Raw genomic sequence first — 144,179 nt, forward strand, 5'->3', positions numbered from 1 at the left:
TTAAATACCGTATTATATTCTTTCATGATAGATTCAAGACCATAGGAATATAGGGTTGATATATTATGGATAGACAGATACTATTGTGGGAACATGTTATTTATATAAACGATCCGGTCAACTAGCAATCATAAATAATTTGGATTAACAGGTGTAATTACGAACTCAATAGGATCGATAAACTGACCACAACCCTGAAATCTATATCTCCATTGGTTACGTGTTTGAATTTTTCAATAGTAGTTGTAATAGAAAAGTTATACTTTTGATCATCTTGGACAGTAAATGGATTTTAGTTTTCTTAGTTAACGATTAATCTAAGTCTCTGTGGGTTCGACATTCAACTTTCGAGTCACTTTATTACTTGACGGCCACGTATACTTGCGTGTACTTGGGGAAACAACAAGTTTTTGTGGCACACCTAGTGGGAAGCAAGGGATACAAATCATCTTGATACTATAATTGCTTATTTAGATACTAGTTCGAGCAAAAAGCCCATTGTTTTAGTGCATGAATTACACTTTAAATATTAATTTTGCTCCAATTTCATCTCCAATGTACCTACACATAAAATAAACTCAATTAAGCACAAATATAGTATAGTTTAGCATTAAATCTCCAAAATGCAAGGTAAGTAATGCACTAAAAATATATAATTATAGCCGAACATCAATACTATAATTATTTATTTCGTTAAGTCCTGAATATTGACTACTTTCTAGTTTTTGCTTTAATTGTTTGTTTCGTCAAGTCTAACGTTACTTGATTGTTGCTCTTATATCAGGAACTTTGATTGAATGCGCAGGGTCAGAAGCCAGGACAGGCTTAAAGGCTTTGACCTCGAACCTGAGAGAACATTTCGTAGGAGGTTGAGGGAAGCAAGGGATACAAATAAACTTCAGGCACTCGTTCAATTTCCTGTGAATATGGTAGAGGAGCAACACATGGCTGTTCAGGAAGTGGCGATGCCCAGCATTGCTAATGTCACCTCCAGTATTGTGAAGCCCAAAACCACTGGGCACTTTGAGCTGAAACAGAGCATGATCCAGCTACTTCATGCGAGTGGGCAGTTTATGGGTCTTCCATACGAGGATCCATAACAGCATATCCTAAACTTCTTGGAGATTAGTGATACTTACATCACTAACGGGGTCACTCCAGACTATGTGAGGCTCACACTTTTCCATTCTCTCTGTTGGGCGAAGCAAAGCGATTGCTGAAGGTAGAACCAGCTAATTCTATTGCATCTTGGAATGATCTGGCAAGGTTCTTCCCTTCAGGAAAAGCTGCAAAGATCATAAGTGAGATAGTTGCCTTCAAACAGAAAGTGGGGGAGTTTCTATACTCAGCTTGGGAGAGGTTCAAGGGGCTGCTCAGAGATTGTCCTCATCATAATCAGACAAATGAAGTGTTAGCTCACACTTTCATAAAAGGGATACATCTTGAGACAAAAATTGTGGTAGATGTTGCCCCTGGAGGTCAAGTGTTGGAGAAAAGCTTTGAAAAGATATATGCATTATTGAACGAATTCGCCAAAAGCAATCCGGATTGGCAAGGACAAATGGGAAGATACACGGTGCAAAAATCTGCTGGGGTTCTCGAGTTAGATGTCGTCTCGGCATTATCAGTGCCGATTTCTACACTGACCAACCAAGTCAATCTGATGACCTTGGTTATTAACAAGCAACAAGCTTAACCAGTGCAACAGGTTCAAGTGTTTTGTGAAGTATGTGGAAAGGGTCACACGGGAGACTTATGCCCAGTTAATTCAGAGTCTGTCTGCTTTGTGGGTAATGCAAATAGGGGCTAGACAAACCAATATGGGAACACTTACAATCCCAACTGGAGGAACCACACAAACTTCTCTTGGGGTGGAAATCAAGGTGCTCAAAATCAATACCGACCACAAGCTCCTCAACAACAATATAGAGCACCTTAGGCTGAACAACATGCAAACTCAACAAATCACATTGAGGAAATGATGAAGAAATTGATGGCTGACCAACAAGCCCACACGGCAGAGATGATAAAAAAGTGATGGTTGACCAGCAGGCTCAAGCCGCAACAATGAGAAATTTGGAGTGCCAAATGGGACAACTTGCCAGTGCCCAAAATACTCGACCAATTGGAGCTCTTCCAAGTGCCACTAAGGTTAATCCTAAGGCATCTGTTAATGATGTCTCATTGAGGAATGAGAGACAATTAGAAGAAGTCCAGTCAAAAAAGAGAAAACAAGTGACCTTTAATAAGAACTCGGCCACTATAGAGTCAGAATCAGAAAAATAAAAGGAGTCTGAGAAGCCAGTTGAAGAGGCGATGGCTAAGCAACCCCCACCATTAGTTGTCAGGCCACCACCTCCGTTCCCTCAAAAATTGCAGAAAGTGAAGGATAATACCGCGTATAAAAATATTCTTGATATTTTGAAGTAGGTGCAAATAAATATTCCACTGGTAGACATCCTGCAAGAAGTTCCCAAATATGCAAAATACATCAAGGACATAGTGGCAAATAAAAGGAGGCTGACTAAATTTGAGACTGTGGCACTCACTGAGGAATGTAGCTCTAGAATCCAAAGCAAGCTACCTCATAAATTGAAGGATCCAGGTAGTTTCACTATCCAAATCTCGATTGGTAAACATGCAGTCGGGCGAGCTTTATGTGATGTTGGAGCGAGCATCAATATGATGCCGCTATCCGTGTTCAGACAGTTGGGTTTGGGTGAGCCGCGCCCAACAACGGTAATCTTACAGTTGGCTGATCACTCCCTTGCTCATTCGGAAGGAGTGATTGAAGATGTGTTAGTTCAAGTGGGTTCTTTCATATTCCCTGTTGATTTCATTATCTTGGACTACGAGCCTGATCAGGAAATCCCATTTATTTTGGGACGTCCATTCTTGGCCACAGGCCGAGCTATTATTGATGTATGCGAAGGAAAGATGACGATGAGAGTAGGTGATCAAGTGGAGGTATTTAATGTGTACAAAGCACTCAAATTGCTAGCCCACTATGAAGAGCTATCCATGATTTCTGTAGTGGAAAGCAATGTTGTGTCATTGGTGCCATATATAAGCCCCATAGATCCTCTTAAACGAGCTTTGATTGGGAATGAAGAAGACCTTAAAGATAAGATAATGGGCAAAAATTAACAAGTACTTACTACATTTTGCAATTATGTCCATGGGTTTGGGAAGTTTGAGGAGTTGGGCAGGCCTGTTACACTGACCCTCCCTAAGCCATCTATTGAGGAAGCTCCAAATATAGAATTAAAGCCCCTTCCAGCACATCTGCATTATGCTTATTTGGGGAACTCTGAAACATTGCCAGTAATTATCTCGTCCAGCCTGACTAATGTACAAGAAGAAAAATTTCTCAGAGTACTTCGCAAGCATAAAAAGTCTATAGGGTGGACAATTGCTGACATCAAAGGAATCGATCCATCGTTTTGCATGCATAAAATCTTTCTGGAAGATGGACACTGCCCCAGTGTTGAGAAGCATAGGAGATTGAATCCTATCATGAAAGAAGTCGTGAAAAAGGAAGTAATTAAGTGGCTCGATGCATGTATCATCTTTCCCATCTCTGACAACAACTAGGTAAGCCCAGTACAATGTGTCCCTAAAAAGGGAGGGATGACTGTGGTTGAGAATGAAAAACATGAGCTAATTCCTACTCGCACTGTGACGGGGTGGAGAGTTTGCATTGATTACAAAAAGCTTAACAAAGCAACCCGCAAGGACCACTTCCCGCTTCCATTCATTGACCAAATGTTGGACAGATTGGCGGGGCATGATTATTATTGCTTCCTTAATGGTTATTCTGGGTACAACCAGATCGCCATATGCCCAAAGGATCAGGAGAAGACCACTTTTACTTGTCCTTATGGCACTTTTGCCTTCAAGAAAATGCCATTTGGTCTTTGTAATGCACCAGCTACTTTCCAGAGATGCATGATAGCTATTTTCACCGATATGGTAGAAACATTTGTGGAAGTTCTTATGGATGATTTTTCAGTCATTGGGTCTTCTTATGATGATTGTTTGAAGAAAATTTGTTTGTGAAAGCATTCGAAGAGCTCAAAAAGAAGCTGGTGGTTGCCCCCATTATTGCCGCACCGGATTGGTCCTTACAATTTGAGCTTATGTGTGATGCAAGTGACCATGCTATTGGGGCAGTGCTAGGCCAGAGGAAGGACAAAATGTTTTATTCATTCTACTATGCGAGTAAGACTCTTGATGATGCGCAGCTGAATTACACCACCACTGAAAAGGAGTTGTTAGCTATGGTGTGGGCCTTTGAGATATTTTGGGCATACTTGGTTGGAACAAAAGTCATAGTCCATACCGATCATGCAACAATCAGGTATCTATTTACAAAGAAGGAATCTAAGGCTAGATTGATGCGCTGTGTTTTGTTGTTGCAGGAATTTGATGTGGAAATACGAGATCGAAAGGGCATAGAGAACCAAGTAGTGGACCATCTATCAAGGCTGGAAAATCACAACCACGTGGAGGAGGGTAGCCAAATTAAAGAAGTATTTCCTGATGAGCAACTTTTTGCTATCACCCAAGACCCTTCCCATGGTATGCAGACTATGTGAATTATCTGGTGAGTGGGGTACTTCCTCCTGAAATTGAATCTGAAGCTAGAAAGAGGTTTCTACATGATATGAACTTTTACTGTTGGGATGAGCCATATTTGTGCAAGCAGTGTGCTGACCAAATGATGAGGAGATGCATAGCTGAAAAGGAGGTCAAACTAGTGTTGTTTGATTGTCATGCATCACCCTATGTGGTCCATCATGGAGGCAATAGAATAGCTGCAAAAGGTATTACAATCCAGTTTATTTTGGCCAACATTATTCAAGGACGCCCATGCATTTGTTAAGAAGTGTGACCAGTGTCAGAGAACAGGAACAATCACAAAGAGGCATGATATGCCTTTGAATAACATCCTGGAGGTCGAGATTTTTTATGTGTGGGGGATAGATTTTATGGGACCATTCCCATTGTCTAGAGGAAACAAATACATTTTGCTATAAGTTGACTACATGCCAAAATGGGTAGAGGCGATCGCATTGCCAACGAATGATGCCATGGTGGTAGCCACGTTTGTAAAAAAGAACATATTTTTGAGATTCGGGATTCCACATGATTTGATTAATGATGAAGGGACACACTTTTAAATTGGTTGTTGAATAACCTTCTAGCTAAATATGGAGTCCGCCCTAGAGTTGCGACTGCATAGCATCCTCAAACAAGTGGACAAGAAGAGGTGTCTAATAGAGAAATAAAGCAAATCTTAGAGAAGACGGTGAGTATGAATAGAAAAGATTGAACTGCAAAGTTAGATGATGCCTTGTGGGCATATAGAACTGCATACAAAACGCTAATTGGGGCATCGCCGTATAAGCTAATTTATGGGAAGGCATGTCACTTGCTTGTTAAACTTGAACACAAAGTATATTGGACCATTAAGAAGTTAAATATGGACCTTGAAGCCACGGGCGAGAGAAGACTCTTGCAGTTGAATGAGTTAGATGAGTTCAGGCTGCACTCGTATGAAAATGCTAAGCTTCACAAAGAAAAGATAAAAATATGGCACGACAAGCATATCAAATCGCGTCACTTCAAGCCAGGCCAATAAGTATTATTGTTCAATTCTAGACTAAGGCTATTTCCTGGGAAGTTAAAATCGAGATGGTCAGGCCCGTTTAAGGTAGTGAGAGTCACTCCTTATGGTGCAATTGAGCTGCGAGCTTTGAATGGTGAAAAATAAAATTTGGTGAATGGACACAGAGCAAAGCATTATTGGGGAGGAATAATTGATCGTGAGAAGACTAAGGTTGTACTCGCTGATGAGTACGCAAAATTCTGCGTAGTACCGCGACATTAAATCAGGCGCTTGTTGGGAGACAACCTATCTTATTGCTTTCGTTTATTTCTATTTTGTTTTTATTTCTTAAGAGGCAAAGCCATTGGAAGAGTGCAAAAGCGAGTTAGATGGTGAGAAATAAGTGTGGGGTGCCACACAAAGGACCATGCCTTGGGGAAGTCTAAGTACCAGTGAGCCGCTATTGCTTCGGCCTTTGGCCTTTCAGGGAGTTTCTTGTCCACCCTTGTTATTGTTTTGCTTTATTTTTGCATTGGGGACACTGCACTCTTTTAAGTGTGGGGTGGGAGAATTCTCCAGATAATTAATAGTAGTATGTTAGAAAAATGTTAACTTCTTATTTTTATTTTCGTAGTTGTGTAGTATTTTAGTAGTTGCGAAAAAAAAAATGAAAAAAGTAGAAAAATTGGACTTCTCCCGACGATGGATCTCATTCGAAGGGTTTCTTGAGGGATTTAAGTCTAAAGAAAAAGGACAAAAAGATTTTCTTTGTTGGTAGTGTAGTAATTCCCTCTTGATTTTTCTTTGGGCCGCGGTTCTTTTCCAAGGGCTTTGCTTGAACCGGGTAGTATTTTTCCTTTTATTTTTATTTTTATTTTTAGAGTAGATTAGAATTTAAGGAATAAATGGAGGAGAGATTCCTAGGTTCCCTTGACTTGTTTGATGGCAGCATGATTAGGTTTTGGCATGCGTAGTATCTTCCCTATGTGCTAAAAGTGCTTATGATGCCTTGATTATTTGGATAACATGTTTTGTGATGCCTATGTCTCATTTTCTTGACTTATGTTCACTCTGTGCTTAATGCTTAATATCTTGTGGCTTTGTGAATACTTACATTAGTTGAGAGTCGGAATGAGACCGTCTTTAGTGAGTCATGTGCCATGTGTGGTAAGGTTTTTGTGTAGTCTATATATTGTACTTGTGTCTAGAACTTGCCCGATATGTGAATTGAAGCGAAATTTGAGGTGATGCTCAGTTTGAAAAATGATTTTAGGCTTTCTTTGATCTTTTCGAGCGTTATCGCTATCACAAATAAAATTTGTCCTTAGTTAACCCCTTTGAGCCTATAGACTTTTATTTGGTACCCACATTACAAGCTTATACCCTTTTTATCCATAATTGACGTTGTTTTGACCCTTTTACCTCTTAAATCACTTTAATTGTGAGATGAGCGCTAAAAGAAGTAAGAAGGGACTAAGTGTAGGGTGGCTTTTGAGTGGAACCAATAAAAGAAAGAAAGCTGCACTTGTTTTGTAAAAGAATACACAACTAATGGAAATTGCAAAAGAGTTAAAAAAATCTTTCGATGAATAAATTAATATCTTGTTCTTGCTAGTGGGTAAAGATTAAAGTAGTGCCTAAATAAAGAGGGAACGTTGTTAGGGATGATTTTAGTTGTGAAATTAAAATTGCGATTGAAGAATTTGCGCTTACAGCTGATTATGTGATGTGTTAAAGTGCTTAGGAGGGTTAGCCACTATTCCTAAATATATCCTTCCCGTCGCTTATCCCACATTACAACCATAAAAAAAGTCTTAATTGATTGTAGACTGAGTGAGCCTACATTAGTAGAGATTTACATTAAGGGCAAGCCTATTGTGCCAATTGCATGCATGTGACTTCTTTTGTGAGAGTTAGAGATTTTCTTTGATATACATGAGTCCTTTAAATATATTTGAGAATTTTATTTTAATGTATGGATTCAACTTACTCTCTTGTTCTTGTTGTGAGGGCACATGGCTTCACAAGGGATATGTAACGTTATTAGACTTCTCTCTATGATGCTGGGTGTTCAAACCATGAGTGCATTGTGACATTGAGTTGGTTTTTGAGACTAGGAGTGTTACGATCATGTTGTCTTTGTTTGAATATTTTTTGAAGTTTGGCATAAGAAAAATGGAAGTTTATGTGATTGCATATGCTAAGGTTTAATTGTTGCTATTTGTTACTATAAACCATGGTCATTGGTGTAGAGTGCCTCAACTGTGTAAAAACAAAGTGCTCAAGGATAGTGTAAGGTGTTGGTTGACTCAAGGACGAGCAACGTTTAAGTGTGGAGTATTGATGTTTGGCTATAATTACATATTTTTAGTGCATTACTTACCTTGCATTTTGGGGCTTTAATGCTAAACTATATTATATTTGTGCTTAATTGAGTTTATTTTATGTGTAGGTACATTGGAGATGAAATTGGAGCAAAATAAATATTTAAAATGTAATTCATACACTAAAACAATGGGCTTATGATTATATAATAATAAAAAAATTATTGATGAAGAAAGAATAATTGAGACAAGGATTGAAGACCAATGCAAAAGAAGACAAAAAGAAACAAGTAAAAGAAGAGTTGAAAAGTAAGAAACCAGAATGAGAAAGGAATTGGAAAAGTTGGCAACAAAATTGAATTGAAGCAGCAGCAGGCGTAGCAAGATACTTAGCTTGTTATAGAGCAGGCGAGGGGATCTCTCTTGCTCGCGTTTGAGCATGCGCCGTGAGTTTTTTTTTATGTGTGGGGTGGTTTTTCTCTAACACTTTACCTCTAGCTGCAACATCTACCACACTTTTTGTCTCAGGATGTAGCCCTTATATGAAAGTGTGAGCTAACACTTCGTTTGTCTAATTATGATGAGGACAATATCTGAGCAGCCCCTTGAACCTCTCCTAAGCTGAGTATAGAGACTCCCCCGCTTTCTGTTTGAAGGCGACTATCTCACTTCTAGCAATGCCTGAAGGGAAGAACCTTGCCAGAAATGTCCTTGCCAGATCATTCCATGATGTAATAGAATTAGTTGGTTCTGCCTTCAGTCATCGCTTTGCTTCGCCCAACAGAGAGAATGGGAAAAGTGTGAGCCTCACAGTCTGAAGTGACTCGGTTAGTGATATAAGTATCACTAATTGCCAAGAAGTTCAGGATATGTTATTGTGGATCCTTGTGTGGAAGACCCATAAACTGCCCACTCGCATGAAGTAGATGGATCATGCTCTGTTTCAGCTCAAAGTGCCCAGTGATTCTGGGCTTCACAATGCTGGAAGTGACATTAGCATTGCTGGGCATCACCACTTCCTGAACAACCATGTGTTGCTCCTCTACCATGTTCACAGGAAATTGAACGAGTGCTTGAAGTTTATTTGTATCCCTTGCTTCCCTCAACCTCCTATGAAATTTTCTCTCAGGTTCGGGGTCAAAGACTTTAAGTCTGTCCTGGCTTCTGACCCTGTGCATTCAATCTAAGTTCCTGAGATTAGAGCAACAATCAAGTAACGTTAGACTTGATGAAATAAACAATTAAAGCAAAAACAAGAAACTAGGCGATATTCAGGACTTGACGAAATAAATAATTATAGTATTGATGTTTGGCTATAATTACATATTTTTAGTGCATTACTTTGCATTTTGAGGCTTTAATGCTAAACTATACCATATTTGTGCTTAATTGAGTTTATTTTATGTGTAGGTACATTGGATATGAAATTGGAGCAAAATAAATTTTTAAAGTGTAATTCATGCACTAAAACAATGGGCTTATGATTATATAATAATAAGGAAATTATTGATGAAGAAAGAATAGTTGAGACAAGGATTGAAGACCAATGCAAAAGAAGACAAAAAGAAACAAGGCAGAAGAAGAGTTGAAAAGTAAGAAACGAGAATGAGAAAGGAATTGGAAAAGTTGGCAACAAAATTGAATTGAAGCAGCAGCAGGCGTAGCGAGATACTTAGCTCGCTATAGAGCAGGCGAGGCGAGCTTTCTTGTTCGCATTTGAGTGTGCGCCGTGAGGCTTTTTTTTTATTTCGATACTAATTTGAGCAAAAACTAGAAAGTAGCCAAACATCAATACTATAATTGTTTATTTCGATACAATGAAATGATGAGAGATGCTTTTGGGATGTTTCCTGGGGTTCAATCCAAACCAAATGATGAGGCTAAGCATTTCTATGAACAATTAGAGGAAGCTAGTCGTCCATTGTATGAAGGCTCAGTGCATTCAAAGTTTTCTGTTGTGGTTAGATTGCTAAGTGTTAAATCGGATAGTTATATTTCCCAAGCGGGCATTGATTCTATTATTGGGCTTATGAATGAACTTAATCCGAGTAACATTGACTTACCAAAAGATTTCTACATTGCTAAGAAATTGGTTTCTAAGTTGGGTCTTTCATCAGAGAGAGTTGATTGTTGTAAGAAAGGTTGCATGTTATTTTATAAGGATGACGCATCTCTAGAGAACTATAAAATTTGTAATCAGCCTCGTTTTAAGGAAGTCACAAATGACAATACAATGAGCTCTTGTAAGTAAGTTAAAGCGATGCATTACTTACCTCTTATACCTAGGTTAACGAGGTTGTATGCATCAATGAGCTCTGCTCCTCATATGAGGTGGCACTATGAACATAGAAGGCCACCTGGTATTCTATGCCATCCGTCGTATGGAGAAGCTTGAAAGAATTTTGATAGGGTGTTCCCCGAGTTTGCTAGTGAACCAAGAAACATTAGGTTGGGATTATGCACAGATGGATTTACTCCATTTCCTGTCTCTGCTGCACCATATTCATGTTGGCCAGTGTTTGTCACCTCGTATAATCTTCCACCCGAGTTGTGTATGAGAAGTCCATATATGTTCCTAACTTGAATTATTCCAGGTCCACGCAATCCGAAAAGTTTGATTGATGTATACTTGCAGCCTTTGATTGATAAGTTACAATTATTATGGAATCAAGGTGTGGAAACATATGATATATCAACTAAACAAAACTTCAGATTGCATGCTACTTTGATGTGGACTATAAATGATTTTCCTGCTTATGGAATGTTGTCCCGGTGGTCGACTGCTGGAAAGTTAGCTTGCCCTTGTTGTATGAAAGACACAAAAGCATTTACTTTGAAACATGGAGGTAAAAATACATGGTTTGACTGCCACCGTAGATTCTTGCCAATGAATCATGAATTTAGGCGAAATACAAGTGCATTTAATAAGAACCGAATTGATTTTGAGGAGCCACTGGCCTACTTGTGTTCAGAAGAAATTTGGAACAGAGTAAGGGATCTGCCTAGTAACAGAGTCTCCACCATCTAATATACCAGGTTATGGTGACACACATAACTGGACTAAATAGAGCATATTTTGGGAATTACCTTATTGGAAGCACAATCTTCTTCGGCATAATCTAGACATCATGCATATCGAGAAGAATTCTTTTGACAACTTGTTTAACACTATTATGGATGTTACTAACAAGACCAAAGATAACTTGAAGGTCAGGATAGACTTAAAGGAATATTGTAGGCGAAGTGAATTGTATCTGACATACTTTAACAACAAGATTCAGAAGCTCAAAGCCAGTTACACATTCACCTTGGATGAGAGAAGAGAGATTTGTAGTTGGGTCAATAATTTGAGGATGCCTGATGGGTACGCATCAAATTTATCCAGGTGTGTTGACATGAAAGAAGGGAAGTTGGCGTCAATGAAAAGCCATGATTGTCATATTTTCATGGAAGCGATGATGCCTATTACGTTCAATGCATTGCCTGATCGAATATGGAAACTGATTACATAGATAAGTTGCTTTTTCAAGGATTTGTGTTCTAGCACATTGAGGGTGGAGAACCTAATTTATATGGAGAGTAACATTATCTTAACTGTAAACAAGCTGGCAAAAATTTTCCCTCTTGGTTTTTTTGATGTAATGGAACATCTTCCAATTCACCTTGCACAAGAGGCACGACTTGGAGGGCCAATTCAATGTAGATGGATGTATCCCTTCGAGAGGTAATGAAATTTAATCATTTATCTTTTGCATTTCCTTTAAAGATTGTTTCGTCTAAAATAACACTATGCAGAACTATTGGCAAATGTAAACGGACCATAAAAAATAGATCAAGAATTGAGGGCTAGATAGGCGAGGCGTATGTGGCTAAAGAAACATCTTATCTCTGTTCATACTATTTTGAACATGATGTGCCATGTTTGAGAAATAGACCGAATCGGCATGATGATGAAGGCGAAATCGATCCTTTGGCACCACCCTTTTCCATTTTTAATCAATCAAGTAAAGGAGGTCCAAAGAATAATCCAAAGCAAAGGTTGACTGAGTTGGAGCTAAAGTCAGCTATAACACATGTATTGTTGAATTGCCCTGAGGTCCAACCTTATTATAGGTAAGTATATATTCGTATATATTACGAACTTTCATATTAGATCTATCACTGATTTAACTAATAAAAGTTATAATGGCAGTTACTTTGTTGGTACATATGGGCAAGATGTTGTTTATCCCAAGTTTTCAGAGTGGTTTAAAGATTTTGTAAGTATTACTTATTATTTAACATAATTTTTATTATATGTAAATTAATTATAACTATTTTTAAAATTCTAAATTATATTTAATTATATATATATAGGTTCATGATCCAGCTAATGGCATTAATGATCCATTTTTACGTGATACAGCTTGGGACCTGACCCTAGAGTCAGAATGATGTCTAAGTGCTTGATAAGGGTACAAGTTTCATACAGAAGAATGGTCTAAGGAAAGAAAACCAACAATGGTGGGGTGTGGGTGAAAGGTGATGGAGATGTTGATTATTATGGTGTGCTTCAAGAGATTTTGGAATTGGAGTATACTGTAGGTTGGCCGAAGAAAAAGTTGGTACTCTTTCGAATGATCCAATACCGAATAGAGATACAAAGGTGCACGCTCAGTACAAAATAATTAAAATTAAACACACGGGGCAGTATAGACTTTATGATCTCTTTATCATTGCACAAAAGGTGAAACAAGTGTATTATGCTCCTTATCCTTTGAGCAAGAATAAGTCTACATGGCGAGTAGTTTTGAAAACAAAGCCCGTGGGTAGAGTGGTAGTCGAAGATGCATTAGATGTGGCGTACCATAATGACATTTCAAATTTTGAATCAATAGTGGATGATGAATTGCAGCATAATGAAGGGATATATGAAGATTTTGATCCTTCTGTCCTTGGACCAAATGAGGACGAAGATAGAGGTGTTGAACATGAAACAAATGATGAGGAAGAATTACTAGATGAAAGTGAAACATGCGATGATGAAGACTTAGATGATTACTATAAAGATAGCGATGAAGATTGACTTGTTATTCTTTTTAAGGTTGTTATTCCTTCAATCATTTAATATATTTGAAGAATTGTTGTATATTTTTTTATGACATGTTAAGCATTTTATGTTATTGCTTTAATTATTTATTATGTTACAAAATTATTTTATATATTTATGACTTGTTAGGTTGTTTATTTATTTCTTTAGTCGTTTAATTTGTAGAATAATTATTGTATATTTACTATCACTTGTTGTATTTTTTGTTTTGTAGTTTATTATGATTATATTACAGATATGGCATCTAAGGGGAAAGAAAAGATGAAATCTAAGAAGAAAAAATAATCTGTTCTAACTACCTCAAGTATGCCAAATATGAGTCCTCCTCTTCCTCGTCATCCTCTTCCTCATCCTCCTCAGTCGACTTCATTGCCATCTACCATGTTCACTATACCCCCTCCATCTAATGATAAAGTTCAGTATTATTCTATGCCTACCAAAGGAAGTTAAAATAATACTGTTTCTAACTTTGTACCCACGCATTCTATACCATCATCTTCACCAGGCTATCTTAGTAGTCATCATGGTGGCTCATCAGCTGCTGCACCCCCGAGCTTTTATGGTAGTCAGCATACTGGCTCACCAGCTGTTGCACCCCCACGCTTTCATGGTAGTCAGCATGGTGGCTCACCAGCTACTGCATCCCCAAGCTTTCATCGAAGTCAGCATGATGGTTCGTCTTTTGTTTCTCCATCACCTTCCATTCCATCATCATCATCCATTCCCAGCATATCTAGGTTGGATATTGGAGGCTCTCGCCCAGCTATATTTAGTGCTGCTTCTGCACAATCTAGTAGGCATAGGTAGAATCTTGGAGGGGATGTACAATTTGATAGTTATAATTGATTGATAATCGTCCCCTACAAGGATGGGTAAGAAGGTTCTTATACTATTTTTTAAGTTTTGAATATACTTTTAGATATGTTAACATTAAAGAATATTTATTTATAATTAAAATTTTTGAAACTTTAAGATGTTTATTAATTATATATATGTTAACATTAATGCAGGTTTTTTCCATCCTTTCAGTCTACACATTGGTTGTGGATTCTATGAAGCCATTTTATCATAAGCCGTGGAATTCTTGGAGACAGATACCGTACAGTATCATAGAGGAAATGTGGAATCAATTTAGGGTAAAAATTGATTACATTTATTTAACAATTAGCGTCTTCATCTAATGTTACTTTTTTATATTGCAGACAAAGTGTACATGGCATCCTCAGCATTAAAATAAAATAAATAATATTTTCAAGAAGAAGGCTGCTAAGCGGATTAAAGATACTCTGTTCGTTGCTTGGAATGCTGGTAAAATGCCGTAGTGGTTAAGAGAAGATGTTTGGGATAAACTTCTTGAGAAATGGAATACCGCAGAATGGACGAAGAAGAGTGAACAAGCAAAGGCAAATCGTGGCTCGTAGCACACAGGGGGTTCGATTAGTTTTGCGGCCCATAAACTAAGATTGGTAATTACTTATAAAATTTTTCTTAGTTTTACATATAGAATTTTACGATTGTAATGTCTAACTCATACTTTTTGTTATGAAGAAAAAGGAAAGAGGGCGAGATATGAGTCACACTGAGGTCTTCAAGGAGGCGCATAAGAAAAAGAAGAAGGATGGTACAAGAGAACACTAGGTGGAGACGCGTGCGTCGGACACATATGTAAAATACTAACTTCATAATTATTTATGGTTTATTAATATTAGTTTGTTTACATAATAGTTATATTTTTATTTCAGGAAGATTATCATAAAAGGGTGGAAGAATGGCAACAAACTCAGCCTCCTTCAACTCAACTAGAACCTTATGATATGGCTTCATTGTGGATAGAGGCAGCAGGTGGAGTAAACAAAGGCAGAGTCTACGGACTTGGAGTACGTCGACCTACAGGTCATCCAAATCCACTCTTAGCCAATTCTTCTTCTTCTCAAAATCAAGAACAGATGGAAGATATGAGAAATAAAATTCGTGATTTGAAGCAACAATTGGACTGCCAATTCGGAACATTCGTTAAGATGAAGAAATTCATGAGAAAACATGGGCATGATCTATCTGATGATGAGGATAAACAAACTAAATCTGATGTGTAGTAGTTTAGGTGTGGTGTTTTGGTTGATTGGTAAACTTGATTGTGAGAGACAACTTTATGTTTTATTTTTAAACTTGAATATGGGCTACTATTTGGAAGTTTTTATGCCAAAAAATATAAGGTTTAATGGTTGGTATTGTTGGTTTAGACTTTAGATTGTGTTAATTGTTGGTATTGTTGGTGACTTTAGATTGTGTTAATGGTTGGTATTGTTGGTTTAGACTTTATATTGTGTTAATGATTGGTATTGATTGTGTTAATGGTTGTTATTGATTGTGTTAATGGTTGGTATTGTTGGTTTAGATGTTATATTTGTTGATTGGTTGTTAGCGTTATTGTATTGTAATAGTCTGACAGGTCGTGTAGCTCAAAATAGAGCAGAATTCAGCCAAGTTTTACAGAAAATCCCGACTGATTTCCGACGGAAACAGTCGGACAACTGCCCATATTTTACCAAAAACACCCAGATTTCCGACCGAATCGGTCGGAAATTAAAAACAAAATTAATATTTAACAGTTTTCGACGGATTCCGTCGGAAATTAAATAATTTTTTTAATTATTAATTTCCGACTGATTCGGTCGGAAATTATATATTTTTATTATTTAATTTTAAATAAATAATCATTTTTATTTATATTATTACGACCGATTCCGTCGATAATATTCCGACCACCATGGTAAGAAATTTGAATATATTTGGTCGTCTGACCTTTTTGATCGTTCTGACTACTTTGGTCGGAAATCACCGACGAATTCGGTCGAAAATTGTTTTCCGACCAACTATTTTCTGACCGACCAATTTTGGTCGGAAAGTAGTCGAAAATTCGTGATTTCCGATCGAATTCCGACCGTTTTGGCAGTCGAAATTCTGCCATTTTCCAGTAGTTATATGCTACATGTCCCCGTTCTTGGTGCATTTATTCCAGCAACAATGGTTGCTGTCCTGTATTATTTTGATCACAATGTGGCATCTCAACTTGCTAAGGAAAACGAATTTAACCTGAGGAAGTCATCTTCCTACCATTATGATCTGTTGTTACTGGGTTTTATGGTATAAATTCTCCCTACCACCAATTGGTCTTCATTCCATTGAATGTCAAGAAGTTATATGGCCTATTGCTATTATTATGGTAGGTAATCACTTGTGGTCTTCTGGGTATCCCCATGCAAATGAAGTCATTTCATAATTTCTAATGCACATAAAGAGTTTGGCCACACTGAATATACCCATTTCATGAGAGCAAGTTGTGTCAAAATAGATTACCGCATCAGGTGTTTGAATGTATGTCAGAGAAAGAGAACCAGCTATCAGTTGACTTACTTTCTTGTTACGCAGTTGCTTCGTAATCGACTAGTTGCAAATGCACGAAAATGTATGACTGAGAATGGGAATTTGGCTGAAGTATATGAAGGCATGCAAGAAGCCTATCAACAGATGCAGAGTCCACTGATTTACCAAGAACCATCATCTCGGGTATGATTTAGTCCATTTCACTTCTTTCATTCAATGCAACTGTTTTCCTATCCTATATCTTGCAAATTGTAGAAATCTCCCGTCATAGTGAAACATCTAGTAATAACAAATTCATGAACAAGGGTTAAAAGAGTCTACCATTCAATCGGCTTCAACGGTGTTTGATGTTGAGAAGGAGATAGATGATTTGTTGCCCATTGAAGTAAAAGAGCAAAGGTTGAGCAACTTGCTACAGTCCACCATGGTAGGAGGATGTGTGGCCGCGATGCCTCTTCTCAAAATGATTCCGACCTCAGTCCTTTAGGGCTACTTTGGCTTCATGGCCATTGAAAGCTTACCAGGAAACCAGTTCTGGGAACGAATCTTACTGCTTTTCACGGCTCCATGCAGAAGATACAAGTAACTCCATCATCCTTGAAGCCTTTCTTTCAGTCAGTTTGTATTTGAAAGTAAAAGAAAATGCATGCATCATTATCTTGTTCTCATCAATATTTTTTTTCTTTGACAGAGTAATTGAAGAGTGTGACGCCGTATTCGTTGAGACTGTACTTTTCAAGACAATCGCATCCAGAGCATCTACTTGCTGATCTGTTTCGGGATCACATTGCTGGAGTTTTCTTACCTTTAATGATCATGCTTTTAGTTCCCGTCAAACAATTCCTACTACTACTTCGGTTCTTCAAAGGGGCACATCTTCAAGAATTAGATGCTGTAGAGTATGAAGAAGTAAGTACCATCATTATCATCATGCAGCATGGCTAGAGTAAGCTTCACCTGTTTCTCTCTTCCAACAAACGTTAAAAAAGAAGGGTATAAATCATATAACACAAACGTGACAAGTTTTGATGCATCCAGGTAATTGAAATGAACTATCAATGAATCAACTACATCTCAATCCCAAATTAGTTTGGGTTCCCATTGTATGGATTGTTAAGAAGACCCTAATAACTTTACATCGTATTGTCACGCCCCGGCCTCAGGGAGCGCGACTGGCACTCAACCGAGATAACCCGACCGAACAAGTCTGTGCAATACCTTCTACCCGAACTCACCCATGAATAAAGAGACGATCTATTTTATTAATTAGACCAGGAGAAGATCATGTGAGCAACACCAATTCATTACCATTAGTTACATCATTTATAACTTCTCAAAAATACATACACTTTCATAGTTTGAAGTGGAACAAGTGGTACAAATACAACATTACTAGTTTGACTTTCCCAACACCAACATACAACCCACACTATGTCTACAGAGCCTCTAATAGATACAAAAGAGTACTATGATAATACCGGCAACAACGCCCCGGCTTTACCTAAAAACATAATACACAATGAACAAAAGATACACGACTCCGAAATGAAATGGGGCTCACCAAGTCAGCTGGGAAGAGGGTATACCGCTATCACTGATCAAAGTCGTCTACTGCGGAACCACCTGCATCCATTAAAGATGCAGCGCCCCCGGCAAAAAGAACGTGAGTACATATGGAATAGTACTAGTATGAATGAGTAAACACCCTCTCAATAGAACGAGTAATAAAATAAGGAAGAGCAATCATAGAATCAACAGAAGCCTCAAACAATACCAAGACATCAAGTTAGGAGCAAGACAAGTTTTCAAGTAAATTTTCTATATTTTAGGTTGGGAGATCTTTAGCACCGATATGCCACCGTGATTTTTGGTACGGAGTACGATCACGACCCGATCGGCTAGGTCGTCTCACCCAAAGAAATCAACCACAATCACAGTCACTATCAAGATCTCAATCATTATCTCAATCACAATCTCAAGCACAATCACCACCATGTGTGTGGTATGGCGTCCGATCTCAACCCGACCGACTAGGCCGTCTCACCACAATGTCGTGTGGATCGATATCACCCATTTCTAGAAATCATCTCATCCCATTTAAGGGGAATAATCTTATCACATCAATCTCCTCCCAAACAAGGGGAATAATCACAATACACACCTACACCGACACGTGTAGTTTCGGGATTAGGTCATTTCAACCTACCCTTCCTCGGTGACTAACGATACTCCCAAATGTTTATTATATAAAGAGCTTTCAGCTCATTTCATAGTCTTTTACTCATCTTTTCATTTCATTGGTACTAGCGGCCACAAAAATAATATCATTCTTGGTACGTTGGCCGGATTTCATATGTCATGATCACCCCTTTCACTTTCAAACATCATCATCAACAACAAAGCATCTCTAATCACGACCTTTAGTACACATATGAGCAAATAAGAGTCTTAGGCACATTGGATTTTCTTCCACAATCTGGCATAATAACTAGCATTTGAGACATAATTGAATTCATAATATTTCGACACACGGTCACATTTGAATACAATCTCGTAGGATAACACAATATGATAAGAGCATTCGGAACACATTTTGAACATATAACTTTCGACACAGAGTTTATTCGGAATAGTCAAGTTTATAAGAAATAACTTAGAAACATAAGAGCTTGAGCCAATCATAACAACAACTTACGAGGACATCATAGATTCGATTCTACAAGTGGAGTTTAGCCAACATACCTCGCTTTGAGCTCTCCTTAAATTACTACACAGTTCCGGAAATCCTAGCAACATTGATCTATTTAGAGACATAATAAAATTGAGCCACAATTAGGAAGATATTCATAGGTTCAGCTCACTTAAGCATTTTATCAAGCACTAGGTGTGCATTATGTTTTCAAGGTCCTCTTATGGTGAATTCCTTCATCCAACAACCCAATATCTACCCTTTTGAGCTCAATAACCTTCTCACAACTCTGCTAGTACATGTATGCATAGATAACAACACCATGCCTAAGAATCACACTCTTCATTACCCATCTTCTACCCCAAACTCGAAATTGAAAACTAGGGTATGGGACCTTATCTCTTGGATGAAGATATTGTGAATTATCCAAGTCTTGAGCAAAGATTGATGAACAATTAGCTTAGGAATCTCCCTCTCACTCTAGACCACTTTCCTCTCTCTAAAATGTCAGTTAGAACCAGCCAAAATAAACCCCAAGTTATTTTTATAAAAATGGGATCGGGTAAAATTTTTCAAAACTTAAACTCTACGAAGCCAGGTCTGCGGTCGCAGATTGGACCGCAAAACAGGTATACAGCCTGCAAAGGGGACCACAGAAAGGGTCCCAAAAATTGGGTAGGGTTGGACAGGTTTGCGACGGATCTGCGGTCCGCAGATCAGTTTTGCGGTCGCATAATGGACCGCAGAACCTCCTTCCGAAGTTTTCTCATGCTGGATCTGCGATGGGTTGTGCGGCCCGCAAAATGGTTATGCGGCCGCATAATGGACCGAATAATGGTCCTCAAAATTAGCTCAAGTTCTGTTTCACTCTGCGGCTGATCTGCGGCCCACAAAGTGGTTCTGCGGTCGCATAGCAGATCACAGAAATGCCATGGTCTGCAAAATGATTCCTTCAACTCCCTGACATACTATACAACCCACAAAGTCCGTACTGCACCTCAATCACATTACTCTACCTCGGCGCCAAAAAATTCCGGATTTTAGGTGAAATTTTTACGGGGCCTTACACGTATGACCAATAACACTTCTTTGTACAGTGTTTTGAGGATTTCTTATCTTTTTCTTATTATTTTAGCAGGAAAATGAAGGTTCATTTGTTGATGATGGGGAGATTCTGAATGGCATGATGACAAAAGGTCAAGATGAGATTAGACGTATATGTAGTTTAAAGGTTAGAAGCTGCAATGCCACACCAACCAGAGATTTTGTTAGAGTCCAAAGCCCAAGACTCTCTAACAAGGTATATGTATTGGATAAAATATGTTTATATTTAATATTAGCATGAGAGATTGACATGTAGAGTCGAAAACATAAGGCAGTCGGATCTGAAGACAATGATCTCATCTGTTACCCGAGAGAATGATACTCATAAAGGTGAGATATGTTACATCCTGTACCTTAGCATTAAGATGTGCCGTAGTAAATCCACATGAGTTCGAAGGGATTATGTCTATTAGGAGGTTATAGAGGGTTTAAGACATTATTATTATGAGACCCTGAGTTTACAACCTTGATACCGTTAGATATTATGTTACTGTGTTATTTTCTTTTAAGTGAAGTATTTTAGTAAAAAATTTATAAGTATAATTTTGGATAGTTACCATTATTACTATTTTCAGATATGATAAATTATACACATAATATGAAAAAGTTTATGAAATTTTCTTTGTTGTAAATATAGAAATTATTTTCTCACAAGAAAAGAAGGTTATCTTTCTACCATTTTAAGAATTAAGCGTGCGAAAATTTATACTCTTTATATGAGATTAGAAAAATTAGAAGTTGAGAAAATATATGTATTATGGATGTTTTAATGAAATAATAATGTATGTATTGATTTTATATGGTACCATACTTTATTAATATTGTAATATTTTAATAATAGTATTTTAAGCAATTTGAGATAATTCTTAATTATGCGAATAATTAGTTAATTATTGATTAATGGGTGATTAATTAGAATCTTGGATAAGCCTAAAAGGCCTTAACGTGGCAGCATGTGTGGACATGTAATTAAGCCTAAGGTGACTAATTATGTTGTGAGGCTAGGTAGCATCCCTAGAGGAAATCTTGGCAAAAGCCTTAAAATACTCAAATTCACAAAGATTTGGAGAAGGCAACGTGAGTGCTTCAATCAAAAGCCATGAAAGACTTACACGTGACAGACTGACACGTGGAGCCGAAGACAGAAGGCAGTCGGATCCGAAGATAACAATCTCGTCTGTTACTGGAGAGAATGATACTCATAAAGGTGAGATAAATGCCTGCCACCCGGTAACATTTAATGAAGAATATTCTACAGCATTAAGGGGTCATTTGGTTTGAATACGGCTTATGTCGGGATAAGTTATGCTGGGATAAGTTATGGTAGAATTAGTTATGCTGGGATTAGTTATCAGAGGATTATTTTTTATCCACTGTTTGGTATGTTGTATTAAAAATGACAATTGCATAATTTCTAGGAAGAAGGTATAAGTTATCCCAACACTAATTACCCCACCGTCTATAAGGTATAAGTTATCCCGGTACTATTTATAATCTCGGGATAACTTATAACAGGTTTGCTAACCAAATAAAGTATTAAGGTGGTATTAAAGTTTTATACCAACACTATACCTTCTTATACCTCATACCAAACGACCCCTAAGTATGTGCTCTATTACAGAGAATATGACGTTCACTGTCTACCATTACACATTATTCACTGGCCCTAATAATTGTCATTAAAGAGAGGCTTGATCCTAGGAACTTGTTCCTTAGGTGGAACTATAAATAGTGAGCTCTATTATCATTGTAAGGGGGCGAATTTTCTGATAAGCATACATTGTACTCTATCAAAGGCTCAATAACATTTTTCTTTCTTGCTTTTTTATATTATTCTTACTGTCTCCGGAAGCTCTACACCCGGGATTAAGATATCTGTTGTTTTATTTCAATTTCATGGTTAAGTCTTACATTTTTGACTAATTCATCTATTATTTTCGGATCAAATCGATTCGCTTATCTATAAACCACATATAAATTCAGCTGTACCGTTTTACGGATAAATAGTATACGGTCCTCGTGTTTGCAAGATTAAAAGGGAAAGTCCTTGTCTTGGTCGAGAAGGATCCTTTGGTTCAAGAACTGGGGAAGCAAGACGATCAAATCTGTCAAAAACTCACAGTTTCCACTAAAAGTAGCATCAATGTCTCAAAACTATCCACATTCACAAACAATCAAATATTGTTTCAGAGGCTGCAGTCTCGCAGTTAGCTAAAGATAGTTTAGGCCATTATTCTTGTAAAATTCTTTCACCTTCTGATTTATTTTAGGAAAACATAACGAAGTATTGTTAACATAATCCATGTTGGCATTTAGATTTCTTTTTTGCTTTTAGCTATGGAGAACGTGGAGCACGAAATAATACGTTTGAGAACAAGAATTTAGCTCTTTGCCAGGTAATGATGACTTTGCATGAGGATTCCAGTTAACTATAATTAGTGTAGCTTAACCGATTATAGTAAGTAATTAATAATTTTTTAATTTAACTGTAAAAAACAAAAATTTAACTGTCAAGTCCACCTAAAATGAAACCATACATAACTAGTTAACTACCATTCCATTCCAATTTATACTAACCTATTTGATTTAGCATGACGTTTAAAAAAGAAATGAAGACTTCTAAAACTTATGATATTAAAATTTATGATCTTAAACAAGTCATAACATTTGGTGGTTATAATTCATTTGAACTTGTGGTGTTAAACATGTGAGAATATTTCAATGGCTATAAAAGCTTCTCATTGAGGGTAAAATTGAAAGTTTAAGTTAAAATTATTTTTAAATTTAGAAAAAGGAACATTCTTTTTATAACTGACCAAAAAGAAAATAGGTTCATATGAACTTGAACAGCGGGAGTATCTATAATAAGTAAATTTGTTATGTGATATAACAAGTTGAATTATACTATTAATAGCGTAAAAATATTTTTACATTAACAATGTATATAAATGTATTCTATCAAGTATTAGGGCATAAAAAAAAGAAGGAAAAGAACGAGAACATTTCCTAGCATCACAAGTTTAAAGAAAAAAAATATAAACTGCTTAAGATTAACCAATTTTAGAGGGAAAATTGTCAGACAATGCCATCCACATTTTGTTTCTTGATCTGATTTTGTTCGCGCGAAACTAAGTAAGCATTGGGACATAAAAATTATGATTTTTGAAAAAGTAGTATTTGGAGTTAAGTTAAAAAATTATATTTGGAATTTGAAATTATGTTTGGATATGCATTTCACTTAATAAAAATATTATAATTTTGTGAGTGGAAGAATTATTTGTTTTCGAAAAACTTAAAAAAAGTGGTCAAAACCTCTTTTGTTTTTTGAAAAACTCATTTTTAGAGTGGCAAAGGGCCAAATATACCCCTCTATTTTCGAAAATGGTCTAAAAATACCTCTCGTTATACTATTGAGTTATCTATACCCCTGCAGTCATACTTTGAGTTCAAATATACCCTCATTTAAACGGAGGGACACGTGTCATCGTCATGTTGGTCAATTCTAAATATCTTCTAATTAATTAAAAAGACTCATTAATCATACCCGAAAAGCAATTTTTTAAAGGAATTATTTTTTTAAAACACTGGAAAAAACTGAAATTATTTTTACTAAAAAATGAAAAAAACGAAAATATTTTTTTTCAGTTTTTACAAAAAACCTGCTTTAGAAAAAACTAAAAAATATTTTCTAAAACAATGTTTTTGAAAAAACTGAAAAAAAAAGTTGAAAATTAATTTTCTAAAGCAATATTTTTTTTGTAAAAACTAAAAAAAATGAAAATATTTTTTTTTCTAGTTTTTACAAAACAATTTCTTTAAAAAAATCTGAAAAATATTTTCTAAAATAATATTTTTGTAAAAACTGAAAACAAAATCTAAAAAGCTGAAAAACAAATATATATTTTTTTTTTCAGTTTTTAGTTAAAAATATTTCAGTTTTTTTCTGTTTTTAATTGCTTTAGAAAATTATTTTTCAGTTTTTTTAAAGCAGTGTTTTTGTAAAAACTGGATAAAAAAATATTTTCATTTTTTTTAGTTTTTAGTAAAAATGTTTTTTTAGTTTTTTCTAGTTTTTACAAAAAATAAATTATTTTTCGGGTATGAATAATGAATTTTTTTAATTAATTAGGAGATATTTAGAATTGACTAACAGTACGATGACACGTGTCCCTCTATTTAAATGAGGGGTATATTTGAACACAAAGTATGACTGCAGGGGTATAGATAACCCAATAGTATAACGAGGGGTATTCTTAGACCATTTTCGAAAGTAGAAGGGTATATTTGGCCCTTCGCCGTTTTTAGAAATTCTCCAAAAAAACTTATGAATTTTCAGGAACAAAAACATTTTTTAAACAATTTTCTGAAAAAAAAGGAAAAACAATCTATGAACAAACGAGTCCTAACACTCTTTGGTTGAAAGCAGAACTGCTCTAATAATTTGATACATCTTGCCACAAGACACGCTCCTCCAAGATACACAATGCATAGAAAACTTGGTAAATAGTCACTTTTTAGGTAGGCTATTAGAGTTTAGTCATATTTTAAATTATATTGATAAAGTAGCTATTTATTAATGCGAAAATACAAGTCTGGAATAAAAATGAAGAACTCCGGGAATGACTGTTAGACTTTGACTATTTATAAGTTCAAAATTCAGGAATTATTCGTGGAGCTTGAATGACCCAAAGTAGTAGCTCTCAATTGTCGAACTATAATGTGAATTAATAAATAATGAATCATTCCGGATTTTGCACGAGTAAATGTTCAAAAAGTAGTAATCTATCCTGAAATTTTATATAAAGGTTAAAATTGTTGAAGTATAATGTGAATTTAAAAACCATAAATTATTCCTGTTTTTTCTGGATTTTATGCTAGTAAAGTTTCAAAAACTAGTAATCTTCTAGATTTGGATTTTGCTAAAGTATCATGTGAATTCAAAAATCATAGATTGTTCTTAGATTTTTCGAAATTTTGCACTAATAAAGGTTTAAAAATCAGTAATCTATCCTGGATATTGTATTTTCAGGTAAAACAAATTGCTGAAGTACAACATGAATTCAAAGACAATGAATCATGCTTGGATTTTTCTAGATTTTATACCAGTAAAGATTCAAAAATAAAAAAGTGTTCATGAATTTTAAATTTTGCACTAGTAAAGGTTGTAGAAGGGTACACTTACAGAAAGACAGTTAGTAAGAGATTGAATGTGGTTGTGGAAGAGTTTAGTCAGAGGAACTCGATTTTGCATCATGCATATGATGAGTAAATATGAGGTCTTTAGCAGATCATGTGTGTACTAAGACGTGTAAGATTCTTGATAAGGAGCCCTAAGATATGAAGATTTATCCACCCATATGGTAAAAAGAAACGAGAGATCAAAAGGTAGATACAAATTTCAACAAGTAAAAGAAGTAACTTGGAGAAGGGTACGAGGTACCCAGTTAGTGAAGATTATAAGTATTTACAATTCAGGCAGAGAAATATAAGCATTCTGAGTTACTTTCAACAGTAACAAAGATATATACAATTGGCCACACCCATCTCAGTTATGCCCTATAAGAGCTAACTGATATAGTTTACGAGAAGAATGGGATATAGGGATCCAGATGGGGTTAGAGTAACCCAAAATGGTGAATGGACTGTTATCATTAGCTAACATTTTCGAAGGATAGTGCGAACGTGGTAATAGATCTCCTTGTGAGACACCTCGATGGTGCACTCTAGAATAGTACATTTAGATATGAAATACTAGAATGTCCAGATTTGTTTTTGAAGATTGGCACTGGAATCCTAGAAGGGATAAATATTTACCTTTGAATGGCTCCTGCCCCTAGTAAAGAGAGAATACTAGGCGACCCGAAGAGCTAGTGGATAGAGCAAGGGGAGCTAAAGGCGAAAGAATGTTTTGATGAAGTTTTCAAAATAAGGTAATAGACAAAAATATTAGCAGGAGAATAAAAAGAGAGTAAATAAAGTATTATGAGTAAGATGTTATAAATGGGTGATAACGGTAACTCAAAATATAATAGGATGATAGAGTCTATAGTCAAGTGAAGGAAAAGACAAGAGGTAACAGGCCTTGAGACAATAAAAGAGTATAGGCCAAAAGTCATAATCTCATTTCGAGAAATGAGTTGGTGACTCCAACGTGATTATCAGAAGGAAATGTTATACCCTTGAAGTAATAGAAATCAATATGGGCTAGGATGTAAGGCCCCATAAAAATTTCCCCTAAAATCTGTGGTTTCGTGGTGCAGAGGTAGGCTAATGTATTGGACGGCTAATCAATATGATAGGCACGAACTTTTTGGGTTGAGCAGAGCATTGGGGAGTTGAAGAAAATTTGTTGCAGAACAGGGCGTTTCTGCGGTCCATTATATGACCGCAAAACTGATCTACAGACCGTAGATCCGCTGCAGAGTGAAGCAGAGAAATGGTCCAATTTTGGAGATTGTTTTGCGGTCAACTATGCGACCGCATAATCATTTTGCTGGCCACACATCCGTCGCAGAACCATCATGAAGATTTTCGGAGGGAGATTCTGCGGTCCATTCTGCAGCCGCATAATCGATATGAGGGCTACATACCTGGCCACAGACTAGACCAGACCAACCAAGTTTTTTTGGACCGTTTATGTGGTCCATTTTGCGTGACGCAGACCTGATCTGCATTCCACTATGTGACGGTAGAGCTGTGTTATGAGGGTCCATTTTCTGGTTTTTATAACCCGACCCTATTTCGATATATAGACGTTAAGGACCATTTGTAAGGTAAAAATCTGATATTTTAGAGTGAGGAAATGCTCGAGCGATAGGGGAGTTCCTAAGCTAATTGCTCATCAATCCTTGCTTAAAAGTTGGAGAATCCACAAGGAAAACTCACAAGTTCTTCATCCAAGAGGTAAGGTTCTATATCCTAGTTTCAATTTTGAATTTGGAGTAGAAAATGGTTAATGTGGAGTGTGATTCATGGGTGTGAGAGTGTTATTTATGCATGCATGTACTATCAAGGTTTGTGGGAAGGTTATTGAGCTCAAATGGGTAGGCTTTGGATTGTGGGAAGAAGGAATCCACCATAGGAGGGCCTTGAATCATAATGCCCACCTAGTGTTTGATAAAATGCTCAAATGAGCTGAAACCACGAATACCCTCCTAATTTGTGCTCAATTTTGTTATGTTTCTAAATAGATCAAAGTTGCAAAGATTTCCGCAATATTGTAGTAATTTAAGGAAGCTCAAAGCCAGGTATGTTGGCTAAACTCCACCCGTTTATCTTTCTTATTACATCATCATAGGTAAGTAGGCCAGAAGGGGCATCATGAGATAAACAAAGTAAACGTGAGGGAATTACCCAACATAGAATGACCCAACCTGATATAAAAACTTATACACGTGACATATAGGCCTATAAGACCAACATGATCATTTATAAACTCAAAACATAGGTCGACAAGGCCATACAAGTATCCGTACACATGACATCTGTCTACAAGCCTCTAAGAATACATAATTATCATAAAGGTCGGGACAGAGCCCCGCCATACCAATCAATACATGTCCTAATGATACTGACCAAATAGCAATTCCGGAGCAAATGGAGCGCACCAACATCTTCCGTAGAGCTGATAGCCTACTTGGGGGGATATGAACCTGTCTATCAGGACCTGTGGGCATGAAACGCAGCGTCCTACGGCGAAATGGATGTCAGTACAAATAATGTACCGAGTATGTAAGGCATGAAGATCAATACATAAGAGACATATATAAAACGTGGAATAAAGAATTCCACCTGTAAGTCTAAATAACTTTGTAAATTTTGAAACATTTATAATGTAATGCACGTGCGTATAAATGTTGTATCATGCATAGGTATAGGTGTACATAACATCATCAAGCCTCTGAGGGCATCCCATCATATCATTTCGGCCACTGTGGGCAAAATCATCAATGTATACCAGCTGATCAGGTGGTAGTGCGTATATAGTGTCTTAACCTTTTCCATATCCCATATACATATATATACATACATATACGCGTATATAACGCCATCTGGTCATGGGTCAATGTACAAGTATAAATGAATGAAATGCATGTGAAATACATTTATAAGATCTTTCGGAACGTCATAAGACCATTATTCCTCTGATTAATATCATGAAATAAACTTTATCAATTTACGTATTTTCTGAGACCCATGAACAGGCGATAGAATAATAAGACATATGGGAATTCAAGAACATAGGCACCTCTAATACTTCTATGAATATGGTCATTTATGAAAGTTGTGTATTTTGCTCGTTTCATTTGTATCATTTGGATCATGCCAAAAAAAAGAAGGGATAGCCTTAACATACTTGAGCCGACTCTCTTGACAATCCCTCTAACACACATCAATTATGAAAACACGTAACGGTGGATCAAAGTAGGAAAAAATCCATATGATATTCTTGAGAAGTATTGCACCGTACTCCCTTAGAATCGTAAAATCCCGTTGGTATTATGCAGTATAATTTCGTATGAAATTTTGCTTAAGACCGTTACCTTGCTGAATATGACCATCTTTAAGTGGTAGAATTTATAGAAGCCTCATGTTACCATTGCAATTTGAGTTAATCATGTTACCTTACAAATTTTGTATGAATCTCTCTTAAAGAGATCTTTGTGAGCTCCATCCGTTACTTGAAGACAAGATATAAGCATCTCACTCTTTACTTTGTAGAGACAAGCACCTCATTTAGGTGAATGAGAGGTCTTTTATCATAATGGGTGTGGGCCCCACTCTTTTGATGACTTTGCCCACAAAGTCCTCTAATTGTGCCATCTTGCTTTGTGGGTTAAGACTCATTATCAAGAGTCCTTTGGGCTATCACGTTGGAGTCTAATCAAAACTTATCCAAATACACTAATTAAATAATTAATCTCCTACTAAGATTATTAATTACCCAATTATCCACACAATTAAGAATTACCTCAAATTACTTAAAATACTACTTACTTTTAACATATTTTATACACCTTACTATCATGGTCATGTGGTACCTTGTACGGTACTAGTCCATAAATACTGGGTATTTTAGCTCGGGCCGTATTTTATCCCAAATTGAGAACCTTCAACGAAATTTATTTTCTTCGATTTGCTTACCCTCTCACCTTCACGAATTTACTCATCACTTGTTTGAAATAGCATAATGCTTATAATCTCAAAATAATCTCATTCCCGAACTTACGTCGATTAACTTATAACGAAACTTTAACGTATGAAAATGCGTGATGTAACATCTCATTTTCCGAGCTTCCATCAATTTACTAATGGCATACTTTCACGTACGAAAACATGGGGTATAATATCATTTCCCTCTTTGGAACATTCGTCCTCGAATGTTGACTGATGCACTTATCATTATCATAACCTATAGCTCTTGCGAATACTTTAGTACTCTCCTTGCCATCTAGGCAACTGTTCTGTGAATAAATCCAAAGGCCAGGGGGTTCCCCTCTTTAGGCCTCTTTCTCACACTACGACTTGTGGTCGGAATCCTTCCAATCTCGTAACTTTTGCTACCTTCTATCATGCAGTATGTACTACTATTGACCTTGTAAGTGCGCCTATGCAACTCTTCTCTCCTTTCCCCCCAGCTTTTAGCCAATCTCTAGGCCTCACTCTGGGAACATATACAGAACTAGATAAGATGTCGCTCTTGGCATCTATATGTATACCAAAGTTCTTCACTCTGTACTTTGTCAAACTTACGACTATTATTATATATTATTTCATAGACCCGGTTATCCATCCGTTATTGATTCACCTCAATATTGATCTACAATCTACCATTGATAACTTGAAACCTCTTACATAATCACTAGGGGTCAGGTTGCATCGTGGAACATTTGAAGTGATTTTCCTGATCCACCTGGGGGCGATACAATACTATAATTCCATAATCGTATTTCATAGCATCCCAACGTGATTTACCGTATGTGGGTATTTTAATCCTGTACAATTCATGAAATCATTACCCAAACGTCATCCTTTATCTATCACAATTACACCCTCATTCTATTACCAGGGCAGCATTCTACCTCTGCTAAATGCTATTAGCCTTAGCCTCCTTTGAGTTCATTCAGGATATACTGAGCTTTGTATAACTTAGAGAAACCATCAGCTCTTCTTGTTTTCATGGGCTTAATCCCGAGGACTTATCCATTCTCATCACCTTCTCACTCGCCCTTTCTTATCCTTACTCCTGTCTTCCTAAAACCTTGTCGCGTTATCATACTTTAGCTTGCGACCTACATATCTATTTATATTATTCGCCACCTTCCTTCAACTTGCTTGCACCATAGATTTCCTTATGTCATTCTGGAACATCAAGTGAGATATCGCTTCGTCTCTAACTCTTCTTTACTCTCTTAATCAGGCTTCTCAATACCTAGAAACTATAGGCTTGAAGATATGCCACTGATGATGCCGGTATCATTCCTGGATACTGAATCCCCGCGCTTCTAGCCTTCTATCCGAAGTATGAACTGTTCACAACCTTATGCATTTGAGTATCTCGTATGTTCTTCACCTTTACCTTACTTACCTTAAAATATCACACAATATATTCTATATCTTTTATGTCCTCCCTTCCACATAGGTATAATTCACATCCACAACTTGAAGCTCTATTATAACACTTGCACCTTTGGTGATACATAATCTGATGGAAGCTTCATACTGACTTCTTATGAGGCCGGTACTCTTCTAATTGTCTTTCTCGTAGAGACGTTATAGAATATGGTTGTTGTACTATCTATCTTGTACCTATGATATTAAGAGTGATTCTGCAATGTTCTCAATCATAATGTCTATAATTTTCTGGGTCCAATAATTAGACTCCTGATTTACTCAGTTAATGTAACTCTTTAGTTTCCTCTTCCTTCTGATCAACCTTTATGTAGGCTTAAGCTATTTTCCAATTTACGGCTCCTGGTATTACTTTAGCCTTTCATGGGCGCTATGGAATATCCATGATACAATCTTCTAATGATTCAATCCTTTGTCTATGACCTGGACTCAATTCTTTCTTTTAACTTATACCAGAGTCTTCTATGTGTGTATGATTGTCAACATATATGCCGCATGGATAATACTCCGAAATCTTGAGTGCATTCATAATGTAACTAACTCTGGATCATTGATCGAATAATTCCTTTCGTTCCTTCTCATCTTTCTTTAAACGTAAGCTATTACCTTTCTTGGTCTTTCTGCCCCTTGTTGCGTGCATACTTAGCTTGTCTTAGTTCCCACGCATGCCGGAGTTTTCGTGCAATCATATGATCTCGAATATTACTTTTGATTTTACTTCCCATTCATTAGCCATGGTAAGTACCACTTTCTTATGGAGTGCATACAATGTTATAGTGAGACTTTTTTTACAACACCATTTCCTTTTTAGGTCACTGTGCTTAGGTGGAAGCCCTCTTTCTTATTCCCTCAACTAGTCTTTCATTGTAGTACTTAGGGAGGACCCTCTGACTCTTGTGAAGTTGCGAGCTTATTACGTGGTATACCCGATAGAATTTTTGATGTCCTTCCTCGCCTATAATTATCTGTAGTTACTTACCCCTACGTCCTTGTGCTTGTAGGGTTGCTTCTGAACTGATATTTTGACTATCTTCCCAGTGGGACTCTCTTTTATTTCGGTAGCACTCATACGGTACCTTTACTATCCCAACTCCTATCTGAATATTTCTCAAGGATCACAATGTCATACCTGCGAGATTGAATTCTCCATGTTGGGGTTCACTATTTTTATCTTGCATGATCTGTTGATTTGTCTGTATCCTATTGTCTAGCCATAACTAGGATCTTCTTGAATCATCTGCTAATTATTCATTGGCCCATTCTCATATCAACATTCTGTGTAATCTTTCTTGGGTTATTTCCTTTGCATTAACTTACGTCTCGCACTGGTTCCTTATTTATCAATAATATCTCGAGAAGAAACCCTTACTTCCACTCTTTGACGTCGTGCTTGCATAATGTTCTGGAATCGTAGCATATCTGTAGGATTTGGGTAAGTGCAAGCTCACTCCTTTTTCATTTTTATCGCATTCTTCCTTTACCATTCCATAATTACTAGAACCATTTAATTCAGACTTAATGCCACATCACTCTATATTCCCCCTTTTAGGGGAGTACTAAGAGTTGGAGCTACGACGATTTACCTATAGATGTTTTACCTCTTCATCTTTGGCGTCTTTTCACATCATCGATGACCCTTACTCGCCTTGCGGTAATCTTTCTGTACCAAAGATAACAAAATTCCTTACTCGCGAGGGTCACACTTAGTATAACTGGAACATACACTCCCTTAAGCTTAACTATTGCTTGCTTTAGGGAAGCGTCTTCCTGAATGACCATTCTATGATTTTTTTCATGAATCTTCTTCTTTTATCCATTCTATTATCGCCGAAACGAAATCCAAAATTCTCATGATGTGGACCATTATCAATTTGCTCAGTCCCTAATTCATGTTTAGTTTATCTTGTTCACCAGCCTATACTGATTTCTATTATTCTGGGGTCTAACTTTTCCTTCTGGTAGTCGCGTTGGAGTCACGAACTTGTTTCTCGAAATGAGGATATGGCTTTATGGCCTATACTCTTTTGTTGTCTCAAGGCCTGTCACCTCTCGTCTTTTCCTTCACTTGACTATAGACTCTGTAATACTATCATCTTTTTGATCTACCGTTGTCATCCATGTATCACATCTTACTCATAATGCTTCATTAACTCTCTTCTTATTTACCGCTAACAATTATGTCTATCACTTTATTTTGAAAACTCGAACAAGACATTCTTTTGCTTTTAGCTCCCCTTGATCTATCTACTAGATCTTCAGGTTGCCTTACATTCTTTCTCTACTAGGGTCGGGAGTCACACTAAGATAATATTTATCCATTCCAGGCTTCCGGTGCCTATCTTTGTAGTACTCATATCTAGTTGTACTATTTTAGAGTGCACCATCTGCATGTCTCACAAGGAGATCTATTAGCACATTTGTAATATCCTTAGGAAATATTAGCTAACGCTAACAATCCATCCACCATTTCGGGTTACCCTAACCCCAGCTAGATCCAGATATCCTGCCTTCTCTTATACTACTTCTGTTAGCGCCCAAAGTGCATAAATGAGATAGGTGTGGCCAATTGTACATAGCTCTATTATTTTTGAAGGTAACTCAAAAGGCTTATATTCCTCTGCGATAATCTTCATTAGATGGGTAGCTCGTACCCTTTTTCATCTTGCTTCTTTTACTTGCTGAAACTTGTGTCTACCTTCCGATTCTCTAATTCCTTTTTACTGTAAGAGTGGATAGACATTCTTTCCTTAGGGAACCTTGTCAAGAAGTTTACATATCTTAGTACACACGTGATCTGCTGAATACCTCATATTCATCCATCATAAGAATGATGCAAAAATTGAGTTCCTCTGACTCAACTTTTCCACAGCTATATCTCTTACCAACCGTCTTTCTAGATGTAGGCATCATCGTATTATGAATAAGATAGAGTTTAGGAAATTGAGTTCTTACAACTGAGCTACATTACACGATTTAGAGTAAGAATAAAGAGTGGCAGTCCTAATTGCCCTGTAGCCTCCTGCTTATAAGTGTGGTGCACAACACACCCATAAACAAGACTCTACTAGACACGGCTTGTAGACTCCCTAGGACACAACTGCCCTGATACCACTTTTGTCAGGACCCAAACCGATGAGCCGCGACGGGCACCTGATACTTTACACAACCGAGTACCAACATAACGTATCTTTCTTATTCCATCATCATAGGTAAGTGGGCCAGAAGGGGCGTCATGAGATAAACATAGTAAACTTGAGGGAATTACCCGACATAGAATGACTCAACCTGATATAAAAACTTATACACGTGATATACAGGCCTATAAGGCCAACATGATCATTTATAAACTCAAAACATAGGTCGACAAGGCCATACAAGTATCCGTACACATGACATCTGTCTACAAGCCTCTAAGAATAGATAATTATCATAAAGGTCGGGACAGAGCCCCGCCATACCAATCAATACATGTCCTAATGATACTGACCAAATAGCAATTCCGGAGCAAATGGAGCGCACCAACATCTTCCGTAGAGATGATAGCCTACTTGGGGGGCTATGAACCTGTCTATCAGGACCTGCGAGCATGAAACGCAGCGTCCTACGGCGAAATGGATGTCAGTACAAATAATGTACCGAGTATGTAAGGCATGAAGATCAATACATAAGAGACATATATAAAACGTGGAATAAAGAATTCCACATGTAAGTCTAAATAACTTTGTAAATTCTGAAACATTTATAATGTAATGCACGTGCGTATAAATGTCGTATCATGCATAGGTATAGGTGTACATAACATCATCAAGCCTCTGAGGGCATCCCATCATATCATTTCGGCCACTGTGGGCAAAATCATCAACGTATACCAGCTGATCAGGTGGTGGTGCGTATATAGTGTCTTAACCTTTTTCCATATCCCATATACATATATATACATACATATACGCGTATATAATGCCATCTGGTCATGGTTCAATGTACGTGTATAAATGAATGAAATGCATGTGAAATACATTTATAAGATCTTTCGGAACGTCATAAGACCATTATTCCTCTGATTAATATCATGAAATAAACTTTATCAACTTACGTATTTTCTATGACCCATGAACAGGCGATAGAATAATAAGACATATGGGAATTCAAGAACATAGGCACCTCTAATACTTCTATGAATAGGGTCATTTATGAAAGTTGTGTATTTTGCTCGTTTCATTTGTATCATTTGGATCATGCCAAAAGAAAGAAGGGATAGCCTTAACATACTTGAGCCGACTCTCTTGACAATCCCTCTAACACACATCAATTATGAAAACACGTAACGGTGGATCAAAGTAGGTAAAAATCCATATGATATTCTTGAGAAGTATTGCACCGTACTCCCTTAGAATCGTAAAATCCCGTTGGTATTATGCAGTATAATTGCGTATGAAATTTTGCTTAAGACCGTTACCTTGCTTAATATGACCATCTTTAAGTGGTAGAATTTATAGAAGCCTCACGTTACCATTGCAATTTGAGCTAATCACATTGCCTTGCAAATTTTGAATGAATCTCTCTCAAAGAGATCTTTGTGAGCTCCATCCGTTACTTGAAGACAAGATATAAGCATCTCACTCTTTACTTTGTAGAGACAAGCACCTCATTTAGGTGAATGAGAGGTCTTTTATCATAATGGGTGTGGGCCCCACTCTTTTGATGACTTTGCCCACAAAGTCCTCTAATTGTGCCATCTTGCTTTGTGGGTTAAGACTCATTATCAAGAGTCCTTTGGGCTGTCACGTTGGAGTCTAATCAAAATTATCCAAATACACTAATTAAATAATTAATCTCCCACTCAGATTATTAATTACCCAATTATCCACATAATTAAGAATTACCTCAAATTACTTAAAATACTACTTACTTTTAACATATTTTATACACCTTACTATCATGGTCATGTGGTACCTTGTACGGTACTAGTCCATAAATACTGGGTATTTTAGCCCGGGCCGTATTTTATCCCAAATTGAGAACCTTCAATGAAATTTATTTTCTTCGATTTGCTTACCCTCTCACCTTCACGAATTTACTCATCACTTGTTTGAAATAGCATAATGCTTATAATCTCAAAATAATCTCATTCCCGAACTTACGTCGATTAACTTACAACGAAACTTTAACGTATGAAAATGCGTGATGTATAGGTATAGGTGTACATAACATCATCAAGCCTCTGAGGGCATCCCATCATAACATTTTGGCCATTGTGGGCAAAATGATCAACGTATACCAGTTGATCAGGTGGTGGTGCGTATATAACGTCGTAACCGTTTTCCATATCCCATATACATATATATATATATACACACACGTATATAATGCCATTTGGTCATAAGTCAATGTATGTGTATAAATGAATGATATATATACGTATATAATGCCATTTGGTCATAAGTCAATGTACGTGTATAAATGAATGAAATGCATGTGAAATACGTTAATAAGATCTTTCGGAACGTCATAAGACCATTATGCCTCTAATTAATATCATGAAATAAACTTTATGAACTTAAGTATTTTCTGAGACCCATGAATAGACGATAAACTAATAAGACATATGGGAATTCAAGAACATAGGCACCTCTAATACTTCTATGAATAGGGTCATTTATGAAAGTTGCGTATTTTGCTCGTTTTATTTGTATCATTTGGATCATGCCAAAAGAAAGAAGGGATAGCCTTAATATACTTGAGCTGATTCTCTTTACAATCCCTCTAACACAATTGCGACAACACGTAACAGCGGATCAAAGTAGGAAAAAATTCGTATGATATTCTTGAGAAGGATTGCACCGTACTCCCTTAGAATCATAAAACCCCGTTGCTATTACGCAGTATAATTTCGTATGAAATTTTGCTTAAGACTGTTACCTTGTTGAATATGACCATCTTTAATTTGTTATTTTAGAGAAGCCTCACGTTACCATTGCAATTTGAGCTAATCACATTGCCTTGCAAATTTTGTATGAATCTCTCTCAAAGAGATCTTTGTGAGCTCCATCCGTTACTTGAAGACAAGATATAAGCATCTCACTCTTTACTTTGTAGAGACAAGCACCTCATTTAGGTGAATGAGAGGTCTTTTATCATAATGGGTGTGGGCCCCACTCTTTTGATGACTTTGCCCACAAAGTCCTCTAATTGTGCCATCTTGCTTTGTGGGTTAAGAGTCATTATCAAGAGTCCTTTGGGCTATCACGTTGGAGTCTAATCAAAACTTATCCAAATACACTAATTAAATAATTAATCTCCCACTAAGATTATTAATTACCCAATTATCCACATAATTAAGAATTACCTCAAATTACTTAAAATACTACTTACTTTTAACATATTTTATACACCTTACTATCATGGTCATGTGGTACCTTGTACGGTACTAGTCCATAAATACTGGGTATTTTAGCTCGGGCCGTATTTTATCCCAAATTGAGAACCTTCAACGAAATTTATTTTCTTCGATTTGCTTACCCTCTCACCTTCACGAATTTACTCATCACTTGTTTGAAATAGCATAATGCTTATAATCTCAAAATAATCTCATTCCCGAACTTACGTCGATTAACTTACAACGAAACTTTAACGTATGAAAATGCGTGATGTATAGGTATAGGTGTACATAACATCATCAAGCCTCTGAGGGCATCCCATCATAACATTTTGGCCATTGTGGGCAAAATGATCAACGTATACCAGTTGATCAGGTGGTGGTGCGTATATAACGTCGTAACCGTTTTCCATATCCCATATACATATATATATATATACACACACGTATATAATGCCATTTGGTCATAAGTCAATGTATGTGTATAAATGAATGAAATGCATGTGAAATACGTTAATAAGATCTTTCGGAACGTCATAAGACCATTATGCCTCTAATTAATATCATGAAATAAACTTTATGAACTTAAGTATTTTCTGAGACCCATGAATAGACGATAAACTAATAAGACATATGGGAATTCAAGAACATAGGCACCTCTAATATTTCTATGAATAGGGTCATTTATGAAAGTTGCGTATTTTGCTCATTTTATTTGTATCATTTGGATCATGCCAAAAGAAAGAAGGGATAGCGTTAATATACTTGAGCCGATTCTCTTTACAATCCCTCTAACACAATTGCGACAACACGTAACGGCGGATCAAAGTAGGAAAAAATTCGTATGATATTCTTGAGAAGGATTGCACCGTACTCCCTTAGAATCATAAAATCCCGTTGCTATTACACAGTATAATTTCGTATGAAATTTTGCTTAAGACTGTTACCTTGTTGAATATGACCATCTTTAATTTGTTATTTTAGAGAAGCCTCACGTTACCATTGCAATTTGAGCTAATCACATTGCCTTGCAAATTTTGAATGAATCTCTCTCAAAGAGATCTTTGTGAGCTCCATCCGTTACTTGAAGACAAGATATAAGCATCTCACTCTTTACTTTGTAGAGACAAGCACCTCATTTAGGTGAATGAGAGGTCTTTTATCATAATGGGTGTGGGCCCCACTCTTTTGATGACTTTGCCCACAAAGTCCTCTAATTGTGCCATCTTGCTTTGTGGGTTAAGACTCATTATCAAGAGTCCTTTGGGCTGTCACGTTGGAGTCTAATCAAAACTTATCCAAATACACTAATTAAATAATTAATCTCCTACTAAGATTATTAATTACCCAATTATCCACATAATTAAGAATTACCTCAAATTACTTAAAATACTACTTACTTTTAACATATTTTATACACCTTACTATCATGGTCATGTGGTACCTTGTACGGTACTAGTCCATAAATACTGGGTATTTTAGCCCGGGCCGTATTTTATCCCAAATTGAGAACCTTCAATGAAATTTATTTTCTTCGATTTGCTTACCCTCTCACCTTCACGAATTTACTCATCACTTGTTTGAAATAGCATAATGCTTATAATCTCAAAATAATCTCATTCCCGAACTTACGTCGATTAACTTACAACGAAACTTTAACGTATGAAAATGCGTGATGTATAGGTATAGGTGTACATAACATCATCAAGCCTCTGAGGGCATCCCATCATAACATTTTGGCCATTGTGGGCAAAATGATCAACATATACCAGTTGATCAGGTGGTGGTGCGTATATAACGTCGTAACCGTTTTCCATATCCCATATACATATATATATATATACACACACGTATATAATATATATATATACACACGTATATAATGCCATTTGGTCATAAGTCAATGTATGTGTATAAATGAATGAAATGCATGTGAAATACGTTAATAAGATCTTTCGGAACGTCATAAGACCATTATGCCTATAATTAATATCATGAAATAAACTTTATGAACTTAAGTATTTTCTGAGACCCATGAATAGACGATAAACTAATAAGACATATGGGAATTCAAGAACATAGGCACCTCTAATACTTCTATGAATAGGGTCATTTATGAAAGTTGCGTATTTTGCTCGTTTTATTTGTATCATTTGGATCATGCCAAAAGAAAGAAGGGATAGCGTTAATATACTTGAGCCGATTCTCTTTACAATCCCTCTAACACAATTGCGACAACACGTAACGGCGGATCAAAGTAGGAAAAAATTCGTATGATATTCTTGAGAAGGATTGCACCGTACTCCCTTAGAATCATAAAATCCCGTTGCTATTACGCAGTATAATTTCGTATGAAATTTTGCTTAAGACTGTTACCTTGTTGAATATGACCATCTTTAATTTGTTATTTTAGAGAAGCCTCACGTTACCATTGCAATTTGAGCTAATCACATTGCCTTGCAAATTTTGAATGAATCTCTCTCAAAGAGATCTTTGTGAGCTCCATCCGTTACTTGAAGACAAGATATAAGCATCTCACTCTTTACTTTGTAGAGACAAGCACCTCATTTAGGTGAATGAGAGGTCTTTTATCATAATGGGTGTGGGCACCACTCTTTTGATGACTTTGGCCATAGAGTCCTCTAATTGTGCCATCTTGCTTTGTGGGTTAAGACTCATTATCAAAAGTCCTTTGGGCTACCACGTTGGAGTCTACTCAAAACTTATCCAAATACACTAATTAAATAATTAATCTCCCAGAAAGATCACTAATTATCCAATTATCCACATAATTTAGAACTACCTCAAATTACTTAAAATACTACTCACTTTTAACATATTTTATACACCTTACTATCATGGTCATGTGGTACCTTGTACGATACTAGTCCAGAAATACTAGGTATTTTAGCTCGGGCTGTATTTTATCCCAAATTGACAACCTTCAACGAAATTCATTTTTTCCGATTTGCTTACCCTCTCACCTTCATGAATTTACTCATTACTTCTTTGAAATAGCATAATGCTTATAATCTCAAAATAATCTCATTCTCGAACTTACGTCGATTAATTTATGACGAAACTTTAACGTATGAAAATGCAAGATGTAACATCTCATTTTCCTAGCTTCCATCAATTTACTTATGGCATACTTTCACGTACGAAAATATGGGGTGTAACACATGTTTCCTTCTCCTTTTACTGTGACTCATTCTATTGAGAGGGTATTTAGTTTTACATACTAGTACTATTCTATAAGTACTAACGTCGCCTTTGACGGGGGCGCTGCATCTTTAATGGATGCAGGTGGTTCCATAGCAGGTGGTATTGATCAGTGATAGCAGCACACCCTCTCCTCAGCTGACTTTGTGAGCCCCATTCATTTCGGGGTCTTGTATCTCTTGTCCTTTGTGTATATTATTTTGGGGTATAGCCGGAGCCTTGTTGCCGGCACCATTATGCTACTCTTTTGTATCTATTAGAGGCTCCGTAGACATAGCGTGGGTGTTACCTTTGTTTTGGGAAGTCAAATTAGAAATGTTGTATTTGTATCATATGTTTCCAATTCTAAAATATGAACGTGTAATGTAATATTTTGGGGAATTCTTGAATGAAGTTCTAGAGGTAATGAAATTTGGATTGTTCATGTAACCTTCTCATTGTCTAACTAATGAAATATTCCTTCTCTTTATTCATGGGTGAGTCTGGGTAGAAGGCATTGTATAGGCTTGCTTGGCCGGGTTATATCGGGGCATGACAACTAGTGAACAAGATAAACTGAACATGAATTAGAGACCGAAGGATTTGATAATAGTCAGCATCATGAGAATTTCAAAGATTGAATTCCGACAATAATAGAATGGACAACAAAAGAATAACCTTTTAAGGTCATTCAGGAAGAAGCTTCCCTTAAACAAGCACTGTGAGCATAGTTGAGCTTAAGGGACTAAGTGTGCCAGCTACACTAGGTTTCACCCTCGTGTGTAAGAAATTCATTTATCCTTAGTACAGAAGGATTACCGAAAGGCGAGTAAGAGTCAGTGAAGATGTGAAAAGACACCAAAGATGATGAGGTAACTATGGAATAGTAATTGATGAATGCGGTAAAAAGGAAAGGAATGAGATTGCATTTATTCATACCCTACAAATACGTTACGACTCTAGAACATTATGCAAGCACGCCGGGGAGAGGTAGTAAGGGTTCCCGCACTAGATGTTATTGATAAATAAGTGCGAATGAACACCTGATGCGTAAGGAGCCAGTACGAGAGGTAAGTTAAACAAAGGAAATAACCTAAGAGATATTAAGCGAAATAAAGATATGAGAATGGACCAAAGAGTAGTTAGTAGTTGATCCAGGAAGAGTCTAGTTATGGCTAGAAAAGAAGATACAGATAAATCAACAGATCGTGCAAGATAAACGTAGTGAAACCCAATATAGGGAATTCACTCTCGCAGATATGATGACATCGTGATCCTTGAGAAATATTCAGATAGGAGTTGGGGTAGTTAAAGGTACTGTATAAGTGTTATGAAAAAAAAAGTAACACTAGGGAAATAGTCAAAAATTTCAGTTTAGAAGCTACCCTACTAGCACAATGGTGCGGATATACGTAATTAAGGATAATTATAGGCGAGTAAGAACATCGAAAATTTCATCGGGTATACAATGTAATAAGCTCGCAGCTTTACAACAGTCAGAAGGTCTCCGTAAGTACTACAACGAAAGACTAGCTGAGGAAATAAAGGAAGAAGGCTTCAACCTAAGCATAGTGACCTAAAGAAGAAATGATATTGTAAGAGTAGTCTTACTAAAACATTGTATGCACTCCATAAGAAAGTGGCACCTATTGTGACTAATGAACGAGAAGTAAAATCAAAAGTAATATTCGAGATCATAAGGGTTTCATGTAATTCCAATATGTGTGGGAACTAAGATAAGCCAACAATTCATGCAAAAAGTGGCAGAACGGCCAGGAAAAGTAATTGCTTACATTTAAAGACAACTGAGATGGCACGAAAGGAAAGCTATGGTGCTAGCAAGTTAAAGGAAGATTGCAAGTAGTATAAATAAATATGTGTAGGTTGCATGCTAAAGTACGGTAGAGCAACAAGGTTTTAGGTAGATAGGAGTAAGGATAAGGAAAGGTGAGTGAGAAGGTGACAAGAATAAGTAAGGCCTCGAATTAAGCCCATCAAAACAAGAGAGCTGATGGTTTCTATAAGTTATAGAAAGCTCAGTATAGCCTGAATGAACTCAAAGGATCTTAAAACTAGGAACATTTAGAAGAGATAGAATGCTTCCCTGGTAGTAAAGTAAGGGTGTAATTGTGATAAATGATAATAGGATGTTGTTTAGGCCTTCGATTGAGTAATGATTCAACGAGAATAGATTTCATGAATTGCACGATATTAGAATACCCCCCCCCCCCAATAAGATGAATCACTTTTGGGGTGCTATGAAATACGGTTATTGAAGTATAGTGTCGTCCCTAGGTGGATAAGATAAATCACTTCAAATGTTCTTTGATGCCACGTGAGCTCTAGTGATAATATATTACGTAAGAGGTTTCAAGTTATCAGTGGTAAATTATGGATCAACATTAAGGTGAATCAACAATGGAGGGATAAAAGTTACAAAGTATGAGATGAGATTAGGCCATCATTCTTAAGATGAACAGTAATAAGGAAGCATTAAAGGACTTAGATTTATACATATAAGATAAGCAATGAGAGACTAACCTGGAATTAGGTAGCTGACCATGGTAAATAGAGGGTATGCAGGGCTAGCAGAGAGAGGGTAGGGAGGCTAAGAGGCTTCGATGTTACACCCTATATGCTTTCGTACGTAAGAGTATGTCGTAAGTCACTTGATGTAAGCTCAGAAATGAGATCATCTTTGAAAATCTTATAAATAAAGTTAATCATGTTACCGTGGAGGTTACAAATATTTAAGATCACTAATACCAAGTACCAAGAGGGTTGAAAGGCTTAGAAGCTAAACGAATTGAAGAAAATAAGTTTTGTCGAATGTCGACATGTTGGGAATGTTATAACATGTACTTTTGGGGTGATACTAGGGTGCTTATCATAATAATGAGGTTATTTTATGAGTTATTTTAGTTGTATTATAGTCGTGTATTACGTTTGAAGTCAAGCGAGTTGTGAAATAAAAGTTAGCAAAGGTTATCACAAGTTACATTCATAATTGTGTTGAAACTTAGGTCAAATGTAGCTGAGCGTTTCTGCCAATGTACTTTGCCTTTTAGGGTGATCCACCTACTAAATGTAAGATCTATGAGTCTAGTTTCTACCTCAGCAAACCATATGTCAATATGACATCGGATTATATATATATATTCGCATTTTCGCGAGTCTGCGCAAGCAGCTCCCTTGGGACCCACAAAGTCGGTTAAAACTTTAGCTTGTATTTAAGTCAAATCTAAGTCATTTTTAACTCATTTTTCTGGACCAAAATATTTCCTAAACCCTCCTGGGTGCTCTCCAATATTTCCTCCATGATTCAAGCATGAAAACCAAAGATAAAAACATAAATCCAATGCTAGAAATCCTTGCTGGATCGTAGTTCTTCATCTTATCGCTATTTTAGAGGATTCTTCAAAGTGAAGTAACCTCGGGTTTCATGTTTTTCTTGTTGATTAAGATGATAATCATTCCCTCCTTCATATATATTAGATTTTCAAGGCGAACTACAAGTGTTTACACACCAACTTGAACACAAAAAGTTGATTCAAGAAGAGAATACAACGCCTATAGTGTTCTGGTGTCATTCACTATAGTTGTGGGTTGTGCTTGGCTGAAATTTCATGTTGTTTCTATAGTTTAAGGTGATTAAAACATCCTACTACATGTTCTTGAAGTTGTTTGTGTTTTGGTTGCATTATTTGAGCAAAATACTACAAGAGGAGACTTAAAATATTTTGAGATGTTATTGTTTTAAATGGACTAATTTGGAAAGGTTGTTTTCATGAACTATAAATGGTTGGAAACCCTTGAAAATGACTCTCTTATGATGTTGTTATTATAAAATATTGTCTACATGACAAACTTGTTGTTGGTATTGTGAGTATGAAGAGAAAGGACAACATAACAATGGAAAGTTGTACTTGTTGTTGTTGTTAGATTGTTGGGCTGTTTGAAGGTGAATTAGGAGATGAATAGGAGGTTAGAAGTCCTCCCATTGTACTTAATATCATGCTGGCTACATTTTTAAGTTAATGAATGAATGACTTTGGGGTTAAAGGGTTCAAAAGGGATTTAATTCGAGCTTGCCGTTTGTCTTGTTAAATAGTAGTTACGTTGGTGATGTTTATGCACTTGTTGTTGTGTAGCTTGATTTGTGTTGTGGTGCTGAAAGTATATAGGTAAAGGTTGTATGGGTTCGTGTTGGTTGATGGACTTGGTAAAGTAAGGAAAACAGGGGAGATGCTTCCCATTTTAATATAAAAAATAATCTTGATGTTCGTTGTACGATAGTTACATCTTTGGTAGCTTAACGATAGCATTATTATTATTGTAGATCAAAGTGCGACGAGAGGAGTTCAACTTGGTTATCGGACAGATTGTGATAAGGTTTGTTATGGCTCTTCCTTCTATCTTTTGGCATGATCTAAAGTGAAACGAACGTAAACGATACACTATTTCATACTGGATCTATTCCTAGCAACTAAGGTTGTCCATGTCGTTCTTTCCTTATAATGTTATTCTAAGCATGTATGTATGATCCTTGAATCCTATTGAGGTCCATATTAATGGTATGAATGTCCATAGCAGTAATCGAAGGTGCAACTACCCTACGTCACTTTGAAAGGTTTAGAACTTGATTCCATGAGTCCAACATGCATTATATATATGTATCTATTTTACTCTACTGAGCCGCGCTATAGTCGGCTGGGCTCGGCACCTACTGTGCAAACACTGATCAGTTGGGTTTTACCGAGCTCCATGTGGCCGGGTACGATTCTACAGAGCCTTATAATGGCCGGGTACATTTTTATCGAGTCTATTATGGTCGGGTACGATATGATGATGATGATGATGCCCACAGAGGCATATATTTTTAAATGTTTATGTTTATATATATATGTGTGTATCATGCATTTCATGTCAGTAGTCCTTAGAGGCACTCAAGTGTTACATGTTATATCCTCTCTTTATATTATTATTCTTATTTATGCTTTCCTACCCTACATACTTGGTACTTTATTTGTACTGACATCCATTTTGCCTGGGGATGGTGCGTTTCATGCCTGCATTTCATGATAGATAGGTTGACAGTCCTCCTAGTAGGCTATCAGCTCAGCGAAAGGTTTTGGTGCACTACACTTACTCCGGAGCTACCTATTTGGTCAATATGATTTGGACATGTATTGATTGGTATGGCGGGGACCTGTCTCAACCTTTATGACATTTATATACTCTTAGAGACTTGTAGACAGATGTCATGTATATGGATTATTGTATGGCCTTGTCGACCTATGTTTTGAGTGTACAAATGATCATTTCGATCTTATAGGCCCTTATGTCACATGTATAAGTTTGTATATCATGTTGGGTCATCCTATATCGAGTATCTCCTTATCTTTTATTCTGGATATCTCCTAACGGCCTTTCTGGCTCATTTACCCGTGATAGTACGATAAGAAATATGTTGCATTGGTACTCGATTTAGTTAGGCACCGGGTGCCCGTCGTGAACCTTCAGTTTGGGTCATGACACTCGTGGACCGGGAGGATCTATATATCCCTATTTTGGAGGCAAGGTGGGTCATGGTCGAGGTTTTGTTGGTCATCTAGTCCAATTTGCACTTCAGGCTTCACGTGGTACTTCAAATATTAATGGGTCCTAGAGTACCCATACTGGACAACTTTCACAGTCACGTCAGCGGAGAGGCTGCTTTGAGTGGAGATACTAGCCACATGGTGAGAGATTGTTCCAGACTCTGGACATATATGTCACATAGAGGTATTTAGGCTTTGAGTTCCGCTCCAGTTGCTGTTGTACCTGCACCGCCTATTAGGGGTGGAGGTCAGGCGGGTAGAGGTTGTCCTAGAGGGGGAGGTTGGGCCCATTGTTATGCTTTTCCTTGTTGGACTGAGGTTGATGCACCAGATGATGTCATTGCAGGTATGATTTTGATTGATTATAGAGACACATTTGTGGTATTTCGATCCAGTCCTATTGATTGTTAAGATTCATCCTATCTTGCTTCAGATATGGTTGTGTTTTGTGATTCTTGTACTATGTTCATGTGTTCACGCCAATTGGGGAGTTATATGGTGATAGTGTAAGGCCCCATAAAAATTTTCCTAAAAACAACCCGAATTCCGTAATGCCAAAGTAGGCGTAGAGGTTAAAACCTTGAAGATTATCAAGAGAGGCACCTAGGTCTTCTTCCTAAGAGGTAAGATTCTATCACCCAAACTAATTCATGGGGATGAGAGTGCTTACCTTGCATGCATGTGTTCCTAAGGTGTGTGGGGAGGTTGTGAGTTAAAGATAGAAAAAATGGGGTATGGGTTGGTGGAGTCTTTCATAGAAAGGGCCATGAAACCTTAATACACACATAGTGTTTGATAAAATACTCAAGTGAGCTAGAATCATGATCGTTTTCCTAATTTTATGGTTCAATTTTGCTATATTGCTAAAATAGATTGAAGTTGCTAATATTCCGGAACATCTTATAGTTTTAAGAGGCTCAATTGAGGTATGTTGGCTAAACCCCCTCTTCTTAAAATTGAATCCCATGGTATTCATGAAATCGATGCAAGCCCCAAATTGAATGTCCTAGAAATTGCTATCCCGAATGTGTTTGTTTTGAAAATATATGTGTAATATGTATTCCCATGCTTTCACCATGTTATCTCGTCATCTGAGGAAATTTTCAAAACTTAGAATATGTGCTAAAAATGCCTAGACTCCAAGTCAAATTCAATTAAAGACTGTTATGCCAAAATGTGTGAAAAGCCTCTATGTGCCTTAGATTCTAAATTGCTTACATGAGGAATCAAAAGTCTTGAATGAAAAACCGTGTGGTTATTGATGATGATATTAATGTTGGAATGTGGAAAAGAACTTGAAACATGAAATACGGCCAAGCGCCAAGAATAACTTTATAATTGGGTCCACTCGTGCCATTGTATTGAAAAGATGTAAAAGAAATAAGAATTGAGATGACTGATTGCAAAGGGGTGATATCTTAAATGTGATGGCCTAGCCAATCGGGCCGAGATCGGACTCCGTGTAAGAACACGATGGTATTGTGGATGAAATTGTGAAAAAGGTTGATGTCTCAAATGAGATGGCCTAGCCGATCGGGCCGAGATCGGACTCTGTGCAAGAACACGGTAGTATTGCAGATTGTGGCATATTGGCACTAAAAACCATCCAACCTAATAACGTGGAAATCGACTTGAAAATCTATATGATCCTTAACTTGATGTTTTAATATTCTTTTAGGCTCTTATTGAATTCTTGACTATTCCTCTTGTATTATTATTCATTCTATTGAGATGGTGTTTAGCTATACATACTAATACTATTCGACAATACTAACGTCCCTTTTGCTGGGGGCGCTACATATTTAAATGGATGTAGGTGGTTACATAGCAGACAATGTTGATCACAGTTAGTGTTGTATCCTCTTCTCAGCGGACTCGGTGAGCCCCATTTCATTCCGAGGTCAAGTATTGTACTTTTGTTTATATTGTGGTCACCTTTTGAGGTATAGCTGGGGCCTTGTTGCCTCCACCTTTTTTACACTCTGTTGTATCTTTAGAGGCTCTGTAGACACTATGTGGGTTGTATATGGGTGTTGGGAATGTTAAGCAAGTTATGTTGCGTTTGATCACTTGTTCCACTCAAACTATAAGAATATGTGTATTTTGAGATTGAAAGGCGAAATAGCTAATAAAACAATTTAGTATTGCATGAATATGCTTCCTACGGTATAATTAATGAAATAATGTCTTTTCTTGATCATGGGTTAGTTGGGTAGAAAGTATCTAACAGGCTTTCTCGACCGGGTTCACTCGGTTGAGTGTCGGTCGCGCTTTCCGAGGTTAGGGCGTGACAGATAGCCAGTATCTACCGTCATGGTGTTGTTGCTATTGAGGGTTATGAGGCTTAGGTAGACTTTCTGTTAGTTAAATATGATAAGATTTTATGTGAACTATGTATGGTTTGGACCGACTTATGGTTTGGGTGCTCTCCAGGTAGGGGAAGTTGTTACGTGTTGTGGTTTTGGTTCTTCGAGGTTGAGTTAGTAGATTGGGTTAGTTGCTGAGATGTTTATCTTACTCGTGATTCCGAGTGGAGGATGGGGACCGGGTGCTCTTGTGAATAGGTGTGTTTGTGCCGAGTTATATGCCGCGGTAAGGTCATATTAAGGTAAGATTTGTTGTGGTTGTTGCGTGTATCTTGCTTCTTCCTTGTGGATTGGATCCGCAGTACGGTATCGGTAGGGAGTTTGCATGTTTGGCTTATTTGATAGTTCTTTCATGTGTTCCTCTTTTCTTATCCAGTCGTATTCAAGTTATCCTTGTTAGGTTTGGATTGCAATGTATGTGCCCAGGTGGCGTTCGATGTGGCTTGTTAATCGGGTGAGTAGTTATGAGTTTCGCATGTTTTTTGCATTATTTTCAACATGGCGAAGGTTTGAAATGAGGTTCTAGTCGATTTGAGTCTGTTTGCCGGTACCGTGCTTGGTGATGGGCAGCTATCGTGGTCAGAGTGTTGCTATAGGCATATGGATGATGTGTTATGTCGCGTGATTTTATCTTGTGGATGTATGCACGAGCTCTTGTGGCTAGTTAAGGATTTTATAGTGTGTTTGTGTGATAATAGGGCAGTTGGTAGATGTGGGAATTTGATTCCAAGGCTTATCGGTATGGGTAGCAGGAATAATCTTCGATTGACATGATGTTGCCAGGCCTATGTGGATTGGGGTGATGTAGGATCACCATTGGTTATATTTATGGTAAGTTTGTACCATGATCTGAGGGGGTGTGAAAGACTCTTGCCATGTTCGAGGACGAATATTTGTTTAAGGGGGAGGGGGGAGAATGTAATGACCCGACGGGTTGTTTTGAGCTTTAGCGACCCGTTCAGTGGTTTGGAGCCTTAAATGACTTCATATTATGTATTATGACTTGTGTGCATGGCCGGATATGATTTTTGAATGTTTCGGGATAAATTTGGATGAGTGATTCTCACATTAGAATTTTAAATTGGAAATATTGATTTAGGTTTGACTTTTGGGAAAACGACCCCAGAACGGTGTTTTGATGGCTCCGATAGGTTTGTATTGTTCTTTTGGACTTGGTCATATGCTCAAAATCGAATTTGGAGGTCTGTAAGTTATTTGTGTTGTTTTGCCGGAAGTTGGCAATTTAAAAACTTAAAATTTTGATAAGTTTGACCGTAGGATGACTTAATATCTATGTTGTTTGAATTTCTATTTCGGGACTTGGATTAGGTTTGTTTTGTAATTTGAAACTTGTCCGCAAAGTTTGGCGTCATTCCGAGTTGATTTGATAGGAATCGGATGCACAGTTGTGGTTTTAGAAGTTCTTGAGTTTCATGTTGATTTCATGTGTTTTTGAGGTCTGATTCATGGTTTCAGATGTTATTCTGATGATTTATCGCGCGAGCGAGTTTGTGTTATGTTTTTAGACTTGTATTGATGTTTGGCTTGGAGCCCCGAGTGCTCGGGTGAGTTTCAGACGCGTATCAAAGTGTTTGGAAGGAATCTAGCATTGCTGGTTTTTGCACAGGTGCTTCAGGTATTGCATTTTCCAGCTATTGATCGGAATTGCGAGATTTTGTTAGGGGTCTGCTAGGTTCGCATTTGCAAACCTAGTGTTCACATTTGCGATTGGGTGAGCTGGTTCGCATTTGCAATCTTTTGGGCCGCATTTGCGAAGTGTCCCATGTTCGTAATTGCGAACTACTCATCGCATTTGCGATGACAGCAAGGATGGGAGGGGTTTCTCTTTTACGATAATTTCCTCGAATTTGCAGGGTTTGCATTTGTGAACCCCAGGTCACTTTTGCGACACCTGCGACTAGACATAAGAGCTGAGGGACGGGATTTTGGTCTCATTTTCATATGTTGGAACCCTATGCTCGGTAGGAGGCAATTCTGAGGAGGGAATTTCATCTACAAATATTGGGTAAGTGATTCTAATCAATTTCCAACTAAATTTCATTAATATATCTTAGAGTTAACACCAAAATCATGTGAATCAAAGAGGAAAAATTAGGATGTTTTGTCAAGTTTTTGAAAAATAAGAATTTGTGTTTTGGGAATCGATCTGGACTCAGATTTTGAAACTAATCACATATATGGACTCATGGGGCTATGGGTAGTTGAAATCTATCCTTGGACCCGAGTTTTGATCGGGCGAGCCTGGGGTTGACTTTTGTTGATTTTTGAGAAATTATGTAAAGATCATTGCTTTAATTACTGAAATTGATTTCTTTTACATTATTTGATGTTATTGAGTCTATTTTGGTTAGATTTGAGCCGATCAAAGGTGAATTGTAAAGGGAAAGTTGTTTTAGAGTATTGATTGAGGGCTTTTGAATTAAGTATCTTGCCTAACGTTGTGTGGGAAAACTTACCCCGTAGGGATTGGTTTGTTTGCACTATTTGAACTACGTGAAAAATATGTACACGAGATGATGAGTGTGTACACGGCTTATATGTGGAAATTTGACCTGTTTAGACTCTTAGATTCCTATGTACATTAAAATGAAGTTCTGGGACCAACACTGATATCTGCACAAGAAGTGCAGATATGTAGCATGAGTATAACCGACCCCATGGACACAGTAAATGCCGAGCCTAACCTCGACAAAGTAGTGACGAGGCTATGACAAGACACTCAAAATAAAGATGTACGAAACAATAATAACAAAATACAAAAATAGAATTAAAGCAGTAAACTCATATAACCGGACCCGTAGGTCAACTACCAGAGGGCATCAGAATAACATAATCTCAAATCCCATATCACAATATCGAGAACAAACTCTACAGCCACAATCAACTACAACACATCAAATTTGTTGCGGCGTTGTAATGCCCCGTAAAAATTTCCTAATGACTTAAGATTTTAATGTGCACCAGCGGTATTTGGGAATAACGTATTTGAGTATTAAAGGAGACCTATGGGAAATAGCCACATCATTTTTAAATGAAAATGTATGTTTAAGGTGTGTTGGAACATACTAAGGTGTTTTGTGAATGGCAAGAATTTGTGTAGAATAAGTTGAATACATTGAGTAGAAAGGATGTCTCAATTAGCATCGGGCCTGACTTCAAACACATTCCACTCCCAAATTCTAAATACTTAGGTGGTGATATACCTATCACATTAATGCCATTTGATTCTAGTTTCCAATGCATCAAACCGTTTATCATTTGGATATGTATACAGAAAGTTATGGCCATTTTACCAGACCTATGCCATATGCGCGCCCAGATGTGCGGTCGCGTATATCAGGGGGTTTATGCCTCGTGTGCGCGGCCAGATGCATGGTCACTTGCCCAATTGCACGGCCGCGCACTTAGGAGCCCTATAAATACCCCAAAGGCCGAGTTGAGAGAGGGGCTAAGTCATTTCTTTGAGCTGGGGCTTGCATATCAAGGGGAATCCGTCCAACACTTCCCTCCCATGAACCAAGGTAATGTTTTTGGAGAAATTTTGAGTTGCTTACTACTCCTAAACACTTATATTAACTACGATTAATCTTGAAGATCCATATATTTCCATTCAAATCCCCAAATTGGTCAAGAACCCTACAAGTTGGGATTTTCAAGAGTCTCGCTACAAGAGGTATGTCCACCATCTCTAACTAATTTATGATGATTATTTATCTATGAAGTATGTGTTAGGACTTATGGATGGTGATTGGAAGCCATAAATGCCTAGCCTAGGGTGTGTTGGTATTGTAGAGATTGTAAAATGAATTAATTGACAAAATTTATGGGTTGGAAGTGAATTGTTGGGCATGCATCTAATGGAAGTTGTGGATGGCGTAGAGACGATTGTGAGGTGAATCATTGGTGTGGAAGGTGGTTGTTAGGTGAAGAAATTATATTGGAGGAGGTTGTAGAATGATATGCACACTAGATGTTTGATAAAAAGTATAAATGACTTAAAGTATAGAAATCTTGCTAATATTGGTGCACTTGTGTTGCATTGTTGTAGATTGAAGTTGTTTAGTATGGTGGAACATCATAGTATTATTAAGGGGCAAATTTTAGGTATGTTGGCTAAACTACTCTCTTAAAATTTAATTCCATGATGTTCCCGTATGATTCAAGTATTGTTGGCTCAAGTTCCTTATTCCCATGTTTCGAGTTGTTCCCAATAAATTCGATTGTCCCGAGTAAGCAAGTGTCGAGAATTATGTATTCACAATGTGTTCCGAATGTTCCTATCACATTATGTTATGCTTCGGGAACGTGTTTAACAAATGATATATCTATTAAAATGTTATGGCTTTGAGTCGTGTTTCAAATTGAAGTCCATTATGCTTAACTTGGGAAGAATACTCCATGCGTCTAGAACTCCAATCACTTATATGTGTACCTAAAGTCTTGAATTAAAATACCTTGTTGTTGATAATCTATAAGAATGCTTGAAAGTGAGAGAAGGGGTTGGAGATGGATAGTGTGGCCACCGTGCCAATAATGAGAGTTATACTTGTGCCCAAATGTGGTTGTTTTAACTAATGCTATGCTTTGTAAGTATTTTCAATGTGTCTTTAGGTCTTATATATATTCATGAGTTGAGATTATGTATTGCCCTTTTCGGGAAAAGTATTTCAATATTAAATGATGCGTTACTCGTTTATGATTTTAACTCGTGCTTTGATTGCCATCCATTTTACTTCATTTCTTGAAAAGAAATACATTGTGTTTAAAGTATTCATTACTAATGAACTTAAAGTTATAATTTATGGAATATTCTATATGATGATGTTTATGTCGATGATCCTTAAAAGTAAAGAAATAAAAGTGTGGAATATAAGATACGGCCACCGTGCTTGGGATGAGGAATCATAAGTATGGCCAAGAGAGCCAATGGAATTATAATTATATTGTGAATGGTAAAAGGTACTAACAAGGCTATATATAGTGTGAAAGGTAATGAGGTGAGTATAAAATATGTTTGTGCTTTTGTTTCCCTTGTGTGCAAATCAAAAATATTTTTAAGGGTATCATTAGCAAATCGAGGAAGGGTGGGTCATAAGACCCACACCCGAAACTACACGTGCCGGTGTAGGGGTGGATTGTGATTTTTCCCTTTGTTTGGGATGAGATTGAAATATTTATATGATTGTGTTTATTCCCCTTAATTGGGATGAGGTTGATATTAGCTGTGAATTGGAAAGTCAACCGACACGGCATATGTGGGAAGGCGGCCTAGCCGATCGGGTGGAGATCGGATGTCATATTGCGCACATGGTGGTACTACTCTTGGTAACACCTAGCACCACATATCAAACTACATTGTTCATGGGGATTTGTCCTAGTCAATCGGGCGTGATCGGACTCCGTGCTAAAAACACGATGGTATATCGATGCTAATGATCTCCCAACCAAAAATATATAATATTTTTCGTTTGTTGAAAATTGTTATGTTTTAACTTGGCTTTTGTATATCATTGATTGTTAATTATTGCTTCATGGTGTTTTCCCTTCTGTTATTGGCGTTATATTTCGAAAGAGAACATTTTGCTTTACATACTAGTACTATTCTTCATGTACTAACATCCCTTTTGCCGGGGGCGCTGGATCTTCAATGGATGCATGTGGTTCATCAGCGGGCAGCCTTGGTCCTCATTAGCAGTCACTCTCTATTAAGCAGGTTTTGATGAGCCCTACTCTATTTCGAGCTTTATGTCATTTGACGTTGTATTTTGTGATTTGAGGTATAGTCGGGGCCTTGTCACCGGCACTTCCATTCTTCACTTCTATTGTACTTAAAGGCTCCATAGACAGGTTGTGGGTGGTATTCGATGTTGGGAATTGAACTAGAAATTTTGGTATTTGGCAAACATATTTTTCATTACATCTATATACTTGTAATATTTTGGGAATCATAAATGAATATCCTTTGAGTAATTGAAAAACAATGAGGAATACTTGTAATACATGAAGTTGCTAATGGTAATGAAATGGGTGTTGTTTATGAAATCCTTTCGATGTTTAATTAATGGAGTACATCTCCACTCTATTCATGGGCAAGGTCGGGTAGAAAGTATCTAGCAGGCTTGCTTGACCGGGTTATCTTGGTTGACTGCCGGTCACGCTCCCCGAGGTCGGGGCGTGACAAACTTATTGTCAGAGCCTACGATTTTAAAGTGTCCTAGGTTGTCTCGGAGCCGTGTCTAGTAGAGTCCTTCTTATCGGTGTGTTGTCGACAACATCTATAATGGGGAGGCTACATGGAGATTTAGGAATTTCACACTTCTTTGATACTTCAGATCGTGCGATAGAGGCTAAGATAGGGAGCTTATATCCTCGTTATGTCTCACTTTCCAGATGAGTAATCTACTAGTTCAAAGCAGCGAGGAGGAAATGACCCCGCTATTAAATTTGGGGGAGATTACAAAAGAGTTCATTGGGAGAATGCGTCAAGCCCTGGAGGGAACATGTTGGATGACTCTTGAAATATGTTATGGCTGTGAAAAGAGGGGGCATAAGAAGAGCAAACTCCCTAGGTTGGGTACACCCATCCCAGTTTTCCCGATATGGGGGAATGAATATTTGGTGTCGGGTTGTGAGTATGCTCAGCAGTATATTAGGGGTGGCAGGTTTGGGAAATACCAAAAGCGCACACAGCAAACCGGTATGGGGTTTGTTACTCTTGCATTGGAGACCTGGAGGAAGGATAAGGGGGATGCTTATGATGTATGCAAAAAGGGTGAATATTAGGTCAGTGGGGCGAGTCAGTTTAGCGGACCTCATCCCCGTCGTGTGAATTGTGGGAGATGTCATTCGGGAGTATGATACTATGGTACCAATGTATGCTACGAGTGTGGCAAGAGGGGTCACATTCAGAGAGATTGTCATTCCTCTCGCCAGAGCATGGGCAGGGGTGCGGCACAACCATCCAGTTCTGCATCTACTACATCCACAGCGCCTCCCCCAGCTCGAGGCACTATAGCGCCCGCAGGGCATGGAGCAGCTAGGGGTGGTATCAAGAGCTCGGGAGGGCCCAGCAGGTTTTATGTGACGAGGAGGCATCAAAAGTCGGAGGCTTCTCCAGATATGGTTATAGGTAAATCGACTGTCCAATCTCATGATGTATATGCCCTTATTGATCCCAGTTCTACTTTGTCATGTCATTGTTACACCCCATATTTTTGTACATGAAAGTACGCCATGAGTAAATTGATATAAGCTCGGAAATGAGATTATTTTTGTGGTTATAAGTATTATGTTATTTCAAACAAGTGATAAGTAAATTTGTGAAGGTTAGAGGGTAAACGAATCAAAGAAAATGACTTTCGTCGAAGTTTGACATTTTGGGATAAAATACGGTCCGAGCTATAATACCCGGTATTTATGGACTAGTGCCATAAAAGATACCACATGACCATAATAGTAAGGTGTATAAGGTGTGTTAAAAGTGAGTAGTATTTTAAATAATTTGAGATAATTCTTAATTATGTGAATAATTGATTAATGGGAGAATTAACTAGTTAATTATTAATTAGTGGTTGATTAACTAAAGTCTTTGGATAAAGACCAAGCCAAAAACGTGGCAGCCCCCATTCTAAGAGTTGTGACTCTATATTAGGAATGAAAGGTGTCACACTTGAAGAACTTAAGTGACACTAAGCTAGACATGTGGGGTCCACCTAATAATTAAGGATAACTTTTCAAATTCAACATTATCTTCAAATCTCTTAAGAAAAGAACACAGTAACGTTCTTTCTAAGAGAGCTCAACCAAGATTTCCACATGTAACATTATTCCTAAACTCTTAAGAAGAGTTTCAGCAAGCTTTCAGTTACACAACATTGATTCTAAATAGCAACGTTATTCCTTTGAGCATTTCATACGGATTGTTCCCTATTTCGATCTCGCCGTTACGTATTTCATCATAATTAACGTATGTTAGAAGGATTGTAAAGAGAACCGACTCAGGTATGTTAAGGATATCCCTTCTTTCTTTTTGTCATGATCAATACAATACAAACGAAACGAGCAAATGCACAATTTTCATAAATGACTCTATTCATAGAAATATTAGGGGTGTCTATATTCTTGATTCCCCATGTGAATTATTATTATATCTTCTGTTCATGGGTCTAAAAAAAATACGTATTTGATAAAATTTATCCGATAGGCATATTATTTTTATGATATTCCGAGAAAATATTATTAATGTATTTTTTATGCATTTCATGCATTTGTACATATACATTGACCCATGACCAGATGGCATTATATACGCATATATATGTATATTACATGTATATGGGATATAGAAAAAGGTTATAGCGTTATATACGCACCACCACTTGATCAGCTGGTATACGTTGATGGTTTTCTTACAGTGGCCGAAATGATATGATGGGATACCATTAGAGGCTTGATGATGTTATGAACACATATACCAACGCATGGTATGACATTTATACGCATATGCATGACATTATAAAAATGAAATGATTCACAGATCTATCGAGACGTACATGTCGAGTCTTTTACTCCATGTTTCTCTCATGTCTATTATTTACTGATTTTTATTCCTTACATACTCGGTACATTATTTGTACTGACATCCCTTTTACCTGGGGACGCTGTGTTTCATGCCCACAGGTCTCGATAGATAGGTCGAGAGTCCTCCAAGTAGGCGATCAGCTCAGCGGAAGATGTTGGTACACTCCATTTGTTCCGTAGTTGCTTGTGTGGTCAGTGTGACTAGGACATGTATTGATTAGTATGGCATGGCCCTGTCCCGACCTTTATGACATTTGTGTACTCTTAGAGGCTTGTAGACATATGTCATGTACGTGAAATATTGTACGGCCTTGTCGGCCTATGTTTTGAGTTTGTAAATGATGATGTTGGCCTATAAAGCCCATATGTCATGTGTATATAATAATGTAATAAGAAAGATATGTTATGTTGGTACTAGGTTGAGTAAGGTACCGGGTGCCCGTCGCGGCCCATCGGTTTGGGTCGTGACATAATTGGTATCAGAGCAGTTCTGTCCTAAGGAGTTTACAAGCCGTGTCTAGTAGAGTCTTGTTTATGGGTGTGTTGTGCACCACACTTATAAGCAGGAGGCTACAAGGAATTTAGGACTGTCATGCTTTCTTCTCACTCTAGATCGTGTGGTAGAGCTCAGTTCTAAGAACTCAATTTCCTAAACTCTGTCTTATTCATAATACGACGATGCCCACATCTAGAAAGACGATTGGAAAAAGATTGCATGAGGCTATGGAAGAGTTGAGCTAGAGGAACTCGATTCTCCATGATGCTTATGATGAGTCAATATGAAGTCTTCAGTGGATCATGCGTGTACTAAAAGGTGTAAGCTTCTTGATAAGAAGCCCTAAGGCATGAATATTTATCCACCCATCTCAGTCATGCCCTATGAGAGCAAATGGAAATGGTTTAAGAGAAGGACAAGATATTAGGATCCGGCTGGGGTTAGAGTAACCCAAACTGATGGATGAAATGTTTAAGTTAGTTGACATTTTCGAAGGATATTACAAAGGTGCTAATAGACCTCCTTATAAAACATCTAGATGGTGCACTCTAGAACATTACAATTAGATGTGAATACTAGCATGATCAAGAAAATTGAGAAGATAGGCACTGAAAGTCTGGAAGGGATAAATACTACCTTAGTATGGCTCTCGTCCCTAGTAGAGCAAAAACGTTGAGCAAACCAAAGAGCCAATGAAGGAAGCAAGGGGAGCTAAAAGCAAAAAAATGTCTTGTTGAGTTTTCAAAAGAAACAGATAGGCAAAAATATTAGCAGGGAAATAAGAAGATAGACAAGGAAACATTATGAGTAACATGTGATACATGGATGACAACAGTAGATCTAAAAGATGACAGTATTACAAAGTCTATAGTCAAGTGAAGGAAAATACGAGAGGTGGCAGGCCTTGAGGCCACAAAAGAATATAGGTCATAAAGTCACATCTTCATTTCGAGAAATAAGTTCGCAACTCCAACGCGACTACCAGAAGGAAAAGTTGGACCCCAGAGTAATAGAAATTAGTATGGACTGGTGAACAAGATAAACTAAACATGAATTAAGGACTGGGTGATTTGATAATGGTCGGCATCATGAGAATTTTAGATTTTCGTTCCAGCGATAATAAATGGACAACAGAAGAAGATTCATAAGAAATTCAGAGAAAGGTCATTCAAGAAGACTCTTCCCTAAAACACACAATGTGAGCAAAGTTAAGCTTAAGGGACTGTATGTGCTAAGTACACTAAGTGTCACCATCGTGAGTAAGGAATTTTGTTATCCTTGGTACAGAAGGATTACCGCAAGGCGAGTAAGGGTCATCGATGATGTGAAAGGACACCCAAGATGAAGAGGTAAAACATCTATAGGTAGGTCGTCATAGCTCCAACTCTTAGTGCTCCCCTAAAGAGGGGGAATATGGAGTGATGTGGCATTAAGTCAAAATTAAGTGGTTCTAGTAATTATGGAATGGTAAAGGAAGAATACGATGAAAATGAAAAAGGAGTGAACTTGCACTTACCCAATCCTACAAAAATGCTACGATTCCAGAACATTATGCAAGCACGATGCCAAGGAGGGGAAGTAAGGGTTTCTGCTCGAGATGTTATTGATAAATAAGGAGTCAGTGCGAGACGTAAGTTAATGCAAAGGAAATAACCCAAGAACGATTACGCGGAATATTGATATGAGAATGAGCTAACGAGTAGTTAGTAGTTGATCCAGGAAGAGCCTAGTTATTGCTAAACAAGAGGACACAAACAAATCAACATATTGTGCAAGATGAACATAGTGAACCCCAACATAGGGAATTTAGTCTCGCAGATATGACATTGTGATACTTGAGAAATATTCAGACAGGAGTCTGGATAGTAAAGGTACCATATGAGTGTTACGAAAATAAAAGAGAGTCCCACTAGGAATACAGTCAAAATATCAGTTCAGAAGCAGCCCTACAAGCATAAGGGCGTGGAGGTAAATAACTACGGATAATTATAGGCAAGGAAGGACATCAAAAGGTCCGTCGAGTATACGATGTAATAAGCTCGTAGCTTTACAAGAGTCAGAGGGTCCTCCCTAAGTACGACAACAAAAGACTAGTTGAGAAAATGGTCTTGTAACAACAGTCTCACAACAACATTGTATGCACTCTATAAGGAAGTGGCACTTAGCATGGTTAATGAGCGGGAAATGAAACCAAAAGTAATATTCAAGATCATATGAGTTGCAAAAAAAAAATCGGCATGCGTGGGAACAAAGATAAGCTAAGCATACAAGCAACAAGGTGGCAGAACGACCAAGAAAAGTAATAGCTTACGTTTAAAGGAAGCTTAGAGGGAACAAAAGGGATTATGCACTTAAGACCTCAGAGTGATATCCATGCACCATATATGTTGACGTTTATATAGCCGTAGAAGACTCCGGTATAAGTTAAAAGAAAGAATTAAGCCTAGGGCATAGACAAAGGATTGAATTATCAGAAGATTGTATCATGGATATTCCATAGCGCCCATGAAAGGCTAAAGTAATAACTAATACCATGAGCCACCGATCAGAAAATATTATTAACGTAGGCTTAATAATGGATATTCCATAGGCATATTATTTTTATGATATTCCGAGAAAATATTATTAACGTATTTCTTATGCATTTAATGCATTTATACATATATATTGACCCATGACCAGATGGCGTTATATACGCGTATATATGTATATTATATGTATATTATATGTATATGGGATATGGGAAACGGTTATGGTGTTATATACGCCCACCACCTGATCAGTTGGTATACATTGATGGTTTGCCCACAGTGGCCGAAATAATATGATGGGATGCCCTCAGAGGCTTGATGATGTTATGAATGCATATACCAATGCATGGTATGACATTTATATGCATATGCATGACATTATAAAAATGAAATGATTCGTAGAGCTATGCAGACGTACATGTTGAGTCTTTTACTCCATCTTTCTCTCATGTCTATTATTTATTGATTTTCATTCCTTACATACTTGGTACATTATTTGTACTGACGTCCCTTTAGCCTGGGGTTGCTGCGTTTCATGCCCGCATGTCTCGATAGACAGGTCGAGAGTCCTCCAAGTAGGCGATCAGCTCAACGGAAGATGTTGGTACACTCCATTAGTTCCGGAGTTGCTTGTGTGGTCAGTATGACTAGGACATGTACTCATTAGTATGGCGGGGCCCTGTCCCGATATTTATGATATTTATGTACTCTTACATATGTCGTGTATGTGAAAGATTGTACGGCCTAGTCGGCCTATGTTTTGAGTTTATAAGTCATGATGTTGGCCTATTAAGCCCGTATGTCACATGTATAATAATGATATAATAAGAAAGATACGTTACGTTGGTACTCGGTTGAGTAAGGTACCGGGTGCCCGTCGCGGCCCATCGGTTTGGGTCGTGACAGTTATTCCTTATGTTGCTATGAAAATTGGGATAGAATTGGAACAACTTTATGAGCCCTTCTCTGTATCTACTCTTTGAACGAGACCTATCATTTGTGAAGCCTCTTTATCACAATTCCTTATATTTACAACCTATTGAGAAATTGAGTTCTATAATGATTTCCTTGAATTGGGTTATAACCCTAGGCTAATACTTCTCACTTGCTTCTCTAATATTCTCAACAAGGTACTATACCTGATGAATTTCTTACAGGGTTATAGCTCACTTTGTTCCTAGTATTGTAGTTTCCCATGATGTGGCCTTGTATTGCAGTTTGGGAGTTAATATAGCAGAAACATGTCCAGCTCATAACAAATGTTCATTTTCTCTTTACACCTCTAAACATGTATTAATTTTGTTCCTTGGTTAGTGAATTCATTGTGCTAGTTTCCTGACATTTGTTGGATAACCATGAGAGATCGTATCCTTCCATATGTTGTTGCAACACTTCCTTTTTCATAAGGGTCCTTAATAGGCTCTCCGTCAAGACCAAATGCACCTTTAGGGTTATCATAGCATCACGTCTGCTTCTCATGTTTTTCTTATCTTTCATTAGCATCTGGGCACTTTTTAAGTCATAAAATCCATGGCGAACTCATTATGAACATATGAAAACCTTCCATGATTACTTTATAGTGTCTCCATGGGTTCCGTTATCTTTAAACACTCAGCTTCAAGAATCATTGACTATGTCTTTGTCATGTGCGGAGAATTCACTATCCTTAATGTTCCACATCCCTGGGTGGATAGGAGTTAATTGTCTTTCTCCCTGGAATATCATATTACCCATTAGAACCTTTCTAACCAATGATGTCATTATGCTGATTAACCATTTCAGCGCTATTGGTACTAACCTTCATGTCTCTTAGGATATAACCTCCTGAAATGCCCTTCTCAGTACATTGATGGATTCTTGAATAATTCCAGTCCAATCTCGAACCTCATTGTTCCTGTTTGTAGTAAATCTATCAAGAGTTGTAGGTTCAAACATGTCAAAGAAGAAGCATCATTCCATGATCAGACATATTGGGTAGGAACTCTATAGTCATATTCATTCTAGCACATCATAGAATAATTCTTGAAAGTCGCCAAAGGTTTAGTTTGGGTGTTCAGCGTAGAGATTTCGAGTGGAAGGAAGTGAACTGGTTATTCTCAAGATTTTCATAATGAAGATATTATATGAATTGTTAATAAAGGTAAAGTAGGTGTAGTACACATTGGGCCTTGTGAAATCTTAAGGGAAATAGGCCGAGCTACGCGTATGATGTCCCCCATCGTTGTTCTCCATGCACCCGGTGTTTCATAAGTCTATGCCCGAAAGGGTAGTTGGGAATCGTTTATCTATCATTCCGGTGGAAGCTATGGAAGGTAAAGTTAATGGGTAATTGGCTTATGAGAGGTACCTAATTGTCATCCTTGTTAGATAAGTCTGGAAGTTGAGATTTCCTCCGTCAAAGTGCTATGGCCAAGTCTGTGAGTCGAGGAGGTCACCTCGAAGGCCGAGAGTGTTGTGGAAAGAAGATATTATCACTTGTTTGTATAGCCAAATGGTTGTGGTTTGAAAGGTACATTCTATGTGTTATGACGTAAAATATGCATAGTTCATGTCAGGATGCCACTGTGGATGGTGTAATGCCTGTAATACTGATATTATTGTTATTAATATATATTGTAATGTTTTGTTGAGTTATGGAGGTATTGTTAGGGTGGTTTTGGTGATACTCTAGCAGGTGGATGGGCCCAATTACAGTGGAGACTCTGCCAAAATTTCCGAAATATTTCGGAGTTGACAGGGGGAGACTCTGTCAAATTTGGGGGCTTGAAATGCGCGGCAGCGCATATAAGGGGGTTTTTGCCTTGTTTACACTGCTAGATGCGCGGTCACTTGCCCAGGTGCGCGGACGCATGTGTAGGAGCCCTATAAATACCCCCAAGGCCGAGTTGAGAGAGGGTCTAAGTCATTTCTTTGAGCTAGAGCTTGCATATCAAGGGGAATCCATCCAACTCATCCCTCCCATGAACCAAGGTAATGATTTTGGAGAAATTTTGAGTTGATTACTACTGCTAAACATTTATATTAACTAGGATTAATCTTGAAGATCCATAGATTTTCATTCAAATCCCCAAATTGGTCAAGAACCCTACAAGTTGGGATTTTTAAGAGTCTCACTACAAGAGGTATGTCCAGCATCTCTAATTAATTCATGATGATTATTTATGTATAAAATATGTGTTAGGACTTATGGGATGGTGATTAGAAGCCACAAATGCCTAACCTAGGTTGTGTTGGTATTGTAGAGATTGTAGAATGATTTAATTGATAAGATTTATGGGTTGGGAATGAATTGTTGGGCATGCATATGCTAATGGAAGTTATGGATGGCCTATAGATGATTGTCAGGTGAATCATTGGCATGGAAGGTGGTTGTTAGGTGAAGAAATTCCATTGGAGGAGGTTGTAGAAAGATATGCACAATAGATGTTTGTTTAAAAGTCTAAATAACTTAAAGTATAGAAATCTTGCTAATATTGGTGCAATTGTGTTGCATTGTTGTGGATTGAAGTTGGTTAGTGTGGTGGAATGTCGTGGTATTATTAAGGGGAGAATTCGAGGTATGTTGGCTAAACTACTCTCTTAGAAATTAATTCCATGATGTTCCCATAAGTTTCAAGTATTGTTGGTTCAAGTTCCTTATTCCCATGTTCCGAGTTGTTCCCAATAAATTCGATTCTCCCGAGTAAGCAAGTGTCGAGAATTATGTATTCACAATGTGTTCTGAATATTCCTATCACATTATGTTATCCTTCGGGAATGTGTTCAAGAATGATATGTGTATTAAAATATTATGGCTTTGAGTCGTGTTTCAAATGGAATTCCATTATGCTTAACTTGGGAAGAATAGTCCATGCGTCTAAATCTCGAATCGCTTATATGTGTACCTAAAGTCTTGAATTAAAATGCCTTGTTGTTGATAATCTATAAGGATGCTTGAAAGTGAAAGAAGGTTGGAGATGGATAGTGTGGCCACTGTGCCAATAATGAGAGTTATATTGTGCCCAAACTTGGTTGTTTTAACTAATGCTATGCTTTGTAAGTATTTTCAATGTGTCTTTAGCTCTTATATATATTCATGAGTTGAGATTGTGTATTACCCTTTTGGGGGAAAATATTTCTAGATTAAATGATGTGTTACTCGTTTATGATTTTAACCTGTGCTTCGATTGCCAACCATTTTACTCCATTTCTTGGAAAGAAATCCATTGTGTTTAAAGTCTTCATTACTAATGAACTTAAAGTTATGATTTCTGGAATATTCTATGTGTTGATGTTTATGTTGATGATCCTTGAATGTAAAGAAATGAAAGTGTGGAATATAAGATATGGCCACCATGCCTTGGGATGAGGAATCATAAGTATGGCCAAGAGAGCCAATGGAATTATAATGATGTTGTGAATGGTTGAAGGTACTAACGAGGCTATATATAGTGTGAAAGATAATCAGGTGAATTTAAAATATATTTGTGCTTTTGTTTCCCTTGTGTGCAAGCCAAAAATTATTTTAAGAGTATCATTAGCAAACCGACAAAGGGTGGGTCATAAGGCCCATACCCGAAACTACACGTGCTGGTGTAAGGGTGAATTGTGATTATTATCCTTGTTTGGGATGATATTCAAATATTGATGTGATTGTGGTTATTCCCCTTAATTGGGATGAGGTTGATATTAGTTGTGAATTGGAACGTCAACCCACATGGCATATGTGGGAAGGAGGCCTAGCCGATTGGGTGGAGATCGGATGCCATATTGCGCACATGGTTGTACTACTCTTGGAAACACCTTTCTTTCTCACCACATGTCAAATCACATTGTTCGTAGGGGGATGACCTAGCCGATCGGGCGTGATCGGACTCTTTGCTAAAATCACGGTGGTATATCGGTGCTAATGATCTCCCAACCAAAAATATATAATATTTTTCGTATGTTGAAAATTGTTATGTTTTAACTTGGCATTTGGATATTATTGATTGTTACTTTTGCTCCATGGTGTTTCCCCTTCTGTTATTGGCATTCTATTTCGAAAAAAAACATTTAGCTTTACATAGTAGTACTATTCCATATGTACTAACGTCCCTTTTGTCGGGGGCGCTGCATCTTCAATGGATGCAGGTGGTTCATCAGTGGGCAGCCTTGGTCCTCATTAGCAGTCACTCTTTATTCAACAGGTTTTGGTGAGCCCTGCTCTATTTCGGGCTTTATGTCATTTGATGTTGTATTTTGTGCTTTGAGGTATAGCCGGGGCCTTATTGCCGACACTTCCATTCTTCATTTCTATTGTACTTAGAGGCTCCGTAGACAGGTTGTGGGTGGTATTCGATGTTGGAAAATGAACTAAAAAAGTTGGTATTTGGCAAACATATTTTTCATTACATCTATAAACTTGTAATATTTTGGGAATCATAAATGAATATCCTTTGAGTAATGGAAACAGAATAAGGAATACTTGTAATAAATGAAGTTGCTAATGGTAATGAAATGGATGTTGTTTATGAAATCATTTCGATGTTTAATTAATGGAGTACATCTCCACTCTATTCATGGGCAAGGTTGGGTAGAAAGTATCTAGCAGGCTTTCTTGACCGGGTTATCTAGGTTGAGTGCCGGTCACGCTCCCCGAGGTTGGGGCGTGACAGGCATGCAACCCGATCCAAACAATTAACAAGATGACGCACATAAACGGAAGAACATAAATAAGTGCTTCATGTAATATAAGAACGGTAAAAGCGAGTAGAACATCTAACAACGAGAATATTCAAAATGTCGAGATCACACGAACCTTTTCGTCCTCAAACATTTGTCTTCCACTCTATGAGGCTACGATTAATAAGTAGTACTCAATTGCATTCCAGAACTACATACGACCATATTCTCGTGCAACCCGAGATATGTCGGCAACTCAAAAACCAGAGTTCGGTCACAATCATCAAAATCTCCTTTGTCCCCACATTGTCATGTCGGGTAAAAATTGAGTACCATATCAATATCTTTCCCAGAAGACGCTTACATCTTCTCCGGTCAAAGAGGGGCAACTTTTGAAACTCAATTTTGACCCTCCTTATTTAAAAATTAACTTATGTAGGCTTCCTACAAAAATGATAAAAATGTAGTATTTTGCACAATTTTAGCTTTATTGCAATTTATTGATAATTATTCCTATTTTCACAAAATATAGAAATTTTTATCATTTTATTGCAATTAGTTAAACACTACAACTTTCATGCATTTTTCTAAAATTTAAAATAATTTATTGATAATTGACCTATTTTCAAATATTAGAATTTTTTTATCAATTTATTATCATTTAAAAAAATAATAAAACAATTACAACAACACTATCGTAGTAGTTGGCATTTTCAGATAAATACCGCAAGTCATATTTTTTAATTAAATAATTATCCCTTGGTTAATTAAGAATGGTAAAAGCAAGTAGAATATGTGACAACGAGAATATACAATTTATACAATTAGAAGCATGTAGCAAGTAAGCAGATATTGGGTGAGAAATGTACCAATCGAAACAAGTAACAATTAAACAACAATAACAAGTAAGGCATGGATAACAAGTAGGAACATGTAGCAATTAAAGTATGTAATAAGAGATAACATAGAATAAAAGAAGCCATGGAAGTAAATAGCCCAATCCCGCATGCTAATTTCCCCGACGACGCATATACACTTGTCACCTTGCATATACGCCGTTTCCCCACAAAATTTAACGAGTCCTAATTCCCTCAAGTCAAGGTTAGACACAATACTTACTTCTTTTCGCAATCAAATCAACACTCAACCATGGTCTTTCCTTTAGAATTAGCCTCCAAATCGGTTAAATCTAGCCAAATATAGTTCAAATAATTCAAAATAAGCATTAAAAACTCCCCACGAGTGAAAAAGATTCGATCTTTAATGAAATTAGAAAAAGTCAATCCCGGGCTGGCCAGGTCATAATCCGAGTCCAAGGGTAAATCTAGACTACCCATAACCCCACGAGTCCATATATGTATTTTGTTTTTTAACCCGAGGCCATAGGTAGATCTAGACTACCCATAATCCAGTTCAAGTACTACTTCGCAATTGCAATCCAGGTATCGCAAATGCGATACTTGAGACCCCCTGCTAAGATTGCAATTACAATGCTGGTGCTCGCAATTGTGACACCTGAGGCATCAACACACCAACAACTTGATCCAGCTAAAAACTATTTTGAGACATGTCCGAGACTCACCCGAGGCCTCGGGGCTCCAAGACAAACATCCACACAAGTCTAAACACATCATATGAAATCGCTCGCGTGACCAAAACACCAAAATAACATCTAGAACCACGAATCGGACATCAAAACGCACGTAAGTCAAAAGAAAACTCAAGAACCTAAAATCATAACCACGCATCCGAATCCTATCAAACCAACTCCGAATTTCACCAAATTTTGCAGACAATTTTCTAATAGAAAAATGGACCTATCCCAAGTCCCTAAACAAAAATTCAAACCCGATAACCATAAATTCAACCTACAGTCAAACCTAGGGAATTTCCAAACCTTCAAATTTCTAACTTTTGGAAAAAAAAGTCAAATCAACCTAGGGACCTCTGATTTAGATTTTGGGCATACACCCAAGTCCAAAATCACAATACGAAGCTACCAAAATCGTCAAACACCAATTCAGGGTCGATTACCCAAAATGTTGACCGTAGTCAACTCAAGCTATTTTTAAAGCCAAAAATTACATTTTCTTCAACTTTTTACGTAAAAGCTTTTCGGAAAACAACACGGACTCTGCACAAGAAACATCAAATGCAGCTAGTAGAGGTCTCGGATCATGAAAATTAAGGCTAGTACTCAAAACGACTTATCGGGTCGTCACATTCTCCACCTCTAAAAGAAATGTTATCCTCGAATGGACATAAAAAAACACATGCACTAGTAAAAAGGTGTGGGTATCTACTCCGCATATCGGACTTGGACTCACATGTAACTACCTCAATCGATTGACCTCTCCATTACACTTTCACTGAAGGAAAACTCTTAGATCTCAACTTTCGAACTTGCCGGGCTCGAATAGCCATCGTCTCCTCCTCATAGGCAAAATTCACATCAACTTGAACTGTGCTAAAGTCTAGAACATGCGAGTTGTCCTCATGGTACTTCCGATAGATGGAAACATGGAATATCGAATGTACTCCTGATAGGATAAGAGGCAATGCATTCTTGTAGGCAACCTCCCCAACTCTCTATAAGATCTTAAATGGACCAATAAACTTCGGTCTCAACTTTTCCTTCTTTCCAAACTGCATCACGCCCTTCATAGGTGACACTCAGAGAAGAACCTTCTCACCCATCATATAAGATATATCCCGAACCTTCCAGTACGCATAACTCTGATGTATGGAATGAGCTGTATGAAGTCGTTCCCAAATCACCTTAACTGTATCCATAGCATTACAAACCAAATCAGTGCCCAACAACCTAGCATCTCCAGGCTCAAACCAACCAACCAGCAAACGACATTGCCTACCATATAAGGCCTCATACGGCGCCATCCAAATACTCGATTGGTAACTGTTGTTGTAGGCGAACTCTGTTAGAGGTAGGTACTTGTCCCATGAACCTCTAAAATCCATAACACAAGCACGTAACATATCCTCCAAGATCTGAATAATGCGCTCGGACTGTCCGTTCTGAGGATGAAATGTTGTGCTCAGCATAACTCGCATGCCCAACTCACACTGCACATCTCTACAAAAATGGGATGTGAACTACGTGCATCAGTTAGAAATGATGGAAATAGGCACCTTATGAAGTGGATAATCTCCTGAATGTAAATCTGAGCCAACCTTACTGAAGAATATGAAGTCACCACCGGAATGAAGTGTGCGGACTTAGTCAACCAGTCCATAATAACCCAGATTGCGTCATACTTCCTCAAGTTCTGTGGCAAGCCTACCACAAAATCCATAATGATGCGCTCCCTCTTCCACTCTGGTATCTCCAATCTCAGATTTAATCCACCTGGTTTCTGATGCTGATACTTCACTTGTTGATAATTCAAACACCGAGATACATAAGCAACAATGTCTTTCTTTATTCTACGCCATCAATAGTGTTGTTTCAATCATGGTATATCTTTGTGACACTTGGGTGGATAGAATAGCGTGAACTGTCAGCCTTCTCAAGGATCAACTCGCTCAACCCATCAACATTTGGAACACAAATCCAGCCTTGAAGCCGCATACCACCATCATCACCAATCTCTAACTCCTTAGAAACACCCCGCTGCACCGTATCCTTCAACACCAACAAGTGAGGATCATCAAACTGGCGAGCCTTAATACACTCCAACAACGAAGACTGTGCCATATTTCAAGTAAGAACCCGACTGGGCTCCGAAACATCCAATCTCACAAACTGATTGGCTAAATCCTGAACATCCATAGCCAGTGGCCTCTCTGCTACCGGTAAATATTCCAAACTGCCCATGCTCTCTTCCTTCCTACTCAATGCATCGGACACTACATTGGCCTTCCCCAGATGATATAATATGGTGATATCACAGCCTTTCAACAAATCTAACCATCTCCGCTACTGCAAATTAAGGTCTTTCTGCTTGAACGGGTGCTGGAGACTCCAATGGTTGGTATACACCTCACAATGAACGTCGTACAGATAGTGCCTCCAAATCTTTAGCGCATGAACAATGGCTGCCAAATCTAAGTCATGAACATGGTAATTCTTCTCATGAACCTTCAACTATCGAGACGCGTATGTAATCACACTATCATACTACATCAATACCGCACCAAGCCCAATATGTGATGCATCACAATACATGGTGTAAGAACTTGAACCTGTAGGCAACACCAACATTGGGGCTATAGTCAATGCAGTCTTGAGCTTCGTAAAGCTCAACTCACACTCGTCGGATAATCTAAAAAGAGCACCCTTTTGGGTCAACTTGGTCAATGGGGCTGAGATAGATGAAAACCCCTCAACGAACTGGTAATCAAAACCTACCAAACCCAGGAAGCTCTGAATCTCTATAGCTGAATTAGGTCTAGGGCAGTTCTGAACTGCCTAGATATTTTTAGGATCCACTTTAATGCCCTCGGAAGAACTCACACTTTGAAAGCTTGGCATATAACTAACGGTCCCTCAGAGTCTGATGTACGATCCGCAGATGGTGCTCTTGCTGCTCTCAGCTGTGAGAGTAGACCAAAATATCATCAATGAAGACAATCACAAAATAATCCATATAGGACTTGAATACCTGATTTATCAAATCTATAAACGTTACTGGGGCATTAGTCAAGCCAAATAACATCACTAAGAATACATAGTGACCATATTGGGTCCGAAAAGCTGTTTTAGGGACATCCAATGCCCTAATCTTCAACTGATGGTAGCCAGATCTGAAATCAATCTTGGAAATCACCTTGGCACCCTGAAGATGATCAGATAAGTCCTTAATTCTTGACAAAGGATACTTGTTCTTGATAGTGACTTTGATCAACTGTTGATAGTCTATACTCATCCTCATTGTTCCATCCTACTGCTTCACAAACAACGATGGTGCACCCCATGGCGAGACACTTGGTCTAGTGAATCCCTTATCAACAAAATCCTCCAACTGCTCCTTTAGTTCCTACAACTCAACTAGGGCCATATGATATGGTGCAGTAGAAATGGGTTGAGCGCCCGGAATCAAGTCAATATAGAAGTTGATATCTCTATCGTGTGACATCCCCGACAAATCTGTAGGAAACACCTCTGGATACTCGCGAACAACTGGTACTGAATCAATGGAAGGATACTCCGCACTAGGATCACAGATATAGGCCAAATATGCCAAATACCCCTTCTCGATCATAAGCGGAGCCTTCACATTATAAATAACCCTGCTAGTAAAATGGCCAGGAGTCCCCCTACACTCTAATCAAGGCAACACCAACATGGATAATGTCATAGTCTTGGCATGACAGTCCAAAATAATATGATAAGGCAAGAGGCATCTCTATGGAAAACTGGAACAATACATGTGATGACGGCATCCGATGATTCTGCATCTGGTCAAGCTGTGAATGCATAAAAATGGGGTTGAGCCCCACCAATCTGACCTTTGCTTCTCGAACTCCCTCTAACTAGCTGGCCTCCACCTCTAACGTCCTGACCACTACCTCTAGCTTCCTGACCCCCGCCTTTAGTTGGCTTTGCCGACAGTGGAGTAACCAGTTCTAAAATCATGGCACGACTACCCTATGGTGATTTGCTTCTCATCAATCTAGGATAGTACCTCCAGATGTGACTCGTACCTCTACACTCAAAGCACTCTCACAGTTGTTGTGACTGCTGAAATTGAGACTGACCCTAACGGCCCGTATAACCACTGAGATAGCTTTGAATCGGTGGTGCACTGTTGAAAGCTAAAGGTTCACTGTATGCTACCTACTTAGGACGAGACCCATAAGAACCACGACTACTCGAGGCACCATGTTCTACCTAAAGTGATAACTAAATCGGCCTATGAGGATGGCCTCTACCAAATGAACCTCTACCTCTAGATGAGGCACCACCAAAACCACTAAAATAACGAGGCCTCTTCACAGATACCGCCTCTCTACCCTGACCACGAATCATCTCCATCCATCTAGCAATCACTATGGCTTGCTAGAATAAATATCATCCCCAATCTCATTGTCCATCTGTAGCCTAGCAATGATCCAAATAATCTTATGGTTCCTCATAAGGCAAACCACTAAAATGAGTAGGAAAGAGCTTTGTGAACTTATCCAACCTTATCAATCCCTCAGAATACACCGCGGACCACTCCCTGGTCAGTGTAGCAACAATAGGCTAAACTACTCCAACTGCTGGAACTGCCGGAGTCAGATATATGGGAGCTATCTGCTCCAGAGTGTGAGTGGTTGGAGTTTGAGCTCTATCCCCAGAGTGAGAGATAGCTGGTACCATAGGAAATACTCTGATCTGGACCACACTCTCCATAACGCCCACTAAGCGGACTAGGGCATCCTGAAGTACGGGAGCAACAACGAATCCCTTCGGGACTTGAGCGGGTCTGACTGGTGAGGCCTAAACAGGGATCTCCAACTCATGCATAATTTGAGGCTCTGCAATGGGTGTTGCTGCACGTTCTCTACACTGAACTCTACCTCTACCTCGGCACCCACCTCGGCCCCAGCCCCTAGCCTCGGTAGTGGCTGAAACAAGGGGCTCTGGCTCTTGCCCGCGCATATTCTCACCATCTGCGAGAGAGAAAGAATTGAATAGTTCAAACTTCAATAATAGAATAAAGTCCCAAGATAGAGAAAGAAGTGAAATTTTCCTAAAGCCCTATAGCCTTTAGAAGATAAGTACAGACATCTCTGTACCGATCCTCCAGACTGTACTAAGCTTGATCATAACTCATGAGACCTATGCAACCTAGTACTCTGGTACCAACTTGTCACGACCCGAAATCCCAACCATGGGACCATGATGGTGCCTAACATTTCACTTGCTAGGAAACCAATGTTAGCTAATTACTTAACCAATTTTAACAATTTAAATCAATACATAATAACACGAAACTGTAATAGTCTAAAATAGATATGATAAATACCATATAGCGTAGTCTAAACATATCCCAGAAATCTGGAGTCACGAATAGATAAGCATCTAGAGTACTAAAAATATAGTCTGAACAAAATACAACTGTTTGAAATAAGGTAAACAGTAAAGACAGAATGGAAGGGGACTTTAGGAAATGCGAACGCCAGCAACTCTACCTCAAGTCTCCTACTGATAGCCAATCCGGGCAATATCTCCTCTAGACGCCGCTCGGACCAATATCGATATCTACACAAGAAGTACACAATTGTAGCATGAGTACAACCGTCCCTATGTACTCTGTAAGTGTCGATCCTAACCTCGACAAAGTAGTGAGGAGGCTATGATAAGACACTCATAATAAACATGTACGAAACAATAATAATAGAATACATAAATCAAACTAAAGCACTAAACTCATATAACCGGACCCGTAGGTCAACTACCAGAGAAATCCAATTAACATAATCTCAAATCTCATATCACAATACCGAGAACAAACTCTACAGCCATAAATAACTATAACACATCAAATCTGTTATAGCGTGCCACCCGATCCTAACAATTAACACAATACTATGATCTGGTTTCCATTATCAAACCATATCATCACCTGTCATTATCTCTTCATATCATATCATTTCCTGTTCTATTGCGCCGTACAACCCGATCCCATTTGATTTCCATTATCATACCATATCATTATTTGTCCTTATCTCTTCATATCAAACCATTTCCTATTTTGTTGCGGCGTGCAACCCTATCCCACAATATCAATTATCAACATAAACAACTCACACAAATATTTCCGTAATATAAAAAGAAATAGAAATGAAACATGCGGAACAATAAGAAACTACTAAAATAATAGAGAATAACCAATACTTCAAAATCCCAAACCTTGGCAAAATAGTAATGCCAAAATAGCTAGATGATTCACATAAACGGAAGAATATAAATAAGTGCTTCAAGTAATATAAGAATGATAAAAGCAAGTAGAACATGTGACAACGAGAGTATGCAATTTATACAATTAGAAGCATGTATCAAGTAAGCAGATATTGGGTGAGAAATGTACCAATCAAAACAAGTAACAACTAAATAACAATAACAACTAAGGGATGGATAACAAGTAGGAATATGTAGAACCTAAAGCATGTAATAAGAAATAACATGGAACAAAAGATGACATGGAAGTAAATATCCCAATCCCGCATGCTAGTTTCCCGACGGCACATATACACTTGTCACCTCACATATACGTTGTTTCCCCATATAATTCACATAAACTATATTTCAACGAATCATAATTAGCTCAAGTCAAGGTTAGATACAACACTTACCTCTTTTCACAATTAAATCAACACTCAACAACGACCATTTCTTTAGAATTAGCCTCCAAACCGGTCAAATCTAGCCAAATATAGTTCATATAATTCAAAATAAGCTTTTGAAACTACCCACGAGTGAAAAAGATTCAATCTTTAATAAAATTGGAAAAAGTAAACCCCGGACCCACCCGGTCAAAACCCGAGTCCAAGGGTAGATCTCGACTACCCATAACCACATGAGTCCATATATGTGTATTGTTTTCAAATCCGAGTCAAATTTGACTCTCATATCCCAAATTTTCATTTTTCAAAACATAGACAAAAATCTCCAAACTTTCTCTTAGATTCTCATGAATTTGATGTTAAATCTCTTGTATTGTAGCGACCCGACCGCTTGTTTTGAGCTCTAGCATGTCATTTGGTAGTTTAAGGCTTTGATCAGTTTCACTATATGTATTATGACTTGCACGCATGGTAGGTTTCGATTTTCGAGAAGTTCAAAGTTGATTTAGAAGAATAATTCTCAATTCAGAAGCTTTAAGTTGGATGAGTTGTCCAAGGTTTGACTTTTGAGTAAATGACATCGGAATTGGATTTGAAGGTTCCAATTGTCTCATATGATGATTTTTGACTTAGGCGTATATTCGGATCGAATTTCGGGTAGACTAGAAGCATTTCGGCGCTTATTGTGGAAAGTTGATATTTTGAAGGTTTTAAAATTTCCAAAGTTTGATATGAAGTGGACTTTGGTGATATTGATGTTCGTTTTGGATTCAGAGCCTTGGAATAGGTTTGTATTGTTATTTGTGACTTGTACGTAAAATTTGGCGTCGTTCCAAAATGTTTAAGTGTGATTCGAACCCGGTCGGCGAAGTTTGAAAGTTAAGAGAAGGTTATATAGTCGATTCGTGGTTTTGATGTTATTCGTGGTGTTTTGAGCCTTTGGATAAGTAGGGACAAGGTATTAGGACTGGTTGGTGTGATTGGATGGAGTCCCGGGGGCCTCGGGTGTATTATTGGATGGTTTCAGACTGGTTCTGCTTTTGTTCTTCGCGACCACGGAGGGAAGCTCCTGTTCACGAAGAAGGATTTGAGCTAGAGGTATTTTATTCATCGTGTTCGCGATAGGCCAGTCGCGTTCGCGAAGGTTTGGGAAGTGCTGCTACACGTTCGCGATAGCCCGGTCACATTCACGTAAGGGAAGCTGGGCATAGGAGTCATGGCCTTCACGTCCACGATGGTCAGGCCAGGTAAGGCATCGCATTTGCGAGCCTATTCTCGCAATCACGAAGAAGTGTTTTGACTAGTGTTGAGTTTTTGCTACCCGAACCCGAGGCACATGTCGCGTTCACGAAGAAGGACGCTTGGGCATATTATAAGTTTGCCAATCGGGATTTTCTCATTTCACTTATTTGTCTCTTGCTTGGGCGATTAGGGGGAGCCATTCTCATTAGCTATCTTGAGTTAAGTGATTTCTACACATTGTGAGCTAAATACATGGATCATATATGGATTTAAATATGAAATTTTGTAGAAATTGTGGGATTTTGGAAGAGAACCTAGAAATGGTATTTTTGGATTTTGACCATGATATTAGACATGGAATTGGGAATAATTTTTATATTTGAGTTCATGGTGCTATGGGTAATGATCACCTTTGAAAACTTTCGAAATCGGGGCATGTGGGCCCGGTGGTTGACTTTGTTGACTTTTCTAACAAAGTTTTGGAATTATTATAAATTGTTAAATTATGAGTATTGGAGTATATTTTGATTGATAAGCACGTTGTTTGATTAGTTTCACATCGTTTGTCATCGGTTTGAGGTGCTAGAGAGGCGTTGGAGCCGGTTATCGAATTTCTGAGCTAGCTAATTCTCCTGTCTAACCTTGTGTGTGGGGAATTTACCCTGCATGTGTGATATTTGGTATGTGCTACTAGTTGTGGGTGCTACGTACGTACGAGGTGATGAGAGTCCGTGCATGGCAAAAATCATATTCATGTCCGGGTAGACTTAAGCTTTTATCATGCGATAATTGTATTAGTTGAACTCAACTTGTTAGTTTGATTACATAAAACTTATAATTTAAATTTGATTAGAGGTCATATTAGGTCGAACATCATTACATTGAATTGTTTGACGGAGTATTTGATTATTGGTAAAAGTCATGCTTACTTTATGTCCATGTCCTTGCTTTGCAAATACGTGGTCTGTAATTCGATAAGTTTCTTCCCTTCCAGGGGATCAGGCCGAACGCCTCGGCAGTGCTATGAAATATCAAAATGAGATGCATCCACGACATAACTCGAGCGTAATATCGCTAGGAGTTCGAATACTCATGAGATTTTCCCTTGATTTGAGACTTGGTATCTACATGATATTGCTTATTTGTTTCAGATAACACTTGATATTTGAGGAATTCATTCAGTCACTATGTTGGAAGATTATGATAGTTACAATTTCTTACCTTATTATTACCATTGTATTTCATGTCTATTTATAATTTATTGTACTGATTTATTTGACCACTAGTAAGTGTTGATATCGATCCATCGTCACTACTTCTCCGGGGTTAGGCTAGATACTTACTGGATACGCTTTGATTTATGTACTCATGATACACTTTTGCACTAATTGTGCAAGTATATTTTGATGGTCATTTGGGTGCATGGGCGCAACTGTTGAGGGGACTTCACGGTGAGCTGTATTCCATGATAAGATCTGTAGCACACGAAGTCTCCATCATTTTCATTTATGTTGTCCTGTCTAATTTACATTCCAGACACGAGTCATGATCATGTCTAGTAGAGTCTTGCGGATCCATACGGAGACGTCTATACTTATATTTGAGAGGCTACAGGGCTATTAGAAGAACTTCTCTACTTGATTCCTCATCGTGTGATTTAATTTCATTGAAGCTTATATCTTTATTTCCTTCCTACTCATTCTTATATGACGTTGAGCGCTTGTTATCAATTGGGCATCGAGGAGTTGTAGTGGTGCTGCAGATGTGGTGCAGGATGTTTTTCCTTGCATATTCGGCGGACTATCATCGTTGCCTTCTGGAGGGATGTTCTGTCATTTTAGCCCAGTGTTGGTATTGCCTACGATTTTGAGGCTATGCATAGTGTATTATGATATTCATGCGTTGTTATCGTCCAGTGCTGGTGTAAATGGTAGGATGCTTAATTATATGTCGCGGTAGTGAATGAATCGAGATAAATATTATTCGGTTCATTGTTTAGAGGTTCGGCATTTAATCCCAATGGAGGAGAGGCAATTGGACTATAGATGTTCAGTCTTTTGTTGATGGAGTAGGGACATTGGATATTTTCGAACATGGTGGAAATCTTGTTTGTGTTATGGTGTTGTCGTCCTTGTTTGTACGCATTAAGGATCGTCAGTATGATGGTCTTCATTTGTTTGCCTTTGGGAAACGATGTTTTGAAATGGTATCTAATAAAAGGTTGTCGAGGATGACAGTTTGTTGCGACTTTAGGGTCTAGTCGGTGTTTCTAGTGTCGATGGCTCGAGGACAATGATATTAAGGGGGCTTAGAGTTTATGGTAATCTAATTTTTCGGGTTCTACAGAGATGGGTCATTACTTAAAGCAACATTGTTAGCAGCGAAGGATAAGAAAGGACATAGAAGGTTATAACTCACGGTGGTTGAATTATTAACGGGTCAAGTACGAGCAGCAAAGATAGAATAGTTTGCTTAGGAATATGGGTTAACCAGAACGGGAGTGAAAAAGTATCATTCGGATTTTGGTGGTAGGATAGCCACATGATTTGGAAAAGTTTAGAGCGATCGGGGTCATGGTTGTCAAATGACTGAGTTTGTATATTCCATTTGGGCCTGTGGTTTCTGTACTTAGGATGTTTAAATGTGAAGGGTAGAGTTTGCCTGGAAAGTAGTGGAATGTGAATCCTTGATTATCGTTTTGGGATGCAACATGACTTCGAGTTCTGGAACGCATTGTTGGAACTTTAGTTGGTGTTAATGGAAATGAACGGGACTCTTACAAATAGTGGGCGAGTGTGGACTCTAGAGAATTTCCTAATTCCATGGTGGTTGTAACCAAGGCAATGTCATTGGAAGATGTCGATATGAAATTACACAGGTTGGCTATCTCATGTGAGCAGGTTAACAGTTGTGTGATTTATGATGAAGTTCCTATGAAGGGTTCCACTTTCCATCCAGCGGGAGGCATGTACTACGATTGTAACGAGCTGGTCGTTTTGAGTATTTTAGCCACAATCCCCTATTTATTGCATACTCTATGTTGTATGGTGGTTATGTGACTTTCCGGGGTAGTTGGTTTTGGTTTCGGGTGAGTTTCGGAATGAAATGGGACACATAGTCCCTAAGTTGGAGGCTTAAGTTGAAAGAATTAACCGTAGTTTGACTTTTGTCTAGATGACTCCGGAATGGAGTTTTGACAATTCCAATAGCTTTGTATGGTGATTTTTGACTTAGGAGCATGTCCAGATGTTGATTTGTAGGTCCGTAAGTCGTTTCGGCTTGAATAGGCAAAAGTTAGAAAGTTGAAGGTTTGGAAGGTTGAGAAATTTGACCGGGAGTTGACTTTATTGATATCGAGGTCGGATCCCGATTCTGGAAGCTGTAATAGATCCGTCATGTCATTTATGACTTGTGTGCAAAGTTTGAGGTCAATCGGAGTTGTTTTGGTATGATTCGGCGTTAGTTTTGGAAGTCGGATGTGCATAGTTTCAATAGGCTTGAATTGGGTCGTGATTTGTAGAATGGATGTTGTTTGATGTTATTTTTGGCCTCGAGTAGGTGCGTTATGTGTTATTAAACTTGTTGGTATATTCAGACGGGGTCCCGGGGGGGCCGGGTGTGAATCCGATCGAAATCAAACTACTTTTGGATATAGTGTTTTGCTGAAGTGCTGCTCTTCTGGTGTCATCGCACCTGCAGAGGGTTTGGCCGCAGGTGCGGACACGTAGGTGCAAAGGGATCCATCGCAGAAGCAGCCTTGAGTGGGGTTGGCTATGACCACAGATGCGAGGAGATTTCCGCATCTGCGAATCCGCAGGTGCAGAGGAGCTGGTCGTAGATGCGGACTGGGATAGTTTGGTCTGTGGTCGCAAAAGGGGCATTGTCCGCAGAAGCTCGTGCGCAGGAGTGTAGAAGCTCGTGCGCAGGAGCGCTCCTATGTTCGCAGGAGCGGAAGCGCAGATACGTATTTTGTCCGCAGGAGCGGAGAGTACTGGACCTTAGTGAGGACCGCACCTGCGATGGAAATTCCGTATATAAGGAGCCGCATGTGCGGCTGTGGGTTCGCAGATGCGAAATCTCTAAACAGAAAATAGCTTAGGTCAAGGGTTTTATTTCATTTTCCATATTTGGGCCTATAGTGCTCGGTTGGTGGCGATTGTTTGAAGGATTTTCAAGGAAATCATTGGGGTAAGTGATTCTAACTTAGATTTGGCTATATTGCATGAATCCATCGTTATTTTCATCATTTAATTAGTGATTTGAGTTGGAATTTGTGAAAACTTCTTAGACTAAATTTTATGGATTTGAAAGGCGATTTGAAGTCGGATTTGAGTAATTCTTGTATGGTTGGACTCGTTATCGAATGGGTGCTAAGATTTTGTAAGTTTGGTCGGGTTCTGATATGCGGGTCTGGGGTTGAATATTTGAGTTGACTTTTTGTTTCTCTTTAAATATTGCAACTTTATTGTTCGAAATAGCTTCCTATAGTTTATATTTATGGTATGAAGTTGTTTTGGCTAGATTAGGGCCGTTCAGAGTTGGATAATCGAGGGAAAGGCTTACTAGTTGATTCAGTTAACGTGTTTTGAGTTAAGTGTATTGCCTAACTTTGTGTGAGGAAATTTCCCCTTAATATTGGTGTTGTTGTGTTAATTATGATATGTGGAAGCCGTGTACGCAAGGTGACGAGTGTGTACACGGGCTAAATATAGTAATTGATCTGTTTTAGCTATATAGATTCCTTTCATGCCTTTAATTGAGCTACTATAATATGTTATATTCATCATCTAAGTCTATCTTCACATGCTTTACATATCATCATTAATACTTGTCTTAACTCCTGCTTGCTAGTTGTCCTTACATGTTTAGCTGAAGTTATTGTTCTCTCTAGTCCTTATTCATTATTCAACCGTTGAGTTCCTTACTTGAAGTTGTTACTTCTTGGACTATCTTATTGTTGAAATTGGTATTGAGTTATAAAGGTTGTGATTCACATCGAGGCAAAGTTGTAAAGTTATGAAACATCATTCTTGTTGAGTTATTCACTTACGGTTGTTATATTTGAGACTCTTGCGTAAATTGTGGCTGAGCCATGGGCTATTTATTGTGGAAACACTATTATTGTTGACTTCTTTGGCAAGTTGTGATATTGGGCACTTAAGGTGCAATTTGTGATACATTGTGATATTTATACGCATGCGGTGGTATAAGGATCGAGGTTGAAACACATGCGGTGAGATAAGGTGGGATTGATACGCGCGTTGCTATTAGGGAAACTACTTAAAGCCACACGGTGTGATAAGGTGGGCTAAAACGAGGGATGTTATTTCGGGAAAAATGATTTTCAAAACTAAATGCAAGGCTCCCTTGGTGACATAAGGAAAGATTGTGAATTGTTTTGTGATATAGGACTACGAGGAGGTACCTCGTTAGTGATTCTTGTTGATACTTTCTATCATATCACTTGTGTTTTGGTTGCTTTGTTACCTTGGCATATTATTCCTTGTTTTCCTCCGCGATGCCTTATTTGCCTTAGTTCATTGTAGTTATTCTTGGTATATTTCTTCATTGTTTCATTTCCAATGTTTATCATTCTTACACTGTCATATACTTGTTCAGTTTTCTTATTTATTCTAGTATGACCTTGACATGACCTTGTCACTACTCTACTGAGGTTAGGCTTGTCACTTACTGTGTACCATTGTGGTGTACTCATGCTACGCTTATGCACATCTTTTTGTGCAGATCCAAGTACCTCTTACCATCTCAGGCACTAGTGAGTCGAGTTTGTATTTGGAGACTTCAAGGTATACCTGTTGGCGTCCGCAGGCCACAAAGTTACCCTCTATCCAGTCGTGTTTCATTTCCTTTTTTTATAGATACATGATTACTATAATCTTGTAGAGCTTGTGACTTGATATCACCGGATTATGGGAGTCTGTTTCTGTTGAGTTGTGGAGTTCTTTTATAATAGTTACTGAGTTATTTGAGAGTTTTATCATGATCTCAGTTATATCCTGCATGTATGTTAGGCTTACCCAGTCTTAGAGACTAGGAGCCATCACGATATCCTATGGAGGGAAATTGAGGTCGTGACAAGTTGGTATTAGACCTCTAGGTTCATAGGTGTTACGAGTCACAGGCAAGTTTAGTAGAGTCTCGCGGATCGGTACAGAGACGTCTGTACTTATCTTTGAGAGGTTACAAAACTTTTAGGAAAAGCTTCACTTCTTTGATTCCTTATCGTGCGAATTTGTTGACTTTGAATTCGAAATCTTTGTCTTTCTATTCTCTCACGGATAGTGAGGACACGCACCGCTGGATTCGATGATCAGACACCCGCGCCCCCTGCTAAAGCCGCGAGAGGCTGGGGCCGAGGCAGTGGCCGAGAAGGGGCACGTGGTGCATCCAGAGCACCTTTCCGAGTCGCGATAGAGGAGCCACCAGCAGTTCCAGTTGGGGGCAGGCACCTGATGCGCCTGTTGCTACTCCCGCACTTCAGGAGACTCTCGCCCAATTCTTGAGCATGTTTGGTACTCTAGCTCTGGCAGGGGTTGTTGCACCCTATTTTGCACTAGTCAAAACAAGATTCAACTTGTAGTTTCTCTGTTGTTGATGAAAGAGAGTCGCCACCTAATATTTAAAGGTATACTAGGGTACCTATTTAATTACTAAAGGTCATAGTCTTTATTAGTCTGCTAACCGGTGAGATTATAGGTAAGGGTTCTTATTCTTCTAAGGGAAAGGTGTTAGGTACCCCTAAAAATCTACCGGAGGTAGCACCATAGGACATAGACTGGATTTGGGAATAATTGTTTGTACTATGCCTTAACTATTGTTCAAAGGGTATAGCATACCATATATTATGACATAGTATATACATAAGGGAAGAGTATGGTTTAAAGAGGGTGGATTTAAAGAAAAAGCCTTTAGGAAATTAGTGTTAGTATATATAAACATGAAAAGAACTTTGGGAGATGGAACGTTTGTATAAAATGTGTAAAATGGGAGCTATTGTAAAGCACTTTGTTTCCTAGATAATGGAAATTCATATTATTCTAATATGATGAAAGTGTTATGAAAAATGATCCTAAGATATACCTTGGTTTTGAAGTAGAAACTGTTGAAAGCCTTTGTTTTAAGGCAACATCACCTTAATCTTTTTGAAATAGTTGATCCCATTTTTAGAAGATTTAAACTCGCTACTCAGTTCTGGTTTTTGCTATGAAAGAGGGGCTGCCACCTTCGTTAAGTCTTTGGGCTTCAAAAATCTTTAAGCAAAGGTTAGCAAGGCATAATGAATTGATAACAAGCTCGCAATTAGTGCTTATAAAATTAATTACTAAATAATGGATCAATTAATCCTAAATTCTTTATGTGAGTTAAAGGATAAAATAAAGCATTCAATCAAATATAAAAATGCCATATACATGTGAGAAAAAATAACAGGAAACATAGCAAAGAATAATGCATAGTGCAACTGGAGAATAATGAAAAAAGTGAATAAAGAAGCGAAGGGAGTGAAGTGACTCTAGGAGGTTTGGGCCTCGAAGAAGCAGGCCCAGCAGTAATAGGGACGAGTAACACGAGTGACAGCTAACTCTAAACCTTCTGAGACATAGTAAGGCTGGACTTGGGCCTGAGTTCTGAAAGAACTCAGCAGGCCCAAATCATTGTACATGTTCAAAAATAGAGAAAGTCATTAGAATAACAGTACTATATACATATCCATATGAAATTTGTAAGCAAATAATAAAAGTAAAGATCATTGGCAGTATTTAAATACTAAGGAAATTCATACTAGTGTGGAGGTTATGAATAGTAAATGATCGACATTGAACACCTTTCATTGTCATTAAACACCAAACCCAAAGAGAGTAATAAGTGTCAATGAATTAAAGGCTAAGGAGAAAATTCTACTCAAGGTCGATGCCCCCTTTGAATCCCCCGACACTTCAAATTTCCCAAGGGTCTCAAGGCCCATGAAAATGCTTGTGCCGGGGAGAGAAGCCCAACCTAGAGTTAAACTCTACTCCCAAATTTAACCACTAACGACTAATTCTTCCCTATAGAGTTGAATGCCAATGAGGCTCTTTCAATGCAAACCAACTACTATGAAATTTCCTACCACAAAAGTATACTCCTTCTAAAGAGAATAACTTAGGAAAAACTAATAGAGATGGTATGACTATACTTCAGTATTAATTGAGTGAAATGCATATTGAACATGTTTAAAAGTCAAGTTCTAAGCACATATGGAGGCAGGAACACTTGTACTACTGTTGCTAAAAAACCAAACAACTGGAGTCATATGACTCATAGATAGATAAGGCATATAATTTTAGAGTTGTAACAGCAAATACTATTGTCCTAATGGATTGATCAAAGGTTACTTCAGCATTAGATATTATCATGAGCATACACATAAATATATAACACTACTTGAATCCCTTTGGAATTTTCAGTAAAGATTTAGACAATGATATAGGCAAGTTACTGTACTCAATAAATAATAACAAAAAGGGTTCTCCTATACCAGGTTCAATCCAGAATGACATGGGAAAGGAAGGACTGAGTATAGTTTCAAGACATTGTTCAAAATATGAAGTCATGAGGAATAAACAAAGGTACATACCAAACTCATACACATACAGAGATTTCGATCAAGATTATGACCTCAGAAGACAAGATGAGTCCCAAATATTGCAGAATCAGGTTATCAGTATCATTAGGGGGATACAGATAGGGGAAACATCATACTTGAACAGACATAAATCAGATGTACCGACATAGGTTGAATAGTAGAAATGGTGGAGTTGTACTCAAATTATAAAAAACGGTTAGCATTAGACCACAACATGTACAACTACTCACTAACTCATAAGAGATAGAATGATCATAACAAGTATCATTGATGTGCACAGAAGTTCATCCTAGTAGGACTATTTTTCAATTAAGAGTTAGGCATGGATGTAAAGCATTCATAATAAGGATTCAAAGGATACTCAAGGACTAACAAGCATTTAGGAAAGCATTTTGAATACTCAGGATTCACAAGCCTTAGCCAAGTGAGGCAGGGTTATCCTATATACCTTCATGCATACCCAAACTAGAATCATTTAACAGCAAACCCAAGTGTAGAATGACAACACTCAAGAGTGCGGGGCATGATAAGCATGAAGACTACAATAACACCATATGTATTAGAATAGCATAACTCGAAAGAATACGGCATGATGAGCATGAGCATTATAACTTAACAGAATACAACATGATGAGCATGAAGATTACAACAGAACATTAGAGTAAAGTCTGAAGTCTAGGTAGATGTGAGAAATCATAAAGGCAGGTTAAGAAACATAAACACATAGGCTGTTCGATGCAGAAATTAAGGTCATTAAAGTCACATGGCTACTTAATTAACATTAGATAAGTACAACAACTTATCATAGATCATCAACAAGTCATGGTGAACCAAAAATAAACAATTACAGACTGAATAAAAATTATAAACTAAGCAGTTAATCAGGAAAATAATAGCACGTTCATGATTTTTCAAATGAAGTAATTAAGAGATAGAGGATGGAGGTGTACTGACCTCCTCTTGAGCAGCAAACCAAAACAAAAGACTCTTGTTTAGCCATATAGAATCAAGAACTCACCCCAACCAGTATAATACTCAGAATTAGAAAGAAACTAGGAGCTAGTTAGAACCCTAGCTTAATTTACTACTGAAGACTAAAATCGAGATCTTTCTAAGTAATTTCGTGATATCTTTTTGTATCTATTGGGTGTGTTAACTCTATAGGTTGAAGATGCTAGGTCTATTAGGTGAGAACATTAAATACCCTATTTATAGTACCATTAATGGGTTGGGGTTTCAGTAAAATTCAAATTCAGTAGTGAGTAATTTGTGAGTAATTTATAGTACCATTAATGGGTTGGGGTTACAGTAAAATTCAAATTCAGTAATTCAGTAGGCTGATGATGCAAGCATAGGCGAGTAAAAATCAGAGAGACAAAGGTGAAATTGATGAGTAATTTTATCTGAGAGGGGAGAGGGTTGACCGTTGATGTCTTCAACCAGTTGTCAAACTCTAATGTCCATAGGTCACTATGTTTGATCTCTGGAAAAAGAATAATGATGATGAAGTTAAAGATATCAACTATGCATGCTCTGATTTGAAAGAACGAAGGGAGAAATCACACGAATTGAAGTTTCGTCCTTTAGGTCTAGGAATGCAGATTGTGGATTTTGAATTTTGTGATGGAAATGGAAAATAAATCACATGCTTCATATCCTAGGGACAAAACAGATGATATTCTGAGTTTGGATTTTAAAGAACGAAGACGAGGCAGTGTCTTGATGCTAAGGTCAGGATTGTGGTGATTCAGATTTGAAGAACACATTCGGTCAGTGAGATTCTCGGATAGTGAAGTAAGAGAGGATGATATAATGAGAGGTTTCATGACCTTGCACAAATTTGTGCAAGGCCTGTTGATTGACATTCATGAGAGATTGAGATAAAGGAGAGGGAAAGAGGAAAGGGAGGTGGTTGAGAGGGTTGTAAATGAATTAGGGTTAAGGGGTTTGGGGGCCGTCTCTAAGGTTAAGCTTGAGTGATTGGATCTGGGCCGTTGATCTTTTAGATTAACGGTCCTAATATTTAGGGATTATACTGATTTTAATGGAAAATTCGGTGGCCGTTGGATATTTGTGATCCAACGATCAAGATTAAAAACTCCGAGTGTTATAAAATTTAAAAAGGAAAGTAGAGTAAAATTATGGGCCGTCGATCTAGGAAATAAACAGCTCAGATCAGTTGTGTTTGTTTTGTGAGTGTGGGAGACCGGTGTCGTGGCAAGGGCTGATTGGTTTAGGGAAAGGGACGTGGATCGCCTTGATGAAAAGAAAGGGGTGCTTGGACTGGATCAGATCTTGTTTTGGGCCTGGCATTTGGGATGGAATTAATTTGACAAATCGCCAATTTGTATTTGATTAGATTTTTGCAACTGTAGCCATTTCAGTCTTTAGCCCCTTTAAAATTAATTAAAATAAACATAAATAATATTAATAAATATAATAGAAATTAAACTATAAAATACACTACTAATTACTGTAATTAGTTAATTAATCAATAAAATATCTTATTTTCCTATTTACTACACTAATTTTGAATTATTGTCATAGTCTATTTACTCTTGAAATTAAGGAGTAATTCATTACATTTATTATACAGCCTATATTATGTATTTTAGAAAATAGTAAGTATATTTGTAATTACACAATGCTAATACTAAATGACTAATTTTGAAACTAGTATTTAATTAATTTTTATTAAACAAGTATTTATTGATGGAAAGTACATTCAAAACATTCATTGTAAATATTTAAGTACAAATAATTAATTTTAAAAGGGAGGGTCAAAATTGGCCATCAACTGCTGCCTCTCTTTGACCCCAGATGATGAATGAGTTTTCGGGCAAAGAAATTGAAACAAAGCCAATTTTGTCCCGACTTTAGGTATTTGACATGAATTTGCATTCCTACTCTATTCTGGATTCCTGTAATGGCTGACTTGCATTTGTAATGCATTCTAATCTATGTTAAGACCTTCACTATCAACTATGACTTGTTTCCCCTGTAAATGTGTTCCTCAGCATGTCTTTGGTTTGCATGATTCTGTAGCCTCAGTGATTATTTGGGACCTTTGGAATGGCTATCTTAATTTATGTTTCCTTACCATGTTTGATACTGTTTTGCTTCACGATGTAAGTTAACATGTCTGTCTTTTGATTTGGGATGGATACTTAGCATAATTTGGACCCTTAAGCTTTAAACCTTCTAAGTTAGTTCCCTACTTAGACTTATTTGGTATTATTCACCTTTGTATGTTAATCTTGTAATCTCAGAAAACTTGATTCTCCTCTAACTCTTTCAATGTGTTTTCTGCCAATATGTTATTTCTTGCTAAGTGTTAAACATGTAATAGCAACCTGCCTCTAAGTCTTGTTGACCCTCTTAACTAGCATGTTCTATGTTTTAAGCAACTTTGCTATGTCTGCTTTCTAAAATACAAGTGCATCTCTCCAAATTCTATCCCTTAATCACTGTTCTCTCACTCTCATTGGTTACCTACACTATTCTCAATCTATCACTCTTGGCCGGCTGAAAGCCAAGGCCACTAAGACTCTCTCTATTGACCTCCCTAGTATGAGCACTGCTCGGGGTCCATTTGAGACCCTTGTGAACTCTGACACACTAGGATTTAGGGTTCATTGGCCACTCTCTTTACTACTGAGACCTTAGCTGTCTCTGAGACTCAGTTCTTTCCTCATTCTATCTACTGAATATGCAAACTGGTTTGTTTAAGTGATTTCTGTGTGATTCAATGTTTAGGTCGTATGATCAATCTGTGGTTGTTTGGTTTGGTTTGAGTTCCTCTATGGTTTCTAGGCTGTGCTGATGAATATAGTCCCCTGATGGGATATGGGTATGCTATTTGTGAAGAAAGCATTTGTTGAAGACCCAAGCAATACTAGGTATCTCCTTTTGGGCTTTCTATAGGCCTATTGTTATTGCTTGTATAATATTTTGTAATTACATTCATCATTGGGTCTGTAATAATTTTATAATAAACAATTAGGGTGTTAGTGAAATCGGGGAAATAGGCATACACTAATGTTTGCATGAAAGGGTAGAAAACATGCCTATAGGGGTCGGATGATCTATTTGTTATTTTATCATGCCTATAGGACTTTAATTGGTTAATTTGCTATTGTTATCATACTGTTCACCTAGAAAACATGCCTATAGGGGCTAAGTATAAAAATCAGTTTCAATAGTTAATCATTAGAAATCTTGTCTATGGGTTATTACCACTCACTTTAAAGTGTGAATACTGAACTTTCAAACACTGTTTCATTGCTTAGCCATGCCACTATTAGAGAGTAGGCCCATAGGATCAAACACGAGTAATTCTAAATATGTTTGATGGTTCTCACTGCCCCTACTGCGTGAATCATCTAGAGATCATGTTTATAAGCTTAAAGTGGCATCTTGCATCTGAAACTGTCTTCACGCTTGAATCTAAGGTCATATAGAAACCATGTCTATAGGGCATAAATGGCTTTAATTTGTCTCAGTTTTGAAACTGTCTAACGCCTAACGTGAGAACCTGTTTTGCGTGCATTTGTTGTTTAAGTGTGGAGGCTAACTTAAGCCCCTAACTGTCCTTACATGAAGTCCAACTTGTTTTGTATCTCGCCTAGTTTTATCATTTTGAGCAGCTTAAGTAAAGTCTAGAACCAACCTTAAATAGAGGTCCAATGCCTCCTGGACCATAGGTACGGGACGGGCAGTGCATGCATAGGGCATGACTTAGAATTGAATTAGAGCGCTTAGGTAAACAACTTTAACATAGTAATCGGGTAGCAAGAGATGATAGTCTGTGCCCGCTAAATAATATGAGTAATTCCCTACCTCAAGGGAGTTGCGAAGTATTATTTATGTTGCATGGGGTGATCCTATAGGCTAAAAACTTAGGACCCCCCTCTCTTCTTTATACTTTTAGCCATCTAATATAGACCGTCATAGTTATATCCTTGTAATCCTTATTTCTCATTGTGTTATAATAAATTTCTTTGACCCTTACTCTCTTTGTTTATCTTGCCTAATTATAATCCACATAATCTTAAGTTCGGCTGGGACCCACAGTTGTGGACCTCAAAAGTGCCTAACACCTTCTCTCTGAGGTAATTTGAGCCCTTACCCGATCTTTGGTGGCGTTGACTTGTCAAACAGAGTTATCTACACAATAGGTGCCCTAACACACCTCAAAAACCGTTAGGTGGCGACTCTTCTTCTTTTAGCACTCTATCTCCCATCTGATCCCTATGATGTTTTTGTGAAGAGTTTCCTTTCTACCAGTGGGGTGTGTATGTGCTGCAATTTGAGTTTGGATTGCTTAAAGGAGTTTGCACGTCTTTCATGAGGATAAATATGTGCTTAGCAGAAGATTTGAGGTATTCTATGGCTGGTGCTACATGTTCATATGAAGGATTTAGTTTAATTACAATACGGGGCTATGGCAGTTATAGAGTAATGGTATTGTGGGTTATCGGATCTATGTACTATGGCATCGATCCAATTGGGGGAGTTTGCTATCGACGATCAGATATCATGGTCATGTGCTATAATAGTTTTGGTCTAAGACATACTAATGGATCAGTTATGACTTGAAGAGGTTGGTTTCGAGGATGACATGAGCAAGGAAATTGCCGGATGCATGAGGTACTACACTTCTTGGACATGTGGAAGCCTTGGAATGATTAGGGTCTGTTATTTGTTGTTGATGTAATATGCTAAGGGAATGGATTCACTCGGTTGCGTTAAGGTGGGGTTACTTCTTTAGGTGTTTGTATGCTAATGGGGCACAAATCATTTGGCTCGTATTGACAGTGCATTGGATATTATAGCAAAGTGGATGACTCTCAAGAAGGTTCTAGTGGGTTCATGATTCATATGTGGTATTTGAGGATTATCCGGATTCGTATATGGCTAAGATCTAAGATTTGCATTTGATGGTGCCGAGACTTGTGGTATTACTGTATCATTGTTGATTCTACATTTTAGTATCGAAGAGGTTAAAGAAACAACTTCAGATTCACATAAGGTCTCTTCAGAGTGGGTATCTTGATTGCGGAATTATTAGGTCCTTAAGAGGGAATACATTGGCTTATGGTCCTTAAGACAACGTGGTATCATACTAGGATCTCTTGGGGTGAGCTTAGGGTTAAGGACCACAATAGACTGACAAAGAGAGGTTTTAACTTGAAGCCAAGTTGAGGGAAACTCGAAGAAATAGGACAGCATAGTAGTTGGTTTGATCAACATAGTAATAGAACTGATCGGTTCCTTTGATTTGGTAAGACTCTACAGGTGTTTTGTTGCAATACTCTTGGGCTTGGCGACCTGCGTGACTTGGTTTAGTCAGAGGGATTCATTTCTGGTGGCTTGGTTATGTGCATATGGGTTTCGAAGAATTCTTGACAATTTCAACCATGGCCTGGGATAAATGTTTTTAACAAGCATAGGGAGTATGTTGCGTGTTGTGATTTTCACTTGGATGGGGGTCAAGTGGAAGGTTTCTGGCTGACGGAATATTTATACTACTTTTGATTCAGGGTTGATAATGGGCATCTCGTGTTTTCATATAATGGAATGATAGATGCGGTGCAAATTGTGGGACTGAGGTTTGCATGTACAATGTTGCGGTTCCGTTCGAAGGGAAGTTCATGAGTGCTAGAACGAATAGACAGTTTCAGATGTTTAAGAGAGTGATGGTAATATCTGGTACCACCTGAGAAGGGTGCATATTTTAGAAGGCGCATTGTGTTTGGACTCGCGGATGCTTGACTGTATTACGGTAATCGTCTGGTTGATCGACCGCTGATATTCAGATTTTGCTATGTGGAATAGAAGAATTATGTTAGTATTTCTTGTAGGATGATTGTGCATGAGGTATGTGTTAGGAATTTGAGTGGTGGAGTTAGGATCGGGCATGGAGATTCTTGTATTCTAGGGATTTGAAGACTAGCATAGTTCTTAAAGGTAGATTGTTCCTTGGTTGCGAATGGTGAGGGTATGTCAGGAGGTTAATGGTGTGTTATGGATAGGTTATTGTGGACTTTTCATAGGTTACCTATATATCTCGGGAGGATCAAAATTGATTTGGAGGCGATTGGAAGGCCTAATGAGAATGTGTATTCTACATCTGATCGACTTTGTTTACTCAGCACAACTCTTGTTGATGGGTGTGTCATCGGTTAGATTTTATTTTATTCATGTCTGATATGTTCCATGTGTTACTCTTCTATACTACAGTGGGTTGGGAGACTATTGACAATTTACGCACATGATGCGGTTCTATTTGGGTCTTGTGGCAGAATTCGAGCGAGATAGCTCTTGGGGTGTTGAATGGTTGAGTGCACCGTGGTTATGGTCTTCCTTTTTGTGGTATATTGTGTTATCCATTTCTCCACGGTTATGGTCATGCACTTTGCGTGTTTGTTGTTGATATGCATATGGTTATTGATTGTGAGCATCGTGGCTGGAGGTATTCCATGTGGACCAGTGTATGGATTGGGTCACGCATCACAGTAGAGTTATGGTCCTTCGTGCTTATTTGATGTGTTTTGTTTCTTCTCTATGAGATGGTTTATAGCATTGCGCATTGTGGTGGTATTTGTAAGCTTGCGGAACGGTTCTTTCATTTGGCTCTGCTTTCACCATTGGTTACAGTCGAGTTGTTGGTTGTTTGGTGCACGGATTGCATGGTATATGGCTCTAGGTAGTATTGGTATGGCATATAAGCCGAGCATCTTGTACTGGATGTGATGAGATTTTGGCCTTGGAATTAGTACTATCGGATTTGGTTAAGGAATGTTTAGAAGAATAACGTCACTAGTCAGCTTAGAATGTGGCTATGGTTCTTGTTGGGAAAGAGAGCTCCACAACTTATTGGTCCGATGAGTGGTTATTAATTTCTGCGTGTTTCTTTCATCATTGGCAGTGTAGGAAGGCTTAGAACAAGGTTTTATTCAATATGAGTTTTGTTACCAGTACCGAGTTTGGTAATGGGCAGCTATTGTGGTCAGGAGTTATTGTTGTGAGTATGTCAGTTATGTGCTATATCATGTGATTATATCTTGGAATTTGGTTATGTCTTGATACAACTCGTTCAGACTTATATAGTGTATATATGGGAGAATTGGGTCTTATAATGAATTTTGGATGTTGGAGATGGGGGACTGAGGTGTACGGACTATGGTTGAAGAAAAGATCTTTGGCTGGGTGGTGTTGAAGGGCTTATGTGGATTGAGGTGACGTGAGATCACTCATGGGTAAGTGTATGGTTAGCTTATACGGAGTTTTAATGGCTTGGGAACGAGTCTTGGCATGTTCGAGGGCGAACGTATGTTTGAGTGGCGGAGCATGTAACGACCCGACCGGTCATTTTGAACATTAGCATTTTCGTTGGATGGTTGTCTTGAGTAGCTAAATATGATGTGTTATCACTTGCGTGTATGGTGGGTTTTGGTTTTCGAATGGTTCGGGACTTATTTGGAAGAATTATTCTCATTTGGAAGCTTTAAGTTGGAAGGGTTGACCAAATTTGACTCTTTTGTAATTGACTTCGGATCATAGTTTTGATGGCTCTGTTAGGTCCGGATGGTGATTTTGGACTTGGGCATATGCCCGGATTTGCATTTGAGTGTTTCTAGAAGGTTTTGGCCCTAATTTGCGAAAATTGGCAATTTAAAGGTTTGGAAAGTTCATAGTCTACGATATCATCTGGTTAAAAAATTTAGTTTGGGGAGTATTAATAGGTTCGTTATGTCTTTCGGAATTTGTATGCAAAATTTGAGGTGATTCCGAGTTGTTTAGACATATTCGGTGTAAGTTTGGAATTTAGAAATTGGAAATAGTTCATTAAGCTTGACTTGAGGTGCGATTCGTGATTTTGATGTTGTTATGTGGGATTTGAGGCCTCGAGCGGGGTCTGTGTTATGTTTTGAGACTTATTGGTATGTTCAGACAGGGTTCTGAGGGGCTTGGGTGAATTTCGAATAGGTTTGGGTTGTGTTGCGATCGTATTTGATGTTTCAACGTCGTTTCTTCAAGCATAAATGGTACTGCATTAAGAAAATGAGCTCTAACTTCTGTTTTTTATTGAAGCATTAGATCCGCATCGTAATTAGTGAACCATAGAAAAATGAATAGTCAAAATTGGACATCGTATGAGAGAGTTATGCCCCTTTTAGTGTTGGAGAAGATAGCTGGTGCTTCATTGATGCGAAGTGGGGTCCGCATATGCAACCCTGCAGGTGCAAAAAATGGTCCTCAAAAGCAAAAATGACAGTTGGTTGGCGTAGGTGCGGCATTTTGGGCGCAGAAGCGGAATCCCTATGTATTAAAAAATCAAGCTTCGTTCATTTGGTATTTTGAGCATATCTTGAGTTCTAGAGCTCTGTTTGAGGTGATTTTCGCAGCTGTCACGACCCAGAATTCCCATCGTCGGGACCATGATGGCGCCTAACATTCTACTTGCTAGGCAAGCTGATGTTAGAGTATTATTAAGCCAATCCTTATTCAATTCAGTAAATACCAACAAATAAGTTAAAATGAAATACAGCGAGTGTGGAATAATATAAAAACTTCATTAATTACTACCACCCGGATCTGGAGTCACAATTCACGAACTTCTAGGATTTACTACATGTAAAAGTCTGAATGAAATACAATTGTTTGAACGAAAAAAACAGTAAAATAAAAAAAAAACTGAAAAGATAGACGGGAACTTCAAGGTCTGCGAACGCCAACAGATCTACCTTGAGTCTCCGATGAACAAGTCCGAGTTGCTACGCCTCTCGATTAGTTGGGACCAATACCAAAATCTGCACAGGAAGTGCAAAGTGCAGTATCAGTACAACCGACCCCATGTACTGCTAAGTGTCGAGCCTAACCTCGACGAAGTAGTGACGAGGCTATGACAAGACACCTACATAACAAACTTGTGCAATTTAACAGTATATGTACAAATAATAGCTAAACATGTACTATTGGGAAGGGAAATATGCTGAGGGGACTACGAGATAGAGAACTACAGCAGAATGGTTACTTGAACAGCCAATATACTATGAACCAATAAGAACAAGTAAACACAGTAAAGGAAAAATGCACAGTATCACCCTTCATGCTTTTACTCTCAACTTCACCATAAAATCAATAGAAACGGCACGGCATCATCCTTCGTGCATTAACTCTCATAACATGGCACGGCATCACCCTTCGTGCATTAACACTCATAATATGGCACGGCATAACCCTTCGTACATTAACACTCACAATATGGCACGGCATCACCCTTCGTGCATTAACACTCACAATATGGCACGACATCACCCTTCGTGCATTAACACTCTCCCTTACCATAATGCAATGAACAAATAACAACAAGGAGATAGAATAACAAGTACAAGCCTTACTTCAACATTTGGTTCCACAATATCAACCTCAACTTCGGAATCAATACTCAGTTATCACCAGAAGATAAGTAAGCATGATAAGAACAATCAATTTAACAATACTAGTCTAAACACGGATGACATGAACAAAGGAAGCTATAATTTCAAGAAACCAAGCCCCACCTGCATGCTTTAACTCGACTACAATGCATAAGTACTCGTCACCTCACATATACGTTTTTCCCCAACATTTAAACATGTAGCAAATAGACAAACAAGTCATATTCCCTCAAGTCAAGGTTAACCACGACACTTACCTCGCTCCAAAGGCCACTAAAGAAATCAATTGCAATGTATAAATTTAGATTTCACAAACATTCCCCCAAAAAGTCAAAATTTGACCCCGGGCCTGCTTGGTCAAAACTCGAGGATCAGACCAAAATCCATTTACACGTTCACCCCCAAGACTGATTATGTAATTAGTTTTGGAATCCAACCCCAAATTCAGGTCTAAATCCCCAATTTGCAAAAATCCCCAATCCTTCTTAATTCCCTAGTTTTCTACCATGAAAGATCAAAGATTAGGGCTAGGAATTTAATGGGTGACATTAGAAATGGAAGAAAATGAGTTTTCTCTTCAAAATCGCTCCTAGGCCGAGGGTTATGAAATTTTGCGAAACTCCCGCTAGTGTTTTATTTTAAGTCACATGCGTCAGTCCTCCTTCGCGTTCGCGAAGGCTGTTCATCCCCCAGGTCCCTAAAGCTTCGTGTTCGCGAGAAGCTGGTCGTGTTCGCGAAGGGTAAGGCCCCCATTGCTTCGCGTTCGCGACCCACCTACCGCGTTCGCGATTAAGAAAATCACCCTGCCCTAGTTTACTCTTTGCGTTCACGAGAGTACCTTCGCGAACGCGAAGAAGCAGACACCAGATAATAGCTGAAGCACAAAAAAACCCGATTTTTCTAAGTTTCAAAATACCCATAGCCTATCTGAAATTCGCCCGAGCCCTTGGGTCTCCAAACAAATTATGCACACAAGTCCAAAAACCTCATACGAACTCGCTCGCGCGAACAAAACATTAAAAATAATGCCTAAAACTACGAATCGGACACCAAATCAAATGAAATTTTCAAGAATACTTTAAAAATTTTATTTTCACAACCGAACATCTGAATCACGTCAAATCAACTTTGTTTCTCACCAAATTAGACAGACAAGTCATAAATATTATAAAGGACATGTACCGGGCTCCGAAACCAAAATACGGACCCGGTATCAATAAATCCAAACATTAGTCGATTCTCAAATATCATAAATCTTTCAAACTTTTAATTTTCAACAAATATCAATGACTCAGGCTAGGGACCTCTGAATTCGATTCCGGGCATATGCCCAGGTCCCAAATTATGATACGGAACCACCGCGACCATCAAAATACAGATCCGAGTCCATTTACTCAAAACATTGACCGAAGTCAACTTAAATAAATTTAGGGGTCCTCCTTTGGATTAGTACCCGTGAACACTGGAGGATCCAACTGAAGAAACCTGTTCACCTGGTCCGCATCAGAAACACTTGGACTGGAAGTTGGGGCTGGAGGTGGAATAACTGCAACCTTAGGTAGTAGTTAGGGGAATATCCTCACCCCTCGGGTGCTCACCCGCATCATTAGGTTTAGTATCGACTGCCACTACTAGGGTGGCATTGACTCCTTAACCAGTCCTTGCTTTCTTTCTTGGTGCCATGTATTAAAAATTAGAGCAATACACGAGTTAAAGGAGGAACAGTCTTATAATCAGCTTTAACGAACGATCCGGAACATCAAGAAATGGTGTTGTTCCTAAATGCCCAAGTAGCCCCCTAATTATAGTTGTGGTCGACAACACACCGATAAGAAGGAATCTATTAAACACGGCTCAGAGACATCCTAGGACACTATAAAACCTTAGGCTCTGATACAAAGCTTATAACGCCCCGACCTCGGGGAGTGCGACCGGTGCTCAACCGAGATACCCCGATCGAGCAAGCCTGCACAATGCCGTCTACCCGACTCACTCAAGAATAAAGAGAAGGTACATTTCATTAATTAGACAATAAGAAGGTTACGTGAACAACACCATTTCATTACCATTGATTACTTCATTTATAAGTCTCAAAATACATTACACATTCATAGTTTTAAGTGGAACAAGTGATACAAATACAACATTTTTAGTTTGACTTTCCCAACAACAATATACAACCCACACCATGTCTACGGAGCCTCTAACAGAAACCAAAGAGTGTTATGACAGTACCAGCAATAAGGCCCCGACTATACCTCAAAATGCTATGTACAAAGGATAAAAGATACAGGACCCCGAAATGAAGTGGGGCTCAGCGAGTCAGCTGAGGAGAGGGTGTACTGCTATCACTGCTCAATGCCACCCACTGTGGAACCACATGCATCCATTAAAGATGCAGCTCCCCCGATAAAAGGGACGTTAGTACATATGGAATAGTACTAGTATGAAAACTGAACACCCCCTCAATAAAATGAGTAACACTATAATGATAAAGAAACATGAATTCTATGAGGGCCTCATCAATATTAAAGTACCAAGTTAGGAGAAAGAACAGATTTCTAGCAAGTTTCAATATTTTTAAGTTGGGAGATATTTAGTACCGATACACCACCGTGCTTTTAGCACGGTGTCCGATCTCTGCCTGATCGGCTAAGCCATATCACCCAAAATGTCCACTCATAATACCACCATGTATGCATCTTGGCATCCGATCTCAGCCCGATCGTCTAAGCCGTCTCACCACAATGTCGTGTGGGTCGAGGTCACCTCACATTCCGCTAGAAATGTTTATACTGCATTATTTTCATGAGTTAACTACATTATTCTATTTTCGTATTTTCCTTAACATTCATTATTTTATACTGCATACAGGTTATTGTAAATGACCCTTGTTAGCCTCATCACTACTTCGTCGATGTTAGTCTCGGCACTTACAAAGTACATGGGGTCGGTTGTACTCATACTACACTTCTTGTGCAAATATTGGAGTCGGTCCTAGCGGTGGTCAATAGATTGCTCGGGTTGACTATCAACATGGAGACTTGAGGTACAACTTCTCGGCGTTCGCAGCCCTGAAGTCCCCTTCTACTTTATCTTAGCTGTGTACTTTCTTTCAGACAACTTTACTTTCATTCAGACCTTTATCTGTATTATTCTTGTAGCTCATACACTTGTGACACCAGATTCGGGGTTGTATTTAGATATTTCAATTGTTATGGCTTTCCGCTCTTTACTTCGAATTTATTTAGGCACATCACGGTCCCGAGGGTGAAATTTTCGGGTCGTGACAAGTTGGTATCAGAGCATTAGGTTTCCTAGGTCCCACGAGTCACGAGCAAGCTTAGTAGAGTCTGGAGGATCGGTACAGAGACATCTGTACATATCTTCCAGAGACTATGGAGTTTAGGACAAAAATTTCACTTCTTTCTTACTCTGTCGTGCGAATTTATTCTATAATTGATGATTGAACCATTATAATCTTGTTCTCTTGCAGATGGAGAGAATATGCACTGCATCTACCACCGGACAAGAGCTGGAGCCCCCTGTGGCAGCTATGACCAGGGGCAAAGGTCGAGGTCAAGGTCGAGCCAGAGGCCGAGGTAGATCTCAGCCTAGAGCTCGAGCAGCAGCACCCACAGTGGATCCTCAAGTAGATTTTGACGAGGAGGTTCCATCTCAGACTGTACCCGTCGGACCAGCTCAGGTCCCGGAGGGGTTCATAGCCACTCCAGTGCTTCAAGATACCCTAGTATGTTTGGTGGGCCTTATGGAGAGTGTGGCCCAGACCGGCACATTCCCGGTGGCACCAGCCGTCTCTCGGGTTGGAAGAGGAGCACAGAGTCCCGCTATACACACCCTGGAGTAGGTGGCTGCCCAGTTTCAGACTCCAGGAGCCCCGCTAGTTGGGTTAGTTCAGCCGGTTGTTGCGGCATAAGCCGATGATGGGCCCGCTTTGTCTTCTGAGGCTATGTTGAAGTTGGATAATTTCACCAAGCTCTTTCCTGTTCATTTCAGTGGGGCATCTCATGAGGACCCATGGGATTTTCTAGACCGTTGCCATGAGGTGTTGCGTAACATGGGTATAGTTGAGACCAATGGGGTCAATTTTGCAGCATTTTAGATGACTGGTTTTGCTCGTAGATGTTGGAGAGATTATATGTTAACTAGACCTGCTAGGTCCCCTGCATTTACCTAGGATTATTTCTCACAACTATTTCTAGAGAAGTTCATCCTTGTCACCCTGAGAGATGAGTACCGTATGCAGTTTGAGCGAATTCAGCAAGGTGGTATGATTGTCACCTAGTATAAGACTCGATTTGTGGACTTAATTTGCCATGCCTATATCTTGCTTCCTACTGAGAAGGAGCGAGTGAGGAGATTTATTGATGGGCTCACATACATTATCAAGCTTCAGATAGCTAAGGATACAGGGAATGATATTTCCTTCCAAACGGCCGTTGATATTGCCAGACGTATCGAGTTGGTTCGTGCTCAGGAGAAGCGATCGGTGTCAGATAAGAGGCCCCATCATTCTGGTAGTTTCAGTGGTGCCTCGTCTGGAGGCAGGGGTTCTTTTGGTAGAGTCCATCCTCCTAGGCCATTTCATTTAGTGCTTCGGGCATCTCATAATGCTTCAAGGAGTCATGGTCCTTATGTGCCTTATTTTGGGTAGCCAGCCTATAGTGCAACATCAGCTCCTATCAGCACGCCTCCGATTTAGAGCTATCGCCGTGGTTATCCGGCCCGTTCAGGTCACCTTCAGTTTCAGCAGCCACAACAGCAGGATGGGTGTTTTGAGTGTGGTGGTATTGGGCATATTAGGAGGTCTTGTCTGAGGTTATTGGGCTGCATGCCACAGCAGAGTTCTCGTATCATGATTCCGGCATAGGTTGCTCCACCGCACGCTCAGCCAGCTAGGGACAAGGGTCAGGCCATTGAGGTGGGGGTCAGGCCATTGAGGTGGGGGTCAGACTATTAGAGGTGGAGGCCAGCCAGCTAGAGGTTGTCCCAGAGATGTAGTTCAGATTGGTGGGGCCCATCCCCGATGCTATGCTTTCCCAGCTAGGCCTGAGGCCTGTTCATCTAATGGCGTTATCACAAGGAATTCTCGTTTTCTATAAAGATACCTCAATTCTATTTGACCCAGGATCTACTTATTCCTACGTATCATCCTATTTTGCTTCATATCTGGTTTTGCCTCGTGATTCTTTGAGTGCTCCTTTGTATGTGTCCACGCCTGTGGGAGATTCGATTGTTGTAGATCATATCTATCGCTCGTATGTGGTTACTATTGGGAGTCCTGAGACTAGTGTAGATCTTCTACTTCTTGGTATGGCAGATTTTGATGTTATCTTGGGTATGGATTGGCTGTCACCTTATCATACTATATTGGACTATCATGCCAAGACGATGACCTTAGTCGTGTCGGGGTTACCTTGATTAGAGTGGAAGGGGACTGCTGGCCATTCTATCAGCAGGGTTATCTCCTATGTGAAGGCTCGACGCATGATCGAGAAGGGGTGTCTAGATTACTTTGCCTATGTCCGTGATTCTAGTACAGAGGTTCCTTCCTTAGATTCAGTGCCAGTTGTTTGTGAGTTTCAAGAGGTGTTTCTTGCAAACCTTCCTGGGATGCCACCCGGCAAGGATATTGATTTGGCTTCGGGCACTCAGCCCATTTCTATTCTGCCAAACAGTATGGCCCCGTCAGAGTTGAAGGAGTTAAAGGAACATTTGAAAGATTTGCTTGATAAGGGCTTTATTAGACCTAGTGTCTCGCCCTAGGGTGCGCCCGTGTAGTTCGTGAAGAACAAGGATAGGTTGATAAGGATATGTATAGACCATCGGCAGTTGAACAAAGTCACTATCAAGAACAAGTATCCATTGCCGAGGATTGATGTCTTATTTGATCAGCTTCAGGGTGCCAAAGTGTTTTCGTAGATTGATTTGAGTTCTGACTACCATTAGTTGAGGATTAGGGAATCTGATGTCCCTAAGACGGCTTTTAGGACTTGGTATGTGAATTATGAGTTCCTAGTGATGTCATTTGGTTTGACAAATGCCCTATCAGCATTTATAGATTATATGAACCAGGTGTTCAAGCCCTACTTGGATTCTTTTTTATTGTATTCATCGATGATATCTTGATATACTCCCACAGTCAAGAGGAGCATGAGCAGCATCTTTGGATTGTACTTCAGACTTTGAGAGATAGCCAGTTATATGCCAAGTTTTTGAAGTGTGAGTTTTGGTTAGACTCGGTCGCCTTTTGGGACATGTTGTATCGGCATAGGGCATAAAGGTGGATCCTAAGAAGATTGAGGTAGTTCAAAATTGGCCTAGCCTACTTCAGCTACAGAGATTCGGAGTTTCCTGGGTTTGGCAGGTTATTATCGTCGGTTCGTGGAGAGGTTTTCATCTATAGCAGCCCCATTGACTAGATTGACCCAGAAAGGTCCTCCATTCAGATGGTCGGACGAGTGTGAGTTGAGCTTTTAGAAGCTCAAGACTACTTTGACTACGGCACTAGTGTTGGTGTTGCCCACAGGTTCAGGATCTTACACAGTGTATTGTGATGCATCTCATAATAGACATGGTGTAGTATTGATGCAGGATGGAAGGGTAATTGCATAGGCGTCGTGACAGTTGAAGGTTCATGAGAAGAATTACCTTGTTCATGACTTAGAGTGTGCAGCCATTGTTCATGCATTGAAGATTTGGATGCACTATCTTTACGGTGTGTCGTGTGAGGTATTCACGGATCATCACAGTATACAGTACTTGTTCAAGCAAAAGGATCTCAACTTGAGGTAGAGGAGGTGGTTGGAGTTATTGAAAGACTATGATAACACTATTTTGAATCATCCCGGGAAGGCCAACGTAGTGGCCGATGCCTTGATTAGAAAGGTAGTGAGCATTGGTAGCCTTGCATATATTCTAGTTAGTGAGAGTCTGCTTGCAGCAGATGTTCAGTCTTTGGCCAATCAGTTTGTGAGGTTAGATGTTTCAGAACCCAGAAGTGAGCTAGCTTACACAGTCGCTCGATCTTCCTTGTATGAGCGCATCAGAGAGCGTCAGTATGATTATCCCTATTTGCTTGTCCTTAAGTACACGGTGCGGCATGGTGGTGCCAAGAAGGTTACTATTGGAGATGATGGGGTTTTGAGGATGTAGGGTCGTATTTGTGTGCCCAATGTGGATGGGCTTTGTGAGTTGATTCTTGAGGAGGCCTACAGTTCCAGGTATTCTATTCATCCGAGTGCCGCCAAGATGTATCAAGACTTGCGGCAGCATTATTGGTGGAGGAGAATAAAGAAAGATATAGTTGCATATGTAGCTTGGTGTCTAAATTGTCAGCAAGTAAAGTACGAGCATCAAAGACCTGGTGGTTTGCTTCAGAAGTTAGAGATTCCTGAGTGTAAGTGGGAGAGAATCACTATGGATTTTGTTCTTGGACTCCCACGAAATAAGAAGAAGTTCAACGCGGTATGGGTCATTGTGGACAGGTTGACCAAGTCAGCACATTTCATTCCACTGGCAGTTACCTATTCTTCAAAGTGGTTAGCTGAGATCTACATCCGCGAGATCTTTCGTCTTCATGTTATGCCCGTATCTATCATTTTTTATCGAGGTATGCAATTCACCTCGCACTTTTGGATGGACGTACAGCGTGAGTTGGGCACGCAGGTTGAGTTGAGAACATCATTTCATCCCTAGACGGATAGACAATTCGAGCGCACTATTCAGATACTTGAGGATATTCTTTGCACTTACGTTATGGATTTTATAGGTTCTTGGGATAAGTTCTTGCCTCTTGCGGAGTTTGCCTACACCAATAACTACCAGTCTACATTCATATAGCTCCTTATGAGGCATTGTACGGTAGGCGGTGTCGTTCGCCAATTGGATGGTTTGAGCCGGGGGAGGCTCGATTGTTGGGTACAGGATGCCTTGGATAAGGTCAAGAATATTCAGGATCGACTTCGCACCGCTCAGTCTAGGCAGATGTGTTATGCCCACCGTAGAGTTCATGATATTGCATTCATGGTTGGAGAGAGGGTATTGCTCTGGGTTTCACCCATGAAGGGTGTGATGAGGTTTGGAAAGAAGGGCAAGTTGATCCACAGGTATATCGGACCCTTTAAGATTCTCAATAGAGTAGGCGAGGTGGCCTACAAGCTCACAATGCCACCTAGTTTATCAACAGTCCATCCAGTGTTTCATGTGTCCATGCTCCGGAAGTATCACAATGATCTGTCCCACGTGTTAGATTTCATCTTAGTCCAATTAGACAAGTATTTGACTTATGAGGATGAGCCGGTGGCTATTATAGCCTGGCAGGTCCGACAGTTGAGGTTTAAGGGTTATCCTTCAGTTCGAGTGCAATGGAGAAGTCAGCCGATCGAGGCAGCCACTTGGGAGACCAAGTTGGACATGCAGAGTAGATATCCACACCTTTTCACCAGTCCAGGTACTTTTCTATATCCGCTCAAGGACAAACGTTTGTTTTAGAGGTAGAGAATGTGATGACCCAATAGGTCATTTTCAGTTTTAGCCCTCAGTTCTATGTTTCAAAAACTCGATTAGCTCCTTTTATCCAACCTTGATTTGCGTGCACAATCTGTGTCTTCTTCCGGAAGGTTTTTATGTGAAACATTGAGAACAATATGAAATCGTGCCTTAAAAACTCATTTGATTTGACTTCGGTCAATGTTTTGAGCAAATAGACCCCGATCAGTGTTTTGACAGTCCTGGTGGGTCTGTATTGTAATTTGGGACTTAAGCATATTCCCATCATCAAATTTGGAAGTCCGTAGCTTGAATTATCATAAATTGTTGAAAACTAGAAGTTTAAAGGTTTAATGAAATTCCAAGTTTGATCGTAGTATGACTTTGTTGCTATCGGGTCCGGATTCTAGTTCCATAACTTGGTATAAGTTCATTACAATATTTATGACTTGTCTGTAAAATTTAGTGCTAAACAGAGTTGATTTGACGTGATTCGAACGTTCGGTTGAAAATTATATGTTCTTAAGTTTCATTGAAAATTTCAATAATTTTGGTGTCTGATTCATAGTTCTAAGTATTATTTTGGTATTTTGATCGCGTGAGCAAGTTCGTATGATATTTTTGGAATTGTGTGCATGTTTGGTTTGGACCCCTTAGTGCTTAGGTGAGTTTCGGATAGGCTACTGAGTGCTTTTGGACTCAGAGAAGTAGCTGATGCATTTCTGTTTATGGTGTTGTCTGCAGATCTCGCATCTGCGAGGTCTGTCTCGCAAATGTGAGCCTCACTTTTGCAAAAAATGTGTCACATTTGTTAGCCTGGGCTGGGTTGGGTTGGGGAGAGTTCACATTTACGAGATATGCTTCGCATTTGCGGACTTTGCATCTTCGAAATTGTGAAGGTTTTGGTCGCAATTGCGACCGCTGTCCACTTGGTACTTCTTCGCATTTGCGAAGTTTAGTTTGCATTTGCGGACTGCTTTGGTTCGCATTTGCGACAAAATTGTCGCATTTGCGATGGCAACAGTCTCAGTGGCTTCTTCGCATTTGCGAGGGGTTGATCGCTTTTGCGATCATCGCAATTTCGAACTTTGTATCGCAATCGCGATAACTACAGATGGGTAAAAGAGGGAAAAACGGGGTTTAGCTCATTTCTTTCAAACTCTCAACCCTAAACTTCCTAGAGGAAATTTTCCAAAGAGGCTTTCTTCCTAAATTCAGTGGTAAGTGACTTTAATCTACTTCTTTTCATTACCCATTACATTTCATAAGATTTCAACATAAAATATAGGATTTTCATGGTAAAAATTAGGGATTTTGGTATAATTAGGGATTTTTGTAAAATTGGGATTTAGACCTCGAATTGAGGTCGGATTTCGAATTGAATTGCATAACCGGGCTCGGGGGTGAATGTGTGATCGGTTTTTGGTCCAAACCTCGGGTTTTGACCAAGCGAGCCCGTGGTTGACTTTTGTTGACTTTTTCAATAGTGATCTTAATTGAACCTCTTTCATTTGTGAGTAGTTTCTAAAGCTTATTTTGAATCTTTTGGTCAATAATTTTCTAGATTTGGTTGGTTTGGAGGCTTGTTCAAAAGGCAAGGCCGTGATTGAATTTTGAGTTGATTGCGGAGTGAGGTAAGTGTTGGGTCTAACCTTTATTTGAGGGAATTAGGAACCCTTGAGCTATGTGCTGTGTGAATTTCATGAGTAGCGGTGTATATGCGAGGTGACGAGTGTCTATACGATATCAATTACTTATGTTCATGTCTACCCATATTTCATTAATTATAGCATTCCATGTCTTGATTGTTAATTGCCCTAATTGCTTCATATGCCTTAACTTGCTACTTGTAAATTATTATTCTGGCATTATAAATGTTAATTTCTTCCATGCTCCCATGCTTAATTGATACCTGCCTTGATTGTCTTACTTGTACCCTTTAACTGTCGTATATTTGACATGCCTTGTTGCTCAGTATTAATTGTAGCCTTTCATGATTTGGTACGAGATTGCTTCTTGATTTGTAGCTCTCATATTCATTAATGGTAGAGATTCTTGTGATTCGAGTTGTTAAATTGATTGCACTTATTGATTTATTTATATTGGTACAGTGGGATTGGGTTGCGCGCCGCAACAGGTGAAATAAGAGTGGATTAATAAGGTGAAATAAGGGAGGATTTATATTGATCTGGTAGGATCAGGTTGCGCGCTGCAACAAGTGAAATAAGGGTAGATTGATATGGTAAAATAAGGGTGAACTATGATATTGACTCTGATTATATGGTGGGGTGGGGTTGCGCGTCGCAACATATATTTACTTATTATTATTGATATTTATATAGTGGAATAAGGGAGGATAGTGTTGTACTGTGGGATCGGGTTACGCGCCGCAACAGTTTATGTGTTTTCTATTCCTTATTGTATTGTATTGGCTTCAGTACTTTCTTACGAGACTCTAAGGATTTGTATATCTGGTATTTACTGGTTTTCTTTAAGGATTGAGTTATTTTCATGAGTTAACTGTCTTATGATGTTTCCGTATTTTCCTTTCATGTCATTATTTTATATTGTATACAGGTTATTGTAAGTGACCCGCCTTAGCCTCTTCACTACTTCGTCGAGGTTAGGCTCGGCACTTACAGAGTACATGGGGTCGGTTGTACTCATACTACACTCTAAACTTCTTGTACAGATTTTGGAGTCGGTCCCAGTGGCGGTTAGTAGATTGCTCGGGTTGACTATCAATATGGAGACTTGAGGTATAACTGCTTGGCGTTTGCAGCCTTGAAGTCCCCTTCTACTTTATCTTAGATGTGTACCTTCTTTTAGATAGCTTTACTTTCATTCAGACCATTATCTGTATTATTCTAGTAGCTCGTGCACTTGTGACACCAGATTCGGGGTTGTATTTAGATATTTCAGTTGGTATGGCTTTCCGCACTTTAGTTCAGATTTATTTCAGTTAATTCGGCTATTTTATTATTATTTAATCGGAATTGTTAAAAATGGATAAACGATACTAACGTTGGCTTGCCTATCAAGTGAAATGTTAGGTTCCATCACGATCCCGATGGTGGGATTTCCGGGTCGTGACACTATTTTACACTTGTTCTTTAAGGTCTCAATTTCAGGTTAGCTTAAGAATGTCAAATTCTCAATCCACTCACTTGAACGTCGAGAATAGGTTTGGCCATCATGGTGAAACTAACAATCTGGTGTCTAGCAATGAGGTGCCTCCTGCTGATCTCAACAGGGTCCCAATCGATGCAAACTCACATGTGGCAATTGACATCAGCCTTCCTACCTATCCCTAAAACAGCATTCACGGAGGAGCCCGACCAATGGCTCAGGGAGCACCCGAAGGTGAAGGCAACAAGGTCAGTCTATGATTGATATTTAAAATGCTACAGGCTCAGCAGGTAGCGATAGTGTAGCAGCAAAACCAAAGTCACGCCCCCAGCAAAGTTGAGCCTGAACCACCCTGAGAAAATGCCCGAATAAACGAACAGGTCACCGAAAGGCCGGGTGAAGTTGAGTCCGGTGTCAGCCCTGAAGTAATAAAAATGCTAGAGGAACTAACGAAACGAGTGGAATTTGGTGAAAAGAAAATGGAGGCAAATGACAAAAAGGTAGAGTACATACAATTCCCGAGTTGATCAAATCCAGGAGCGTCTCAATATTGAAAGGCCCAGACTCCAAGAAAGTTTTTCGAAAGCCTTTCCCTTCGAGCGCGGCAACGAAACCAATCTTGAAGAGGTTTTTTATGCCCGATATTCCAAAATATAACGGAACCATGGATGCAAATGAACACGTGACCTCCTACACATGCGCCATCAAAGGAAACGACTTGGAAGATGACAAAATCGAGTCAGTGTTATTAAAGAAGTTTGGGGAAACTCTATCAAAAGGAGCGATGATATAGTACCACAACTTGCTCCCAAATTCCATTGATTCGTTCACTATACTCGCGGATGCTTTCGTAAAAGCTCATGATGGGGCCATCAAGGTCGAGACCAAAAAACTAGACCTTTTCAAAGTTAAGCAAAGGGACAACGAGATGCTCAGGGTATTCATGCCAATATTTTAAATAGAACGGATGGACCTGCCTCCGGTTACGGATGATTGGGCTGTTTAGGCATTTACTCAGGGACGCAACCTCCGAAGCTCCTTGGGTTCGCAGCAGCTGAAGCAAAACTTGGTAGAATATCCTGCAGTAACATGGGCCGACATCCACAATAGGTACCCGTCAAAAATAAGAGTTGAGGATGACCAACTCAGAGACCCGTCCGGGTTCGTTTATCCCATAAGAACTGAAAACAGTCCTAAGAGAATCGTCCATCATGAATCAAGGATGGCTCGAGATCGGTATCAACTATATAGTACATATCGAAGGTAAAACGGGTCCGGGCACAACTCTACAAGGAATTAAAGGAGAAGCGATCGAGGGCCCAACAACCGAGGCGTGATGAGCAAAAATGGTTTTGACAGGCCGCTTGGGGGAAGGGAAGCTCTGGGAATATCAGAGTATAACTTCAACGTTGATGCATCAAGCATCGTATCTGCCATCGGGCTCATCAAAGAGACTAAGTGGCCTCGACCATTGCAGTCTGATCCAACCCAGTGAGATCCTAACCTGATGTGTAAGTATCATGGCACTTATGGCCACAGGACCGAGAAATGCCAAAAATTGAGAGAATAAGTTGCCCGGTTATTCAATAACGGACACCTGCGAGAATTCCTAAGTGATCGAGCCAAAAACCACTTCAGAAATAGGGACGCCAACAAACATATTGAACCATAGGAACCCCAACACGTCATCAACATTATCATTGGAGGGATCGATGTCCCCCAAGGGCCGGTGATAAAATGCACTAAAGTGTCGATCACAAGGGAGAAGCGCACCCGAGATTATATCCCGGAAGGGACCATTTCATTTAGCGACGAGGATGCAGAGGGCATCGTACAACCTCATAACGATGCACTAGTAATTTCCGTACTTATCAACAAATCTTGAGTTAAATGTGTGTTGATTGATCCAGGTAGTTCGACCAACATCATCAGATCCAGGGTCGTAGAACAGTTGGGGCTACAAGATCAAATAGTATCGGCGGTTCGGGTGTTGAACAAATTTAACATGGCATTCAAAACTACCAAAGGAGAAATATACCACCGCGACAATTTCGGATACCAAATTCTACGTGATCGAAGGGGACATGAGGTATAACACCTTATTCGGAAGGCCTTGGGTTCACAACATGAGGGCAGTACCCTCGACATTACACCAGGCACTAAAGTTCCCCATACCGGGAGAAATCAAGATAGTTTACGGAGAGCAACCAACCGAAAAAGAAATGTTCGCGGTCGATAAGGTGATCCCGATGCTCGCGCTCTCGACATCAAAGAGCACAGAGCCAGTTAGGAAAGAAGAAGCTAAATATCAATCACCAATACCGGCCCCGATAGAACCGGAAGAGCAATGAGCAGGCAAGGATGATGATTATGGAGTCCCTAGGTCGTTCATCACCCCTGAATATTTGGATGCCACCAAATCAACAGTCAAGGAGCTGGAGCAAGTCATATTGATCGAACACTAACCCGATCGCAAGGTATACCTGGGCATGGGGTTAACTTTCGAGCTCAGGAAAAAACTCATTGAATTCGTTATAGCTAACATAGATTGTTTCGCTTGGTCCCATCTTTATATAACAGGGATCCCGCCGGAGATAACCACTCATAAGTTGAGTTTGGACCTGAAGTCCCACCCAGATAAACAGAAGAGGAGGCCTCAATCCGAAGTCAAACATGCGTTCATCAAAGACGAGGTATCTAAAATCCTTAAAAAAGGTTCCATTCGGGAAAAATACCCAGACTGGTTAGCTAACGTAGTGTTAGTGCCTAAAAAAGGAAATAAATTAAGAATGTGCGTATATTACAAATATTTGAACAAGGCATGACCTACGGACTATTTCCCTTTTCCTAAAATCGATTACATATTGATGCGATGACCGGGCATGAGATACTTAGTTCTCTCGATGCCTATTTCAGGTACAACCAAATCCGTATGGACCCGGGCGATCAATAAAAGACTTCTTTTATCACTAAATTCAGCACTTATTTTTATAACGTAATGTCGTTCGGGTTAAAAATTGCCAGGGCCACTTATCAACGCCTAGTAAATTGGATGTTTGAAGAAAAAATAGGAAAATCAATGGAGGTTTATATTGACGACATGTTAGTCAAGTCCCTGTGACCAGAGGACCATTTGAAACATTTGCATGAAACCTTTGAGATATTTAGGAGATACAATTTGAAGCTCAACCCAAAAAAATGCACATTCGGGGTCAGATCAAGAAAATTCCTCAGATTCATAGTGTCCAACCGGGGGATCGAGATCAATTCCGATAACATTAAAGCTATATAAGACATCACTGTGGTGCACAGTGTTAAGGATGGTCAGTGGATATTCGGGCGTATATCCGCTTTGGGCCAGTTCATATCGAGGTCTTCAGACAAAAGCCATCGATTCTTCTCACTATTGAAGAAGAATAAAAACTTTTCTTGGACCCCGAAGTGCCAACAAGCTTTGGAAGAACTCAAACGGTACCTTAAAGTCCGCCCCTACTTTATACTCCGAAGACGGATGAGCAGTGGTACCTTTACTTGCAAGTATCCGAGGTAGTGGTAACTGGAGTCCTAGTCTGGGAAGAGGAAGGTACACAATTTCCTGTTTACTATGTTAGTAGAACTCTAGGCGAGGTTGAAACAAGGTATCCTCTATAGGAAAATTGGTGCTCGCTTTGCTAAGCACCTCTAGAAAGTTAAAACCATACTTTCAATGCCACCCCATATGTGTCATTACCTCTTATCCACTAGGGAACATCATGCACAAGCCCGAGCTCTCGGGCCGGTTGGCCAAATGGGCACTTGAAATTTGCAAATACGATATTGAGAATCGGCCCCGAACCGCCATCAAATCACAAATTTTGCAGACTTCGTAGCTGACTTTACGCCGGACTTAATACTCGATATTAAAAGGGAATTATTATTAACCTCGAGGATTACCTCGGGAGTTTGGACCCTCTTTACGGACAGTGCTTCAAACGCAAAGGGGTCCAACCTCGGCATCATGATGAAACCACCTACGGGTAAAAGAGTTAGGCAATCTATTAGAATAGTGAAATTGACTAACAACGAGGCCGAGCCTGATGCCATAATTGTAGCTCTCAAATTGGCTAAAAGCCTTGGGGCCTATGTGGTCGAAGCTAAGTGCGATTCCCTCCTTGTGGTAAATCAAGTCAGTGGGACGTTCGAAGTAAAAGAGGAATGGATGCGAAGGTATTTAGACAAGTTTCAGGTAACGCTGCATCAATTCAAGGAATGGACCCTACAACACGTTCCTCGAGATCAAAATAGCGAGGTCGATGCCCTAGTTAACTTGGGATCATCGGTTGATGATGAAGAATTCGGGAACAATCGTACAACTAATGACGTCGGTGGTGAAAGATGGTCATTCGAACTCGACAAGTTTAACTTGGGATTGGAGGAACAAATACATAGATTATTTTAAGTCTGGAAAGCTGCCCTCAGATCCTAAACAATCAAGAGCTCTATGGATGAAGGCGGCCAGGTTTAGCCTGTCCGAAAGGACTCTATTCAGAAGAACATGCGACGGCATGCTCACCATATGCTTGGGGCCGAGAGATATTAAATATGTCTTAAGAGAAGTTCACGAAGGCACTTGCGGAAACCATTCAGGGGCGGAATCTTTAGTTCGGAAATTAATGAGAGTCGACTACTACTTGATCGACATGGAGAAAGATGCAAAGGACTTTGTACGAAGATGTGATGGCTGTTAGAGACATGTACCGATGATCCATCAACCCGGAGAGCTACTCCATTCGGTCTTGTCCCAATGGCCATTCATAAAATGGGGAATGGACATCTTCGGTCCCCACCCATGGACACCCAGGAAGACTCAATTCATACTGTTTATGACTTTATTTGGGACCACATAATATGCCTATTCGGGATACCGACCGAGATTGTGTGTGATAATGGGAAGCAATTCATCGGCAGATTAAAAAGATACTATCAACACCCTATCACCCTAGTGGGAACGGACAAGTAGAATCTACAAACAAGATCATACTTCAAAACCTGAAAAAGAGGTTGACCGATGCCAAAGGGAAGTGGAAGAAAATTTTGCCTGAAGTCTTATGGACATACCATACAACTTAGAAGTCTAGTATCGGGTCCACACCATTTTCATTGGTTTACGGTGCCGAAGCACTAATACCGATCAAATTTGGAGAATTGAGCCTTAAGTTCCAATATGCGATTGAAGAATCAAATGGTGAGGCCATGAGCATGAGCCTGGAACTATTGGATGAAAGGTGTGAGGCCGACGTAGTCCTATTAGCCGCCCAGAAACAGCGGATAGAGAGATATTACAACCAAAGAGCCAACCTCTAATACTTCAAGATCGGGGACTTGGTGTTAAGAAGAGTAGCACTGCATACCCGAACGAGTCGTTGGAATTACCGGCAAAGGGTCATACAAACTCGAAGCAGGAAACGGAGCACAACTACCGAAGAACTGGAACGTGACGCACTTAAAGAAGTACTACTGCTAAGGTACGATATCATTTACTTTTTTATAATATTATGAATCGGATTAACACTTGCAAGAAACAGACAAAGGAGAATGTGACTATTAGGTCTGAAAGCACACGTTGTACTCTTTTTATCTTGAACCGGTTTTGTCCCATATGTGTTTTTCGGTAAGGTCTTTAATGAGGCAACAATAAATCGTGCTAACATAGATTCGAAATTCGGTCTTATATCGGAGCCAATGGGAGCATCACAGTATCCGAGCCCTCTCAAGATCGATCATGAATACTGGGGGCCATCACCCTCGGGTTAAGTTTCTTAGCAAGGAAAGAAGGAAGCTTTGTACTTGAACTGCTTAGGCTCAGTAGTTAGGATTTATTGTAAGGGACAAATGGTCAAGTGAATAGTGCCTACATAGGCCACCTTAGCCATAATACAAGCTTTTATGCACTTTCGATCATGTACTTTACACCTAGGCAACTCGGGTTGCCAAATCTCGGAGTCATAAAACCTATTAGGTAGTGCCTAAACACAAAAGGCTACGGCCACCCTAAAAAATGGCTCGGAGACGTCTGAAGCTCATAATCAGAATGTAAGGCCTTCATAAAAATTCAATACCAACTAAAAGGTTACCCTCGGCAAAAGCATCATCTAAAATCACTTAAGCATCTTGGGAATACTTCCGGTCACACCGAGTTTTCAAAGCCTCGAGCAAATAAAGTTGCATCGAAGTCAGGCTCTGTTCGGACCTCTGAAACATGAACGACTTATTACTACATTTGATTCCATGCTAAGGCATTAGAAATATTTGCAAGAATAGAAATTATGAAAGTATGCTAAAACAATAGAGAATCGAAATTGCCAGAAAGGGAAATTTTATATATTCCGGAATGTATTTACAAAGTCCCAACAAAAAAAGCCGCAAAATAAACAAAAAACATACGCAAGACAAAAACTAAAAAAGTTCTAAGGCATTCATGCCTGATCTTTACTAGGTCCTAACTCGTTGCCTGAACCGTCGAAGCCTTCGAATCCCTCAGAACCCTCAGAGCCTTCAGCACTTTCAGGCTCGAGAGGTTTCTTCACCTCGGCCTCAAGCTTTATTTCTTCCTCGTTCTCGACCGACAATTCGAAGCCATGGGGTGATTCTTTTCGAGGGTCTCTCTTCAAGACAGTCACCTCATATATTTGGCATTGGTCTTCAGGCAAGCCTCGGCTGCTTTGACATCGGCCTTGTATTGAGCCACCATCTCCTCAACATCGGCAGAGGTTGTATCAAACTTGGACTTCATTACCTCGTACTCTCTACCAAGGGCGTTCTGCTCTCCGACAGGCGATCTCAGCTATGCTCGAAGATCATTGTTCAGTTGGGACCGCTCGTCAGCTTTCTCCTTTGCCACCTGAAATTGAACCTCTACCGATGCCTGCTTTGCCTGGGCGATTTCCTTCTCCGAAGCCAGCAGTTCCATTTTGCTCGTCCACCCGTTGTCCATGGCTTGGATCTCGTTCATCTCGATTCAAAGTTGGTCAATCTGGTCTATCTTCTGTTGAACCTGTGAAGTTTTATCGTTAGCCACTATGACTAATTCCTCATTTCTAACTTCAAAGACCTTTACCTTTTCGACCTGGTCGGCATGTTCCCGCCTCAGGGTCAAAGCTTCCTTTCGAGCCCTATCCAGCTCGGCCTGTGGGTCCTTGACGGCCTTGTCTTTTTGCTCGCTGAGGAGCTTGTACATATCATTGTTTCAAACCTACTCCTTGAGCTTGAGCTTGAGCTCGAGCTGATTGACCTCGACACAGTACCGGAGGAAGCTCTCATGGTGAAGTACAGAGGCCTGCAAAACAATGAATGTCGTGAGAGATATCAAAACCTAAGTAAAATTCAAGAAGAAGTAACGATGCCTTACCTGGTTCAGTGCCTGATGCATCTCAATGAAAAGACACGGCACGTCCACCTCGTTCATTTTATCATGGTTCTCCTCGATCACCGGGCATCAGAGGTAGCTGGCTATGCCCACGGGAGCAGATAGAACATGGGCATCCTCCGGGACAGTAAGAATAATTGCTCTCTGACGCCTGCTCTCTGGGAGGGGTCGATCCATGGGCAACAAAAATGTCGTCTTCTTGCGACTCAACCCTAAGTCAAAGATGCGAGTTGGAATCTGGAACCCGGGAGCTGGTACTCTTCTTGGGCTTACGAGCGACCCTCTTATTTAGCTTCACCTCGGGACCCGGGGAGCCCAAAGATTTTCTTTTCCTCTTCTTCTTTTCCCCCGCGGCTACCCCGGGCTGTCTCGTAATAGATGATTCAACAGACATGGACATGTCCTCATCCCCTTCCAAAGGCCTAAGTTCAGTGGTCTTACGCAAACCTATAAAAGAAAGAAGAAATGTCAGTGTGATGTGAGTTAAGAGCACGGTAATAGCTATTCGAAGAAGAACCTTACCATGAGAACGGGCCTCTCATCGGCCCTTCGAAATCCTACGCCATCAGCGCTCTAAGTATGACATCTATTTGTAGATGCCTTCCATCTACTCCTTGAGTCGATGGACCGCATTTGGAACTCGATCAACAGCTGCATAACAACAAATACGAATGATGAGAAGGGAAATGAGGAAAAATTGACACTTAAGGAAAGGTTGCACTTACAAGATGCATTCCACTTCTCGGGGAATGGCACGAACTCGGGTGGAATCAAGTCTTCAGTCTTCACCCAAACAAAGCGCTCCTGCCAGCCTCAGGCTCATTCTTCGTCAATACTCGAAAAGGGGCCCTTGCTGGCCGGCAAGTAAGCTTGATTAATCCCCCTCAGAAAATTTAGGGACTATATAGACGGAGTAGGTGGTCGATGGCAAACCGACGAGACTCGGTGTTATTCACAAAATAACGGAGGAGGATCCTTCATAGAGACAGGTGGATTTTCCCAAAGCACACCTCGTATCTCTTGCAAAAATCTAAAACAACTGGGTCTACTGGGTACAGTGTGAAGGGGTGAGTGTAAACACTTAAATACCCCTCCACGTGTGTAGTAATAGCATCCTCAAGCCCGGGGACTACTACCTCCTTGCCTTCCCATTTACAGTCATCTCGGACCACGGGAAGGACATCTTCAGTAACGGAGCATATATACCTCGATGCTCCTTCACCCAGTCCTGTTTGGATGAGGGTTTCTCGACTTTGAAGTTGTCCACATTTGAGAAACCCCTGAGTTTAAAGCTTTTCATGGGAGGCTCGGGGGAAGATGCCCCGAAGGCAGCCACCTGGGGAGTGGCCACTTCGAGAACAGCCGCGAAGCAGCCACCTCAGCATTTGTGGCGGGGTGGGAAGATGAAGAGGCAGCCTATTGAGGAACTGATTTTGATGTTTTAGCCATTGATGTTTGGAAAATTTTGAAAATTTAAAGGTTTGAAGGCTGAAGAGTAGAGCCCGAAGATTTGAAGAAAATCTGGGCATGAACCTAAGAACAACTATGAGAACTAGAAGATCAAGGATGAAGATATGAAGGTTTGGAAAAAGTTGGTGATATCTAGAAAATTTGAAGGTGGAAGCTTGATCGGAAAGTGGAAAAAGAACATATGATAGAAGCTTTTATAGGGGAAGTATGCGACGCTTCACATTCGAAGACAAACAGCCGGTGGTTGACACGTGTCCAAAGTCAGAACTACTCGACTGATGGGACGTTTTGACTTCATTGTCATTTCGGTCGTGACGTATAAAGGAAGGAACCGGGGTTCATCTATCGTTTCTCATTATTTCGGCAAACCTACCCTCTAAATAATGAGGGGACTATCTGTATACGGGTAAAACCAGGGCTAGTGAGCACCCCGATATCCTGGTGGGGCAAACGAAGCAAGGACATAACTACATAGGATCGGGATCGAAGCCAGGAACCTTCCGTACTAAGGCCCGAACGAAGCGCTTACCACCGGGGCCATCGAGACAACACCCCCCGAATCTGATTCGGGCTCCAAGACCTCGGAAGGCATAACTAAATAGTTGTACACAACTAATAAAGATTCGTGATATCCGCGCCCAACCGGATATCGCGGCGTGGATCTCGGCCTTTATCGACAGCGGATTAGTGATTAAAAAAAAAGAAGATTTTCACCTTTCTTAGAATTGTACTTAAGGTAAAACTCCCCTACTATATAAAGGGGAAGTTTATGGTTCAGTAGACACACTGTTACACGCCTATCAAGGAAATATACATTTGTTTTCTCTACTTCTAAAAGTTATTCAAATTTCTTATTTTTGCTCATAGTTGTTCATAAGTATTTGGCTTCGAATCGAGGGAAGAACAATCACTAAGCTCAGACTCGAGCTCGGACCTAACATCACAACTGGTTTGGTTATTTATTCTATCTTCAATTCACTTATTTAACATTATTGATCACTTGTATTGAATTAGGTCACATATCTTTAAAATCATGTATAAATTCAATTGTTATTCATTTTTAGGGTAAACAGAATCAAACCACAAATCATCAGAACAATCTTTCGTATTATTTTTTGTCGATCAAAATAGAATAAAACTCAAGAAACAAATTTCACACCTTGAGAAAAGTTAAAAGTACCTGATTCTTACTAACCGACATCCACAACCCACTTAAGAAATCAAATCAAATTCACGTATTTAGGACACATAAAGAAACTTTGTTGAGTTTTTTTCTTAAAGGGTGTGAATGAGAAATGGAAGAGGTACCTTTTGGACTGTACCACTTAATCTCATCCTTTAATTTTCTATATATTTAGAGGATTGACCTCATTTCTTATACACCAAAAATTCTAAAATCTTTCCCTTCTTCTCTTCGTTGTTTTCCAAAATAAAATGTTACTGTCAAGTATGATTTTCTCCGTCTGTTGAGTTCGCTTAAGTTCTGTAATTTTAATTTCTAATATTACATAATATTTTTTCCGTTTTATCCTGGGAGAAATTAATCTATAACATTGGGCAACAATGAGGGGATTGAATTCCTTAAGGACACACAAGCAACTTGTGGGATCGAAAAATATTTTATGTTTTGTTTATTAAACTAACATTTCTTTGCTTCTATAATTTTCTGGTTTTGAACATTGTTATAATAAAAATCTTTAGGAATTTAAATTGAATTAATTTCAGATGGTTGAGATGTGTTTCTTTCATTTTCTAGAATCACTGGGTTCGAATGGTAAAGAAAAAAAATGGCATGATGACTTGATCACTTTGTTTGGCAATTAATAAGTGTTATACTTTGTGTCTGCCAACAATGCCAACTTAATTTGACTAAAGGTTGTAAGATGTAATGACCCGACTGGTCATTTTGAGCATTTGCATTCGGTTTAGTGGTTTGAGATCAAGAGTATCTTCATATGATATATTATGTCTTGCGTGTATCATCATTTCTGGTTTTCGAGTGGTTCGAGATTGATTTGGAAGAATGATTCTCGTTTTAGAAGCTTTAAGTTGGAAGAGTTGATCGAGTTTAATTTTTGTGTATTTGACCTCGTATTGGAGTTTTGATAGTTCTGATAGGTTGGGAGGGTGATTTTGGACTCGAGTGGTTTCTCGAATTTGCATTTGGATGTTTCTAGAAGGTTTTAGCTCTATTTGGTGAAAGTTGGCAATTTAAAGGATTGGAAGTCCATAGGTTTGACCGGGAGTTGACTGCGATATTATCGGGTTCATATTGTTGTTCCGGGAGTTAGAATAGGTTTATTATGTCATTCGGGACTTGTGTGAAAAAATTGAGGTGATTCCAAGTTGTTAAGAGATGTTTGACGTAAGTTTGGAATTTTGAAAGCTTGAAATAGTTCATTAAGCTTGAATTGAGGTTTTACTTGTCATTTTGATGTTATAATATGTGTTTTGAGGCCTCAAGTAGGTTCGTGTTATGTTTTGAGACTTGTTGGTATGTTCATATGGGGTCTTGAGGTGCTCGGGAGAGTTTCGGTGGGGTTTCAGATCATTTCGGATCATGTTGGTTATTGCTGATTTTGGCAGGGACCTCATGTGGTCACATCAGTGGAGGATTGACCGTAGATGTGAAGTTGCACCTGCCAATGGATTTGCACACCTTCGAAATTTGGGTCAAACTGAGGGTTTGCTCTTTTGCACTTATGGACCGCATCTGCCAAGCCGTAGATGTTGCTGGCTTGTCGCAGATGCGGTCAGCGATATTTTAAGGGATTCTTGCAGATGCGTGAAGTGAACCGCATAAGCGGTTGCCTCAGATGCGACTAAGTGATCGCGAATGCGGATGTCCTGGAAACTTATATTATATATCGAGGGTTTGGTTATTTCAACACATTTTGAGATTTGGAGCTCGGTTTTGGGCGATTTTGGAGGTGATTTTCACTCAATGTATTGGGTAGGTATTTTTGAATCGGATTTGATTATTTTACATGATTCCATCATCGATTTTGGCATTTAATTTAATGAATCTAAATAATAAATTGAGGGGTTTTGTCAAAACATTTTTAAAATGAATATTTGCAATTTGAACATCGGTTTGAAGTCGGATTTGAGTGAAGTTGATATGGTTGGACTCATATTCGCATGTGTTGTAGGAATTTGTGAGTTTTGACAGGTTCCGAGGTGCGGGCCCGGGTTGACGTTTTTGTTTAGTTTGAGTATTTGATTAAAGATTCCGCCTTTATTGTTTGGCTTGGTTTTCTATGGCATTATTTGATGTTTTGAGTTTCTTTTGCCTAGTTTTGGGCCGTTCAAAGGTCAGTTCACGCGGTATGCCATTTCTAGAGCATTGTTTTTGCTTGTTTGGTATTGTTTTGGCTTGTTCAAGGTAAGTAATATATCTAAACATGGATTTGAGGGTAATTGTCCCCAAGAACTATGATATTTGAGGTGTGTTGAGGGGTGATGCACGTACTAGGTGATGGGCATGTGTGTGTGCACTAAGGTATTCATGATCCATGTAGTTCTTAGTCTATTATATGCCTTGTTTTGCTAACATACTTCCTTGATTTCATGTTCTCTCCATTTGGATGACAATTTGAGTTATTATTCATGCTAAAGATCATGTCTAGGCTATTTGTTTAATTATTTGAGACATGATAGGGCTATCTTTGCCATGTTTAGCTATTTTCCATAGCCGTAGTCATACTGTTCAGTCATGATACAAATATGTCACGACCCAAACGGAAAGGCCGCGAGGAGCACCCGGTACCTAACTCAACCGAGTACCAACATAATGTATCATTCTTATCATACTATCATAGGTAAATGAGCCGAAAGGGCCGTCATGAGATAACCAGAATTAAACATAAGAGAATACTCGACATAAGACGACCCAACATGGAATACTAACTTATACATGTGACATATGTGCCTATAAAGCCGACACTATCATTTGTACACTCAAAACATAGGCCGACAAGGCCATACAATCCTCCATATACATGACATATGTCTACAAGCCTCTAAGTATACATAAATGTCATAAAGGCTCGGACAGGGCCCCACCATACCAATCTATACATGTCCAACCTATACTGACCAAATAAGTAACTCTGGAGCAAGTGGAGTGCACCAACACCTTCCCTGAGTTGATAGCCTACTAGGAGGACTGTAAACCTGTCTATTAGAACCTGTGGGCATGAAACGCAGCGTCCCTAGGCAAAAGGAATGTCAGTACAAATAAAGTACCGAGTATGTAAGGCATGAAAGCAGTATATAAAAGACATGAAAGAAACATGGAGTAAAGAACTAAACCTATAAGTCTGAATAGCTCTGTGAATTATGAAATATTTATAATGTCATGCATATACATATAAATGTCATATCATGCATAGGTATATGCGTACATAACATCATCAAGCCTCTGAGGGCATCCCATCATATCATCTCGGCCTCTGTGGGCGAAATCATCAATGTATGGCAGCTGACCAGGTGGTGGTGCGTATATAATACCATAACCTTTCCCCATACCCCATATACATATAATATACGTGTATATAATGCTATCTGGTCATGGGTCAATACACATGTATAAATGAATGCAATGCATAAGAAGTAAGTCAATAAGATCTCTCGGGGTGTCATAAGATAAATATGCCTTCAGTTAATATCACGAAATAAACTTTATCACTTATGTATTTTCTGATACCCATGAACAGACGATATAATAATAGGACATATGGGAAATCAGGAACATAGGCAACCCTAGTACTTCTAAGAATAGAGCCATTTTTGAAAGTTGCGTGTTTGCTCGTTTCGTTGTATCATATGGATCATGCCAAAAGGAAAGAAGGGATAGCCTTAACATACCTTATAGAAATATGTCAAATAACAATGCTAAACATAGCTCACTTCACCTTAATCTACAACAATGACAGTGAAGCTATTGTCAAGTTACTAATGACTCTCATTTATATAACGAAAGTAACTTAATCTGTAACAAAAAAACGGGCAGCATTTCCCCTGATTATACTGCTCCCTCAAGCCTACTATAGGCGAGACAACAACACAATACAATCAGCAACTCAAAAATAACCTAACTACAATTCGGGACCTTTAATACAACAAAAATCCCAAATATACCATAACACACCCAATCAACAGGTTATCAAGTAGCCTGAAACTGCAACGACGAGCGTCCATCCCACTACCATACCACATGTGGCATTTCTCCATGCCATTTATCCTTCCAAACTCCATAACTCAGCAGCACAAGAGGCCAACACGAGTGGACTACAAAACAGTCCGCTAAAAGTGGAATAAATCAAACTCACGGCTTCCGATCACCATCTCGTGAGTTCTAACTATTAGGAAACGAATTTATCAACCTTCCTTGATATTTAAAATCTTAAATACAGAAATTATGAGTTTTCATAACTATTAAGTATCTTCCAAAATTCAAATTACAAAGAAAAAGAGAGGCGGTATAATGATACTTACGTCGTAGGGATCGTTCTAATGTTATCGCTTCTTGATTTCGTACCCTGGATGTTAATCTTCTTTGAAACCCCTGTAGAGAGCTTAAGGATATGTTTATGGGGGTTCTCTATTCGTGTTCAATGAAAAATGAAGAGAAAGACGACTTAAAACCTATATATATCAACTTTTGAAAAGTCAAAGAAGTGCTAGCTTGACACCCTAGCGTTGGCCCTTCTTCAGATGCTCATATCATTTTATCCGGTCTTCGTATGAATGAACGGTTAAGAGTGTTGAAAACTAGATTCCAATACCTTCAATTTTGTATATAATACGCCCCAAAATACCTCATATAGCACACGAAATGTATTGCTCAAAAAGCTTCATTACAAGGCAAATCCTTAGTCGGTTTTTCCGCAACTTAAATCTGATTTTTTCCAAACTTTATATTTTCTATCCAAACATCATATATAGTAATATTATGAATTTAAACTCATATAAATCATGATTAATAAGTATATATTCATTATACGTCACCTTGGGACGCACAGGGCGTATAAAATTCCAAGTATATTGGGAGGAAATTGCAACTACATTTGACCTAATTTTCAGCACATTTATGAATGTAACTTGTGATGATCTTTGCCAACTTTTGTTCCACAACTCGCTTGACTTCAAAAAATAATACACGACTATCATACAACTAAAATAACTCATAACATAACTTCCTTATAATGTTAAGCACCATATTCTTATCCCAATAGTACATGTTATAATATTCCCAACTTGTCGACTTTCGACTAAACTTATTTTCTTTAGTTTGTTTAACTTCTAAGTCTTTCAAACCTCTTGGTACTTGTTATCCATGATCTTAAATATTTGTAACCTCCAAGGTAACATGATTAACTTACCTTATTTACTTTTTAAAAAGATCTCATTTCTAAGCATACACCAATTATCTTGCGACGTACTCTTACATACGAAAACATGGGGTGTGACATTATATCCACATGTTATATATCTCTTTCCGTGAACTTATGATATGTTGTCTCATATGTTATTGGTGTCCTAGTACGTGATACGAGTTTGAGCTGAATTTGTGGCACTTTGTGATATTCCGTAATTGGATTATGTTTCTGTGATGCTGGCATATGGAAACTTGAGCGGATTGATGACTGATGTGGGACATAGAGCCATGTTGTGAGTGATATTTGGTTCAGTTTACACACTACAACAGGCCATATTGGCTATTGATTTGGATCGGTTTGCACGTCGCAACAATCCATATTGGTTATTGATTGATATATGGATCGGGTTGCACGCTGAAATAGGCCATATTGGCTATTGATTAGTGCTTGGGCCAGGATCTGCCCCTCCGAAGTCTGATATTGCAGTGAGCGCAGATACAGCAATGCACATATACTTTGGTGAGGGGCTTTTGAGCCAGGCACCCGTATAATGCTGAGTGATTTTGCATGTGATGGTGAGGGGCATTTGAGCCAGGTACCTTGAGTGTGATGAGAGTGAGTGTACATGTTATAATATTCTCAACTTGTCGACTTTCGATGAAACTTATTTTCTTCAGTTTGTTTAGCTTTTATTTCTTTCAACCCTCTTGGTACTTGTTATCCATGATCTTAAAGATTTGTAACCTCCAAGGTAACATGATTAACTTACCTTATGTACTTTCAAAAATGAACTCATTTCTGAGCTTACATCAATTGTCTTACGACATACTCTTACGTACGAAAACATGGGGTGTGACATCATTCCCTCCTTTGGAACATTCGTCCTCGAATGTTGACTTATGTGCTTATCAGTCTCATAACCTATAGCTCTTGCAAATACTTTAATATTGTCCTTGCCATCTAGGCAATTTTTATGTGAATAAATTCAAAGGCCAGGGCATTCCCCATATTAGGCCTCTTTCTCACACCACGATTTGTGGTCGGAATCCTTTCAATTTCATAACTGTTGCTACCTTCTATCATGCAGCCTGTATGACTCTGACCTTGTAAGTGTACCTATGTGACTCTTCTCTCCTTTTTCCTCCATCTGTTAGCCAATCTTTAGGCCTCGCTTTGTGAACATATACAGAACTATGACAAGTTGTCCCTCGGGGCATCTATAGGTGTACTGAATTCTTCTCTCGGTACTTTGTCAAACTTACGACCATTACTATATCTTGTTTCATAGCCTCGGTTATCTATGCTTATAGCTTTAATACATCTAGGTAGGTTATACTATACCATAACACTTATTTCGATTTATTATTACCGAGGTCTGCTACCCAACTCCAGGTTACTCTCTCGTTTCTTATCATGTATGTATAAATCTAAGTCCTTTAGTTCTTCTTCATTACTGTTCATCTTAAGAATGACGGCATAATCTCATCTCATACTTTGTAACTTTTATCCATCCATTGTTGATTCACCTTAATGTTGATCCATAATCTATCATTGATAACTTGAAACCTTTTACGTAATACATTGTCACTAAGGCTCATGTCTCATCGAGGAACATTTGAAGTGATTTTCCTGATCCACCTAGGGACGATACTATACTTCAATTACCACATTTCATAGCATCCAAATGTGATTCATCATATGGGTTCTAATCCCATGTAATTCATGAAATCTCTTTTCTCAAAATCATTACTCAATCAAAGGCCTAAACGTCATCCTCTTATCTATCATCATTACACCCTTATTCTAATACCAGGGAAGCATTTCATCTCTTTTAATTGCTCCTAGTCTTAGACTCCTCTGAGTTCATTCAGGTTGTACCGAGCTTTCTATAACTTACGGAAGCCATCAGCTCTCTTGTTTTGATGAGTTTAATCCCGAGGACTTACCTATTCTTGTCACCTTCTCACTCACCTTTTCTTATCCTTACTCCTATCTACCTAAAACCGTGTCGCCCTACCATACTTTAGCTTGCGACCTACACATATCTATTCATACTACTCGCAACCTTCCTTTATCTTGCTAGAACCATTGATTTCCTTCCTTCTCATTTGCCTTTAAACATAAGTAATTACTTTTTCTGGTCATTTTTCCACTTGTTGCATGAATATATGGCTTATCTCATTGGCCACGAATACTGGAATTTCCTGTAACTCATATGATCTAAAATATCACCTTTTTATTTTTTTCTTCTTCTCGTTCATTAGCCACGATAGATGCCACTTTCTTATGGAGTGCATACAATGTTGTTGTGAGACTAATGTTACAAGACCATTTCTTCTTTATGTCACTATGCTTAAGTTGAAACTTCTTCCTTATTTCCTCAGCTAGTCTTTCTTTGTAGTAGTTAAGAGTTAAGGGAGACCCTTTGACTCCTGTAAAGCTGCGAGCTTATTACATCGTATACCCGAAAGAAGTTTTGGTGTTCTTACTCGCCTATAATTATCATTAGTTACTTACCTCCATGCCCTTATGCTCGTAGGGTTACTTATGAACTAAAAAATTTGATTGTCTTCCCAGTGGCACCGTCTTTTATTTTCGTAACACTTACACGGTAACTTTAACAACCCCAACTCCTATCTGAATATTTCTCAAGGATTACGACATCATATCTGCGAGACTGAATTCACTATGTTAGGGTTCACTACGTTTATCTTGCACAATCTGATGAATTGTCTGTATCCTCTTGTCTAGCCATAACTAGGCTCTTCCTGAATCAACTACTAACTACTCGTTGGTCCATTCTCACATCTATATTCTACGTAATCTCTCTTGGGTTATCTTTTTTGTCTTAACTTACCCCTCGCAGTGGCTCCTTATGTATCAAGTGTTCATTTGCACTTATTTATTAATAACATCTAGTGATGGAACCCTTACTGCCTCTCCCCGATGTCGTGCTTGCATAATGTTCTGGAGTCGTATCATATTCGTAGGATCTGAATAAATGCAATATAATTCCTTTCGCCTTTCTACCACATTCTTCCTTTACTATTCTATAGTTACCTGAACTACATAACTCCGACTTAATAGCATATCACACCATATTCCCCCTTTAGGGGAGTACTAATATTTAATGCTATGAAGATTTACCTATAAATGTTTTACCTCTTCATCTTTGGCATCTTACCGCACGAAGGTGACACCTAGTGTAACTAGCAAACGTAGTCCCTTAAGCCTAACTCTGCTCACAGTGTTTGCTTTAGGGAAGCATCTTCCTGAATGACCTTTAAAGATTATTCTTTTGTTGTCCATTCCGATGATGACTTCCTATTTTTCAGAGCAGTTGGCTCAGATTTACATCCGAGAGATTATCCACCTTCACGGCGTGCCCATATCCATCATTTCTGACGGTGGCACGTATTTCACATTACAGTTTTGGAGAGTTGTGCAGCATGAGTTGGGCATGCAGGTCAAGTTGAGTACTGTGTTTCATCCTCAGACGGATAAAAAGTCCGAGTACACAATTGAGATCTTGGAGGACATGTTATGTGCTTGTGTTATTGATTTCGCATGTTTATGGGACCAGTTCACCTACAATGACAACTATCAGTCGAGCATCAAGATGGCTTCGTATGTGGCCTTATATGGGAGGAAATGTCGTTCACCGATTAGTTGGTTTGAGATCGGAGAGGCTAAATTATTGGGCACTGATTTAGTATGTGATGCTATGGAAAAGGTTAAGGTGATTTAGGAGCGACATTGTACAGCTTAGTCAAGTCAAAAGAGTTATGCGGATCGAGCGTTTCGATATGTAGCTTACATGGTGGGTGAGAAGTCTCTTCTCCGAGTGTCTCCTATGAAGGGAGTGATGCGGTTCGGGAATAAGGGAAAGTTGAGGCGAAGGTTATTGGCCTGTTAGAGATCTAGGAGAGAGTTGGGGAGGTTGCTTACAGGCTTGCATTGCCTCCTATCCTAGCAGGGTTACAACCAGTATTTCACGTTTCCATGCTTCGAAAGTACCATGAGAAAGCTCTCATGTTTTGGACTTCGGTACGGTGCAGTTTGATGAAAATCTTACCTATGACAAAGAACTGGTGGCTATTCTAGACTGGCAAGTTCGTAAGTTGATATCCAAGAGTTTCCCTTCTGTGAAAGCGCAATAGAAGGGTCATCCGATTGACGAGGCTACGTGGGAGTCCGAGTCCGTTATGTAGAGTAGTTTCTCCCACCTTTTTAGCAGTCCAAGTACTTCTCTATGTCCATTCGAGGACGAACATTTCCTTTAGAGGTGGAGAATGTGATGACCCGATAGGAATTTTTAGGTACTAGCCTTTATTTTCATATTCCGGGACCTCTATTAGCTCCATTTGGTATTTCTTGATTTGCATGCATGGTCCATGTCATTTTCTTGAAATTTGTTACGTAAATATTTGAAGAAAAAGTTATTTTAGGCTTAAAATGGGACTTGAGTTACCACGGTCAACATTCTTGGTAAATGATCTCGGATCGGTGTTTTGACAATTCTGGTAGGTTCGTGTGATGTATTTGGACTGTACGCACATTTGGTTGGGTTTTGATGTGACCCTAGAGCATTTCAGCGCGTTATGTGAAACATTACGATGTTTTAAAGTTGATAATCATGAGTTTTGATGATCGATTTTTGTTATTTGATGTTATTTTGATGATTTGAGGTAGCAAGCAAGTTTGTAGGTTGTTATTACACTTATGTACATGTTCAGTTTGGAGCCCAAGGGGATCGGGTGAGTTTTGGATGTGTTACATAAGAGTTTGGTTGAATTTTGAACTGCTGCTGCATTCCAGTTCTAGTGTTCAGTCGCTCGTATTTACGAGCCTCACTTTTGCGGTCAAGAGATCGCATTTGTGAGCATGGGCTGAAGGCTGGGTCTTCGCATTTGCGAAAGTTAAGTCGTTTGTGCTATGTTCACCGTGTTCGCTTTTGCGACAAAGGCATCGCATTTGGGACAAAGTATAGTGTTGGGAAAGCTTCACCTTTGCAACGCTAAGCTGGCATCTGCGATAGGTGGGTAGTTCGCATTTGCGACCACTGGTTGTTTGATGCACTAATCGCATTTGTGTTCAGTGTGTCGCATATGCGGACTTCACAATTGTGAACAATTATTCGCAAATGCGATACCTGCAGCTGGGTAAAGAGGGGGAAATTGGGACATAGCTCATTTCACTCTATTTTTCAACCCCAAACACTCTAGAGGCGATTTTTGAAGAACTTTTTCTTCCCAAATTCATTGGTGAATAGGTAATCGAACTTGGGATTTAGATCTCAAATTGAGGTCGGATTTCGAAATACATAACATAATCGGGCTCGGGGGTGAATAGGTAATCGAACTTTGATCAGTATCTAGGATTTTGACCAAGCTAGCCCGGGGTTGACTTTTGTTGACCTTTTCAATTTCATCAAAGATTGAACCTTTTTCATTTGCGGGTAGTTTCTAAAGCTTATTTTGAATTGTTTGAACGATATTTGGCTAGATTTGGTTGGTTTGGAGGCTTGCTAGAAAAGAAAATCATGGTTAAGTATTGATTTTATTGCGAAAAGAGGTAAGTGTCGTGTCTAACTTTGACTTGAGGGAGTTAGGACTTGTTGGTCTATTTGGTTTGTGAATTATGTGGGGAAACAATATACATGCGAGGTGACGAGTGTATATACGTTGTCACGGGTTAAAGCATGTAGATTTGGCTATTTACCTTTATGTCATCACTTATTCCATGTTATCTCTTGTTATATGCTTTTCTTGCTACAAGATCTTACTTGTTATCAATGCCTTACTTTTTATCTATTATTCTAATTATTACTTGTTTGATTCATTCATTTCTCCCTCAATAGATATTTACCTACTATATGAACACCTGAATTAATTGTATAACTCTATTGTTTCATGTTTTATTTGCCTTTATTATCTTTACATTACTTGTTGCACTTTATTATGTTATTCCGATTTCTGAGAGTTCTTTAGCTATTCTTGTATTGGTGATTTGTAGAGAATTATGAATACGAGGTATTGGTTATCCTTCGTTTGTACTAGTAGTTCCTTGATGTTCGGTATGCTTTATTTTCCTGTCGTGTTGAGATTCTGTTATTGGTTATATTAAGTTATTTATGTTTATGTGCTGATATTATGAACAGGTTGTACGCCGCAACAGTATTGTAATGAATTGATATTAGATCCAGTTGCAAACCGCAATAGATAGAGATATTATATGATATTGGGATCAGGTTGCACGCCGCAACAGATATTGTGATAATTATTGGGATCGGGTTGTGCACTGCAACATGGTATGGTGTGTTATGGCTGCATGTAGTTGGAGAATTTTATCTTGGTACTGTAATATGAGATTTGATATCATGTTGTTCTGGGGGCCTCTAGTAGCTAACCTTCGTGTCTGTTTATATGAGTTTATTGCTTTATCCATGTTTTTATATTTTTTATTATTATTATTCGTACAAGTTTATTGTGAGTGTCTTGCCATAGCCTCGTCACTACTTCGTCGAGGTAGTCTCGGCACTTACAGAGTACATGGGGTCGGTTGTACTCATACTACACTTTTGTACTTCTTGTGTAGATCCCGATGTTGGTCCCAGCGGCGCATAGATGAGTTTTTCCCGAATCGACTTGCCCAGGACACTTGAGGTAGAGTTGCTAGTGTTCGCAATCCCTGAAGTCCCCTTCTATTCTATCTTTATTGTTTATTTTTCATCAAATAGTTGTATTTCATTAAGACCATACTTTTTAGTACTCTAGTTGCTCATGTACTAGTGACACTGAATTTTTGGGATTAGTCTAGACCGTGTTATTTATGAATTTATTTTATGTATTTCAGTTTTACCAATCTTTAATTATTATAATTACTCTGTTTAAAATTTTTAAAATGGTTAATTGATTAGTTAACATTGTCATGCCAAGAGAGAAAGTGTTACGCACCATCACGGCCCCTGGTTGGGATTTCGGGTCGTGACAGACCATGCCGAGCGGATTATGATATATAGCTTGTTACCATGGTGGGTGGATTGTGATATATATCCTGTGACCATGCCGGGCGAATTTTGATATACATCATGTGATCATGCCGGGAGGATTGCGATATATAGCATGTGACCACGTCGGGAGGATTGTGATATTGAGCCTGTGATCACGTCAGGCAGATCCTGATATTGAGCATGTGACCACGCTAGGCGGATTGTGATATTGAACTTGTGACCACGCCGAGCTGATTATGATAGCACGTGAGTTGTATGTGTTGCGTCTGGATTCAAATTCATCCTTCTAGTGTTACCCTCTCATCTGTCATCGTGAACCACACGCGGATTATGAGAAATCAACGGTTTTTTGGTTGATGTGGACCTTGGGAAGGCTGGTCAGCGGTTTGATTCAGTTAATGAAATTCTGATGTGGCCCTTAGGTCTGTATTGTTGTTGGAATTATGAACTGTACAGGTGATTAGCGAGTATCATTTATAATTCTTGATTTTATTACCTCACTGAGGTTACTTATGATACTTGCTAAGTACAAGAGGTCGGTTGTACTCATACTAAACTTCTGCACATTGCGTGTAGATCTTGGAGCTGAGATGCCGTGGATGACGGGAGCTGGCACTAAAGATGTACTTGCTTTCTGGATATAGCTATCATTAGTCCCTGGTACTTTTTAGATTTGAAATTTGTTCATGTATATTCCAAATGGATGTTGTATTTATTTTCAAACCAGCTTTGTAAATCTAAGTCTTATTGGCTCATGACTTGACTATCAATCCTTGGGTTATTGTATAGAAATTCAATTATTTCACTTATTGATTCAGATTATTCTTATTTGAATTGTGTTGGCTGTTATTTGGCTTACCTAGCGGGTTGGGTTGTGTATTTATGCCCCATTTACCCTTTTGATGCTTCACACATGTGTATTTAAGGTTTTATGACTAAGCTGATTTTGGGTTGAATTGGACACTTTGGCTCTTGACTTAAAAGCATTGATTATATTAACCAATGTTTGAATTTTGTGAAAACGACCCTAGAACAGTGTTTTGATGGCTCTGATAGTTTCGTATCATGATTTGGACTTGGGTGTATGCCCAAAATCAAATTCAGAGGTATGTAGGTTGATTTGTGTTGTTTTGCCAAAAAATTACAATGTGAGGTTTAGAAGTTTGACCGTAGATTGATTTTTGGCTATCGGGTTCAGAATTTGGTTTTGGGGCTTGGAATAGGTCTGTTATGTTATTTAGAACTTGTCTTCAAAATTTGGTATCAATTGGAGTTGACTTGATATGATTCGGACGTTTGGTTGCAATTCTAGAAGCTCTTGAAGTTTACTTTGAAATTCATGCATTTTGGTGTCCGATTGTAGTTCTAAATGTTATTTTTATGATTTGATCATGCGAACGAGTTCGTAAGATGTTTTTAGACTTGTGTGGATGTTTGGTTTGGAGCCCCGAGGGCTCGGATGAGTTTCGGACGTGTTTCAAACGATTTTGGACTGAAAACATAAAATCTGGTATGTTGGTGCTCTGATGTCGCAATTGCAAGCACCAGCTTTGCAATTGCGAACATGGCAGGGGAGGGTCAAGAATCGCAAATGCCATGCCTAGTTCGCATTTGCGAGGTATGGGTCTGAGTCAGAAACTTCGCATTTGCGAAGGGAACAGGGTCCGCATTTGCGAACCCACAGTTGCATTTACGAGGTTCCCCTTGAGTCTGTCAGTGCCGCAATTGCGAGAAATTCTTCGCAGTTGCGAACCAAGTGTCAAAAGATAGAAATGTCGGGATTTAGGCCTCATTTCTCATATTTTAGAACCATAGGCTCAGTAGGAGGCGATTTGCATGAGGAATTTTCATCTACAAACATTGGGTAAGTGATTCTAATCAATTTTTAACTATATTTCATGATTATGTCTCAAATTTAATATCAAATTGATGTGAATCAAAGAGGAAAATGGGAAATTTTGTCAAGTTTTTGAAAAATGAGAATTTGAGTTTTTAGAGTCGAAACGGACTCAGAATTGAAAAATAATCACATATATGGACTCGTGGGATTATGGGTAGTCGGAATCTACCCTTGGACCCAGATTTTGACCGGGCAGGCCTGGGGGTTGACTTTTTGGGAATTTTATAAAAATCAAAGTTTTATCTATTGTAATAGTTTTCCCTTGCATTGTTTGATGAAATTAAGTCACTTTTGATTAGATTTGAGCCGTGTGGAGGCAAATTTTAGGGGAAAAGCTATTTTTGAGGGTTGAGTTGGCCTAGTTGAGGTAAGTATTTTGCCTAACTTTGTGTGCAGGAACCACCCCTTAGGATTTGAAATTGATTGTGCTATTTGTGTTATGTGAAATCCGTGTATGCAAGGTGATGAATGGGTACACGAGTTATATGTGGTATTTGACCGGTTTAGGTTATTTAGACTCTTTTCATGCCTTTAATTGAAATGTCATAACGTGTTATATCCTTCATTGTGAATAAACTCTTACATTATTTAGACTATTTCCCTGCTTTATTTGACATTGTTAACACTTGTTCTACCTCTTGCTTGTTATTTTTCACTTATATGCTTAATTGAAGTTATTGCCTTCCTTATTGCCTCGTTATATTTTTAACTAGTGAATTTATCTGCACTCGCGCGGTAATTAATAAATTTACAAACAAAATCTTTTTTTAAAAATAATATGCAAATCTTATCAAAAAGAAGTCTCTAACCATACAAAAGGAAAATAATAAAAATAGAAGCAATTCCTTATCAAACAGCAACACTAAACAATTTGCTTCTTGAAGTCGACAACACCAATTATCAACCTTCACTCGAGCGCTTGTTTCTTTTCACATTGATAGAGTTTCACATTCTACTAAGGAAAAAAATTCAAAAATACTTACATTGATCAATTAATGCAAAATATACTAAAAATATGAATACTTATAGACATTAATACATATCAATTTTATATTTTAACAAATACTCAATTATAGAGGAAGGGGAGAATAACCAAATAATAAGGCAGAAATCTATCAAAGTACTTAAAAAAAGAACATGAGCGGTTAGTAAACATGTTCAAAACCTCAAATAAGTATTTTAATTTTATGGAAGTCTTTTGGACGAAACATTAAAGTACCGTATAATTTTATAAAATAAAAAAGGTTTTTTAAAATTTTGAAAAAAATAGATAGATAGAGTTTTCGACCTAAAACTATAAACATATAGGATTATTAAATGTGTATACAGGAAGTTACTAAATATTGTAGGGTTAAAGACTAATTCCATAGAATAATTGTTTTTTCTAATGTCACTGTTTTGTCATATTGAGACATCTTTCTCCTTCACATTTTTTATATCTAATTTCTCACTATCGTTAGACACACTCCCAATCTGGTATGAAATATTTGTCACGAATATGCATTCACCTTCCTTTGTCTTAACCTTAACATAATTACTTTTGGCAAAAACGATGAAACTGGTTGCGTGATGATCGGCCAGAAAAGTTAATAATTAATAATTTGTTGAAAAAAAAGAAAAGAAAGACAAAAGTACCAATAATTAGCTCATAACTTCTTATAACTGATTAACTGTTATACAAAAAAAAAAAAAAATTCGATACTTTATTACATTCTTATTGAATATCATACATAGGTAGTAAATACAAAATTACTCCATAATGACCAAAAGTCATTTTTCTTTTGGAAGGAATTAATACACAGCAAGCAGCCATTCTTTTTCACACCACATCTTGATTTATTGCATCATCCAGTTCACAACTGAAAATTGAATTTAAGAATCAAAAAGGATGGGAGAATGAAACGTGAGATTGAGAGCAAAGAGTCATTAAAAAGACCTAAACATGTAAATGGGAGGGGGAAAAAAGTAAAAGGAGATAAAAGATGAATACATTTTCATAACATATATATACTCACAATAAGGATTTCTAGGATTGAAGTTAAGTTGTTGCTTTATTATGAGAAGCATTTCGGCCTCCAACGCTCGCACTTTATCTAGTATATAAACACCTTCGAATCAACCAAAATGAGAGAATACTGTCAAGAAAAACCATGAATGCTCTAGTAACAATAAAAGTACCACTGTTTATAACAACGATTTATATTGTGGAACTATATTAACTGACTATATTGAATTAAAGCATGATCGAACAAATACACCGGTAATCCTGGTATTCAAAGTAAATGAGATTATGAAAAAATATAGCAAAAACAACTTTGTGAATACGTAATAGAACACTTGACAATATATTAATTTTTTCCTAATTACAATGAATAATTTCACTTCACCTTTGCTCAAATGATGATAAATAGAGCTACATCCAAGTACAAGATAAACTCTAAGTATTTCTATATGTTCACATCTCCATCATAAATTCCGCTGAAATTTTAACAGGTGAATCATTCACCTAATACCATAAACATCATCAGCAAGTGGAATTAATAAGCACAAGCATACACTAATCGCTTCATAGTTTCACTTTAACAGTAAAAATCAAGTATAATGGCTTTCAGATACATAGTACATAAAAAAAATCAACATTAAGCAAATGAGCAACAAAAAAAAGAAGAAAGGTGAGATAGAAAGTATTTATTTTTTGAATTAGGGAAAATGTAGAAGACAAAGTAGAAGTGTAAAATGGTTTTCAATTTGATGCATAGCTAATTACACAGAAAATACAAATTAAAGCGATAGGTTAGTTTCAAAATACTCGCTCTATTTTGTGTTATGTGCCTTTTTAGTCTTTAAATGTATTTTTCTTCCATAAGTTCATTGGCATATTTCAATAGCTTTTACTGTCGCACCCTAGTCTTATCTACCATTTTCTGGCCGACTGGCTCCAAGTTACATTATAGAATACCATTTATGATAGTAACCATCAGCTTATATAATTAGACCACAAGCCCGCCAGCAAAAGTATAATCTCATAGAGTAAGTAGATTTGATAGTAGTATTTGTAATAGTTCTGAAATAATAATTAAAAGATTAATTCATGGTAACGCCCGATTCTCTTTACTCCAGAGTCTATTCAGTCTTTAGAATGAGTAATCTGTAAAGTCAAAAGAACGGCAATGTGCATCACTTCAAATTATTCTTACTATGTGTATATCAAATGCCAATTACAACACAGCAATATTTGATACAAAAAAAGGCATTAAACTTTATGCTTACGGCAAAACAGTACTGACCAAGCAGAAAAGAAAAAGAATATAGAGTTAATCACTAAGAGATAACAAAAACAAAAACATCGGAAGAAATATTACCTTCTAAAGCTAAATCACCATTGGATTTTAATGTTTTCTCTTGAATCTGCACGAGAAAGATGATGAAATTTTTAGTATGTAAAAAAGTTTCGACATAAAAGATTGATAAAAAACTGATTGGCTATAGGCCAAAAGAAAAAATAAACCCAGAGGATCAAAAACAAACTCAAAGCAAAAGTAAATTTTAGACAAAGCATAGATCTGGTTGCTTACGTCTCTTCCGACGACAAAACATTAACTCTACAATCATAAATAGTATTTGTGGACGAAAGAATGGAAAAAATAGAGAAGAGGGCAAACGAAGAAGAAAATAAATTTTGAGAAGTTGTCAGTTGTAATGCTTAGGGTTTTAGTAGTCTTAAAAGGTGCAATTATGTAGATAGTTAATTAGGTAACTTTTGGACTTTTAAAAATATCTCAAAATTAAAAAGTGGAAAAAAAGAGCAAAAAACTAAGGTAAAAGATAAATAGAAATACAGGATGTAGAGAGTGCCACATCAGCTCTCTCATTCCCTGATTTATATTAATATATAGATATAGATTGTTGAATTACTTTTATTTAAAGTTGTTATTTCGTGAAATATCTTCTAGTTGAGTTATTGGTGTTGAAGTTGTGAAAGCCTTAATTGTTGAGATTTCTTTCTTGTTGAGCAATTCACATTCATTTTGTTATTGTTAGATTCTTGTGAACATTGTTGTTGAGTCACATGCTATTTGTTGTGAAAACATTGATATTGTTGATTCTTTTACAAGTTGTGGCATATGGGCACTTGTGGTGCGAGTTGTGATTATGTTGTGATATTGATACGCATGTTGTGGTATAAGGCTAGGGGTTGATACGCATGTGGTGAGATAAGGTGGGATTAATACGTGTGTTGCTAGTAGGGAACTACTTGAATCCATGTGGTGTGATAAGGAGGGCTAAAACGCGGGTAGCTATTTTGAAAAAAATTATTTTTAAAACTAAATGCAAGGCTCCCGCGGTGATATAAGAAAAGATTGTGATTGATATTGAGAAATGTGAATACGAGGTGGTACCTCCGTTGTGATTCTTGATGTGCATTTGATATTGAGAAGAGTTATTGGTTGAACAATTCTTGTTGCATTTATTCTTCTTTGTCTTACCAATTTTGTCCATATTTTATTTTTTGTGGTTTTCGTTAATTGCTTCCTTCTTGTTGTATTTATGCTTATGGTTCTGTCATTAGTTTATTATTACACCCCATATTTTCGTACGTGAAATGTTACATCTCGCATTTTCATACGTTAAAGTTTCGTCGTAAGTTAATCGACGTAAGTTTGGGAATGAGATTATTTTGAGATTATAAGCATTATACTATTTCAAAATAAGTGATAAGTAAATTCATGAAGGTGAGTGGGTAAGCGAATTGAAGAAAATGAGTTTCGTCGAGGTTTGACAATTTGGGATAAAATACGGTCCAAGCTATAATACCTCGTATTTATGGACTTGTGCCATACAAGGTACCATATGACCATGAAAGTAAGGTGTATAAGATATGTTAAAAGTGAGTAGTATTTTAAGTAATTTGAGATAATTCTTAATTATATGGATAATTGATTAATGGGAGAAATTAACAAGTTAATTAAGGATTAGTGGGGGATTAATTAAGATATTTGATAAGGCCTAAAGGGCCCCAAACGTGGCAGCAATATATGTTCCATTTGGTGACTCTTAAGTCACTTTGCAAGGTGGCATTTGGCGGATTTTTTATGGCCAATTCATTACCTTAGTGGGCCCCACACCCACTAAGGTAAAAGACATCTCAAAAATCCAAAGAAAGACATATCAATTCTCCGTAGCAAGATATAGTGCTTCAGCAAATTCACACAAGTGATGGAACATGATTTTTGCTTCAACAAGAATTTATCTGAAGTTATACTACGAGGCTTCTTAGAAAAAAACAAGGGGATTTTGTGATTCTAAGAGAGCACGGTATAATCTTTCTCAAGAATATCACACGAATTTTCTCCTACTTCGATCCGATGTTACATATTGTCGCAATTGACGTGTGTTGGAAGGATTGTCAAGAGAATCGGTTCAGGTATATTAAAGTTATCCCTTCTTTCTTTTTGGCATGATCTATACAACACGAACGAAACGAGCAAATGTACAACTTTCATAAATGACTCTATTCATAGAAATACTAGGGGTGTCTACATTCTTGATTCCTCATGTGAATTATTATTATATCTTCTGTTCATGGGTCTCAGAAAAATACGTATTTGATAAAGTTTATCCGACGGGCATATTATTTTTATGACATTCCGAGAAATCTTATTAGCGTGTTTCATATGCATTTCATGCAGTTATACATGCACATTGACCCATGACCAGACGACGTTATATACACGTATATATACGTTGATGATTTGCCCACAGTGGCCGAGATGATATGATGGGATGCCCTCAGAGGCTTGATGATGTTATGAACGCATATACCTATGCATGGTATGACATTTATACACATATGCATGGCATTGTAAATATCAATGATTCACAGAGTTATTCAGATTTACATGTTGAGTCGTTTACTCCATGTTTCTATTATGTCTATTATTTACTGATTTTCATTCCTTACATACGCGGTACATTATTTGTACTGATGTCCCTTTTGACTGGGGACACTGCGTTTCATGCCCGTAGGTCCCGATAGACAGGTTATGAGCCCTCCAAGTAAGCTATCAGCTCAGCGAAAGGTGTTGGTGCGCTCAATTTGCTCCGGAGTTGCTTGTTTGGTCAGCATGATTTAGACGTATATTGTTTGGTATGGCGGGGCTATGTCCCGACCCTTATGACAAATATGTATTCTTAGAGGCTTGTAGACAAATGCCATGTACGTAAAAGATTGTATGGCCTTGTCGGCCTATTTTCAGTGTACGAGTGGTTATTTTGATCTTATAGGCATGTATGTCTTATGTATAAGTTGGTATTTCATGTTGTATTCTACTTATCTCACGGAAGCCTCTCCAGCTCAGTTATCTATGATAGTATGATACGAAAAGATATGTTATGTTGGTACTCGGTTGAGTAAGGTACCGGGTGCCCGTCACGGCCCATCGGTTTGGGTCATGACAAAAGTGGTACCAGAGCAGTTATGTGCTAGGGATTCTACAAGCCGTGTCTAGTAGAGTCTTATTTATGGGTGTGTTGTGCACCACACTTGTAAGCGGGAGGCTACAGGGCATTTAGGACCGTCACTCTTTCTTCTTACTCTAGATCGTGTGGTAGAGCTCAGTTGTAAGAATTCGAACTCCTAAATTCTATTTTATTCGTAATACAACGATACCTACATCCAGAAAGACAGTTGGTAAGAGTTTGCATGTGGATGTGGAAGAGTTGAGTCGGAGGAACTCGATTTTGCACCATGCTTATGATGAATAAATGTGAGGTCTTCAGCAGATCATGTGTGTACTAAAAGGTGTAAGCTTCTGGAAAAGGAGCCCTAAGGCATGAATAGCTATCTACCCATATGGTAAAAAGCAACGAGAGATTCAGAAGGTGGATACAAGCTTCAACAAGTAAAAGGAGCAAGATGAGAAGGGTACGAGGTACCCAGTTAATGAAGATTAACAGTATTTATAACTCAGGCAAATAAATATAAGCATTGTGAGTTACTTTCAACAGTAACAGAGGTATGTATAATTGGCCACACCCATATCAGTTATGCCCTATGGGGGCTAACAGGTGTAGTTTAAGAAAAGGACGGGATATCAGGATCCGGCTGGGGTTAGAGTAACCCAAAATGGTGAATGGATTGTTTGTGATTAGTTGACATTTCCGAAGGATATTGCAAAGATGCTAATAATTCTCTTTGTGAGATACCCAGATGGTGCATTCTAAAATAGTACAACTAGATATGACTACTACAAAGATAGGCACTGGAAGCCTGGTAGGGATAAATATTATCTTAGTGTGGCTCCCGTCCCTCGTAGAGAGAGAATGTTAGGTAACCCGAAGGGCCAGTGGATGGAGCAAGGCGAGCTAAAGGTAAAAGAATGTCTTGTTGAAATTTTCAGAATAAAGTGATAGATAGAAATGTTAGCAGGGAAATAAGAAGAGAGTTAATGAAGAATTATGAGTAAGACGTGATACATGGATGACAATGGTGGGAAAAAAATGAAAATGACAGTATTACAGAGTCTATAGTCAAGTGAAGGAAAAGACGAGAGGTGACAGGCCTTGAGACAACAAAAGAGTATAGGCCATAAAGTCATATCCTCATTTCGAGAAATAAGTTCATGACTCTAACGTGATTACCAAAAGGAAAAAGTTAGACCCTAGAGTAATAAAAAATCAGCATGTACTAATGAACAAGATAAACTAAATATGAATTAGGGACTGAGCGATTTGATAATAGTCGGCATCATGAGAATTTCATATTTCATTCCGGCGATAATAGAATGGACAACAGAAGAAGATTCATGAGAAATTCACAGAATGGTCATTCAGGAAGCCGCTTCCCTAAAGCAAGCAATGTGAGCAAAGTTAAGCTTAAGGGACTGTATGTTTCAGTTATACTAAGTGTCACCCTTGCGAGTAAGGAATTTTGTTATCCTTGGTACAGAAGGATTACCGCAAGGCGAGTAAGGGTCATCGATGATGTGAAAAGACGCCAAAGATGAAGAGGTAAAACATCTATAGGTAGATCATCGTAGCTCCAACTCTTAAGTACTCCCCTAAATGGGGGAATATGAAGTGATGTGGCATTAACTCAAAATTAAGTGGTTCTAGTAACTATGGAATGGTGAAGAATGCGATAAAAATGAGAAAAGGGATGAGATTGCACTTACTCAAATCCTACTGATATGCTACGATTCCAGAACATTATGCAAGCACGATGACAAGGAGAGGAAGTAAGGGTTCCTTCCCAAGATGTTATTGATAGATAAGGAGCCAGTGCGGGACGTAAGTTAAGACAAAGGAAATGACCCAAGAAAGATTATGCAGAATACTGATATGAGAATGGGCCAAGTAGTTAGTAGTTGATTCAGGAAGGGCCTAGTTATGGCTAGACAGGAGGATACAGACCAATCAGCACATCATGCAAGATAATCATAGTAAAACCCAATATAGTGAATTCAGCCTCGCAGTAATGTCATTATAATATTTGAGAAATGAGTTGGGGTAGTTAAAGGTACCGTATGAATGTTACGGGAATTAAAGAAAGTGCCACTGGGAAGACGGTAATAATATCAATTCTGAAGCAACCCTACTAGCATAAGGGCATGGAGGTAAGTAACTATGAATAATTATAGGCGAGGAAGAAAATCAAAAATTCCGTCGAGTATACGATGTAATAAGTTTACAGCTTTACAAGAGTCAGAGGGTCCTCCCTAAGTACTACAATGAAAGACTAGCTGGGGAAATAAGGAAGAAGGCTTCAATTTAAGCACAGTGACCTAAAAAGGAAATGGTCGTGTAATAACAGTCTCACAACAACAATGTATGCACTCCATAAGAAAGTGGCAGTTATCGTGGTTAATGAACGGGAAGTAAAATCAAAAGTAATATTCGAGATCATATAAGTTGTATGAAAATTCCGGCATGCGTGGGAACTAAGATAATCTAAGTATGCACGCAACAAGGAGGGAGAAAGTTGAGAAGGAACGAAAGGAATTATTCGATCAATGATCCAGAGTTTGTTACGTTATGAACGCACTTAATATTTTGGAGTATTATCCATGCAGCATATATATTGACATTCATACAGCCGTAGAAGACTTCGGTATAAGTTAAAAGAAAGAATTAAGTCCAGGTCATAGACAAGGGATTGAATTATTAAAAGATTGTATCTTGGATATTCCATAGCATCCATGAAAGGCTAAAGTAATACCATGAGCCGCAGATCGGAAGATAGCTTAAGGACAAAGGCTGATCAAAAGGATGAGGAAACTAAAAAGTTACATCAACGAAGTAAATCAGAAATCTGATTATTGGACCCAAAATAATTATAGACCTCGTGATTGAGAATATTGCAGGATTACTCTTAGATATCAGAGGTACGAGAGATATAGTACAACAAAACCACCATATTCTATAACGGCCCTACGATTGAGCCAGTTAGAAGAGTACCAGCCTCATAAAAAAAAGTCAGTATGGAGCTACCACCAGATTGTGTATGCACCAGAGGTGCAAGTATTATAAGAGAGCTTAAGTTGTGGATGTGAATTATACCTATGTGGAAGGGAGTTCATGAACGATATAGAAGATATGATGTGATACTTTAAGATAAGTAAGGTAAATATGGACAACGTACGAGATACTCAAATGCAGAAGGTTGTGAATAGTTGTTACTTCGGATAGAAGGCTAGAAGTGTGGGGATTCAATATCCGGGAATGATAGCGGCGTCGTCAGTGGCATGACTTCCAGCCCATGGTTTCTAGATATTGAGAAGCCTGATTAAGAGAGTAAAGAAGAGTTAGAGATGATGTGATGTCTCGCTTGATGTTCCAGAATAACATAAGGAAATATATGGTGCAAGCAAGTTGAAGGAAGATTGCGAATAGTATAAATAGATACGTATAGGTCGCAAGCTAAAGTATAGTAAAGTGACAAGGTTTTATGACAGGAGTAAGGATGAGAAAGGGCGAGTGAGAAGGTGACGAGAATGGATAAGTCCTCGGGATTAAGCCCATAAAAATAAGAGAGCTAATGGTTTCTCTAAGTTATAGAAAGTTCAGTATAGCCTGAATGAACTCAAAAGAATCTAAGACTAATAACATCTAGAAGAAATGGAATGTTGCCCTGGTAGTGGAATGAGGGTGTGATTGTGATAGATAAAGGATGACGTTTGGGCCTTCGATTGAGTAATGACTTGAAGAGAATTTCATGAATTGTACGGGATTAAAATACTCATGTAAGGTGAGTCATATTGGGATTCTATAAAATACGGTTATGGAAGTATAGTATCGCCCCTAGGTAGATCAATCTAATTACTCCAGATATCCCCGATGAGACGTGAGCCCTAGCGGCAGTGTTACATAAGAGATCAAGTTATCAGTGGTAGATGATAGATCAATATTAAGGTGAATAAACAATGGATGGACAAAAGTCACAAAGTATGAGGTGAGATTAGGTCGTCATTCTTAAGATGAACAATAATGAGGAAGCATTAAAGGAAATAGATTTATACATATGGGATAAGCAACGATCGTAACCTGGAGTTAGGTAGCAGACCTCAGTAACGATAAATCGAGGTAAAAGTTATGGTATATTATGACCTACTTAGATGCAGTAAAGTCATGCGGATAGATAACCGGGCCTATGAAATAAGATATAGCAATATTCGTAAGTTCGACAAACTACCGAGCGAAGAACTTCAGTATACCTATAGATGCCCAGAGGGACATCCTATCAAGCTCTGCATATGTTTGCAAAGTAAGGCCTAGAGATTGGCTAAAAGCTGGAGGAAAAAGGAGAGAAGAATTGCATAGGTGCACTTACAAAGTTAGAGTCGTACAAGCTACATGATAAAAGGTAGCAATAGTTATAAGATTGGAAGAATTCCGACCATGAGTCATCGTGTGAGAAGGAAGCCTAAAGTGGGGAATGCCCTAGCCTTTGGATTTGTTCACAGAACAATTGCCTAGATGGCAAGAAGAGTACTAAAGTATCACAAGAACTATAGGTTATGATAATGATAAGTGCATCAGTCAACATTCGAGGACGAATGTTCCAAAGGGGGGAATGATGGTAAACCCCATGTTTTCGTACGTGATATGTTACATCTCGCATTTTCATACGTTAAAGTTTCACCGTAAGTTAATTGAAGTAAGTTTGGGAATGAGATTATTTTGAGATTATAAGCATTATGCTATTTCAAAACAAGTGATAAGTAAATTCGTGAAGGTGAGTGGGTAAGCGAATCGAAGAAAATGAGTTTCGTCGAGGTTTGACAATTTGGGATAAAATACGGTCCAAGCTATAATACCCTGTATTTATGGACTTGTGCCATACAAAGTACCACATGACCATGATAGTAATGTGTATAAGGTATGTTAAAAGTGAGTAGTATTTTAAGTAATTTGAGATAATTCTTAATTATATGGATAATTGGTTAATGGGAGAAATTAACAAGTTAATTAAGGATTAGTGGAGGATTAATTAAGATATTTGATAAGGCCTAAAGGGCCCCAAACGTGGCAGCAATATATGTTCCATTTGGTGACTCTTAAGTCACTTTGCAAGGTGGCATTTGGCGGATTTTTTATGGCCAATTCATTACCTTAGTGGGCCCCATACCCACTAAGGTAAAAGACATCTCAAAAATCCAAAGAAAGACATATCAATTCTCCGTAGCAAGATATAGTGCTTCAGCAAATTCACACAAGTGATGGAACATGATTTTTGCTTCAACAAAAATTTATCCGAAGTTATACTACGAGGCTTCTTAGAAAAAAACAAGGGGATTTTGTGATTCTAAGAGAGCACGGTACAATCTTTCTCAAGAATATAACACGGATTTTCCCCTACTTCGATCTGCCGTTACATATTGTCGCAATTGACGTGTGTTGGAAGGATTGTGAAGAAAATCGGTTCAGGTATATTAAGGCTATCCCTTCTTTCTTTTTGGCATGATCTATACGACATGAACGAAACGAGCAAATGCACAACTTCCACAGATGACTCTATTCATAGAAATATTAGGGGTGTCTATATTCTTGATTCCCCATGTGAATTATTATTATATCTTATGTTCATGGTTCTCAAAAAAATACGTAATTGATAAAGTATATCCGACAGGCATATTATATTTATGACATTCTGAGAAATCGTATTAACATGTTTCATATGCATTTCATGCATTTATACATGCACATTGACCCATGACCAGACGGCATTATATACACGTATATATATATATATATATATATATATATATATATATATATATATATATATATATGTATATATCTGTATATGGAATATGTAAAAGGGTACAGCATTATATATGTACCACCACCTAATCAGCTGGTATAAGTTGATGATTTGCCCACAGTGACCGAGATGATATAATGGGATGCCCTCAGAGTCTTGATGATGTTATGAACACATATACCTATGCATGGTATGACATTTATATGCATATGCATGGAATTGTAAATATCAATGATTCACAGAGTTATTCAGATTTACACGTTGAGTCTTTTACTCCATGTTTCTATCATGTCTATTATTTACTAATTTTCATTCTTTACATACTCGGTACATTATTTGTACTGACGTCCCTTTTGCCTGGGGACGCTGCGTTTCATGCCCGCAGGTCCCGATAGACAGGTTATGAGCCCTCCAAGTAAGCTATCAGCTCAGCAAAAGGTGTTGGTGTGCTCCATTTGCTCTGGAGTTGCTTGTTTGGTCAGTATGATTTAGACGTGTATTATTTGGTATAACGGGGCTATGTCCCGACCTTTATGACAAATATATATTCTTAGAGGCTTGTAGACAGATGTCATGTACGTAAAAGATTGCATGGCCTTGTCGGCCTATGTTCAGTGTACGAGTGGTAATTTTGGTCTTATAGGCCCGTATGTCTTATGTATAAGTTGGTATTTAATGTTGCATTCTACTTATCTCACGGTAGCCTCTCCGGCTCAGTTATCTATGATAGTATGATACGAAAAGATACGTTATGTTGGTACTCAGTTGAGTAAGATACCGGGTGCCCGTCGCGGCCCATCTGTTTGGGTCGTGATATTTATGTTATTAAACTGCCTTGTTATCATACATTTCTCAACCTTTCCATTATTTCTCGTTAATATATTTTTGTTCTATTGTCCTAGTAGGTGTTTGACCTGGCCTCGTTACTACTCTATCAAAGTTAGGTTTGATACTTGTTGGGTACCCTTGTGATGTACTCATACTACGCTTCTATACATCGTTTGTGCAAATCCAGGTACATCTGCCCGTGCTGGATGCTAGTGAGTGATTTGCTACTTTGGGAGACTTCAAGGTATACCTGCCCGATGTCCGCAGGCCTATGAGTCACCTTCTGCTATCCCTTATTATTATTTATCTTTTATTCAAAGAGTGATGTATAATGATATTTTAGTACTTCTTATAGAGCTTATGACTCAGTCTCACCGATTTTGGAAGCATTGTAGTTGTGATTCAGTTTTGAGATATTTATAAGACTTATTAGTTTATATCATGTTTCCAGTCTTTATTTTTTTCATGAAAGATTGCAGTCAAAGTTGGGCACATGGGTTGAGTTGAGTACATCATTCTACCCCCAGACAGACGGACAGTCCGAGCGCACCATTCATATTTTGGAGGATATTCTACGTGTATGTGTTATGGATTTTTGGGGTTCTTGGGATCAATTCTTACCACTTTTAGAGTTTGCCTACAACCACAGCTACCAATCGAGTATTCAGATGGCTCATTATGAGGCCATATATGGGAGGCGGTGTCGTTCTCCAGTTGGTTGGTTTGAGTTCGGAGAGGCTAGGTTATTAGGCACTTATTTGGTTCAGGATGCCTTGGAGAAAGTCAAGTTCATTCAGTATCGGCTTCGTACAACACAGTCTAGACAAAAACCTCTTGTTTGTTAGGCTTACCTAGTCTTAGAGACTAGGTGCCATCACGACATCCTAAGGAGGGAAGTTGGGGTCGTAACAATTCTCATCTTCCCTTGCTCCACATGTCACGCCCCAACCTCAGGAAGCGCGACCGACGCTCAACCGAGTGAACCCGGTCGAGCAAGCCTGTTAGATAT

General features: G+C 38.5%; 1 long non-coding RNA gene, 2 other non-coding genes and 1 pseudogene across 3 annotated transcripts; 2 read left to right on the plus strand and 2 right to left on the minus strand.

The window, feature by feature from the left end:
• Window positions 1-1,291: 1,291 nt before the first annotated feature.
• LOC117281644 (small nucleolar RNA R71) lies at window positions 1,292-1,396 on the minus strand. Its single transcript, XR_004512269.1, has one exon. It is a non-coding gene; the product is annotated as a small nucleolar RNA R71 (small nucleolar RNA).
• A 7,112-nt stretch (window positions 1,397-8,508) lies between these two features.
• LOC117281645 (small nucleolar RNA R71) lies at window positions 8,509-8,614 on the plus strand. Its single transcript, XR_004512270.1, has one exon. It is a non-coding gene; the product is annotated as a small nucleolar RNA R71 (small nucleolar RNA).
• A 7,392-nt stretch (window positions 8,615-16,006) lies between these two features.
• LOC104116907 (boron transporter 1-like) lies at window positions 16,007-98,945 on the plus strand (annotated as a pseudogene).
• Window positions 98,946-131,781: 32,836 nt separating this feature from the next.
• On the minus strand, window positions 131,782-133,847 carry LOC104107864 (uncharacterized). Its single transcript, XR_688887.3, has 4 exons — window positions 133,656-133,847; window positions 133,443-133,488; window positions 132,096-132,188; window positions 131,782-131,939 (listed from the first exon to the last, which is right to left on the minus strand). It is a non-coding gene; the product is annotated as an uncharacterized lncRNA (long non-coding RNA).
• Between the last annotated feature and the right edge of the window lie 10,332 nt (window positions 133,848-144,179).

This window comes from Nicotiana tomentosiformis, chromosome 9 (assembly GCF_000390325.3).
Source record: "Nicotiana tomentosiformis chromosome 9, ASM39032v3, whole genome shotgun sequence".
Taxonomy (NCBI): Eukaryota; Viridiplantae; Streptophyta; class Magnoliopsida; order Solanales; family Solanaceae; genus Nicotiana; species Nicotiana tomentosiformis.